The following is a 144,179-nucleotide window of genomic DNA, read 5'->3' as shown; positions in this document are numbered from 1 at the left end:
TTACAAAACCAGAGAAATTCACTGAAAAAAACAAAGGTTACAGGGATGTTATAGTTAGGTTCTGAATTTACTCAACCAAAACCATAGAAATGAAGCAGGTATAGTTAGAGTTCTTTCAAGTAACTATACCTCGCGGCCTAAGGTAACTATTGCAGTAAATTGCGCCTTTGCCGTGCACAGGTAATTACTCCAAATTATTTTATCACTGATGAGATCTTGTACGGCATCTTTGATATTATCACTGCAACATTTGCAATAAAATTATTGATCAGAAAACTGCACATGGCGGGGGTGCGAGTTACGGTTACCTTAGGGCGGGAGTTATAGTTACTTGAAATAACTCTACTGAATTTCTAAGGTTTTGTACGAGTAAATTCAGATACTAACTATATCATCCATGTAACCTGTGTTTTTTTCATTTTATATATATATACGCACACATGCGTATTACTTATAGCACTCCCTTCTCTATTAAGCTGTGCTAAGTCACACAGCAGACATCGCTACATCGTTTAACGCCTCACTCATTAATATCACGGCCATTTCCGAACAGAGCTCATTTTATCGACTTTAGAAGCATGAAGCGCCATGCCGGCAGTAAGCGAGCTCGAGCCTGCGAGAACAAACCTTGGCAGCACGCGCCCAACCTACTGAGCTATGGTACATGCCCCGCGAGCACTGTAAGGGCAATGGCTCAATGCTTTAGCAAAACAAAATAATGGTTCAATGCTTTTGCAAATAAAAAAAATAGTTCAATGCTTTTACAAAAAAAAAAAAAAAATGGTTCAGTACTTTTGCAAAAAAAAATGGTTCAATGCTCTAGCAAAAAATAATAGTAATAATGGTTCAATGGTTTTGCTAAAAAGCTAAGAGGAGAAAATCAGAGTTTGTCTTAAACTTAGCCTGTATTTTGTGTAAAAACACTCAATAAAAAAGGACAATGGAGGGGCGCGATATTTTGTTCCACTTCTCAGTGCAGTGGCACCAACGCTGCAGACCTGGGGTCTTCCCCGCGGGAGTCCCTGGCAAAGCCCCCCAGGGCCCCACCTCGTCCTGAAACCTGCAGCTCGGCAGGGGATCCCCTGCCCCGGGGCCCCCGAGCGGGGACCCCTGCACTCGGTGTATTTCCAGCAGAGGGGAGACGGCCGCCGCGTCACGCTCCGAGAGCTCCTTTTTTGGGGCTCCCCATCCCACATCCTGTATCCATATATGGGCACATACATCACGGCAGCATCACGGGGACTCCTGAAATGGAGAGCCTGCGGAGGGCGGAAGATGCGAGCGCGGTATAAAAGGGGCCGGAGGCAGGCTGGGCTCACAACAACACTGGCGAGGCCGGAGGAGGGGGCGCAGAGCGCAGCGCTGGTACTGGCCACTCACCCCTGGCACCTGCACCCACAGCTGTGGCACACCCCTGGCAACAGCATCACCGCAGCATCCTTGGCGCACCTGGACGTAGGCATCCAGCGGCCACATCTCTGGAAGAGACATACCCTGGCACATCTTGGGCACACCCCTGGCAACAGCATCGTCGTGGGCTCTCTGGCATATGTGGGCAACGGAATCTTGATCTTCCCGTCACATCTCTGGCAGGAGCACCCACCTTTCATGCCACACCCCTGGCATCAGGATAATTCAGGGTTGTCTGGCACATCTTGGCAGCGGCGTTCACATCTTTGGCGGAAGTGCCCACAGGTTCTGGCACATTTCTGGCAGGAGCATCCACCTCTCCCTGGCACACCCCTGGCAGCTGCGTTTTATATACTCCATGGCACCAGCATCGCCCTGTGATATGTGACATACTCTAGCAGCAGCGCCCTCAGCTCAGTTTAACGTCTTTGGCAGCGCCAGCAGGTGCCCACCACCACCTTGGCACGGAGGATACCCACATCCTTTGCGCACTGTGGCAGAAGCATCCCGGTATCCCTGGATTCGTTGTTCTCAGCACCAACGGCGCACACCCACATTCCTCCACAGAGCTGGGCGTCCCCGGGAGATGCAGGGCACCATGGACTTCTCATGCCAGGACTATGCCAAGTACGAGGGGGACACGGAGCTCAAGCCTGCGGGGCACCAGAGCGTGGAGCCCGGGGGCTCGGAGCAGCCACTCTACCCGGAGCAGCAGCCGCAGGGGGAGGCAGCGGGCTTCACCGAAGGTAAGAGCCGGGGTGGGCATCGCCATCTCCAGGGTGGCATAGGGCCCTGTCGCGTTCTCTGTGCACAGGCTGGCATGCAAGGGCTCTCTCCGACCGAGGGACCAGGGAACCCGAAAAGGGGCCTCTTCGCCACCGGGGAGGGTGGCTCTAAAGCTGTGCCCAAGGGATCACATGCAGCGAGGGGTGGCATGCGTGTTACCAACAGCAGGTTCATGAAAGGAGATGCAAGACTGCAACATAGCGCATGGCATGAACATTACAATGATATGTGTGTTCTTACATGCATGTATGGTCTATACAGAACAATATGTGTGCAGTGCACATGTGTGACTGTGTACATACATATGTCCGAACATATATGTCATTTTTGTATCTTTTCATTAGTGAACATGCTTAGGAACACGCACAGTATCACATATTTTGCACGCTCAATTTGTGTATGCACACGTGCATTTATCTAAACGACAGTGCAGATATTAATCCGTGTGTGTGTGTTGTGTAAGTATATATATTCCAACTGAGATATGCACACACACACGTATATATGCCTATTTTTTATGTAAACATATACACATCGTAGACACTTAAGTTGCACGTAGATATGTACATAACATATGTGCACTCACACATCTTTATTAGTAGTTGCCCTAAAGTCACATCTCATTTCTGGTGCTACTTCGGGGGGCCACACATTTCCGCTCATCCGCCTGTGTCACAGAATGTGGTATTACACTGAACACTTGTGCACGTATTAGTCATACCAGCAGGGTGGCCATAAAGCCGCGATAAAACACTGCCTGTGAGGCTTGGACTTCATTTAGGGGTCGCCAGGGGTCGCAGCTGGGGGCCCTAGCTTGTACTTTGAGACCCCTGGCGCTGCCTTTGCGACCCCTGCCCTCAGAGGTGGCAAAATCAGTGCCAGGAACACATTGATGGATCGTACTTAATGACGTCAGTTGGGGGGCTCCACTCTTTTTTTCTGCCAATTTTCTTATAACAATAAAAGTGAGTAATTCTGTATTATTCACTGTTAGTGCAATAAAATGGAGCCGGGATATGCCCCTCCATGGCAGCTGAAGTATGTAGAACGGCTTTTAAATGTATTTTGTGTGCGCGCTTGCGGGTGAGAGTGTGTTTATGTGCGACAGAGTGTGTAAGTGTGAATTTGTGGGACATACCGCGAGGTTCTAACTTTGTTTAACATTGAACTCACGCTCCTTGTATGGCGCGGTCGGGCTCTAGGCGCTACAGTTTAAGCTCACGTTTCCCTTCTCTTTTCCTAGGCGAGTTCCTGGCCTCTGAGGCGCGGGAAGAGCCCTCGGACTACGCATACCTGGCGGAGGAGCCCTCCCCGCCCTCCGTCCACTACTCGGGCACCTTCTTCATCGACTCCCTGCCCCAGCGCGCCCAGGACCAGGAGGCCCTCTTCACCATCATGTCGGGGATCCTCGGCACCTCGCCCTTCCGCCAGAGCGAGGCGCTCTACTCCGTGCCCGAGGCGCTACAGAACCACATGGACCTCTACGCGCACTGCGCGCCCAACCTGAGCGTCTCCGTCCAGCAGGGCTACCCAGAGCAGGCCTATCCTGGCTACCAGGAGGACAGCCACCAGGTGCCATCCTCGCCTACTCTGGGGAGTGCCTGCTCCTCCCAGTGCCTCTTCCAGACCAAACAGGAGGAAGATGTGAAGTACCAGCCCGCGCTGGACAGGGCCAGGCCCCAGTGGGGGTCACATGGCGGAGTGCCGGCCTCTTACTCACCGGAGGGCTTCCCCAGCCCGGACAGGCCCCAGACTCTCTTTCAGCACCTGGGCTCAAAGATCGAGAGCTTGTTGTCCGCCTGCTGCCAACCGGAGACTAGCGCCTCGAGCCCAGACTCTGGGAGCTTCAGTACCAGTGGGTTAGGTTTTGTCTGTCCCACGGAGGGATTCCAGAACGCCGGCGACCTGTGCCAACTGTCCAGTGACTTTAGTGACACCAAGCTGCACCTCTTCCAGTCCCAACTCCTGCAGGACCTGGAGCCCTTGCTGTCACAAAGAGAGGTGGTGTCCACTCTCTTGAACCCCAGCGAGCTGGCCCACCACCACCAGTCCCCACCACTGCCCATGACAGACTTCCTGGGCCACTCTCCGGGGCCAAACCCACTGCTCTCCAGCTTTTCAACTCACGCTGTGGCAGAACCCCGAAAGAAGACCCGCCGAAACAGGTGTGCCCCAAAATGCTTCCGCCCCAAGCCGAACGAGAAGGCCTTCTCCTGCCCGGTGGACACCTGCATCCGCAGCTTCGCCCGCTCCGATGAGCTGAACCGCCACCTGCGCATCCACACTGGCCACAAGCCCTTCCAGTGCCGCATCTGCCTGAGGAACTTTAGCCGCAGCGACCACCTGACCACCCACATCCGCACCCACACGGGTGAGAAGCCCTTCTCGTGTGACGTGTGTGGCCGTAGGTTTGCGCGCAGTGATGAGAAGAAGCGACACTCCAAGGTGCACCTCAAGCAGAAGGCCCGCGCAGAGGAGAAGCTGAAGGGGCTCGGCTTCTACACTATGGGCCTCTCCTTTGGGGCGTTATGAGGAGCCGCCCCACCAACTTAACTTCAAGCCAGGTCCTTGTGGCCTCAGTACCACTTTGGGGGATGTTACTCCAGTCGGTCATGTGTTTTGATGTCCTTCTAGTCGAGAAGGTCATGAGGTGTCTAGTTGCAAGGTGTTGGCCTTCTCCGTGCACCATGTTCAAGCAAGCTTAGGTGTTCGTTGCATTGTATGCGGAACGCTGATGGGTATGTACCATCAAGCAGCCTACAAGCTCTGCCGATGAGGTTGAGTGGTGGTAGGCATTGTTGTTGCTGAACCTCAGCCACAGGCATCTTAGCTTGGTCTTTGTGGACATTTCAGCACCACACTGGGAGTGGACAGCTCCCAGCACAGTGCCCACAGAAGCAAAGGACTTGCCAGCAAAGGCACTAAGGGGCTGTGTAAAGTGTTGCTGCTTCTGTTTCAAAGTGTAAATAAAGTCAGACCCACAACAAGGTCCAACCAAAAGTGACCAGAGTGAGATCTGTCGTCTTGGTCATGTCAAAGATTGCTGTTTGTCACCCGCACTGAGGTACAGGCTGTGCTTTTGTGATTCCCGCAAGCCTCTTGATATGCAATTTCTGTGAACTATGTTGTTTGTGGCTGTGGAGCGACAAAGATGGTGGCAGAGACAATGCATGTTTCTTTTCCCAGTTCCTTCTCCTATCAGACTCGTGGGAAAACTGGATATCCTCTGCGATCCCTAATCTAACACCTAAGGTTTCATTTCTCAACCTCAGAAGATTGTGGCATGCATACATTCCTACCTTGAGAATCTGCTGCTATGGGGGCTGTTGTGCAAGAGACTGGCTCATTAAATACTGTTACTTCATGGTCCAGGTGACATGTTTACAAAGAATCAAGCCCTGGTGTTCGACTCCAGCGCTGACCGCGATTGCTCTTGGATGCTACAAGCGTGGTGCATTGCATCACTCATTTTCTTCAAGTATTCCTCACTCACTATCAGTGCCCAAAGATGCTCTCCTTGTCTGACTGGATAATGCACAAGGAAAGCCCTCTGCTGCTACTGTAAACTTGCAGCCCCTTTTTTTCAGGCACCTCTGGAAACCCCAAGAATACCAACAAATGGCTGTGTGTTCTGTTTTTAGGATCTCCAGCTGCAGTGATTTGAGCTACTTGCGAAATGTGAGGCAGGGATGAAAACTGTTTTTTTCAGGGCATTTCTGTGTTTTCTGGGACTTTTCAACAGAGATGGCCGTTTTCAAAGAAACTTCTTTCCAATTTCAGGCACTTTAAGGTCATTGGGAGATGTTTTCAGGTACACTCCTGGAGATGGGATTTTTAGACATAGGGTAAAGTGCACATAATGAAAAGTGAAATAGATGGAATTCTGATGTCCAATTATATATTTTTCTGCTTTGTTTGTATTTTCTGCTGTTTTTGTAAAACAGAAACGTGATCAAATGAGATTCACAAGAAGCTGTGTTTATTTTTTCAATAAAGGTGAAAATGGTCACTACGTATGCCAGATGTCTCTTTTGTGAAAATGTTATCCCTCTGTTTCTGGGGAGAGAGAGCTGTTAAGGTTTGCTCAAACCATAGAAGCGTGTCACACATTTGTTTGAGTATCTCAGAGCTATTCTCATATGATACGGTTAGGGTGAGGGCGACAGGGTAGGGTAAGAGTAAGGGAAACTCCTTACCTAGGGCTAAGGTAAGGGTTAGTGCTTATGTAGGGGTGAGGTAAGGGTTAGTCCTAAGCTATGGTAAGGGTTATTCCTTAGCTAAGGTAAGGTAAGGGTTAGTCCTTAGCTAGGGTAAGGTAAGGGTTAGTCCTTTTCTAGGGTTAAGGTAAGGGTTAGTCCTTAGCTAGGGTAAGGGTTAGTCCTTAGCTAGGGTAAGGTAAGGGTTTGTCCTTAGCTAGGGTAAGGTGAGGGATAGTCCTTTTCTAGGTTTGAGGTAAGGGTTAGTCCTTAGCTAAGGTAAGGTAAGGGTTTGTCCTTAGCTGGGGTAAGGTAAGGGTTAGTCCTTTTCTAGGGTTAAGTTAAGGGTTAGTCCTTAGGTAGGGTAAGGGGTCATCCTTTGCTAGGGTAAAGTAAGGGTTAGTCCTTTTCTAGGGTTAAGGTAAGGGTTAGTCCTTAGCTAGGGTAAGGTAAGGGTTTGTCCTTAGCTAGGGTTAAGGTAAGGGTTAGTCCTTAGCTAGGGTTAGGGAGGGGTAAACCCTCGGCTAGGTTTAGAGTAAACAATACTCCTTTTCTTGGGTAAGAGTGAGGGATAGTCTTTATCTAGGGTGAAGGTAAGAGATAGTCCTTGGGCTAGGATTAAAGTAAAATATAGTCCTGGGCTAGGGTAATAAACACATACATTTTGAACTAGGAGTTTCAAACTTTTAGCTTACCATACCTAAGATTTAGAATTTGCAAGCTGGGTTCATGTAAATTGATGAAATCAATAATATTTGGTTTATCAAACCACAATGTAAGTAAGAAGGCCTCCCACAGCTACTAGGGGCTAATAATAACAATAACAACAAGAACAATAATAATAACACTAACAATAATAATAACAACAGTAAGAAGCATCATAGTAGTAGTAATAATAATAATAATATTAACTCCAACAATGATAACAGTAATAATACGAATAACATCAGAACAAATAATGAAGACAACAATATTAATAACAAAACAACAATCATAATAATAATAATAATAATAATAATAGCAATACTACTACTACTATTCTACTAATAATAATATTAGTAATACTAATATTAATTGCAATAATAATAACACTAATTCTAATACTACTACTGCTAATAACAATAATGATAATAATAATAACATAAACAATAATAACCACAACAATAATAATAACAGCAACAAAAACAATAATAATGCTAACAATAACACCAATAATAATATTAGCACCAATAATAATAATAATAATAATAATAATAGAAACAATAATGAAGACATCAGCAATACCAATAATAACAATAATATTAACAATAATACCGTTCATAATAATAATAATAATAATAATAATAATAATAATAATAATAACAATCATAGCAATAATAATAATAATAACACAATTAATGATAGTAATAACAATAATATTAATACTAATGCCTACACCAGTGAGTATAGAACGGCAGTAACAGTACTGATGAGAACATTGACTGTATTGAGAGTAATATCAATGGTGCCGTCTTCATTTGACGGCTCCCGCGCTCAGCGTCACCGCGGTCCTCCATGATGGTTCAGCCTTTCCACGCGCGCCCACCACGGGGCGTCAAGGAGCTGCGCCAGGAATGCAGTTGTTTGTGCACTGCACACATCTCAGGCCAACAACCTTCACTCATCGTGCAGGACTCACGGGAAGTCCTATGCTACCTCCAGCACCATCAGAAACAAAGGCGGGAGACAAGTATTGGGAGATCTCCCCTGGTGCCCGAGACTAGCTTGGTGTGGTGAACATGTAACACCCACAGCAAGACTTCTGCCTCCTCTGCATCCTCTACAAGTCCATGGGTCATGGAAAAGGACACTGAGGAGAAGCAGCCATGCTAACAAGAGATATTAAAAAAGAGACTTCTGGTTCAATATTCATTCCTGCTGGCCTTCTGCATGTGACCTACAATATCCCGAAGCGGAGGTAAATACAACGCAGGCTCCTGGGCGGACCTGAGGATGGTTCGGCTGATGGTGGCTGACAGTAGGTAGGATGCAGACATAGATGAACCAGTTCTACTGTGACCAGTGGTAGAAAGAAGGCTGAGAACATCTCTTCACAAACCTTTTGAGCAATAATTGTCAGGAATATGTGTTCATGGAAAGCACTGATGTTCAGAGGAGTTCAAGGAGGACTGCCCACTGAGTTCTTGTTGTGTAGCCATCTTGTGACTGTTTTTTCACCAAGAAACCAAATACTACACTGATAGCATACGAAATTGATGTATAATAGGCAAGTTTATCACATCACTTATCACATCCCTTCAATAATCCTGCTTTGTATGTAGTGAACTCAGCCTCAGGTGGCCACACATGGGGAGAGAACTTAGTCAGTCATAAATACTTCATTTGGTTCAAAAAGAGCCATAAAAGTCATCAACATAAAACAATACATACAATCCATTAATACAAACATATGACAATCAAAGACACCATCACTGATAATAGTTCGAATTCGGATGCAGCTTAACACAAAATTTAACACAGCATGGACAGCGGCTTCACATCCCAAACTGTACAAATATGAAGAGGTTAGAAGGCTTCATCTAATCCCTGAGGCCAAAAACCATCACAGGGACCTGATGGAAGTGTATTAAACCACGTGCTTTGGTCAGAAAATACAAGCAAGTAATGCACAATGTGCAACAAAATCTGGTCAGTAACAGTCCATGCCGCTCAGAGGGAATGATATACGGGGCAGGATATGACGGGAGCATCTGCAAATTCTCAGGTGGCCCCCAAAAAAAACGTTCCTATTGAAACCGTGGGCATTGCGCCAATATAGCTCCTTAGCTCTATCTATTGCCACTGCCAACAGGGAGTCAGGAGCACTAAAAAACTCCCCTAAGCCCAAGCTGGCAAATGTTTTTCTAACATAGCTAAGCCAAGGGATGTTCATAGCCTGATTCAATGCCAAACCAGTGCTTAATTTGTGCTTATTTTTTCCGGTGCTGAGCACCAGCACTTATTTTTGAGGTCCGGGGCTTATTTTTCTGCCTCAAGCATTTGCTGCGAGCAAAAGACACATATGGGAAAGATGGAGGAAGAGAAAAATGAAAAGGTGTCTCAAAGGTAGAAAGTAGAAAGCGGCAGGAGTGAACTGAAGGGGCAGGGAGTGGCTGTAAATGGATTGAAGAGGCCCGAGATGGCTTCAGGATTACGCTGCCTCAATATTCCGTGTTCCCATCTTTAATTGCAGCAGCCGCGTGTTTAAGAGGAGTTTGAGCACCGGCACGTTTTAATTTACAAATTAAGCACTGTGCCAAACAGTCTGCTAACACTGCTCTGCAGAAATGGGCTTCTGGATTCCTCCAAACTTTGATCTAGAGCATCAAAGGTTGCACTCTAATACCATCAGCTACAGGCCTCAAACCTACTTCAGCGTGACAAAAAGAAGACGAGGTTGATCGCGGAACCGCTAACAACCGTCTCAAAATGTATTTTCCACTGCCTGGAGACTCTTGCTGTTGCTAAAGCCCCATACACCAGCTCCAAAAGAGGCCAGGGATAGACATTTACTTAAAAAGATGGTGAGCATTTTGTTCACCAGCTTATGGCCCAATTTTTTCGAAAATCTAAAAACACAACTATGGATCTTTGAAATTGTAAAGTGTGAATATGCATTAACAATTTCCAATTAAAATCAACATCTAGGGGCAGACCAAGATAAGTAAAATTAGGAACTTTTAAAATCTCTGAGCCCTCGAGCAGAAATCTTTTAGTTTTAATAAGCTTCAGGATACATTTTATCACAGAAGACTTTGATCTTTTTGTCCTGAGGCCAACATTACCCATAAAAACATGGAGCACATCCAATAACGATTGAAGGCCGTTGGCTGTTCTCGAAATGAGAACAGCATCATCTGGAAAAAGTAGCACAAGGATTGGCCGCGAGTTGATAAGTAGCAAATCTTTCCCTGTGCTATGCAGATGGCCTTCCAGGCCATTTATATACAAAGTGCTTGAAATGGAAAAATTAAAGTGCAGGTACTCTGTGGTAGAGTACCTGCTTGTTTCCGAGAAGTGCGGATACTGTCCAATTTAAAGTATTACGTTTTTCTTGAGATGTGCCGGTACTCTCCCTCTCAAAATTAAAAAGTGCCGGTACTCAGTACCGGACAGTACCGGCCCATTTAAAGCACTGTAAATAAGTGAAAAAGGAAGGGAGCTAAGGAGGGGAACTCCTCCATCAAGTCGCCCTCCTGGCTATAGCGCACCTCAGCAGAGGTATGTGCATGAAGCCTCCCAAGAAGGGATGTGATGCACAACCCACAGCTGCAAGCCTCGCCAGACACTTGCGGAAGTGCTCCTAAGCGCCGCTCATTGAGGGAAGAGGAAGGCGTTGGGGAGCGAGAGAGCTCCTTTCAGTCATGCTGCCGAGGGCGACCTTCTTTCACCGGCTAATTTTACCGCACAATAGCACCTCCCCGCGCGTGTCCTCGGCGCTGCCTGCTAATGAGGCCGTGACGTCAGTGTCGGCTCTCCTTTGTCAATGGAGGTGAATGAGGGTGGCGAGTGGGCTTTGATGTGATGTGCGAGAAGGTGCCCCTAACAAGGGCGGGAAAGTATCTGAGATACAGAGTCGGTCTTACTGTAGGGGTGTGTGAAGTTTTTTTTCTCACAATTTCTGCAAATTTCATACAAACACTCAGCAAATATATAAATATCTTAAAGTTCTATGCATTTGAGCTGTTGCCAGAAACTTGGGACCAGGGGCGTAGCTTAGTCAATGAGACTCGGAGGGTGTGAATCTCAAAATTCCCTAATTAAATAGGCCTCAGTCTAGAGTGGCACACTGGGCAAAACACGGTGGTTCGCAATGCTACCCCAAGTGATGAACCCTGGGAGGCTATTTCCAAGCGCTCATCCCCTCACATTCTGAGTGTTTGATTGCTAGTAGATGCCTGGAAATCTGAGACTGGGGGAGTTTCCAAACCTACTACTGCGAATAAAACGTAGAAAATTTGCACCATTCAAGGAGTACTTCTGTGGGTGCAGATTTACTACAGTTTTCCTAAACCAGTCACTGTATATATATATATATATATATATATATATATATATATATATATATATATATATATATATATATTTTTTTTTTTAGGGTCCCAAAAATTAACAAGTTAAATAAAATGTTATAGTGAAATGAGAACGACGAGAAAAAACGGCACAAACAGAGCAGATCACACTCAGGGCCCCAGACCTATCACGTCAAGAATGCATTTGGGCCATGTCACACCCAAAAAATCGCCACTGAAGCCACGCTACTGACCCTCCCACCTCGGCCTGGTAGTCCTCCCTGGGAACCCATCTCTACGGTCACGTACAACACAACAGCCTGGAGCCGCTGCCCTGGGATCACTTATTTTAAATGTATGTGTTCTGCGCACTCTCGCCTTTGTCTTTGCTAGGAGAGGCCTTGATGGTAGAATTGTAAAATCGGTGATATACGCAGGACTCCATGTTTCCAGTCGTTGCCTTTTACAAATCATTTTATCAAGTGACTGACACCCTCATGCACTACTTCCGGGCTGCAAAGAGAGGTGGGTGCGACAGTACGTTTAATAGGGTAAGCTGAGTCACAGCAGAGCCAAGAGCTTCTAAGAATACATGCCATGAAAACGTTTAACCTGTATCTTCTGCAACAAAGATATTGTAAAAATATGATACAGCCTCTTCAAAATTCAAAAAAATGAATTTTTTCAACATAAATGAGCATTTCTTCTTAGTACATCCGATTATATCACTGCCTTACATTTATTAAAAGTGATAGGCCCAGATTTATGTTAAAGTGGCGCAGTGCGGTACTGCACCAAAAATAGCAGCGCTGCGCCACTTTAGAAACGCAGAGGTGCAAGGTATTTAGAGGAATACAGCGCACCCCTGCGCTTCCCCCTGCGCTGGCGTTGAATGAAGCTGCCTAGCGCCAACACAGGCATCCTTGCACCATAGTGCAAGGGTGTCTGCGTTGAGGGGATAGATTGTTTATGTGCAGGAAGGTGTACCTTCCTGCACATAAACAATCTATAATGGTGATTTGGCACATCTATGTGTGCTGCAAAATGCAGCACACATAGCAGTACCAAAGCGTCATTTTGAATGATTGTTTATGTGCATGAAGGTGTCCCTTCCTGCACGTAAACAATCGTCCATGCATCTTGCTTCTTCTACGTGTGCTGCAGAATGCAGCACACATAGAAAAAGCAAAAAACAAAGAGGAATAAAAGTATCACTCCTCATTTTGCCATGCTAACACCATCCCTAGGGTGGTGTTAGTTTTTGGCGCTGCCTTAGGTTTACGACAACTCCTAAACCCGAGGCAGTGTAAAAAGCAATGGTGGAACGCCCCCGCAACACCCATTGCACGCCCCTCTGATGCAAAAAACTGCCTAGGAGGGGCTCATATTTACAAGGAGGCGGAACGCCACAAAAAAGTGGCGTTATGTCTCCTGGTAAATATGGAGCACTGCTTAGCGCCACCCGAGCGTCACGAAAAGTGACGTTGTAGTGGCGCTAGGGGCTCTTAAATATGCCCCATAGTTTTTAAATAGTTTTTAAATATGAACGTAAAAAACATTCGTGGCTATACTCCAGTGACAATGCCATGAGTGAACTAAGAAGCAGGCAATAGTCATGTAAACCCTAGACGTGACCTAGATTCTTACAATAGCTACAACAGAATTATGCTTGTACAAAGCACATCCTGAACACAAACATTTCTGTCATATGTAATATTAAAGTAAAAGGAGGCTCTGGAACATAAAACATTTGTCTAGGATCACACAATTTGGAGAAGCAGGGAATCTGGGATTGACTCCAGGTTATCCGGCTTCACCTTCTGAAATTCAGCCACCAGGTGGATATCTCTGTCTCTGCTTTCTCTCTCCCATTTTACATCAAAGGTCACTGCTTTGTCTTTTATTTGTCCTTTTTTTGTGGGTGCCAATGAAAAACCGACAGAGAGAGAGCAGACCCGACTCAGGCCCTGCTGACCCAACTAATAAGCCAATAATGCAATTATTTGGAGGGTGTCACACCCCAAAGACTCCCCACGAAGTGTCACCCCTGTTTAGCACACTTTTAATAATGCCTACACCCATTTCCACAAAGTGGGTTTCCCGCGTCTGAAAGCGGTCGCAGGGAACCCTTTTTGCGCAGAAGTTACATGTTTTTTGTATGTAACATGAGTGCACTGTTCCCTCTCAATGGTCGGTAGAGGTGGGCGAGCCACTGAAAGCTAGAGCCGGGCTCAAGCCTGAAGCCTGACTGGCTCAGCTCAAGCGTGTGTTGGAACCTCGAACCCATAAAGAGCCGAGCTTTCATATGGCTTCTGCCTGCCTCCCTCCATGCACTCCGGGAGTGTTACAGGCAGAGCTTTGGTGCTGGAGAACCAGGCTCCAGTCTCTGTGGTGGTTTCTGTGATACTTGTCAAAATACTTAGGGACAGAAAAGAAAAGTGGCACAGCATCCAATGCAGCGCCACATTTCTTGCGCCCCTTAGTGCCCCCCTAACGCCACAGTGTGTGTGGCTTCTTTAAGATACGGCGCACCATGGCGGTAGTTAGGGAACTAGCGTCAAACGCTATGTTGGCGCATTGCAGGATTAGCCTAAAAAATGTTGACGCTAATCCTTTAAAGGACATTGAGGCCTATTATAAATAATGGTGAGCCTCGTTTTAATGCCTGCTCTGTGCACACTTTAAAAATGCCGCATAAAATGGTGCGAAGAACTCTTTTACATTCTTTGCACCATTTTTTCACCCCCCTAATGGGGGGATTCCCCCCTTGCATACATTATGCCTGGCGCAGGCATAATGTGGTGCAAGGGGTTACAAAGTGGTGCAACGCATGCATTGCACCAATTTGTAAATCTGGTGCTGCAATTTTGGCCTCATTAGTGTAAAAAAAATTACACTAACGTGGCGCAATGAGGCGCTAGGCCCTCTTAAAACTGGGCCTTAGTCTCCTCTGGCGTAGAAACAATGAATGTGAGCTTGGGTAATGAACTGCTGCTCCTGTAAAGCACTCCACTACCTTCGGGCCACGTTCCAGCTAAAAAAAAGGTGCAGAAAAACGTGCAAATAGGTAAAGACAAAACCTTAACATAAGGAAAGACAAGTAGAAACCCACGTAGTGGCTGATTTGTACAAAGTGAAACAAAAATACCTGGATAAATCGTGGCTTCCCTGCTTACATTTTGTGATTTTAGGCAAATATTTTTTCTCAACAAATCTCTTTTTCTTCGTTATTGCGTATGAAAGCACTTTCGAATATGTGAGTTCAGAATATCAGTTGTGCAAAAACCTATTGTGTTTGATTTAATAGGCTATAATGTTGCTTTGTAATAATCTGGGCCACTAAAGGGTTTACATGACAACGATCTTGTCGCTTAGTTCTCTCCTGGCTTTTTAATAAAGTGCTTCTCAGTGCAGTGCTATAATGAGACATATTGATGGCAAAGCTTCCGTTAAAGGAATACACCTTTTTTGATTTTTTGAAGATATTTTATGTGTTGTATGAAACATACTCAGAGCTGGACCAGTGCACAGGCTACAAGATTCGAGCCTGACCCTCGGCTCGGCTCTGGGTCGACTCTCCCTGTTAATTTGTTGCCTCGCCCACCTCTAACCTTTGGAGCAGCAATGAGCTTTCTCAGTCACAACTCTTTTGTTACTATTCTCTTAACAAAACTTTTTTGTTTATGGCAACTTTGTATACAATCAATCTCTGAAAGGAGGTAAGTTGTTCTCCAAAAGTCCCCACCCAATGAGCGAAGTAAAATGATTCCATAGAGTGGCCTTCTCTCCATTCCCTTGGCAGTGGTATAACGAAACTTGAGGGGACCCCCCTGCAAAGTACATGGAGGGACCGCCTCCCCTCATCCAGTCAGACGCTCTGAGGCCAGGGGTCCGCCGCTCATGCACGGTGCCGACTATGCTCAGGGTCCCCCTGGAGCTTGGGGTTCCGCCCCACCGAGGGGGCAGCAGGGGCTAATATTACACCACTGTCCGTTGGCTGGTGACATCTTTCATGTCCCTTTGTTACTTCATTGCTCTTCATTTTTTTGCAAATCCCTGGTTTTTCCAACAGTAGTAGGTGCTTTAACACTATTGGCTGCCACCGAATCAGCGGCAACTGCGTTTATATATAGCTCTGATCCAGAGTCTTTAAAAAACAATCTTTACAAATCCATACTAACAGAATTCAAAGCTGTAACCGCACAACATACACAGATGTCAGCAGCTAGCACTTAACTCACTGAACTACCTCACCCTCATCTTTATAGGAATCACAGGCTGGCACTGAAGCCTGCTGCCACTCTCAGTCACAGGCCCCCTTTACAAGTGCAAACAAACACAAATGATGGACGGAATGCGGATCCAATCCAGCATTCTCCCCCAGTCACAGATCTGGGTTTAATCCATCAATTATTTTGCTCACCACGCCACTCCAGTTTGGACCCAGCCATATGCACATCATTCTTGACCCTGTTCCCCATGGGAACAGTCCAGCCCGAACTGCCTAGCCAGGTCCTCCCTGGATCGGAAACAAGCATCCTGGGACCGGTTTTAGAGTATCACCCTTCATCAGCCAGGCTAGCTTGAATCCAGTGGCGTGTGGAGGCCGGGACCCCCGTCTGGGCATACCCGGCGCACTTACGGTGACAAAAGCAAACAAACACAAATGATGGACGGAATGCAGAACCAATCAAACATTCACTCTCAGTCTCAGATCTGGGTTTAATCCATCAATTACATCACTACAAGTGGGCTACAAAAAATGCCTAGCATGATACCCTAGGACTTTTCACAAGGAAATTCACTAATGCACGAAGTACCCTGTGACTTCCATGTGGTAGAATCCCAAGGGATTTTTTATTCAGGAGGGTTTCTCCATCCTCCATGCATGTTTTGTACAGCTCACCCCACTGCCTTTAGTTATGGCAAGCTAAGGAGGGTCAGATCATGACCTGAAATGACGTTTGCCATGTATCTATGTATTGGTGTTCATACACCATAAACCTAACTACCATGTAATGGACTGCAGTGAATTTCAAATGGGAATCTCAGCGCTACGGGCCTCATATACAATTTTTCGATATGCAAAAAGTGGTCGCAAAATGTACACCAAGGCATTGTGAATGGAATAGTTTTACAAACTGATGTATGTACAAACAGGTCAGTTCACAAAGTACTGAATCGCAGGGGGTCACAGAGCAATCTGTTTAATTAATATTCATTAGGCATGTCTCAATTTGCAACTCCCTGTGTTGGAAGCAAAAAGGTTTCTATTTGTTTCTTTGAGAGTTGGCAGTGATTTTGTGGACCACTGCCTGCTTGTCCTAAAGCTTTATTCAAGATTCATGTAGGGGAATGAGTTCAAAGGGGATCCCTTTCCCCATGGGAACCAGTTACCACATTAACTTTTCAATCTTTTTCCCCTGGATTACGGTTGCAAAACATTGATATCACTATTTGGAAGGGACGCTCAAAGCCTGCCCCTTACAAATAGTTCTGAAACCATTCCAAAGCTATTTAGTGATCCAGAAAGCACTTTCTGAATCGCTAGGTAAGATTAGCATATCTGAAAAATAAAGGTTTTATCACACACAAACCCTGTGATTTACCGAATCTGAAGACTTGCAACCCTTTGTGCATTAGGTCCTGTGTTTATTATCGTTTTTTTGTAAAAGGGCAGGGCCACGGGGTGACGAGCAGTGAGGGGCAGTACTCGGCACTCCCCCTCAGATCGCAGGTGTGTTTGGCCGGCCGCCTTGGGCACAGTAGATGCTCTCCAGCCCGGCAACTGTTATGCTCCCAGCCAATCCTGATGCTGCTCTGAGCAGCATCAGGATTGGCGCAGGGCAGGCTGGGAGCCTGTGCCTGCAGCAAGGAGACAGAGGAGCAGACCTGCCGGCGGGATTAAGGTGAGTGTTTTTTAAAAATTATTTTTAATTTTATTTTAATTTCCCCCGCCCAACCCCTCACCCGCCCCTCCTCTTCTGCTTGCCGCGAGCTGCTCCTGGTTACAGGGTTACCCAGAGGTATCTCTCAAGCCATTGGTGTATTTGCCACTCATGCATGTGAATTAAATATTACAAAGATGAGGACTTTGCAATAATTTGTAGGAACAACAAGGTGAGATGGAGAGATGGGAGGGAGGAGGGCTAGCTTGGGTGAAGTTGGGTTGCCGTCGGGAGAGTCCACAAAACCTGGTGGTCACAATGAGGCAGAGTTTGGAAAAAGAGCCTTCTGCTCCAAGCTCCTTTCAGTTGTTAATAATGAACGGATCTCACTCCTCCCAGAGATGGATCTAGGTAGGTTCTTGGATTGGTCATCAATATAAAACCAGCTTTCCTATGTGCTTGTTGGTGGGTTGCCCATGAGTGCATGTGGCCACCTCTTCTCATCCTCTGCAAGCCTTGACTTGAGGTCAATCTCTGGCCTTGGACTATGGTACTTTCTGCTTCCTTACATCTGATGTGGCAGTGCCAACAACATGTAGCAGTGCTCTGTAAGGAGAACATGCAGTGTCAGTTGAGCTGGAATGTGTCACCAAATTAGCTGTCAAGGAGGAAAGTCAAATAGCACAGTGGGCTATTCTGAGACAAGGTCACTCAAGGTCATGGATCGTAGGCGCTGTTCTTTAAAGAATTTTGTCCCACAGTCAGCATTGTGACCTACTGTGGAAATAAGCACTTAGGGCAGCCTGTGCAACTACTACTGCAGTTTGGAGGCAGCAGCAGCCTTTACCACCAATAGGCAACAGGAAAATGTAGAAAGTTCTTTACAAAGAGATGGCTCAACTTGCAATGGACTCCATTTATTTCTTTTGTTTTCTTATTTTTGCTGTTTATAACGGTATTAGCAAATTTACAATATTTGAGTATTCGGAACACGTTCTTTGTCGGCTTGCTGGAACTATTTGTTTAGCCAAGCTAAGTGGCATCCCATTATCCATTACCACAGGAAGTGATATAATTGGACTTTCTATAAACCATCTCCAAAGAAAGTGACATCACTCAATTTTCCATCATCCATCTATATAGGAAGTGATATCACATCATCCATCTGCACAGGAAGTAACATCACAAGATTTCTCATCATACCTCTGCATAGGAAATTACATCACTGGTTTTCCCATCATCCATCTGCACAGGAAGTGACATCGCATCATTAATCTACAAAGGAAGTGACAGCACTGGATTTTCCATCATCCATATGCAGAGGAAGTGACATCACTCCTCTCACCTCCCTGGACCTACATAATTGCTGCCATAGAGTGGACGCACAGCGGACATGTGTAGCAGGTGTGCAGCTCTACCGCCAAAAGCAAGCCATCTGCGACCATCTGTGCTTGGAGTGCTCTCGGACCCCACCCGGATCATGCCCAGTGCCATGAACCCTGGTCCTTGACATTTCCACCGCTACTATGCTGTGACCCACTGCACCGCTGACCCTGGCTGCTGCTCCACACGCCACTGCCTCGCCACACCACACAACACAAAGGGAGCATTCTCCCATCATTCCTGCAAATTTCCATGCTCCTGCCCACACTCAAAGCAAACTCACTGCACCAACAGCACCCAACAAACCAATGTTTCACACCCATACAGTCCTGGAACCACCCACACAGCACTCCGTACTTGCATGCATGCTCGTTGGCATCCACCCGCATACCAGGCACACCACAGAGATCCAGGAACTACTGCACAACAATATCCCTGACCTGCTTTTCCTCACAGAAACCTGGCTGAACCCTGCATCGGCACCTGACATTGCGGAAGTCACCTCTCTTGGCCATAAGATTACTAGGCAAGACAGACTTCAGAAGCCCGGAGGCAGAATTGCCATTATCTACAAGAACACTATCAGCTGTACCAAATCCACAACATGTCACACTCCAACATGGAACACCTAACGTTCAAGATCCATGTCACAGCCAACTTCACCCTAAGTGGCAATATCATCTTCAGGCGCCAGGACCACTCCCCAACTTCACTGACAACATTATGGACGTTGTCACACCACTCACCCTCTATGCTAGCAATTACATCCTACTAAGATACCTGAACTTCCACCTGGAAGACTACACCAACCCCAACTCAACACTCAATGAAGACTGTGCAAGCTTAGGATTCACCCAATGAGTAAAGGGACCTACTCACATTGACAGACACTTCCTGGACCCAATTATATATAAGCAACATCTGAGTTGACCCTCGACAGACCACATTCTTGTCAAGTTCAGCATCCCTGTCCCGGGCCAGCACACATGCACCACCGCCAGACCAGCACACCGAAAATCGAACAGCATCACTAAGAAGGATGGGAACACCACTCTCGACACCCACTGACCTCAACAGAGCAACAGCTTCCATAAAGCCATTAAGAATTTCAACAATTGGATCACTACAGGCCAGAGCCAGCCTGTTAGACCTGGCATCTTTGGCATGGTTCTCCAGTATCTTTTTTGCCTTCCATCCTCCTGTTTTGCTGACTTTATTTATGCTGGCTTTAGGACCCTGCACACTTGACCACTGCTAATCAGTGCTAAAGTACTTGAGCTCTCTCCTTAAAACATGGCAGAATTGTCTTGCACCCAAATGACATACTTAATTTACTTGTAAGCCCCTAGTAAAGTGGTACTACATTCACATAGGGCCTGTAAATGAAATGCTACTAATGGGCCTGCAGCATTGATTGTGCCACCAACTTAAGTAGCCCTTTAAACATGTCTCAGGTCTGCCATTGCAACCTGTGTGTGTTCAGTTTTAAAACTGCCAATTTTACCTGACAAAAAAAACCTTTTGCCAGGCCAACCTCTTCCTTTTTGATGCATGTCACCCATGCACAAAGGGCAGGGCACAGTGTATCTAAACAGCTGGACATGTACTATTAGTTTTACATGTCCTGGTAGTGGAAAAGCCTTAAATTTGTGTTTCATTACTGCAAGACCTACCTCTCTCACAGGATAACACTGGAGTTACCTTATTACATTTAGATTATTACAATAAGCTTTTATGCAAGTCACAGGCCCGACCCACTCCTCTCTGCTTTATAACACCTCTTTTGTTTAGCTTTTTTAGATAAAAATCTATGACAGTCATTAGGTGTTGGGCCAACTCCAACTCATTATTATGTAACAGACTGGAGTATTGAGTGTCAGTTTGCAAGAATGTCTAACATAAAAGTTTATCCAATAAAAGGGAGGAGAATAGGTTTCTCACTGTTACGCTTTTCCCCAAACAAATCGCAAAGTCCTTCATTGACTGATTATTAGATCTATATTTTCTTTATGTTGGTTATTCCTCCTAGTTACTCTTAATACAAATGTGTAGCGTTTTTTCCCTTACATCAAGTGGTTAATTTGACATAATTATAATCCTCTTAAAGCATTTGGATGAACCTAATGGTTGTACATACACAATACGAATTTGTTTTTCCCTTGATGGTTTACAATACTGGGATATAATTGAGATCCACTTAAACACCAGAATGACCCAGGTGGTCATAATAGCAGCCAGAGTTTACTTTTTCACTTGGAGATTTCTACTAAGGATTTGAAGATGTGCTCAGCATAACAATGAGAAACGTATTCACTTCCCTTTAGTGGACACAGTTTTATGTTAGAAATCCTTGAAAATTGACACTCAACACGCCAGTCTTTTAGATTTAATAAGCTGTAGCTTCCAAAAGTGTACAGGTACCCACTTCATGTTTGGTGTCTTTGGAATTTTTATGAAAAATCCTCTCTTATGGTGATGTCAGGCTTTACATTACAATTTTGATAATGCCACTTTTAGGAAATTGGCATTTTCCTGCCTTAGCCATGTTGTGCCTGCAACCTGTCTCTCGGACACATGAATGGACGTAGCCGACAGTTGGACTTTATGTATTCCTCCTAGATAGCTGCACACAACAGAGGGTTTAGGTGTGCCTGAATGGGCCAGCACTGGCAGGCTGAGAGGGCGGAGCTGGGCACAGCCCTACTTACACTTGAACAGACTGGTCTTGCCTTCATCCAAAATGTTGCACACCCTCTGTAGTTAGACTGGAACCAGAGAAAGCAGGAAACCTGTGCACTTTGAAGGGAAAACTGTAGAAGCTCCCCCCACTTCACAGGGAGGCACAGTTATAAATACTGGACCCAGACATCAATTCTTCAGTACACTTCTGGACCTGTGGACTCTGCCAGGAAGAATGACTGCTGTGCTGCTGAAAGTATTACCATTTTGCTGGACTGCTCCTTTGAATGACTATTGCCCTGCTGTGCTCACCTGATCTCTGCTGCCGTCTTGCCTGGGTGAGAAGGACTGGACCTGCATCTGCTGAGCCCAGGACCCCAGAGTGACTCCATTGGCTATTTGACTGGCCTCCTGACTAGAGCCTCAGGGACAGAAGGCCCCAACAGCCCTGAACACAGCACCAAGACTCTGCCATCTGTGAGTCCTCTACTACCAAGTGGTGCCAAATGGTGCCTCTGGAGTCCTGGGCCTATATAAGTGGGTTCTAAGGTGCTCTACCAGCCCCACTGAAGATTCAGCAGAACTGATGCATCTCTTCTGCTGCATGGTGCAATCCTGACCAGAACTGACGCATTGCCTCTCCTGCGAAGATTCTCTCAGTGCAAGGAATCCGCATCAATCTCACAGCCTGCTTTGGAACTGCTGCTATGTGAAACTTCCCCAACGCAGGCCCTCGCATCGCAAATCTCTCGTTGACTGCAGCCTCGACGACAATGCAGGTTCTCACATCGCAGGCTTGTAGCTCTTCGGATCCTATACATCACCTCAACTGTGCAACGCATCCTCGTCACTGAACTTTGCATCACAAGAGCTAATTGACGCGATCCTCGATGCCGAAGCAGGACCTTGCACTGCAGCTTCGCAGCTCCTCTGACCCAACGCATCACCTCAGATGCTCGACGTATCCTCAATGACACACCCAGAATTTGAGTTTGTTCAGCAGGCCTAAATGGGTCTCTGTAGCTGGCACACACTCCATCATGGTCGGCCTGAACTTGTGATTCTGTCCCGATCCGGTGCAACCAGATATCCACAGCTGGTGCTTTGTGCATTTTATAGCTATATTCACAGATTTTTTTAAACTGCGTATCTCTGGTTTTGTTGATTGGATTTTTGCTGTTTTGGTGTTGATTTAATGATTAAAAATGTTAAACCTGACTGCTCTGTGCCAAGATAGCAGAGGGTTGAGCGCAGATTAATTTGGGTTTACTTATGCCTCACGCTGACATGGTTTGTGGTTCCTGCTTGAGTTTTACCCCCCCAACCAATAACCCAACTTCTTACACAGCCTTTGCTCGGACAGTGTCATGGGTTGAAAGACATTCACCATCCAGGCTGCTGCTAGACACAAAAGCAAGAGAGGATCTGGTGTAATGGCTACAGCGGCCGACTTTGGAGCTGAGTGAACCAGGTTCAAGTCTCAACATCCGGTGATCCTGGGCAAATCACTTAATCTCTGAATGCCTACCAAAAATAAATATGTGCTTGAATAATATAACTGGTACTCATGTAAAGCCTTCTAATACTTTCAGGTCGAGTTCACGCTATATAAGAAGAAACATGGAGTCCCGTTTCTATTCACAGGCCAGTTGCTACCTCACGCAGTGACTGCCTGTGAACACAAACATTTCTGCGCCTCCCTTAATCCACCTTCATTATCCACATCTTACCTTCTTCATACTGGTGACGAGGTGGTGGTGGTGAATTAATAGAGTGTGAACACGTGGGATGGCAGGGGGTGAGAGGCGAATGGGAGGGGAATTGCTGGAGTTAATAGGTGCTAAACACGGTGTCTGCAGCACATTAAAAGAAAAAAGATTAGAAGCATTAGGAAGAATAACCGGAGCCCGGTCAGAGGGAGACTGCTGCATGCACTACCTTCATGCAGACAGGTCAGTGAACCCCTCTGAATGTTGGCTCCCTTGACCTGGGCCCAGTTCACCCATGCCAAAAGCCAGCCCTGCCTCTGGTGCCGACTCCCTGGCTCCCCTTAAACACAGCTTTACAAGATCCAGACCCCAGGCCAGTTGGCACATGGAGGAATTCAGACTGATGATACACTAATCCAAACAAATGGAGCACAAAAGGAGAATGAGCCAGGACAATGCAGACAGGAGCATGCTCAAATCTCCCCGACCGCATTGATGCAAGTATCGAAGGAAGCAAATAAATCTTCCCCATTGTAAAGGATTTCACCTCACCATCGGAGGCCTCTAACTTGATCACTCCCTTGCAGGACTTCTGCAACAATCTGTCTTAATTCCTCTGCAACAAAATGACTGCTATTTACAGCAACATCAGCCTGAAACTGAACCTGAAAGACCTCGACAAATGCCTCCCGATCTTATCCAAAGAACTAATGCTAACTACAGGGCCCATCATCACCCCAGAAGAAACTGCAGCCACCATGAAGTCAATTCATTCATGGGCCCCATCTGCCCCCTGCCCAAACCACGCCTACTCCAGAGGATTGCAACCCATCAGCGCCATGCTCACATGCTTTACCTCTTCCATGACCTTCCGAGATGCTTGAAAACACGCAACTGTTCTCCAATAGCTGAAGGTACCCTCTGCGGACCCTTCAACGCTCAACAACTATAGACTGATCTCCCTGCTACCATCCTCGGCCAAGGTCTTAAAGAAAATCATCAACACACACCTCACCGAATACCTCAATGACCATCACTTACTTGACATCACTCTGTCTGGTTTCAGACCCAACCACAGCACAGAAAGTGCCCTCATCACTGCAACAGATGACATCTGCACGACTCTGAACAGAGGAGATATGGTGGCCCTTTTGACACAGTCTTCAACCCCATTCTCATCCAACGCCTACATGACATTGGAAACCAAGGACAGGCACTCTAATGGATCTGCTCCTTTCTCAGTGGAAGGACCCAGTCAGATCCTCCCTGAGGCCAACCCTCTTTATCGCATACATGATCCCTCTAGCCAGCATTATCTGCTCCCATGATATCAACATTTTCTCCTACTCAAACACTCTCTTCTTCATGGACAAGACGTCCAGTACCCGGATTAAGTTCAATGCCTGCATCACTGAATTTGTCCACTGGATGAAGACTCAACTGTCTAAGGCTGAGCACCGACAAGACTGAAATCATAATCTTTGGGAAAAGCACATCACTGTGGGATGCCGCCTGGTAGCTAACAGAGCTAGGACTGACACTCATTCCCACCACTCATGCCAAGAACCTCAGGATCTTCATTAATAGCAAACTCGACATGACCACCCACGTCAATGCTGTCACTGCCTCGAGTTTCCATACCCTGAAGATGCTGAGGAAGATAATTAAATGGCTCCCAATCAGCACCTGGAAAACTGTCATGCACACCCGTGTCACAAGCAACCTGGACTATGGGGGCACCCTCCATGCCAGGATAAACAAAAAACTCACCAGAAGACTGCAGACCATTTAGAACGTGGCAGCCAGAATCACTCTCAACCTCGCCGCACTCACACACACCTTAAGGAGCTCTCCTGACTCCCTCATTCACAAACAGGCACAATTCAAACTCCTCACCCAAACATTCAAGGCACTACATAACACTGGTCCAGTGTACTTCAGTAATGGCATCTGCTTTCACAAACCTTCAGGACACCTCTGCTTGTCTGGACTCATACTGACACAAATCCCACGCATACTGAAAACCAGATCTGGTGGTTAAGCTTTCTTCTACATCCCACCTAGTGCATGGAATGACCTGATGCTATACTTAAGACACTATTCTTCACTTCTTGAGTTCTGCGAAAAGCTAAAGACCAGGCTTTTCGAGTAGTCCCCTTAGGCCTTATTTGTGCCTGGATTTACACCTGCTCAGCACCAGGATGCGCTCCCAGATGATAGTGGACTCAACAATTCTGCAAAACATAACTTTGTATTTATTAAAGTGTTTTCTCATTTCTGTCTTTTTGCATCATCTAAAAATAAGATAAGCATTGCTCAATGTAAAATAAAGTAAGACGAGTAAAGTTGGAAAACAGATTGGCCCTCATTACAACATTGGCGGTAAATCCCGCTTACCGCTGTGCAGAAGACCGCCAACACACCGCCGCGGCCGCGGTATACCGCCACTGCCATGATGACCCACAGCTCGGAATCCGCCAAAATCCAGACACCCACACAAGTCCGCCACACCAAAGGTCAGCGAAAAAATGACAATAACAAAACCGACACTGTCACGCCAACAGGAATACGCCCACACCATCACAACACACGAATCCACGCGGCGGTCTTTCAACCGCGGTATTCCATTTGCATTACACACGCCACGCTCAAAATACACACACATTTACAAAACACTACCACATTGGACAATTCCAAATACACACACCTGATACACATACACACACCACTCCCACACATACAATACAATATAAAACACACACCCACATCACCCACAAACCCTTACGACCACAATTGCGACAGAAGGCCAGAGAAAGACACCACTAGAAAGAACTATAGCATCCACAGGCACTCAACACCATCACTCACACTACATCCAAGCACCTCACACAACACACCACTAAATATCACCCCACACATCACAACACACACCACCCCACACATCACTCACACCACCCCATGGCACCGCAAAGACACCCCAGGTTCTCTGACGAGGAGCTCAGGGTCATGGTGGAGGAAATCATCCGGGTAGAGCCACAGCTACTTGGAGCACAGGTGCAGCAGACATCCATTGCTAGGAAGATGGAACTATGGCGAAGAATAGTGGACAGGGTCAACGCAGTGGGACAGCACCCAAGAACTAGGGATGACACCAGGAAGAGGTGGAACGACCTACGGGGGAAGGTGCGTTCCGTTGTCTCAAGACACCACACTAAGGTTCAGAGGATTGGTGGCGGACCCCCACCTCCTCCCCCACAACTCACAACATGGGAGGAGCAGGTCTTGGCTATACTGCATCCTGACGGCCTCGCAGGAGTAGCTGGAGGAATGGACTCTGGTAAGTCAAATCTTTCACTACTACATCCCCCACCCACCTGCATGCTATCACATACCCCCACCCTCGCCCTCACCCCCATCACTCCAACTCCTCACATATGACCCACTATCACAAACCACACATCCCAAACCCAAGCCCTGCATGTAACACCAAAGCATGGACACCCATCACCAAAGCATGTCCACTGCACATACCCATACCCTCCCAAACCATTATCACACAAGGTCCCCCACAAGAATGCAAGCACTGGGGTACAGGGTCACCCACCCATTGCACACCATGGCACACACAGATGCAATAATCATGCATTTACACCCCTGCAGGACCCCTACCCAACGTCACCGGACAGGAGGGTCCAGACATGTCCACTCCACCCACAGAAGAGGCCCACAGTGATGATAGCAGCTCTGTCCAACTGGATCTAGATGACCAGCCCGGCCCATCTGGAACCTCGGGACAGTCAGTTCCCCTCACACTGGCACAGGCCACACAGAGCTTCCCCCCTCTGGAAACACCAGCACAGCACCCACCCAGCGGGCCCATACCTCTGTCCCCAGGACACGTCAAGCAGCAGTGTGTCCACCACTACAGGGAACCCAGGCTAACCCACCAACCCAACAACACCAGAGACCTGGGGGCAGTGGTAGTGGGCAACCGGTCCAGGGGACAGAGGCCCAGGGAAACAGGGGAACTGGGAGGGCTGCTGTGCAACAGGGGGAGGACAGGCCCAGGGAACCCACTCTCCACGAGGCCCTTTCCAACATCATGGGAGCGTACCACCATTCCCAGGAGACGATGGCAACGGTACTGGCCAAGTTTCAGGAGACCCAGTGGCTGCAGGAGGAACAGTATTTGGGGTTCAGGGGGGAACTCAAATCCATAAATTCCACCCTGGGCACCATTGTAGGGGTGCTGAAGGAACTCGTCAACACCAGGAGGGACACTGTGGCACAACAAGGGGCCCCTAACACTAGCTTGGAAAATGAACTGCCCACCACCTCCGCCGGTGCTAGTGGACAAGAGGCACCACCACAGGACCACCACACCAGCACCCCACCTCCTGCAGATGGAGAACCACCCCTCAAATGGTCCCTGAGATCCAGGACAAAGACAGAGAACAATGCCAAGACCCCCACCAAGAAATGAGACCACCCTGATTGTCATCCTTTTGTTCATCCTTAAACTGCCCCGGCTCCACTTCCTATGCCCCTTTGGACTATGCACCTGTGAGACTAATAGACTGGACTCTGCCATGGACATTCCTCCACCATCACCCCTGACCATTTTACAACACCCTCCACTATTTTGCACTTAAATAAACACCCTTAAATCACCAAACCATCTGGAGTCAGTCTGTGCTTTAGAAAATGTGTATTTGCAATAACTGAGTAGAAATGCTATATCCATTGTATTGCCAACATACTTATGTCACACAGCTCTAGTCCATGAGGAAACAAAGCAGATATCACACAGTGGGACCCACATCTGTGAAATCGTAAGGGAAAGTGACAACTGAGTGACCATACACTGGGTGTAAATGACAGACAGTAGAGAGGTAGTAGAATTAGATCAGATGTAGCAGGCAGTGTTGTCTTCTTACCTGTGTCTCACTGGAAGTATTGCAGGATCACCGTGTTCCTGTTGTCTATGTCCTCTTCTTCTGCTTCCTTGTCTTCACTGTCCACAGGCTCCACAGCTGCCACAAGACCTCCATCTGGACCTCCTTCAGAAAAGGCACCTGTCGTCGCAAAGCCAAGTTGTGAAGCATACAGCAGGCTACGATGATCTGGCATACCTTCTTTGGTGAGTAGAATAGGGATCCACCTGTCATATGGAGGCACCGGAACCTGGCCTTCAGGAGGCCGAAGGTCCTCTCTATAATCCTCCTAGTTCGCCCATGGGCCTCATTGTAACGTTCCTCTGCCCTTGTCCTGGGATTCCTCACTGGGGTCAGTAGCCATGACAGGTTGGGGTAACCAGAGTCACCTGCAAATGGCGAGGGACAACTGTTAGACACACACTAACTTATAGGGACATTCACAGACCTAGACAACTATTCCCACTGTATTGGGTCCATGTCATCACCTAATACCCACACACGGTGCCTCTGGAGTTGCCCCATCACATAAGGGATGCTGCTATTCCGCAGAATGTAAGCGTCATGCACTGAGCCAGGGAATTTAGCATTAACATGGAAGATGTACTGGTCTGCCAAACACACCATCTGCACATTCATGGAATGGTAACTCTTCCAGTTTCTGTACACCTGTTCACTCCTGCGGGGGGGGGGACGAAGGCCACGTGTCCCATCAATGGCACCTATGATGTTGGGAATATGGCCCAGGGCATAGAAATCACCTTTCACTGTAGGCAAATCCTCCACCTGAGGGAATACGATGTAGCTCTGCATGTGTTTCAGCAGGGCAGACAACACTCTGGACAACACGTTGGAAAACATAGGCTGGGACATCCCTGATGCTATGGCCACTGTAGTTTGAAAAGACCCACTTGCTAGGAGATGGAGTACTGACAGCACCTACACTTGAGGGGGGATTCCTGTGGGATGGCGGATAGCTGACATCAGGTCTGGCTCCAACTGGGCACACAGTTCCTGGATTGTTGCACGATCAAGCCTGTAGGTGATGATCACATGTCTCTCCTCCATTGTCGACAGGTCCACCAGCGGTCTGTACACCGGAGGATGCTGCCATCTCCTCGCATGCCCCAGCGGACGATGCCTATGGAGGAGAACAGCGAGCAGCGAGTCAACCAACTCTGAGGTACGTAAACACAGCTTACTCTGAAAATATTAGCAAATCGAAATTTGCCTGTATGAGTGTTTAGGCAAGGCCTAGATATGTGTGACGCAGTCCAAATAAATGCCATGTGGGCCCATTAAATGGCAGCTGCCTGACCTGTAAAGTGGGACAGGGGGATAGGAGGTAACTGCGCTGGCGCTGTACACCATCGCGGTAGGTGGACGAAGACCGCGGCGCAATCCTGCATTGGTTAACATTGGACCCTATGGGTCTGAGGAGCCAATGACGATGTACGCCAGTGGTGACACTCTCATTCTGCTGATTCAGCGCACATTGTAGGTGTCTGGGTGGGGGAGGTGGGCTATGGGTTCCCCTAGGCCAGGGCGAGTTTAGTAGGCAAGGACCCTTTTTAAGGCAGGCCCTGTGGCACCCCACCCCACCTATGTACAGTGCCAACTACACCTAGTCAGGCTCCTGTGACAACCATGTGTGCAGAAATCGGGCATAGTCTTGTAACCCATGTCCCTGGGATTGAATAGTGGACTCCAAGGGGCATATTTATACTCTGTTTGCGCCGGAATTGCGTCGTTTTTTTTTACGCAATTCCGGCGCAAAACCAACTCCATATTTATACTTTGGCGTTAGACGCGTCTAGCGCCAAAGTCCATGGAGTTTGCGTCATTTTTTAGCGTGGACACCCACTTTGCGTTAATGAGATGCAAGGTAGGCGTTCCCGTTTAAAAAATTGACTCTGAGGCATGTGCGCCGTATTTACACTCCCGGGCAAAATTCACGCCCGGGAGTGGGCGGGTCAAAAAAAATGACGTACGGCCGCTTTTGCGCCGTTTTTTTGCGCCTGGAAAAGGCAGGCGTTAAGGGACCTGTGGGCTCGGAAGGAGCCCAGAGGTGCCCTCCCATGCCCCCAGGGACACCCCCTGTCACCCTTGCCCACCCCAGGAGGACACCCAAGGCTGGAGGGACCCATCCCAGGGACATTAAGGTAAGTTCCGGTAAGTATTTTAAAAAAAAAAAAATTGTGGCATAGGGGGGCCTGATTTGTGCCCCCCTACATGCCACTATGCCCAGTGACCATGCCCAGGGGACAGAAGTCCCCTGGGCATGGCCATTGGGCAAGGGGGCATGACTCCTGTCTTTGCTAAGACAGGAGTCATTTCTATGGGGGTTGGGAGTCGAAAAAAATGGCGCAAATCGGGTTGAGGCGAAAAATTTGCCTCAGCCTGACTTGCCCCATTTTTTGACACCCAAGCTCCATATCCCCCTACGTCGGCGCTGCCTGGTGTACGTCGTTTTTTTCCACGCACACCAGGCAGCGCCGGCGGCTAACGCCGGCTATCGTCATTGATTAAATACGGCGCCCGCATGGCGCTTCAGAATGGCGTTAGCCGGCGCTAATTTTTTTGACGCAAAACTGCGTTTTCGCAGTTTTGCGTCAAAAAGTATAAATATGGCCCCAAGTGCGCCGCGTAGTGCAGGGGGCATCTGTGTCTGTAGTGTCAGCCAACAGTAGCGGTATTGCATGCACTCAACATGTCTTTCTTCTGTTCCCCCCCCCTTTTTGTGGTCTCCCTGTTCTTGTGTGCATTAGCATCATCAGGCGGAGGAGCAGTGGCACCGGAGCAGGAGGGAGCTGCATCCCACATGGCCCTGGAGGGCGGCACTACGGAGTCTGAACTCACCAGTGGGACAGAGGGCGAGGGGAGCTCCACGGCGGGGACAGGAGCTGACACCAGTGATACAGACTCCTCCTCTGATGGGAGTTCCCTTGCGGTGGCGGGCCCATCTGTGCCCCCCGCATCTACAGGTACAGCCGCCACCCCCACTACCAGCACAGCCCTCCCAGCAGCCCCTCAGCGTGTGCCCTGTGCCCACTCACCTAGGAGGGTGGGCATCACCTTCGCCCCAGGCACCTCAGCCCATGCCCCTGTCACCCCTGCTGCCCTCAGTGAGGAGGCCATTGACCTCCTCAGGTCCCTCACTGTTGGGCAGTCTACCATTTTGAATGCCATCCAGGGTGTAGAGAGGCAGTTGCAACAAACCAATGCATACCTGGAGGGCATTCACTCTGGTCAGGCAGCCCTTCAGCGAGCTTTTCAGACTCTGGCCTCAGCACTGACGGCAGCCATTGTCTCTGTCTCTAGCGTCCCCCCTCTAACTTCCTCCACCCAGACCCACACCCCTGTACCTCAGCCTATCCCAAGCACACCATCAGACCAGCATGCACACACCTCAACACACAAGGGAAGCTCTGGCAAACATAAGCACCACACATCCTACAGGCACTCACGCAAGCATCACACACATACAGACACACCAACATCCACTGCCTCCACTGTGTCCCCCTCCTCCACATCTCCCTCCTCCCTCCCTGTCTCGTCTCCACTCACACCTGCATGCACTACATCCTCAGCCACTACGTCCATCACCAGCACACCCACCACCACACCCCGCTCACGTGCAGTCACCACCCCCACTACCATTCACACATCCCCTGTGTCCTCTCCCAGTGTGTCTGTGAGGCCACCTCCCAAGGTACACAAACGCAGCCACACACCCACCCAACAGCCATCCACCTCACGCAGCCTACAGCCCATGCACCTTCACCCAAAGTCACCAAACGTACAACTCCTACAACCACTACCTCTTCCTCCACTCCCAAACCCCCTCCAGCTACTCGTCCCAGTGTTCCTAAGAAACTTTTCCTGTCCAAGCTTGACCTCTTTCCCTCACCTCCCCCACCCCTTCAGTCTCCTAGAGCCCGACTCTCCAGGTCCCAACCTAGCACCTCAGCCACAACATCGGCAGGACCAGTGGTGCCAGTAGTAACCGGCTTCTGGAGTGCGCCAGGCAGCAGGGCAGCCAGTGTGGCAAGGAGCCAGAGCACGGACAGTCCCCCACCTGTAAAGCATAAAATGTTGGCCAGTGCCCAGTGGGAGAGGGGAAAGAAACCAGCCACCAAAGCCGCTCCATTGGATACAGTTGGGAGTGTGGAGACAGCTGCAACACCATCCAAGGTGGGGAAGGGGCACAGTAAAACCGGCAAGTCTGGGAGGATCAGCATGGCGGACAGAACCGCCAGCAGCCCCGCTGCCCAGGACAAGACCGCCAGCATCAGCCCCGCTGCCCAGGACAAGACCGCCAGCAGCCCCGCTGCCCAGGACAATACCGCCAGCAGCAGCCCCGCTGCCCAGGACAAGGCCGCCAGCAGCAGCTCCGCTGCCCAGGACAAGCCCGCCACCAGCAGCCCCGCTGCCCAGGACAAGACTGCCACCAGCACCGCAGGACAGTGAGCACCAATGATTACAACGCTACTGAGGCCGCACCGGCAGGATGAAGCACTCTGGGCACAAAGCCCCCTCCAGAACCAGTGGAGTATCACATCCACTGCCTCTGTCCTTGGCAGGATGAAGCACTCTGGGCACAAAGGCCCCTCCAGAACCAGTGGAGTATCACATCCACTACCTCTGTCCTTGGCAGGATGAAGCACTCTGGGCACAAAGCCCCCTCCAGAACCAGTGGAGTATCACATCCACTACCTCTGTCCTTGGCAGGATGAAGCACTCTGGGCACAAAGGCCCCTCCAGAACCAGTGGAGACTGTTATCCACTGAGAGACTGTGGATTTGCACTCCCCAGGATTGAACAGTGGGCAAACCACCCACTGTTAAGACTTGAGAGACTGTGGCTTTGCACTCCCCAGGATTGAACAGTGGGCAAACCACACACTGTTAAGACTTGAGAGACTGTGGCTTTGTACTCCCCAGGATTGAACAGTGGGCATGGAGCTCCCTCGTGGATCTGGCGTCGTGCACTCATCCGGCTGAGGTGCTCCCCCTTCCGTTCCCCCTGAGGTGCCTGTTTTATTTCTATCTGATGCCCCTGCAGTGTTCTCTCCGTCTTGTTTGGGTACTGAGTGTGGGCCTCGCCCATGCCTTTTGGGCCCAGTGGTCCACAAATTATGATGGTGGAATCCCTTGGACTTGTGTTCTTGGTGTATATAATTGTTTATAGTGTACATATCTTTATATTTGTATATATTTTTGATTACTGAATTTTAATATATTACAATTATTCGACTCATTTCCTTTGGTCCTTGCATTCTTCCAGGAGGGGTTGGGGGTGTAACTGTGATGTATCATGCTGTATTTGTGTGTGTGTTGTAGTGGGTGAGGGTGGGGGTGGGGGTGTTGGGTGTTGCGTGTTGCGTGTATGTGTCACTGTTTTTTCCTTCCCCCCTCCCCTGTGTCATAGGTGCAGTACTCACCGTGGTCTTCGCCGCCGGCGTTCATGCTCCTGGTAGAGGAGCAGGAAGATAAAGTCTGGAAGAATCTGAACTTACGGTTCCATGGCGTCCTGGTTCCTCGTGGGGTGTGTAGAGGTGAGCGTTTTCCGTTCCAAGTCCTGTTTCCGCCGTGTTTTTGTGCGGCCCGGAAAAGGTGGCAGATTGGACTGTTGTAATTCTGTGGGCGGTACATTGTCCTCCGCCTTTCTGTTGGTGGTTACCGCCACGGTATTTGTTTGTACCACCTTGGCGGTTGGAGTGTTAAAGTGGCTGTCTATGTTGGCGGTTTCCGCCACGGTCGTAATTCCATTTTTTTTACCGCCGGCCTGTTGGCGGTTTTACCACCGCTTTAACACCGACCGCCAGGGTTGTAATGACCACCATTGTCTGGTTAAGGGCATTAAATAAAATACAGCATACACAATATTTAAAATTAAGTTAAACAACAAACTGTTCACATGAACTAGCACCTGACCATACCCAATTTCCCTAAACACTAACTTGAGCCACAAAATACAGTGCCCACGCAACATATGCCCTAAACCCAAGGAGACTGCCCTCCTTTTTGTGTTCACATTTGCAGCCCCTCAAGTCGTGTTGAGCTAAAAGATATTAAAATATCACTCAGATTTCCTCTAACTTAGAGAAGATCCCAGGGAGCTAGGATTGCCGGTGAGCCTCCTGGAAGTCAGTGGCATAATGCAAAAGGATGAGGCCTCACCCAGAACGTGATATGGGGCCATTGGGTCATTTGTTTATTACAGAATGTCAGTGGCCTTGGGCTGATTGGGGGGCCCCTTAAAGGGTTGGGTCCCAGTGAAATTTAGGATCCCTCATGCGCTGCAGGGATTGCAGGGGCCTCTGTTCGACCCCTGCTGGAAGGGTGCTTTTTCATTACAGCATGAATGGGCTGTTGATCTCCATAGCTCCCTTCAGACATCTCATCCTGTTCCTCAAGGTACCAATTTCTGTTTCTGCACTAGTCCTACAGGAACCTGGACTAGTTCTCGGTGCCAGCTACTTAATTGACAACACAATAACAAAACTCCAATTAGCAGAACCAGAGATATGCATTTTTAAAGATTTAAGTGAAAATAGTGCCTAGAAGCACAAAGCTCCAACTGTGGTCATCTGGTTGCACCGGACCAGGATAAAGTCACAAGTTCAGGCTGACTGCGATGAAGCACAGGCTGGATACAGGGACCACGTTAGGCTCGCTGAGAAAAGCACCTTAAATCCAGGTTGAGGGTTGCGAAATCCCGCGTTGAGGTTTCATCGCGCAGAGGAGGTTCCGATGAGCTGTGGGCTGCAATGCAAGGCCCTGATCGAGGATGCATCGCACAGGGGCAGTTCTGAAGTTCTGCAGGGTCCTGTGGTGGGGATGCATTGTGCAGTGGTGTTCCTATGCAGGGCTGCGCAGAGATCCATCATGTTGTCCAAAAAACCACAGCTGAGCTGGCCGAGCACCTTCAGGTCCACTTCTAAAGGTCCAGGACTGGGCTGGCACTACTTGGGAGACAAGACTCACAGTAGGCAGAGTCCAGTTGCAGGATTCACAGTGATTGGAGCCTTTTCTGTCTCTGAGGCTTTGATCAGGAGGCCAGCCAACTAGCCCATGGAGTCACTCTGGTGGTCCTGGGTTGAAAATGCAGTGCTGGTGCTTCGCAATCAGCCAACAGGGCAACAGGACAGCAGAGTAGCAGTTCTTCTTCAAGAACAGCACCACAGCAGTCCTTCTGAGTCTTCCAAAAGTCCGGAGGTGTATTGAAGAGTTGGGTCTGATGGTCCAATATTTATACTTGGTACCAGCTTTGAAGTAGGAGAAGGTTCTGAAGGTTTCCATTCCTACAGGTGTTTGAAATATCCTGCCTTCCTGTCCTGCCCCAGTTTATGTGGGGGCACAGAAGATAGTGTTAAATCCTTGCTGAGGCAGAGCCTTTTTGATGTGCAAGTGTGGTTCTTCCCCCTATCAAGTCAGAGATGGCACATCCTGCCAACATTTAGTCCCCCTTTGTCTCTCTGTCTGGGGGCAATACACAAAAACCAACTGTCAGATACACCTCGTGATGCGACCCAGGATACAGGCTGCAGGCGCCAAATGGTTGGGACAAGAAAATTCCAACTTTCCTATAAAAGCAGTAGTTTCAGAACTGTGACTTAAAATCTGACTTTACCATTAAAGAGGGTTTATATCACAATTCTTTAGACACCAAACTCGACATCTCTACCGCTCCCAATGGAAGGGTATCACTTATTAAATGTAATAAGGTAACCCAATGTTATTCTATGGGAGAGGACATGTAAAAGTTAAAATTACATGCTCAACTTTTTAAATGCACCCTGCTCTATGGGTTGTTAAGGACCCATTTAAAGGGTGACATGATTATTATGTATTAGAAAGTAAAGGTTGGGCCTGGCAAAAGGTTTATTTTCCCAGTTTAAAACTGCACACACAAGCTGCAATGACAGGCATGAGACATGTTTAAGAGGCTACTTCAGCGGGTGGCACAATACGTGCTGCAGGCCAGCTAGAAGCTTTCATTTAAAGGCCCTGGGTATATTCAGTACCACTTTAGTAGGGACTTACAAGTTAATAAACAGACCAATTGGGCCAAGTTCACCATGTTTAAAGGAGCGAGCACAAGCACTTTAGCATTGGTTAGCAGAGTTAAAGTGTGCAGAGTCCTAAAAGCCAACAAAAACAAAACAGGGTTCAAAAAATCAATCAATCAACCAATCAGGGTTCTTATAAAGCACGACTACTCAACCGTGAGGGTCTCAAGGCTTGGGTGGGGGGGCAGGGTTGGGGGGTTGGTTAAAGAGCCAGGTCTTGAGGTCCTTCCTTCCTAGAACAGGAGGGTGAAGGCAAAAAGCTTGGGGATGATCCTGCAGAAAAGGCCAAGTCGAACTCTTTTCTTTTCAAAAAAGGAAAATATCCCATGTTATACCTTCTGTGTATGCACATCCACGCTTGTTGCACACTGCAAAGCCCAGGGTTAGGATGCACCGGATTAACCAACAAAAAGTTCCCTCTCAGTTGCATGCGGGACCTCTGGGAGGTGTCTCTCTCGTGTTGGGCACAGAAACACCAAGTAGCAGTTCAAATCGCTCCTTGAAGGGGGCCCAGAAGCCCTCAGCAAGGGTAGGCCCACCGCGGGCTGACCTTACTCATCATGTGGCATCCACGACTCCTTCTAAGCCCATTTGAGGGGAATTCTGCAGAGACACTGACAGTTCAACTCATGCTCTGAAGACACACTTCTAGTCAGGCATGTTGTTATCCCCTGGGCCCCTCGTCCCACCTGTCCAAAGGACCCATAGATGGGTACCCAAACTCTGTGCCAATGACAAGGCCGCACACTCAGTGTGTGCCTCAGGGCCTATGTACCGTGCACATGAGTACATTGCATATGCGCAGAATGTGTGCTTGTTCCTTGGGTACCACAGAAGTGACCTTACAAGTGTTAGCATCCCTTCAGGACCAAAGGTGGTCTGCTAGGACAGTCGACTGTTCTCAATTTAAATTCTCCTTACTGGGAATAAGAATAAAACTACAGTAACGAGGTTTGTTGGCCAACATGATTGCCAACAGTAAGTGCACTAGGGTCAGATTGCTTCCGACAGTAGTAGTGAAATTATGGCCTTTCAAAAAATATACACCTACCTGCTATGTTATCATACACAATACATACAAACTAATCACACATAGATCTAACATGCATACAATATTTCCTTTTTCGGACAAGACCATCAAAATTCTACCAACAACACAATCTAGGTCTAAAAAGTTTATTTCACCTAAAAACCTGATTGCATCACATCGAGATTTGATATCATATTTAGTAAAAACTGGTTTTAAAATCTGACGGCTCAAGCCTAAAGAATTAAAAGAATACATGCTCCCGCCTCATTTAAACTATGCGTAAGTATTTACCCTTACGTGTATAAAGGGCTTCAGCTTACCCTAACTCCAGTTTTACTCATTGCTATGTAATTCCAGGATTTAAAATTAGCTTCTCATTGCCTGGAGCATGGCACATTTGGGCAACCCTAATACATTTTTAAGGCAACTCCCTTCAGCTTTATCCCAAACAATTTTCGCACGCAGAGGATTTCTGCGTGTAAAATTTGGAGTGAGGTGGGGGGATTGCATTGCATTGTCTGCAGTTAACTCACGTTGTAAAGAGAGTCCCCCGGAATACCTTTTAATTTTCTTTAGCCGCCTCTAAAGAATGAGGCACATATTTTACAGTGTCCAAGAGCGGTTTCCATGAACGCTTACTATCAAATATCATTCCTAAGTATTTGTTCAACTACTTGGTTCTCTATTCCCCTAAAGTTAATATTTTAGTTTTATCCATATTCATAACTAGGTAATTTTCATCCCAAAATGTACTGAATGCACTTAACTCCCTTTGGACACCGGCTTGAGTTGAATCTAAAATTGCCAGGTCGTCAGCATACAATAGATATGGGATGTGTAGCCCCGAAGGACTGACTATTCTGTACTCTCTCCAGAAGGTCCACTAAATAAATATATTGTTTCCGACACAAAGGCCCTCATTCCAACCCTGGCAGTCTCTGACCGCCAGGGCGGAGGGCAGCGGAAGCACCGGCAACAGGCTGGCGGTGCTTCCAGGGCTATTCTGACCGCGGCGGTAAAGCCGCGGTCAGAAAAGGGGAACCGGCGGTTTCCCGCCGGTTTTCCCCTGGCCCAGGGAATCCTCCATGGCGGCGCTGCTTGCAGCGCCGCCATGGGGATTCCGACCCCCTTCCCGCCAGCCTGTTTCTGGCGGTTTTCACTGCCAGAACCAGGATGGCGGGAACGGGTGTCGTGGGGCCCCTGGGGGCCCCTGCACTGCCCATGCCAGTGGCATGGGCAGTGCAGGGGCCCCCTAACAGGGCCCATACAGATTTTCACTGTCTGCTTTGCAGACAGTGAAAATCGCGACGGGTGCCACTGCACCCGTCGCACCCCTGCAACTCCGCCGGCTCCATTCGGAGCCGGCTTCCTCGTTGCAGGGGCTTTCCCACTGGGCCGGCGGGCGGCCTTTTGGCAGTCGCCCGCCGGCCCAGCGGGAAAGCCAGAATGGCCGCCGCAGTCTTCTGACCGCGGAGCGGCCATTCGGCGGTAACCGCATGGCGGGCGGCGACCGCCGCCCGCCGCGGTCAGAGCGACCGCCAAAATGCCTCGAGGCAGCCATGATGCAGAATGAATACCATCTGCATTCTTTTCAAATTGTGAACATTTTAAAGTTTGGGTATACTGAGTAGATGTCAACTTTGCTTAAGGCTGCGATTGCCCAGATAGTCAAAAAATTGAGCTTGTGATTTAATTGGGCAGCCATGGTTTTCTTTATGAGGAACAAGTCAGAGGTACACGCGGGTGGACGGCGCTCCCCCACTATTTACACAGGGTGGACAGAAGCTGGGCACTACTATAAAATGATTTAATTTTCAGACGCCGGGACACATTCAGCAGTGCTTGCTCGTTGTCTGCTTTCATTCGGAGCAGGGAGGCGCAGAGGAAGGGGATTCATAATTCAAGCTCTAGCTGGGCCCATAACAAAGGCCAAATTTAAGGAGCCTTCAGGCCTCCTTTAGTTGGAGTATCCTCCCTAGAGCCTGTCTGGAGCCCAAGACATAGCTGCAAATGCAGTGGAGGGGGCCCAAAGGCTCATAGCTTATCATCTCCTCACAAACACTTAAGAGAGGCACCTTCGAATTTGTGCATTCCATGTATATGAGAGATATACATCCACTGCTGTAAGAGCATTAGATGTGTTGGTCTGTCCCGGTATTCACACAAAAAATTTAAATACCGCATTTTTTTTATTTCTGTTGTAGCGCTATTCATCAAAATGCAGGGTGTCAGAGCACTTTAAAGCAAACATTCACATTACATTGACATCCAATCACACAAGTTTGTGTATCACTGTTCAGGATACGTTATATAAGAAGGTGAGGGTTACAAGGTGTAGGAGCCACGTATCGTCGTTCATACCTCACTGCGCTATATTAGAAGGAATACAATTTAGTAACAAAAGTATATCTGTGATAAGAGCAGTAACTGACTTACTATCTGCATAAAATAAAAACCTGTCCCCGGCATGTTACATGATGTGCTTTGCAGGAGACACATTAACCCTCTATGCGACTTTGTGTTAAAAGGGACACTAGACAAAGTGCAGATCTTTGCAACAAATGCGTTAACCACCAAAGTTATCTTGCCATTATTATTAATATTATTCTCTCAGATTTACCAGGAACCCAAAGATCTGTGTAGCAGGTGCCTTAACCCCATAAGGTATTTCAAAATTCAGACTTTGCAAACAATTAAGCAGAACAGATTTATTGACCCGTTTCTCCTTGTTGCCAATTTCTTAGTGGCCGAGTTTTTAAAAACCAATGCACACACACAGATTTTGCGTTAGGGTCGCATCACTTTTCTGGTACAACCCTGATGCAAAATCTATTTCAAATTTATAGTCCCACACAAGTCCTGGTTGAGTTGATTTGTTAAAAAGAAAACAACGCAAGGCAGCACATTGCCCTGCACTGTGTTACCTTGTGTCAGGTTACGTGTTACAGGCGAGGACTGTTTGTATGAATACTCATAATGCACTCAAATGTACTCATGATAGACCTATTAAACATATGTGAGGACTTTAGCTCTAATGCCACTTCTTATGATGTCACTCCCTGTAAAGTCATGGGTTGTGATGGCACTTCCTGTGATGTCACTTCCTATAATGCCACATGCATGATGTCACTTGCATACTGCCTAATTTGGTAGTCCCCCCCACTTCTGTTTTTTACGACTTGTGCCCTGATGAGGAACAAAAGGCTGGTTAGAGGTGGGCGAGACTACAAATTAATAGGGAGAGCGGAGCTAGAACCGAGCCAAGGATCTGACTTGGCTTTTAGAGCCCGTGCACCAGCCGAGCCCTGAAAGTAGCTGCCATGTAAACCATGCAGCGGGTATCACATAAAATGTGACAAAGTCTCCTAAAAATTCAAACAAGTGCATTCTTTAATAGACGGAAATGGTCTAAATAAGTTACATTATTTCACTGCACTGAGGGGTGCTTGATAAAAGTGATAATTTTTAAGCATGAACTTAAAACCATTTTGACCCAGACTCGTCCTGGCCATGAAGCAAGTCAGTTGTCATGTGCACCCTGTATATGTTCAGATTCTTATAGATATGGCAACATTACAATATATTAAATCAATCACAATACATTTTTGTACAACTCGTATTCTGAAGCTGCTTTCATATGAGATAATGAAGTAAATGGATGATCAGTATAAGGAAATATTTGCCTAAGGTCACACACTTTGGTTAAGGCAGAAGCTGGTATTAATCCTAGGTTTTCTGGTTTCACTTTGTACAAATCAGTCACTAAATGGATGTCTATTTTTCTCTGTTCTTTACCTTAAATGTTAAAGCTTTAATTTTAACTCTTTGGTACTGTTGCGCTCTCTTCTGGAGTCTTGCTCAGGTGGGTGGGATGCATTCTCTAAGGGTGCAGGAGAGGCCAGCGGGCCACTGCAGCCTAAGTTACTTTACAGCAGTTAGTTGGCCCTCCAGTTTGGTCTTGGGGTATGTCGCTCCTTGCCTTGGGCGGATGTCTGTTAGGAAGCTGGCAGTGTCTTCATCTTGGATTTTCTTCTTCTTTGATTCCCAAGGCGTAATGGGATTTTAAAGGTATCCATTCAAAGATGTCAAGCATGTAATGCCTTTCTATGGCTTCCTTCCCAATCCAAGATGGCGGTATACATCCTTGATGCAACTTCCTGCAATTTCCCTATAAAAACGGAAGAAATCCATCTACTCTTTGCATGGCAACGCTTCGAGTAGTGGATTTTGTTGTGTTCTACGCTCCTGGCCTTATCTGGGTGATTTTTCTTCTGTATTAAAGCCAGTTTTCTCCTTCCATTGTTTTTTCGTTTGCTTACTCAAATTATCTGCACCTCCTTCTTTCCTCCTGACCTCCTTCAGCAGTGTTTCTAGTTCTGATCCTGGAATATCCTCGAAGGCACTGGTGGTTCCTCTGAAGCCCGCCTCCCCGAACTGCAGGGGAGTTTTTGCCTCTACTGCTTTTTCCTTCTTGAAGCTCCTTCCTGAAGGCACCACCTGCTTGATGTTCACTTGTTGGCAGCATTGTGGCTACTGGAAGGGGTCACCCTTACTTCAAGCAGACCAAGTCGGTGAAGATGAATACACCATCAAGAGTTCACCTAGATGTAGGCAAGTGACAGGTAGAGCATGGGTGGCATGCAGGAGCCACATGAAAGCTCTGCTCATTTTGGGTTTGAGGTTCCTAGAGGACCTTGAGCTGAGCCAGAGTCAGGCATCTATCCTGAGCATGGCTCGAGCTTTCAGTGGCTCGCCCCCTTCTATTGCTAGGGTGTATGAAATCTGAAGTCCATTTTCCACTGGATTTCATGCTAATATTTGAGGGTGTACCCCACAAAGGGGTTCCACTTAGCCACCAAATGTATTAATAAAGGGGTTGTGGTGTAAGAAACATGACAGCAAAAATACCAGTGGGAACCGTGGTTGCAAGATCACATTTAAATCCAGATCACATTAAATCACCAGCAATGACATTATTAATTTGTTCAATTCAAATACCTTTCAGGACTCTGTATGGGCCTTCCAGGTCCAGCATGGGGCATACAAATCGAAAGGGTATATTTATTGCCACCAATCTCCATACCCTAGTCTAGGATGTGACCCTATCCCACTTACATCCTTTGTTTCTCCAACTCTCCATCATTGAATTAATGAATGAATATACTTTCATACAGCTTGCTTTCCTCAAAAGGCACTATGGCACATGTGGCAATAGCAAAGCAAAGAATACACGTAGAATGGGGCATTTTGATGCAGTTGTTAAACACAGCTTTCACAGCCAAGACCTATTGGCTTTGCCAATGTCATAATATTTGTATAGTTCGCAAAGTTTTGGAAGAAAGCTTCAATACATTTGCGGAGAAAAATATTTGTAACTTTGCAGATCCCTGATTGCTGCTTCAGTCCCTGACCACGCCAAATCATCATACTATTTACAAAGAAATATTTGTAACCATATTTATACTTTTACACCATCATCTTCTCCTGTTCAGAACATTTTCTGTCCCTGGAGGTATAGTCTCTACTGCTTAGTTTCTACTCTTAAGGGTCTTCTCCAGCTTTTTCACCACATGTTTTCTTCCTCTGAGTTTGCTTTTTTTCCAGGGGAGGAACTCTTCATTCAGTCTCCTCCCTCCCAGGTACTCATGGGAAGAGTTCTACAGATCTTGAGTTTCCCGGTTGATGGTTCCGGGTTGTTAAAGGATGAGGTAGATATCTACCTCATGTTTTTGTGCATTATGAGCAACATGCAGAATGTCGTTTTACACTTGTTTAGACATGTGCACAATGATATGGTCATCTCCATGGGCACTGTTCATGCTGTCCTCGATGAATCCTCCCCAGCTTAATTACAGCACTGTAACTTTACTCTGAGGTCCTCCTGGTTAGCTCACTGTGCCCTATTATTTAATACCCGCTTACTGTTGTCTATCTATTTTATTCCACTATCTCCGGAGTGCATCAGCATAGAGTGGCCAGACACAATATTCATGTAGTGGGACAGTGCTTAGGTGATAAGGCAATATGACTCTCAAATAAACCGTGCGCTTATTTGCTGAGAAAGTAACACATTTATTCATACCCAGGTGAATCTGCAGTTCCGTGATATTATTTGCAAAAATAGTGTATATAAACCCTCGATTTTGGGGCTGGGCCAGAAGACGGAACATGTTCCTTTGATGTTGCTAGGGGTGTAGTCAGTTTCTCTTTTGATTTTGCTGCCCGCTTAGGATTTTTTTTTTTTTTACTTTGCACTTCTCAGTAATGCTCTGTTTGCTGAGAGCCTTCAGGGAAATTATTCTGTATTGCCTTTTGAAATCCTTGTAATAAATCCTTTAAACTATTCCGCTCATCTAGAACTCAGTTATTGAGTGGGCCTTTTTACTTAATTAACTGTATTTCTGCTATTTTTTGATGTTTCGGGAAGTGTCTTACCTCAGGGACATATTGCCTCATGAAAATGAAGTTTAACACCGTCTATGACTCATTGAATAGTGGGCATGCTAAGGTGAGGTCTTGGGATGTCAAGATGACGGGGTCTCCGGCACCCACAGTCCCATACAAGCTTGAACTGTGAATTTCTGCACCCACTTCTCCTGCAGAGGCTGCTCACCCGCTTGCATCTCTCTGGCACTCAGCCTCTGCCTCTGTTGCCACCAACTGACTCACGTGTAAGTCAGTTCCACACCAATCCCAAGGTTATATGCACGACACTCACCTGTCAAGCGTTTGTGAGCGCAGAGGGGCCATGCTGATCCACAGAGGGTAGCATGAAGCCCACAGAGATCTTTGCACCCCAGACTCCCAACCCTGTTCAATTACTCAGAACTATTGACAGATCACATGATTGGAACACACAGACAGACCAGGATTGGAGTAAGGTCTTCACTTATGCTAGATCACTCCTTCTGAAACTTGTCTGGATGTCTCTAGGAAAGATGTCTCACGCTTGATGGAGTATTTATTACAGGATTCAGCTGGTTTGTCTCTACTATTCTTGGAGGCTTTTGATGTAAGATTTGGCTGGCAATCTGTACTCACTCACCATCAACTTTTAGCTTCTATTTATGGCCTTTTGGACCAGCTTCTTTATAGAAATGGGAACTATTTTTTTGCAGACTGATGACGCATGTCCACTTTTTGGCCCGCCACAGAATGTCGACTGAAGAGCATGGCACTGTTGATGGTTTAAATTCCATTGTGGTACCTAATCAATTGGAGCGGCCACCACCAGCATCTGGCAGTCTACCATCGTCATTGGTCGAGGATTTGTCATGGACTCTGGGCCCTCGAGCAGCAAAATTGAGCCTGATAGTTGGTACTTGGCTGCTACTGCGCCTGGGGTGACCTTAAAGACACAAGCAACTGGGAAATAGGTTTAGGGTCAGTCACTTAAGGTGATCCACTGATGGCCCCTTTCTCAATCAATCTACAACTACTTGCTCAAAAGGGTGAGGATCAGGCAAGCGATGTACTGTGTATGCCAGAACTCTGTCTCCAATTACAGGCGAATGTCCACCAGAATTTCTTCCAAGCTTTGTTTTCATTAATTCAATTACTATCTTCTAAATCGATCTGCTTACTCCTCAATCAGCAATTAGCAATCATTTTAGAAATCTCACTTAATTAAATATTTCTTCCTCAGAAGTGCATATCTAACAATAAAAACGAGAAAAAGGCAAAGAGAACACATTTTACAGCTGTAATCTTTTCTCTCTCTACAAGTACATGTTTCTCAGGTATGTCCAGAGGACCACCCCCCCTCCCCCCCCCCCCCCGGCAGGAGGGAATCTTTAATTCTCTGGAGTGAGGGTCCCTTGGACAATCTCTTTTGCAGCCCCCCAACCCTTCCATGAATTCATCCCCATTGGCATTGACTATCTTGTCACATCTCAGATGCTGGGCTCTTCACTATCAGTTCCTAATAATGCCATCCTTCATTTAAGTGTATATTTTTCCTCTTACTGTCCTCTGTCTCCAAGTGAGGCAGCACCAGATAAAATCCTTCAATATATAAATATAATAAATGGCTGGCAGCAAAGTGTTTCTTCGTGAGAGAAATTCCCTCTAAATTAAATCTAAAAATACCAGTTTTTGTGAGAAGTCATTATTACAAATTAAAAAGTCACTTTGAAGCAAGAAAATGAATTTAGCAGCAGGCGGTGGCAATCTCTATCCTCTAGTCATATCTATTTTTGCCAGCTGTGTGTGAATTTCCGGAACTAACACTTTTACTTTGGTGGCACCTTGAGCATAACTTTTCAGCATCCTCCCACCTTTCCTAGAAAATTCTGCAGATCAGCAAAAATCTCTGTGCACGCCCACCCAACACCCCTTCCGGCCACCTCCGGGCCCTGCCAGAAACACCTGCTTAAGCGCACCTAAAAATGGCATCTTGTAAAGAGCATCGATTTTAAATGATTGTGCCACTCCTTTTGAAATCGTGGTTCTGCAAATTAACAAGCAGAGGCAAAGCCAATAGGTCTGGCCCTTGGGACCTAATGGCTTTCCTTTTGGGAGCTGCAGTACATCACTGAAAGACCTTGGCAAAAGTGCCTAAATATATATATATTTTTAATAGAGCGCAATGGCAGTTGAGTCACTGCACTCACATACGGATATGTCAGAATGCATGTGCGGGCCAGTTGAATTAAACATGCACTAGGTGCTTTAGGTTTTTAATAGCAATCCAAAAGAGTGGACACCACTTGGATCAGTAAATAAAAAAATAAAGATGTTTTTAGTGTGAACTACCCATTTAAAAAACAAAAAAAAAAAAACGACCTTGGGTGTGGGGCAAGGGGGCGGGTGGGTCTACCCAAGGAGTGTGGGGGAGGGGGAGAGTAAGGGAAAAACACCACGTGGTCAGCGAGGTGGTGAGATGATCAGGAGGGGGAGAATACCACAGAAGCACAACAGAGAGCAACATGGAGGAGGAGGGAGAGAAGCACACAATGTAGGCAGCTGGGAAACACATGCACCCATGAAGTGATTAAGCAGAAAGAAATGAGAGAGAGTGGAGCAGGAAGGAGAAAAGCAGCCTAACAGAGAGCAAAAGAGAGAGGGAGAGAGGCACACCAGGGAGACAGCTGGAAAACACATGCACTCATGGAGTGATTAAGCAGAAAGAAATGAGAGAGAGTGAAGCAGGAAAAAGAAAAGCAACTGGACAAGAGAGAGCAATAGGGAGAGGGTGGGTGAGAGAGGAGTACACCAGAGAGACAGTTGGAAAACACATGCACCCTGGTAGTGTGTTGAAATAAAAAGAAATAGAAAGAAATAAAGTTGGCCAAACCAACAAATTAACAGAAAGAACTGAGCATGAGCTGAGCCAAGGGCCTGCCTTAGCTCTAAGAGCTTGAAAACATTTGGCGTGTAAATCATGTAACAAACTTTACATACAATGTGAGAAAAGACACTTCAAAGTTAAAAAAAAAGTGTTCTTCTTTGTGATATGCATAAGCGTTTAATCATGGTACAGACTATATTACTGCAGTACAGTGTTTGTCATCTAAGATTATTGATGTGATTTGGGGCACTCAGAGGACTCAAGCAAGCAACATTTCAGAAAGCAGAAATCACAGATAGTTTAGTTTAGTTTATGAATTTATAGAGCGCATAGCTACCCTAGGGCATCCCAGCGCTAAAGTACACAATGAATCACGGAAGACCAAAAGGGGGCAGATTAACTGCAGAAAAGGATGGTTTTCAGCTTCTTCCTGAAAAGAAGTTCTGAGGATTCGTGGCGAAGTTCAAGGGGCAGAGTGTTCCAGAGCCGCGCAGCCCTGATGGTAAACGAGTTACCACCCCATGATCTCTTTACATGAGGTATATAAACCTGTCGAGAAGATCGAGATCTGAGGAGTCTAGAGGGAGCATAAAGAGAGATCCGCTTTCTAAGAAAGAGGGGGCCCCTATTATGTATGGCTCTATGGGCAAGACACATAGGTGGTCATTACAACCCTGGCGGACGGTGTTAAAGCTGCGGGAATACCGCAAACAGGCCGGCGGACAAAAAAAGGGAATTATGACCCTGGCGGAAACCGCCAACAAAGACAGCCACTTTAACACTCCGACCGCCACGGCGGTACACACAAACAGCGCGGTGGTTACCGCCAACAGACAGGCGGGAGACAATGTACCGCCCACACTATTACAACCCGCCAATCCGCCAACTTTTCCGGGGCGGATTCACCGTGGATAAAAACACGGCGGAAACAGCTTTTGCTATGGGAAAACGCTCACCTGAACACATCCCACGAGGAACGACGACTCCATGGAACTAGAGCTGCAAATACTCCCTGCCCTTGTCTTTCTGCTCCTCTACGAACAACAGCTACATAGGCGCAGAAGACACCGGTGAGTACTGCACCTACAACACGGGGGAGGCAAAAGTTAGGGGGACACACACCAAACACCCCCACCCTCGCATATCACAACATACACACCAATGCATTCACAAAAATCACAACAACAACCCACAACCCCCCCGGAAGAATGAAAACACAATGTGAAATTCGGTCAAACATTATACTGTGCCAATATACATGTCATACAAAAATATACTGATATATATTAGAAAATCACTCATAATTATATACAATACGAGAAGTAGTGCAGATATGTACACAACAATGTCCGTGCACCAACAGTCCAAAAATGCATGGCCGAGGTCCACAAACGACACCTGACCACAATCGGAGAGAACACTGCCGGGGCATCAGATAGAAATACTACAGGCACCTCAGGGGGAAGTGAAGGGGGGGCACCTCAGCCAGATGAATGCGAAGCCAGATCCACGACTGGGCACCATTCCCACTGTGCCATCCTGGGGAGTGCAAAGCCACAGTCTCTCAAGTCGCTACAGTGGGTGGGTTGCCCACTGTGCCATCCTGGGGAGTGCAAAGCCACAGTCTCTCAAGTCTCTACAGTGGGTGGTTTGCCCACTGTGCCATCCTGGGGAGTGCAAAGCCACAGAATCTAAAGCAGATGCAGTTCTCTACTGGTACTGGGTGGGACTGGTGCCCATACTGGATGAGTCTCCATGTGAAAGTTCCTGTCCTGTCACTGTCCCAGCTGCACATGGGATAAGGATGCCTGATGTGGCGGTCCATTCATTCCTACATGGTGCCTGACCTGTTCAGCGGTGCTTTGCCATAGCGGTCTTTGCCCTGTTCAGCGGTCTTCACCATGGCAGTCTTTGCCCTGTTCAGCGGTGCTTTGCCATAGCGGTCTTTGCCCTGTTCAGCGGTGCTTTGCCATAGCGGTCTTTGCCCTGTTCAGCGGTCTTCACCATGGGAGTCTTTGCCCTGTTCAGCGGTGCTTTGCCATAGCGGTCTTTGCCCTGTTCAGCGGTGCTTTGCCATAGCGGTCTTTGCCCTGTTCAGCGGTCTTCACCATGGCGGTCTTTGCCCTGTTCAGCGGTGCTTTGCCATAGCGGTCTTTGCCCTGTTCAGCGGTGCTTTGGCATGGCGGTTCTGGTACGGACATTGGTGTGTGGCATGACTTTCCCTACACTGGGCACTGGTGTGTGGCATGATGTTCCATCATTGCCCAGCGGGGCTGTGGCAGCCGGGGCCCTCCTGGGCTGTGACTCTGGCGGTGGTTTCTGGACCAGTGACGATACTTGGGCCCTCCTGGGCTGTGACTCTGGCTGTGGTCTCTGGACCAGTGACGATACTTGGGCCCTCCTGGGCTGTGACTCTGGCGGTGGTCTCTGGACCAGTGACGATACTTGGGCCCTCCTGGGCTGTGACTCTGGCGGTGGTCTCCGGACCAGTGACGATACTTGGGCCCTCCTGGGCTGTGACTCCGGCGGTGGTCTCCGGACCAGTGACGATACTTGGGCCCTCCTGGGCTGTGACTCCGGCGGTGGTCTCTGGACCAGTGACGATACTTGGGCCCTCCTGGGCTGTGACTCTGGTGGTGGTCTCTGGACCAGTGACGACGGTGCTGGCGGTTGTGTCTGGACCGCCGGAAATGATGGCACACCTCTCCGCCGTGACACTCACAACAGGCTGGCAAGACTTCCTCTGGACCTTCCCCACCTTTTTTGGAGTCACAGCTGACTCTCCAATCCCCTCCGAACCCAGGTCAGTTGTTGTCACACCAGGAGTCTTAACACGGTCCTGTCGTCCACTCTCCAATTTTAGAGCCTTTACAGGGGGTGGGCTGCCAGTGCCTTGGCTCCGGGTTCTACTGCCTGCCCTAGTGGCCGGTGCACTCCACAATCCCTGAACTTGCACCACTGGTATTGGAGGCTTTTTGGCTGAGGCGCTACGACGGGACTGATGAATTGGAGGGGGGGGGGGGCAAAAAGGTCAATTTTACACAGGGACAGTTTCTGACGAACACTGGGATGGGTAGCTGGAGGGGGTCTGGGAGTGGAGGAAGAGGAGGTGGTTGTAGGAGGTGTTACTTTAGCTGTTTTGGGTGCAGGTCCAGGTACAGGAGGCTGTCGTGAGGTGGATGGATGTTGGGTGAGTGACTGCCGGCGTTTGGGTACTTTGGGAGGGGGCGTCACAGACACACTGGGAGAGGACACAGGGGACGTGTAAATGGCAGTGGAGGTGGTGAGTGCAGGTGAGTGGCTTGTGGTGCTGGGTGTCCTGGTGCGATTCCTGGTGCCTGTAGATGTGGTGCATGCAGGTGTGTGTGTAGACGAGACTGGGAGGGAGGAGGGGGAAGAGGAGGAGGGGGACACAGTGGAGACAGTGGATGTTGCTGTGTCTGTATGGGTGTGTTGCTTGTGTGAGTGCCTGTGGTATGTGTGGTGCCTATGTTTGCTTGAGCTACATTTGGGTGTTGACTTGTGTGCATGCTGGTCTGTAGGTGTGCTTGGGATGGGCTGGGGTACAGAGGATTGGGTCTGGGTGGAGGAAGTTGGAGGGGGGAGGCTCGACACAGGGACAATGGCTGCCATCAGTGCTGAGGCCAGAGATTGCAGGGTTCACTGAAGGACAGCCTGACCAGAATGAATGCCCTCCAGGAATGCATTACCGTGTTGTAACTCTCGTTCTACACCCTGGATGGCATTCACAATGGTAGACTGCCCAACAGTGAGTGACCTGAGGAGGTCAATGGCCTCCTCACTGAGGGCAGCAGGGGTGACTGGGGCAGGGCCTGAGGTGCCTGGGGCGAAGGTGATGCCCACCCTCCTGGGTGAGCGGGCACGGGGCGAACGCTGAGGGGCTGCTGGAAGGGCGGTGCTGGTAGGAGAGGTGGCGGCTGTACCTGTAGAAGTGGTGCGCACAGATGGTGCCGCCACCACAGGGGAGCTCCCATCGACGGACGAGTCCGTGTCGCTGGTTGGTGATCCGGTGGCCGACGTGAAGCTCCCCTCGCCCTCCGTCCAACTGGTGCATTCAGAGTCCGTGGTGTGGCCCTCCATGGCCATGTGGGATGCAGCTCCCTCGTGCTCCGGTGCCACTGTACCTCCGCCTGTTGATGCTGATGTACAAAAGGACAGGGAGAGCAGGAAAAGGGGGGGAGACAGAAGAACAAGAGTTTTAGTGCATGGTATTCCGCTACCGTTGGCGGACAAGACAGACGCAGCAGCCCCCTGCATTACGCCGTGCTCCTGCACTCTGCACACGCAATTTTTGGGTTATGGCCTACATGGCAATGGTGGACATCTGCGCACATGGATGCCACAGGGGCAAATATACCTCGACTTGGCACTCTGCTGAGGTGGGGTTGAGTGCCACATGGCCTACATAACGGAGGGGCCTTGCATACCTAACTCGCCCTGGCCTAGGGACACCCACAGCCCACCTCCCCCACCCAGACACCTCCACTGCATGCAAAGTCCACAGATGAAGGTTTTACTCACCCCCTTGTGTCTGCTGTGATGTCCTCAAGCGCCCATCCAACTCCGGGTAGGCCACCGCCAGGATCTGGAACATCAGGGGGGTCAGGTTGCGACGGGCACCCCTCCCACGTTGGGAGGCCATCCCCAGCTGAGCCTCCGCCGTCTTCTTGCTGCAGCGGCGAATGTCCTCCCATCTCTTCCGGCAGTGGGTGCCCCGTCTGTGGTGGGCCCCCAGGGTCCGGTCCTCCTTGGCGATGGCACGCCAGATGTCCCTATTCTGGTGGGCGCTGACCTACATGACATGCACAAGGGAAGAGGAACAGTCATTACCAACTGCACCGTCGTTGTGTGTGGCCCCCTCCCTACTCTGGCCATGTGGCCCATTCATTCGCATGCATTAATGTTCAATCAACTCTGCCCACTTCCCCCTTCCACCCAGCCCTCTCCACCCAGGCCTAGCCCATACAACGTGCTCCCTGTGTTCTAACCTGTTGGTCTGGAGGACCGTAGAGTAGCGTGTACTGGGGGAGGACCCCATCCACAAGTTTCTCCAACTCCTGTGATGTGAAGGCAGGGTCCCTTTCCCCAGACGCAGCAGCCATCGTCGCTTCCAGACCGAGGTCACAGCAGCACTAGCAGTGTAGGTCCTCTCCTGTCGAAGGTCAGGTATCTAGTGATTGAACAGTTAGAAAATGGCGGTGACGTCCGCGGCGGTGCGCATCATCACCGCCGGCGCACCTGTTCATTGGCTCCTGGGACCCATAGGGTCCACTGTTAACCAATACAGCATTGCGCCGCGGTCTACGACCGCCTACCGCGACGGTGTGCAACGCCAGCGCAGTTACCCCACAATCCCATTGTCCCAGTTTAGAGGTCAGGCAGCCGCCATTTCAGGGGCCCACATGGCTTCATTTACTACTGCGTCACACATAGCTAGGCCTACACTCAACACACATACAGGAAGGGTTTCGTGAGTGGTGTAGTCTTGTGTGTAACTGTGGGTACATACCTGGAGGAATAGTGACTGGTTCTTCGCTGTTGTCCTTCGTAGGCATCGTCAGCTGGGACATATCAGAATCCTCCGGTGTACCGACAGCTGGTGGACCTATTGACAATGGAAGACAGACATATCATCGTCACCTACCGGTTTGACCGTGCCACTATCCAGGAACTATGTACCCAGTTGGAGCCAGACCTGATGTCACCGATCCGCCATCCGACTGGAATCCACGCTGACGTGCAGGTGCTGTCAGTGCTCCATTTCCTTGCAAGTGGGTCTTTTCAGACAACAGTGGCCATGTCATCAGGGATGTCCCAGCCTATGTTTTCCAACGTGCTGTCCAGAGTGTTGTCTGCCCTGCTGAAACGCGTAAGGAGCTACATCATTTTCCCTCAGGTGGAGGATTTGCCTACAGTGAAGGGTGACTTCTATGCCCTTGGACATATCCCCAACATCATAGGTGCCATTGATGGGACCCATGTAGCTCTGGTCCCCCCCGCAGGAGTGAACAGGTGTACAGGATCAGGAAGAGTTATCATTCCATGAATGTCCAGATGGGCTGTTTGGCAGACCAGTACATCTCGCAGGTAAATGCTATGTTCCCTGGCTCAGTGCATGACACCTACATCCTGCGGAATAGTAGCATCCCTGATATGATGGGTCAACTCCAGAGGCACCGGGTATGGCTATTGGGGGACTCTGGTTACCCCAACCTGTCCTGGCTATTGACCCAAGTGAGGAATCCCAGTACCAGGGCAGAGGAACGCTACATTGAGGCCCATGGGCGGACTAGGAGGGTGATCGAACGCACCTTCGGACTCCTGAAGGCCAGGTTCAGGTGCCTCCATATGACAGGTGGATCCCTATTCTACTCACCGAAGAAGGTGTGCGACATCATCATCGCCTGCTCCATGCTCCATAATTTGGCTTTGCGACGCCAGGTGCCTTTTCTGCAGGAGGATGATCCAGATGACGGTGTTGTAGCAGCTGTGGAGTCTGTGGAGCCTGTGGACAGTGATGAGGATGAAGCTGAGGAAGAAGAAAACGACAACAGGGAGTCAGTCATACAGCAATATTTCCAGTGACACACAGGTGAGAAAATTTTCAGATTTTACATTACATTCACTGTCACACGTCTACCTCTATCCTGTTTGTCTATTTCAATCACAATTTGTTAACTGAGTTGTACCCTTCCATTACGGTTTCACAGGTGTGGTAACCTACGTGTCAACTGCTTGCATCCTTCAAGGGCTTGTGATTTGTGACATAGGTATGTTAGCCTTATAATGGCACAGCCATTATGACACTGTCATTGATAATACAAAGTACGAAATCATAGACTGACTCCAGATTGTGTTGTGTTTCAAGGGTGTTTATTGAAGTGCTAATTATTGGAGGGGGTGGTAAAATGGAGAGGGGGGATGGTGGAGGAATGTCCATGGCAGAGTCCAGTCTATTAGTCTCACAGGTGCACTGCCCATCTGGGCATAGGAAGTGGAGCTGGGGCAGTTCGAATATGGACAGGGTAACAAAGTGGGGCAGTGGGAGGACAATCAGGGTGGTCTCATTTCCTGGCGGGGTCTTGCCATCTTGCTCTGTCCTGTTCCTGGATCTCAGGGACCGCTTGCGTGGTGGTTGTCCGTCTGCAGGGGGTGGGGTGCTGGTGTGTTGGTCCTGTGGCGGGGCGTCCTGCCCAATAGCGCCGGCGGAGGTGGTGGGCAGTTCATCGTCCTGGCTAGTGTCAGGGGCCCCTTGGAGTGCCACGGTGTCCCTCAAGGTCTGCTGTATATCCTTCAGCACCCCTACGATGGTGCCCAGGGCGGAGCTGATGGTTCTGAGCTCCTCCCTGAAGCCCAAATACTGCTCCTCCTGCAGCCGCAGGGTCTCCTGCAACTTGTCCAGGACCGTCGCCATCGTCTCCTGTGAGTGGTGGTACGCTCCCATGATGGAGGAGAGGGCCTCGTGGAGAGTTGGTTCCCTTGGCCTGTCCTCCCCCTGTCGCACAGCAGCCCTCCCAGTTCCCCTGTGTTCCTGTGCCTCTGTCCCCTGGACCGTGTGCCCACTACCACTGCCCCCAGGTCCCGGTTGTTGTTGGGAGGGTGGGTTACCCTGGGTGCCCTGTAGTGGTGGACACACCGCTGATTGACCTGTCCTGGGTAGGGAGGTTTGGGCCCGCTGGGTGGGTGCTGTGCTGGTGTTACCAGAGGGTGGAAGGTCGGTGTTGGGCTGTGCCTGTGCAAGGGGAACCGACTGTCCTGAGGCCCACGATGGTCCGGGTTGGTCATCAAGATCCAGTAGGGCAGAGCTGCTCTCGTCACTGTGGGCCTCTTCTCGGGGTGGAGTGGTGTTGTCTGGACCCTCTGGTGTGGTGACGGTCCTTCGTGTTCCTGCAGGGGCATAAGATCATGATTATTGCATGTGTGTGTAATGGTGTGCAATGGGTGGCTGTGCGTGAACCCCAGTGCAAGCATTCCTGTGTGGGGGCTTGTGTGATGATGGTTGGGGGGGGGTTCTGGTTATGTGCAGTGAGCATGCTTTGGTGAGGGGTGACCATGCTTAGTTGTGTCATGCAGGGCTTGGTGTTGGGATGTGTGGTTTGTGTTATGGGTATATTAGTGATGAGTTGTAGTGATAGGGGAGGGTGTGAGGGTGGGAGTGTGTGATAGCATGCAGGTAGGGTATCTGATAGTTGAGATTTGTCCCATCCTCCACCGACTCCTCCGAGGCCCTCAGGATGCAGGATGGTCAAGACTTGCTCCGCCGATGTTGTTAGTTGTGGGGGAGGAGGTGGGGGTCCGCCGCCAGTCCGCTGTACCGCGATGTTGTGCCTGGAGACCGTCTAACGCACCTTCCCCCGTAGGTCGTTCCACCTCTTCCTGATGTCCTCCCGATTTCTTGGGTGCTGTCCCACAGCGTTGACCCTGTCAACTATTCTGCGCCATAACTCCATCTTCCTGGCTATTGATGTGTGCTGTACCTGTGAGCCAAATAGCTGTGGCTCTACCCGTACGATTTCCTCCACCATGACCCTGAGCTCCTCCTCGGAGAAGCGGGGGTGTCTTTGGCGTGCCATGGGGTGGTGTGTGTGATTTGTGGGGTGGTGTATGTGTTGATGAGTGTGGTGAGTGTAGTGGTGTGTGGTGTTTTGTGCGTGGAAGTTGTGTGGGTGATGGTGTTGTGTCCCTCTGAGTGATGGGGTTGTCAATTGCTGTGCAGTCTCTCTGGCCTTCTTTCAGAATTTGTGGTCGTAGGGGTTCGTGGGTGATGTGGGTGTGTGTTTTATATAGTGTTGGGTGTGTGGGAGTGTTGTTTGTATGTGTATCAGGTGTGTGTATTTTGAATTGTCCAATGTGGCGGTGTTTTGGAGATGTGTGTGTATTTTGAGCGCAGCGGTTTGTACCGCCAATGGAATACCACGGTTGAAAGACCGCCGCGTGGATTCGTGGGTCGTAATAGCATGGGCGTGTTTCTGTTGGCGTGGAGTTGGAGGATTTGTTTCCGCATGTTTATCACTGACCTTTGGTGTGGCGGTGTTGTGTGGGTGTCTGAATTTCGGTGGATTCCGAGATGTGTGTCATAATAGCTGTGGCGGTCTACCGCGGCCGCGGCGGTGTATTGGCAGTCTTCTGCACGGCGATAAGTGCCTTTTACCACCAATGTTGTAATGACCACCATAGATTTAAACTGAATGCGCTGTTTGATCGGGAGCCAGTGAAGAGTTGCAAGCGCCGGTTTGGCAGAGAGGTGCCTTGGGGTGTTCATGAAAAGTCTAGCTGCAGCGTTCTGCACAACCTGCAGCCTCTTTATTACATACTCTGGGGAACTCAGATATAGAGAGTTCCCATAATCTAGGCGAGAGAGAACTAAGGCCTGTACAAGAATTCTTCTGGCAGTAAAAGGCAGAAGATTAAGAATCTTCCTGAGACTTCTAATAAAACCAAAACAGACCGAAGAGATTCTTTTAGCTTGCAGCTCCATTGTCAAACAGGGATCAAGCAAAAAACCTAGGCTTCTTACCTGTGCCATTGGGGGAGGCAGGCTGTTAAAAGCCTCCGAATGCACTGCCAGAGGGACGGCAGGGGTGCCATTGCCTACAATCAGTACCTCCGATTTGCCATCATTAAATTTAAGTTTAGATAAGGTCATCCAATCCCCAATATCTTTCATACAGTCGGCCAGGTTGGCGGAAGAGGAGTCCCCACTACCTTCTTGGAAGCTGATCATTCACCAAAGATCACCAGTCTCACTGTATTAGAGGGGAGCCTGAGACTTCATCCATTTGTTTGCCACTTATTTGCCATTAATATCCAGGGTAAATACAAACGTTTTACATAAACTAGGTACTGCCATTTATATTTTATTGCCGTAAACTGTTCATCGTTAGCTTAGGCAATGGTCCATATTTGGTGTCTTCTCCTAGGTTGGATACTATTAAAAAAAGGCAGGTTTGTAGGTAATAGTATTTTAGTTCCAAGTTGTCAGCACTGGTGAGATATAAGATTTTTGGTGTGCCTCCCTCAAAAACTATTATAAAAGAAAATGAAAAAGTGCTGTATGGCGTGTGCCAGTGTGATGTGGCTTCACACTCCTTTTGGAGCTGGCCATGAAAATCCCCTTGAAACCATCCTACATTTTGGAACTGAAAATCATGCAGCTCATCTGCTTAGCGGGGAACGCCATCCCTTCAAGATGGCTTCTCCATTCACCACATGGACCTAGTTTCCACAGAAAAAGTGTTTATTGACTTGCCTATATCTTTGGCACTGTTTGACGATTCTTTACGAAATGTTCTTAAAAAAAAGAGCCACTGTGGGTCTTGTTGTGCATGGAAAATATGGGGATAATCCATCAAGCAGCGTCTGAAAAAAAGGGGAGGGGTCAAAAAAAGTGTGTTTACCATTGTAATTCCCATAGGCTTTTTGGAGCCCAAACCGATGGACGAAATTACACAAAATTTTGCAGAAAGGGAGCTTTTGGTCCAGAAATAAGCCTTTATGTTAGTTGGTGTAAATCTGTTCTGTAGATTTTGAAATATTAAAAGAAATCCACATTTGTATATCCAGAGGCGTGAATGGTTTGTGAATCCTCCCAATCTCGTGCAGAGATCAGATTGCCTGTAATCACTTCAACCAGGAAGTGTTGCCAGCCATTTTGAGCTGCGTCAAAAAAAAATGAAAAAAAGGGGGGCCTTGGTCCAGGGGTCCCCCAGAAACCTCCCTACCTCCTCCCCCCAGCCCCCCTTGCCAGGCTAAAAAGCATTTTTTTCACAGTGAAAAGCACGAATATTTGTGAATTTTGCTGTGATATGTTTTCAAAAAAGCAAGCGCGGTCTCCTACGCTTGCTTTTAATTGTGCTACCTGGTGGACCATGTCCCGGGGGCATTGTAGCCAAATTAGGAGGGGGTACACAGGGCCCCCCTCCTAGGGCTTATATAAACCCCTGGGACCACCACCTTCCCGGGGCTATGTGTTATAAATTTGTGGGAGGTCGCGCTGCTCCCCATGCCCTGAGGATCACCACATCTCCGGGGCTTATTCAATAATGATAAAATGGTAGGTCTAAAGGCCCTCCCCCGGGCCTCATGGATTGCCACCTCCCCTAGGCAAATGCCTATAATCCATATGGGGGAGCCCATGAGCCCCCCACCTATACCCCAGGGACCGCCACCTCCCCGGGGCAATGAAGAAACATGTATGGGGGGACCTGTGCAGCCCTCCTGCAGCCATGGAGCCGCAATTTACCCAGAACAATCAATACAATGTATGATGGGAACTCGTGCCTTAAAGTAACTATAACTCATGCCCTCGCTATGCACAGCTAATTACCCCGCATATTGCAACACTCATGACATCTTTGATAATATCAATGTAATATTTGCAGTAAAATTATTTATGATAAAACTGCACGGCGGGGACGCGAGTTATAGTTACCATAGGGTACAAGTTATAGTTACTTGAAATAACTATAGCTGCTAAATTTCTATTGTTTTGTACGTTTGAAATGTGAGCCTAACTATAACGTCCCTGTAACCTTTGGTTAAAGTGAATTTCTATGTTTTTTTAAATCCTATTTCCAAACTATAATGTCCCAGTTTCCTTTGTTTTTTTCAGTGATAAAATATATATCTATATATATATATACATATATATATATATATACAGCTCTGCGTTGAGTAATATGATACTCACCAATGAATGAATGAATCTTTATTGTATAAAAATATATTAAAATATTAATATTTATCACAATAAAATGAGTTAAAAGCATTAAAATCATGAACATATCTGCAAGTATTCCATAAAAGCGACATTTCAATCACACTTCCTTAAGACAACAATTTCCCAATAAGTTGGCAATCTGTTGTGGAAAAACAATATGCAACAGCCTATTTGACGGATCTACAATTAATTACATTAAATGCTTTTTTCAGATTTTTTTTTCGCGGATCTAGTAAACTAGGGCATAAGCAAATCAAATGCTCAATCAACTCCTCTGTGTAGCTGCACGAGTGGCAGGACTTTTACGGTAAACAATTAGTGTTCCAAGACCCCTCAATTTGAGCAATCGGTATCAACAGGAAGCAAAATCTCAGGTATTTTTGTTTGCATCCTGGATTACTTGATTACTGCATTGGATACTCGCCCTGGGCCAGATTTAAGAAAAGTGGCGCTGCACCTAGTGCAGCGCCCCTTTTCTTGCGCCCCTCTAATGCCACCATGTTTTCACCGGTACTGTGACATGGCGCACTATGGCGGTAGTTAGGGAACTAGCGTCAACATTTTTGACACTAGTTCAGTGCTTTGCAGGATTAGCTTAAAAAATGTTGACACCAATCCTGCAAAGCTCATTGGGGCCCATTGCAAACAACGCTGTGCCTCCTAATAACGCCTGCTCTGAGCAGACGTTAAAAGTGACGAACAAAATGATGCAAAGAAGTCGCTTAGATTTTTTTGTGCAATTTTTTCTGCCCCCCCTAACGGGGGAACTCCCCTTTTGCATACATTATGCATGGCGCAGGCACAATGTAGCGCTAAGGGTTATAAAGTGGCGCAATGCATGCATTGCGCCACTTTGTGAATTTGGAGCAGCCACAAGGAGGCGCTAGGGGCTCTTAAATCTGCCCCTAAGTACCTACCTATGACCCATTGTTCAGTCCTTCAAAGAAAGCAACACTAGACACTACGTTGCACTTATCTAGATGTTTTAGTGTGTGTAGTAAATTAAGATGGCCGCATGTTGGGTGTGATTTAGGTGTGATGGTCAGGCCTGTCTGCCGCATGTAACTTTTACATGGTGCGGGGAAGCATCTGGCTGACAGGCAGCATCTGAGAGCCAGAGGTCAGAGGTGACACATCATCCTGTGATCCAGATCAAGCTGTGAAAATGTGATTAGCAGACATCAGTCACTTCATCAGTGTGCAAGCTGTAGGGGGACTTATTGATAAAGATGTATTAAATAATTAAACGCGCCTAAACAGCTGGATGCTGTGATAAGGGAGCAAGTCACAGAGTGGAGAATCATCAGCTGTTCAACCTGCTTCCCAGATTAAATTTACTGTTTTTTCTCCGGTGTTACCACCACATCAAATCCCAATCTTGCTCCTCCATCTTGAAGCTTCAGAAAGCAAAGAGCCCCACGCTGAGCTGTTAATTTATCACACTCCTTCCTTCCTCAACACCTCCACCAATCAGCGCATGCCCACCATCACACTCCTTCCTTCCTCAGCACCTCCACCAATCAGAGCATTCCCACCACCACACTGATTCCTTCCTCAGCACCTCCACCAATCAGAGCATTCCCACCATCACACTCCTTCCTTCCTCATCTTAAAGCTTCAGAAAGCAAAGAGCCCCACGCTGAGCTGTTAATTTATCACACTCCTTCCTTCCTCAACACCTCCACCAATCAGCGCAAGCCCACCATCACACTCCTTCCTTCCTCAGCACCTCCACCAATCAGAGCATTCCCACCACCACACTGATTCCTTCCTCAGCACCTCCACCAATCAGAGCATTCCCACCATCACACTCCTTCCTTCCTCAGCACCTCCACCAACCAGAGAATTCCCACCACCACACTGCTTCCTTCCTCAGCACCTCCACCAATCAGAGCGTACCCACCATCACACTCCTTCCTTCCTCTGCACCTCCACCAATCAGAGCATGCCCACCATCACACTCCTTCCTTCCTCAGCACCTCCACCAATCAAAGCATTCCCACCACCACACTGCTTCCTTCCTCAGCACCTCCTCCAATCAGAGCATGCCAACCATCACATTCCTTCCTTCCTCAGCACCTCCACAATCAGAGCATGCCCACCATCACACTCCTTCCTTCCTCAGCACCTCCACCAATCAGAGCATGGCCACCATCACACTCCTTCCTTCCTCAACACCTCCACCAATCACAGCATTCCCACCACCACACTGTTTCCTTCCACAACACCTCCACAATCAGAGCATGCCTACCACAACACTCCTTCCTTCTTCAGCACCTCCACCAATCAGAGTGTACCCACCATCACACTCCTTCCTTCCTCCACACCTCCACAAATCAGAGAATTCCCACCATCACACTCCTTCCTTATTCTATTCCACTCTATTCTGTTCTATTCTATTCTGTTGTATACTGATTTGTAGAGCGCTTGGCCACCCCAACAAGGATTCCCAGTGCTAAGTAAGCAGCAGATGGTGGCCAGTACAATGAGAATAGCCAGGTTTTCAAAACCTTTTGGAACTCCACCAAAGAGGTATACATGCAAACCTTTAAGGGGGGTATTCCATAACGTGGGACCAAGAAAGGCAAAATACCTCCCACCTTGCCTAGAGAATTTGGTAGGTAGTTTCATTGCAAAGTTCAGGCTATCTGAACGAAGAGCACACTTAGGAACTTAAGGATGAAACATCACACTTAGATAGAAAGGACCACAACTGCGCAATTCAACACACCTTTGTCAATCAGAGCATTCATACATTACACTCCATCCTTCCATAACACATCTCCAACAATCAGAGAATTCCCACCATCACACACCACTCCCAGGCAACACATCTCCGTCAATCAGAGCATTCCAACATCACACTCCATCCATCCTCAACACATCTCCATCAATCAGAGCATTCCAACATTACACTCCATCCATCCTCAACACATCTCCGTCAATCAGAGCATTCCAACATCACACTCCATCCATCCTCAACACATCCCCATCAATCAGAGCATTCCGACATCACACTCCATCCATCCTCAACACATTTTTTGGCCCATTAATCGTCCCATTGATGCTCATGCCCTCCTTCTTCAAGTCCCTATTTCTCAAGTCACTTTCCGACAGGTCACTATCCTGCAAGTCCCTGTCCCACAAGTCGCTAGCTAGCAAGTCCCTATCCTGTAAGTCCCTATCCTGCAAATCCCCATTCTGCAAGTCACTATCCTGCAAGTCGCTATCCTACAAGTCACTATCCTGCAAGTCGCTATCCTGCAAGTCGCTATCCTGCAAGTCACTGTACAGCAAGTCACTATCCCATGAGTCGCTATCCCGTGAGTCGCTATCCTGCAAGTAACTATCCTTTAAGTCACTATCCTGCAAGTCGCTGTAGGAGGCTGGACTGGCTTGTAGTGAGTACCAAGGGGTACTTACACCTTGCACCAGGCCCAGTTATCCCTTATTAGTGTATAGGGTGTCTAGCAGCTTAGGCTGATAGATAATGGTAGCTTAGCAGAGCAGTTTAGGCTGAACTAGGAGACGAGTGAAGCTCCTACAGTACCACTAGTGTCATATGCACAATATCATAAGAAAACACAATACACAGATATACTAAAAATAAAGGTACTTTATTTTTATGACAATATGCCAAAAGTATCTCAGTGAGTACCCTCAGTATGAGGATAGCAAATATACACAAGATATATGTACACAATACCAAAATATGCAGTAATAGTATTAGAAAACAGTGCAAACAATATATAGTTACAATAGGATGCAATGGGGACACATAGGGATAGGGGCAACACAAACCATATACTCCAAAAGTGGAATGCGAACCACGAATGGACCCCAAACCTATGTGACCTTGTAGAGGGTCGCTGGGACTGTAAGAAAACAGTTAGGGTTAGAAAAATAGCCCACCCCAAGACCCTGAAAAGTGAGTGCAAAGTGCACTAAAGTTCCCCAAAGGACTTAGAAGTCGTGATAGGGGAATTCTGCAGGAAAGACACAAATCAGCAATGCAACAACGATGGGTTTCCAAACGAGGGTACCTGTGGAACAAGGGGACCAAGTCCAAAAGTCACAAGCAAGTCGGAGATGGGCAGATGCCCAGGAAATGCCAGCTGTGGGTGCAAAGAAGCTGCTACTGGACAGTAGAAGCTGAAGATTCTGCAGGAACGACAAGGGCTAGGAACTTCCCCTTTGGAGGACGGATCCGTCACGCCGTGGAGAGTCGTGCAGAAGTGTTTTCCTGAAGAAAGACCGCCAACAAGCCTTGCTAGCTGCAAATCGTGCGGTTAGGGTTTTTGGATGCTGCTGTGGCCCAGGAGGGACCAGGATGTCGCCAATTGCGTCTGGGGACAGAAGGGGCGTCGAGCAAGACAAGGAGCCCTCTCAGAAGCAGGCAGCACCCGCAAAAGTGCCGGAACAGGCTCTACGAAGAGGAGTGAAACAGTGCTCACCCGAAGTCGCACAAAGGAGTCCCACGTCGCCGGAGGACAACTTAGGAGGTCGTGCAATGCAGGTTAGAGTGCCGTGGACCCAGGCTGGACTGTGCACAAAGGATTTCTGCCAGAAGTGCACGGAGGCCGGAGTAGCTGCAAAAGTCGTGGTTCCCAGCAATGCAGTCTGGCGTGGGGAGGCAAGGACTTACCTCCACCAAACTTGGACTGAAGAGTCACTGGACTGTGGGAGTCACTTGGACAGAGTTGCTGGATTCAAGGGACCTCGCTCGTCGTGCTGAGAGGAGACCCAGAGTACCAGTGATGCAGTTCTTTGGTGCCTGCGGTTGCAGGGGGACGATTCCGTCGACCCACGGGAGATTTCTTCGGAGCTTCTAGTGCAGAGAGGAGGCAGACTACCCCCACAGCATGCACCACCAGGAAAGCAGTCGAGAAGGCGGCAGGATCAGCGTTACAGAGTTGCAGTAGTCGTCTTTGCTACTTTGTTGCAGTTTTGCAGGCTTCCAGCGCGGTCAGCAGTCGATTCCTTGGCAGAAGGTGAAGAGAGAGATGCAGAGGAACTCGGATGAGCTCTTGCATTCGTTATCTAAGGAAATCCCCAAAGCAGAGACCCTAAATAGCCAGAAAAGAGGGTTTGGCTACTTAGGAGTGAAGATAGGCTAGCAACACCTGAAGGAGCCTATCAGAAGGAGTCTCTGACGTCACCTGCTGGCTCTAAGATGTTTGCCATGTTTCTAAGATGGCAGAGGTCTGGAGCACACTGGAGGAGCTCTGGGCACCTCCCAGGGGAGGTGCAGGTCAGGGGAGTGGTCACTCCCCTTTCCTTTGTCCAGTTTCGCGCCAGAGCAGGGCTGAGGGGTCCCTGAACCGGTGTAGACTGGCTTATGCAGAAATGGGCACCATGTGTGCCCATGAACGCATTTCCAGAGGCTGGGGAAGGCTACTCCTCCCCTGCCTGAACACCTTTTTCCAAAGGGAGAGGGTGTAACACCCTCTCTCTGAGGAAGTCCTTTGTTCTGCCATCCCGGGCCAAGCCTGGCTGGACTCCAGGAGGGCAGAAACCTGTCTGAGGGGTTGGCAGCAGCAGCAGCTGCAGTGAAACCCCTGAAAAGGCAGTTTGGCAGTACCCGGGTCTGTGCTACAGACCCGTGGGATCATGGGATTGTGCCAACAATGTCAGGATGGCATAGAGGGGCAATTCCATGATCATAGACATGTTACATGGCCATATTCAGAGTTACCATTGTGAAGCTACACATAGGTAGTGACCTATATGTAGTGCACGCGTGTAATGGTGTCCCCGCACTCACAAAGTCCGGGGAATTGGCCCTGAACCATGTGGGGGCACCTTGGCTAGTGCCAGGGTGCCCACACACTAAGTAACTTAGCACCCAACCTTTACCAGGTAAAGGTTAGACATATAGGTGACTTATAAGTTACTTAAGTGCAGTGGTAAATGGCTGTGAAATAACGTGGATGTTATTTCACTCAGGCTGCAGTGGCAGGCCTGTGTAAGAGTTGTCAGATCTCCCTATGGGTGGCACAAGAAATGCTGCAGCCCATGGGGATCTCCTGGAACCCCAATACCCCGGGTACCTCAGTACCATATACTAGGGGATTTATAAGGGTGTTCCAGTATGCCAATGTAAATTGGTGAAATTGGTCACTAGCCTGTTAGTGACAATTTGTAAAGAGAGAGCATAACCACTTAGGTTCTGGTTAGCAGAGCCTCAGTGAGACAGTTAGGCATCACACAGGGAACACATACCTATAGGTCACAAACTTATGAGCACTGGGGTCCTGACTAGCAGGGTCCCAGTGACACATAACAAACATACTGAAAACATAGGGTTTTCACTATGAGCAATGGGCCCTGGCTAGCAGGATCCCAGTGAGACAGTGAAAACACCCTGACATACACTCACAAACAGGCCAAAAGTGGGGGTAACAAGGCTAGAAAGAGGCTACTTTCTCACAGTCGCTACCCTGCAAGTCGCTATCCCGCAAGTCTCTATCCTGCAAGTTGCTATCCTGCAAGTCGCTATCCTGCAAGTCACTATCCTGCAAGTTGCTATCCTGCAAGTCGCTATCCCGCAAGTCATCCTGTAAGTCACTATCCTGCAAGTCACTATCCTGCAAGTCACTATCCCGCTAGTCACTATCCCGAAATTCGCTATCCAGCAAGTCACTATACTGCAAGTTGTTATCCCGCAAGTCCTTATCCTGCAAGTCCTTATCCCGCAAGTCGCTTTCCCGCAAGTCGCTATCCCACGAGTCGCTATCCTGCTAGTTGCTATCCTGCAAGTCGCTATCCTGCGAGTCACTATCCTGCGAGTCGCTATCCTGCGAGTCACTATCCTGCAAGTCGCTATCCTGCAAGTCGCTATCCCGCAAGTCGCTATCCTGCAAGTCGCTATCCCGCGAGTCGCTATCCCGCAAGTCGCTGTCCCGCAAGTCACTATCCTGCAAGTTGCTATCCTGCAAGACACTATCCTGCGAGTCACTATCCCGCAAATCGCTATCCTGCAAGTCGCTATCCTGCAAGTCACTATCCCATGAGTCGCTATCCCACAAGTCGCTATCCCGCAAGTCGCTATCCTGCAAGTCGCTATCTTGCAAGTCGCTGTCGTGCAAGTCGCTATCCCGCAAATCACTATCCTGTAAGTCCCTATCCTGCAAATCCCCATTCTGCAAGTCGCTATCCTGCAAGTCACTATCCTGCAAGTCGCTATCCTGCAAGTCGCTATCCCGCAAGTCGCTTTCGTGCAAGTCATAACTTACAAGTCCCTATCCTCCAAGTCCCTAACTTGCAAGTCCCTATCCTCCAAGTCCCTAACTTGCAAGTCCCTTTCCTGCAAGTCTCCATCCTGCTCCAACATTTTTCCCAGCTTTTGTCCTCACAACATTCCTGCCAACAGACAATACCTTACCCAGAACACTACACTTAGACTTCTTCAGTTTAATAGCAGCGAATCTTATCTTGGCCAACTGTACTGAAACAAACTCTTCTTGACTCGCCTCTTCATTACAATCAAGCTCCATCACCCTCTTGGCATGCCCAACCACTGCTCTTGGCAATACCTTATGAACATCGACAATACTCCCTCTCACATCCACCTCACACAACCACCAGAGAAACACATCAAGACACAGTGTTTCTCCCTTTGTTAACCCACTAAGTCTCACCCCATGACTGTGAGAGGTGTGGTCCAATACATCCAGACTTGCCCTGCTACATCCTTAACCGAGGCAACACCCACCATCCATAACCATTCTTTCGGTACCCGATTAAACCTCTCTTCTTTCCTGTTTCCTTGGGGATGGTATAAAGGTGCAGTAATATATTTAACACGGTGCTGCACGAAAAACAACCTCATCTCCATAGACAACAGTTACACTCCATTATTGGTGACTTCCAGGACAACACACACGATGATACATTTCATCAAGGTACTCCAAAAACCTACTAATAGTTACAGATGTTTGAAGTGACTGGCTACCTCTGGATGTTTTTTATTAACAATTGATCCTTATTCCTGTTTAGCCCTAACCACCAACTACTGATGTTGAAGGTCAACTTTGGCCATGGCTTATTCGGTTGGTATCTTGGGTGCATGATCCCTGCTCCTATACTTATCCCATTCTGTCACCATTCTATCGATTTGCGCACCCATTCCCAACCTCCAATAAAACTTGCATTCCATCTGCACAGCTCCAGTTCATCCTGAGACACATTGAATAGGAAGGATTTTTCTTCCCTCAGGAGGAAAAGCTGGTACCATGCTTTCTTGGTTTTCTAGGTAATATTTTCTTAGAGGTTGATATCGAGGGTTATTTCAAGTGATTTTAGGCTGGATGCTAGCTGGAGGACAAAGCCATCAAGGTTTATTTCAGAGAGTCGGACACCATGTACAGGAAGATGTCTGTCGTGGATGGGTTGATTCTTAGGTCGGAACTGGACATCCAATTCTGAATGCGATTGAGGCAGGCTTTGCATCACTGAAAGCCCTGAGCAGAAGAGATTTACTGGTAGAGTTTCATATGATAGAGGGTTGGACCTGATAATTAGTCCATCAAGCAGTTTTTTAAAGGCTGGGGCACACAGAGTTTTTTGATAGCTCAGTCGCTCGCCAGCCCCCACGGGTTATTACATCAAGCCTGCGCTTTGCAGTGTGTACGCCGTCCCTTGCATCTCCAGTCTGGCAGAGCAACAGGCAGCATATGTAAAGCGCAGCCCTTTGCACGTGCCAAATTCTCCTTGACTCCCCCCACCCCAAGCAGTAGCGGCTAGCTGCATGCTGTACACAAAAATGTGATGAATGGAAAGCTTCAATTAATTTCAGCCACTGGTAATTACTTGGCCTGCATCCCAGTTCTTAGTTATTTTGGACCTGCTCATAGCAAATCAGCCTTGACGCTGCTCCAATGAGAACAGTCCAGCCCGAACTGCAAGCCAGGTCCTCCCTGCACAGGAGCAGAAGCAACCCGGGACCTGTTTCACCCTAGTTAGGGCTCATCAGCTGGGTATAGCTTGGTTCCAGTGGCACCGTGTGCTTCACGGCATTTGATTACCTTGGTAATATAGCGTTAGTCGACATTGTGGAGTACATCTATATATGAGTACATCGATAATACTGAAGAAACTATTGTGACATAACACCTCCAGAATTCAGTGGCGGTTAGCGACATAAAAAACAGTGGGACGCTACATACATTAAAACATACATACATTAAAAAATTGCGTAAAAACATAGATTAAAATAAGCATCTAAGAAAGAAAAAATAGAAGTTTCACTTAGCTTGTCCTGCAGCATGTCTTTGATGTTCTCTAGTCCCTGGCTCCAGACTCCTCTGAGCACAAGGTGACATCACACAGCCAACTACCTTATCCAATCCAGACGCTGCTCTCATAATGTTCACAATGTTATGCAGCTTGAGTGAAGCAACTGGATTGGCTGGAGCAGGCTCCCTCAGCACTCCAAAAGGCACTGGAGGTTTGTGCCTGCTTTCCAATCCACCAGGGTTGGAGAGGTTTGATTTGCACATGTCGGGCTGGCCGTAGTAAGATATTCGGCCAAACCTACATGCACACTTCAAACTGAAGTGGCCACTCCTCATTGCTGCCAATCAGCAGCAATGACGCATTGGCCCCGCCCCCACACTCGGTTCGGCAGAGAGTAAAAATTAAAATGGCAATAAAATCATGCAATATTATTTTTTTTCACTCTTTCTGTAGCAGCGTGTGGGGGGGAGGGGCGACGCTACTCCGCGCCCATGGAGGAACCGCGGCTGCCAGAATGGGGTCCACCCACAATACTTCCTCCAAAGTACTGTCCAAGCGTGAAGGAGGGTCTACTCGCAGATTCTCCTTTCTGTAGAAGGGAGATCATTTACTCTTCACACCAGGCATTATGTACACCTGCACTGTGGCAGTATCAATAACCTACTAAATTATGCCAATCTGTACAAACCATCTTCGTCAAGGCGCTTGCATGTCAGAACATCATTATCAGAAATATTGTCTGACATAAATATTGTGTCCTAAACATTGTTCACAGAAATATGGCGCAATTTGGTGCAAACTTCCCATTATGAACTCTAATGGAAGGCTATTTTTGTAAACGATTTTCAAGGCACAATATTTATGTCAGGTGATACTCTGACAATGATACTCTGGTACCACCCCTAACAGTAAAAGGGTACCCTGGGAAGCATCTTTGCACCAAGAGCTGCCCTCCATCCCAATCAACAGCACTGCGATCACACCTGGGAGGCAGGAATTTTGGGAATTAGGTCAACTTGAGCAGAGTTAGCATCATAGTGGCCCAAATGTGTTATGAACTAGTAACTTGTGAGCCGTTTCAGCTGCAAAGGTTTCTTTTACTAAAATATGAAAAGTTAGCAATGGTGGGCGAATTTTGTGGCAAGTGTGATAAATCTATAATTATGTGGGAAAACCTGCCATGCAGAACTGCATAATTCCGGTGGTGCAGAGAATATGAAACTGCGGGTATTCCTCTTGGCATACAATTCAGTGGTCCACGCCTCACTAGATAGCACCCTGCACCCCCCCCCACCCCCCGGAAGACTCTGGAGCCATAAAATATTTGATTGTCACCCCTCAGAACTACCTGGTTATTAATGGGCTTTTTAGCAAATATATTCAAAAATAGTGGTGTAATGGAAGCTTTCTTGAGCTACTTCTTGAAAACTTTTCTACGGTAAAACCCACACCCTAAGCCCACCTGGGGGGATCCAGGACACACGCCGGGCGCACTTGTATACTTGTATTGTGTGTGATGGGGGAGGATTTGAACATTTTAGTCAACATTGTGTTCGAATCTCAGGTCCCTAATTTCACCAAACTGTGTGATCCTGGGAGAAGCGCGTCAACTTTCTGCACCCTGACCCCTTCTCTGCCAAGAACCGGAAGCAAAAACAACCTGCCTACATGTGGGTGTTAACAGTCCCATAAACAAAAGAACAATACATTTTGGGACCCTTTCTTTCTGTAATTGTACCTATCCTTCTGCTCTGCTAAGAATATTCCTATGTGTCTCTTAGGACAGGGACAATACAGTTCCCTTTTTGTTCATAAAATGCAAATGAATCCTGCAAACAATTACACCTCAGTTTAAAGTGTTGGCCTAAAACTGACTAATACGTAATTCAACCATGATAAGTCTAGTAAAATCGTGCGTAATGTTAATGTGTAGACACCCAATTTTCCGGTACTTTGCCAAACACACAGTCCACTGCTTCTCATGTCCTGGTCTCTGCACTGAGGCACCGTCCGATTCTACACACCAGGCTCTTCTGCAGCAGACACCCCGTGCTCGAGGTGCTCCTGCTACAGTAAAAATGTTTTCTGCTACAATAAAAAAGTTTTCTGTCTAGTGCCGCACTACTGCCTCAGAGACTTTAAGGCCTGGGCAAAGTGGGCTCTGGCCCAGGGACCAGCCTTTCAGGGGACCCCTGATAGAGCCAGCTCTGCTCTACAGAGTCTTGCCCTGATGACCTACAATAATTCTTAAACACGTTTTTAATATTGTTTTCCTTTAATATATTTTTGATGTGCGAGTCTATTACAAACAGTTTGCAGTTGAGTGTTACAAGCACCATCGATCAAAAAAAGTTTCTTTCAGCTCAAAACAGGACGTCATTTATGGGGAACGGGGAATGTGTAACAGATTATTTGCAGTAATATTAGTGAGCAGCTGCTGTGTTACAATATTGAAAACACACCTCACTATCGCTGAATATTAGATGTAAACAAATTCAGGATTTGGCCAAGTGTGCCTCTGCACTGTCAGTGACCTGGCCAAAGAGGGCACCAAAGAGCTGAAACTGGATCATAATTTCAAAACTGTTCCGATCAGGGACTCCCAAAATATGTTTGGCCTAGGGCCCCCAAAATCCTTAAGATGTCCCAGCACTGATTCCTGGTGCTACCATCCGGGTAACATCAGAATCCGAAAATCATTTGAAATATGAAAAGCCTTGTAGGCAAGCAATTAAAAACACCTCCTTAAAAATGTTGCTAGTTTTTTTCCTTCTTCAAGGGCATATTTTTGGGGCAAAGTTGCGTGTTTTAAGGCACTAGGGGCCAGATGCAGCAAAGGTTTTTACCCATTCTGTGTCTATGGGAAAAAGTGTTCGTATATATGGCCCTAGATTGTCATTCGTAAAGGTGGTCCTCTGCGAGATTCTAAAACTCCCCACACTTCCACCTACGACTGAGGCTTAATTTGGGGCAGTCCCCATACTACCCCCTCCTCAGAATCTGCCCGCAGAGGCGAGGGGGGCTGGGTGAATGCGGGTCCCTGATTCAGAAGCCGCCCAGGGCCTGCTGATATTTAAAGGATGCTGCTGTGAATGCGGAAGTGCCCTGAGAGCTGCGGGTTAACCATTAACCCCGGACCTCCCCGTTCTGTCATGGCGGCCGCGGCCCAGCAGGCCCACACTGGGATGTGCAGGTTAACGAGTAACCCTGCCTCCTGTGTCACTGATGGGCGCAAGCAGAGGGACCAGGAGGCAGGAGAGGGATGGATGGGGCTCGCAGGAGCGGCCCCGAGACGGATCGCTGACAGCAAGGTTACACATTAACCACATAAGCCGCTCCATCCTCACTGTAACGCAGGCATGAAAAGGGAACTGGGCAGAGAGTGATGCCTGGGGAGACGGGTGAGGGGTGCAGGTGCCTCCATCATGGACACTGTGCTTGTTTTGGACACTTTTAAGCGCAGCATGCGCCAGGAAAAGATGACGCGCCATCTTCCCGAGCCGGATGGGCTTGGTTCACTTTCTGGTCCTCTACAAATCTTTCCCACCCTCACCCCCAATGTCCAGGTCAGTTATCAACAATTATCAGCAGTGTCTGGGCAATGTAGATTTCAAGCGGCCTCATGCCACATCGGAGGCATTCTGCCAGTTTTGAGTCCTCCCCACTTTGAGGGAGGAGATTTTGAGCATGCGGTGTTGAAAGTGATACTACATGTCCCAGAATGCAAAGTGCTCTTTCTTACAAAAAATGAAGGCAGGGGTATCTTAAGGTGTTAATCATGGCAAAGGACCTCTTGGCAGTTATGGGAAGCCAGCGCTGCGACCAGGCAGCCAGCCCATGCAGCCACAAGAAGTCAGGAAGAGGGCACATCCATGGTGCAAATGTCAGCTGACCCATTCAAATGCCTTACATTGGACCCGGTTCCTGGCATATGGACTTTTGGATTCTCAGTGAAATGCTAGAGAGAAAAAGAAACCGTTGCAGTTGTTTCCAGTTGCATCTTGGAATTGGTTATTGATGTCTGTTGGTTTTAATGTGTATGTTTATAGAATTACAAATCATCTTCTGTGTTTGGCTAAACGCAAATAGTTCACTGTCCAAAATCCACTGTGCCCAGGACCAGTGGAATTATGCGGCAGGGGATGACCAAATTATGTGGCAGGGGTGAGTACATTTTGCTGCACGGAAATGCAAGTTTTGCAGCATAATGCAACACATTCTGTGGCAATCCCACCATTTTTTTTGCGGTGAAACAGAATTTTATTTGGACTAACAACAGGGGACCGAGATAACTATGGCGCGAAGTCCCAGCACCTGGCGCAGACCCTCAGTATTCTTGGATGTTTTGTGTGGAAGCACATTTTATGGCAGTATTACTTCAACATTTTGCCTTTATAAGTGAATTGAACACTTTATTGGCAAAGGTTTCACCTATCAGTTTAACACCCAAACACATCAATAAGCAACAGACAGGTGACTGGTCAACCTTTGTGAATGGTCTTCCACTGTGCAGCCACTAACTTTTGATCCATTTGAGATACAAACATTTTTTGTTAAACTCTGCAGATTCTGTAGGAGTTTATGGATTATGTGGCAAATGTGAGAAATCCATAATTATTAGGAAAACACAGAAGCCACAGAATCGCATATTCAAAGTGGCCCTGACTAAACCCAATTGGACCATATGAAACACTTTGTAACTAGTCAACCTGATCAGGAAAAGAAAGGGCGTCTGGCAACCAACTACCAACACTTGCACTGTTGTTTGCTTTTTCATGGGAGAGTGAGCTGCTGACATTGGTTTTTGTAGGTTCTAGATCTCACCCTATGGGTGTCTGAAGCTTTCTTCCACACAGACCAAGCTGCCGTGGCTTCATTGGTCCCAGGTGGAGACTTACATATGAGAAGAATTTTCCTGTTAAAATGTTCACTCTTTGCCCAAAACTAGGGGTGGGCGTAACTCGCGTAATTCAATTGTAGAGTAATCATGCGGAATTACCTAAACATTCTGTGAGATTACGCTTGAGTTACACAAAATGAGTAATTCTGCATTTAGCGCTATTTGTTAGAGAAAAAATACCCCATTGCATCCAAAATATATGCAAGGGTGCATTTTGCGCTAAGAAACAGAGCTAAATGCAGCAGAGCACAGAAATCCAGCGTGAGCGGACGGTCGCTAAATGTGCTCTTGTGTTAGGATTTTCTTCCCTGCAATTAGTTTCAGGAGGAGTAATTGCCTAATCTTCAATAATTCTGCATCAAAGAGTAACACGGAATTACTGAAATGACTCCAATTACTCCAGTGTCATTGAAATTCCACCCTGGCCGATCCAAAATCTCAACTCTTGTTTCTCTGAATTGAAAAAGCTTTGCGTTCTCTGGGTATGGTTGCGTAAATTATTCACCGCCAGAAAGCGGGGAGTGGCATGCTTGTAGGCATGTTAAAGTAGGCCTGGCAGCGCTGTGCCACAGAGGGCTCTCTCCGCTATGCAGTTTCTGCAGGTATGAGGGACCAGAGGACCAGTAGGCCTTAACAAAGGTACACAAAACCTTGAATTTTAATCCTTGCATTCAATGGAAGCAGAATGTACACCTTTGGGGGCGTGTTCGACTGGCTCCCCCAGAACCTGGTTTTTGAAGTCTACAAAGCCTGGCAATTACTTTTTTGGGGAGAGCCAAGTAGATGATGGGGCAGTGGCTGAGGCTTGCCTGGCCCCAGAGAAGTGGATGGATTTTTCAAGAAGAGGGAGCTGCAGGTTCACGCCTGTATAGGAGTGATCTCCTGGGATCTTGTAATTGAAAGCAATGCAGTGCTTACCAACAAAATGGCAGATTCTTCCATGGCTGGCACGTTTTTATCTACAAATCAACCCCTCCTTGACAGTCCCAGGACACCCACTGCTACAGCCAAGGTTACCAAGCTTCACCAGGCAGGAGTTCTTCAGTGGAAGATAGCAGACAACATTGCTGTTTGTGGCTCATTCACTTCCAAACAGTGCAAGGCAGAAAGCTGCTGGAAACTGGACATACAACATTAAAAGACTGAAATCGACCAGTTGCAGAATTAAGCGTATGAGTGGACACATTTCCAGGAGTTCACATGGAACTCTGTGCAAGTCATACATTCCCATACACGCGCCTGCTTTACAGTTCACAGACTCTGCAGGGTGAGGGTTGCAGACATGTGCACTACCTGACAAATCGACGCCTCTCAGGGCTCGGATCAATGAGAAACCAGAAGACCATGTGGAAAGGCACCACTGAGAGTGGCAGGAGTGCTACGAAGCCTTACAGATGAGGGACAGCGCTACAGAAATGCTCATAGCATAACATTAGCGCAATTAACTTTCATTATTTAGTTTCTGTACCATAAAAGATCACATTTTTGTGATGGAGAATTCCCTTCCTTTGCACCTCCCTGAAATATGACAGAGTTTCGCTGTTCTGACTTTGTGACTGTTTACAACCCTCCCAAAGGGCCTCTCTCCACCCCTCGCCCCCCTCCCTGGAGATTCCATATTCCCACCCTTACCACAACCCCTAACTTTACTTTATTCTGTGAAGCACTTGTGGCTGGGGGATTTCTCGTGGAGCTTAGTGTCTGCGGCTGTGGGGTGCCTGCTCCCCCTGATTCTCCCGCACAGGACGGGCAGCTGTAAACAGCTGGGCTTGGCGCACACCCAGGTGGGCACAGCTCTCTGAGCTACACCATCGCCTTACAACAGAACTTAATATGAGACGAAGGAAAACGCCACAGTTTGAGATTTGAACGCTAAAACTGGTCAATAGTTTATCATTACGACTTCAAAAATATTAAAATGACAGGTTCAGTGGGTGAACTACAACGTTCATAGGATTGTAACATCCCAAACACGGGCACCATTGAGCAGGCTCGGTACAGGTGCAAGAGTGCATTGTTTCTAGTAGAGCTACAGAAATAAACGACGGACTGCGAGGGTGATGACAAAGTGTCGTGGCGCTATATAAGGTCCCGGGTGAAGATGGATGGGCCGGGGGGTTCCTGTTCATCTCTCAGACCACGGGGCCCATCAGAACCAGTCAGACAGGTATGAAAGCCCCGGAGACAATCACAAGGCGCTATTTCCCCCAGAGCCAGGACGGGCCGCACGACATCTCATGTGTGTGGTGATGGAGGGTGAATGCTGCCCAGGTTAATGGTTAACGCCGCTTCCGATCCGTCTCGGAGCCCCCCTACCGGTCCCCACCCCTCAACCCGGACCCCGGAGGATGTACAGTGCCTGACAGGGTCAACGGTTAACTTATCTGTCTCCTCGTCTCCTCTCAACACCTCCCACCCTCCATGAGACCAGACCCCCTCACTGAGGTCCGCGGAGGATGTACAGTACCTGACAGGGCCAATGGTTAACCAGACTCCCCCCCCAACTCTCCCCCACCGAGGACCCCAGAGGATGTACAGTGGCTGACAGGGCCAATGGTTAACTCATCTCTCTCCTCATCTCCTCTCAACATCTCCCCACCCTCTATGCAGACCAGACCCCTCACCGAGGACCCCGGAGCACGCACTGTGCCTGACAGGGCCAATGGTTAACATGACTGCCTCCTCGCCTCTTCCTGCCTGGTCCCAGCCCCTCTTGCCCGCAGTTGTACAATACCTGACAGGATGAATAGTTAACTGGACTGTGTAGGAGGCTGGACTGGCTTGTAGTGAGTACCAAGGGGTACTTGCACCTTGCACCAGGCCCAGTTATCCCTTATTAGTGTATAGGGTGTCTAGCAGCTGAGGCTGATAGATAATGGTAGCTTAGCAGAGCAGCTTAGGCTGAACTAGGAGACGTGTGAAGCTACTACAGTACCACTTAGTGTCATATGCACAATATCATAAGAAAACACAGTTATACTAAAAATAAAGGTACTTTATTTTTATGACAATATGCCAAAGTATCTCAGAGTGTACCCTCAGTGAGAGGATAGGAAATATACACAAGATATATATACACAATACCAGAAATATGCAGTATAGTCTTAGAAAACGATGCAAACAATGTGTAGTTACAATAGGATGCAATGGGGACACATAGGGATAGGGGCAACACAAACCATATACTCCAAAAGTGGAATGCGAACCACGAATGGACCCCAAACCTATGTGACCTTGTAGAGGGTCGCTGGGACTATTAGAAAATAGTGAGAGTTAGAAAAATAACCCTCCCCAAGACCCTGAAAAGTGAGTGCAAAGTGCACTAAAGTTCCCCAAAGGACAAAGAAGTCGTGATAGGGGAATACGGCAGGAAAGACACAAACCAACAATGCAACAATGCAACAATGCTGGATTTCCAATCTGGGGTACCTGTGGAACAAGGGGGCCAAGTCCAAAAGTCACAAGCAAGTCGGAGATGGGCAGATGCCCAGGAAATGCCAGCTGCGGGTGCAAAGAAGCTTCTACTGGACAGAAGAAGCTGCGGTTTCTGCAGGAACGCAAAGGGCTAGAGACTTCCCCTTTGGAGGACGGATCCCGCTCGCCTTGTAGAGTCGTGCAGAAGTGTTTTCCCGCCAAAAGAACGCCAACAAGCCTTGCTAGCTGCAAATCGTGCGGTTAGCATTTTTGGACGCTTCTGTGGCCCAGGAGGGACCAGGAGGTCGCAAATTGGACCAGGAGGTAGAGGGGACGTCGTGCAAGACAACGAGCCCTCTTAGCAGCAGGTAGTACCCAGAGAAGTGCCAGAAACAGGCATTACGAGGATGCGTGAAACAGTGCTCACCCGAAGTCGCACAAAGCAGTCCCACGTCGCCGGAGACCAACTTAGAAAGTCGTGCAATGCAGGTTAGAGTGCCGTGGACCCAGGCTTGGCTGTGCACAAAGGATTTCTGCCGGAAGTGCACAGGGGCCGGAGTAGCTGCAAAAGTCGCGGTTCCCAGCAATGCAGTCTAGCGAGGTGAGGCAAGGACTTACCTCCACCAAACTTGGACTGAAGAGTCACTGGACTGTGGGAGTCACTTGGACAGAGTTGCTGGATTCGAGGGACCTCGCTCGTCGTGCTGAGAGGAGACCCAAGGGACCGGTAATGCCACTTTTTGGTGCCTGCGGTTGCAGGGGGAAGATTCCGTCGACCCACGGGAGTTTTCTTCGGAGCTTCTAGTGCAGAGAGGAGGCAGACTACCCCCACAGCATGCACCACCAGGAAAACAGTTGAGAAGGCGGCAGGATCAGCGTTACAGAGTTGCAGTAGTCGTCTTTGCTACTATGTTGCAGTTTTGCAGGCTTCCAGCGCGGTCAGCAGTCGATTCCTTGGCAGAAGGTGAAGAGAGAGATGCAGAGGAACTCGGATGAGCTCTTGCATTCGTTATCTAAGGAATCCCAAGAGACAGAGACCCTAAATAGCCAGAAAAGAGGGTTTGGCTACCTAGGAGAGAGGATAGGCTAGCAACACCTGAAGGAGACTATCACAAGGAGTCTCTGACGTCACCTGGTGGCACTGGCCACTCAGAGTAGTCCAGTGTGCCAGCAGCACCTCTGTTTCCAAGATGGCAGAGGTCTGGAGCACACTGGAGGAGCTCTGGACACCTCCCAGGGGAGGTGCAGGTCAGGGGAGTGGTCACTCCCCTTTCCTTTGTCCAGTTTCGCGCCAGAGCAGGGCTAAGGGGTCCCCTGAACCGGTGTAGACTGGCTTATGCAGAATTGGGCACATCTGTGCCCAAGAAAGCATTTCCAGAGGCTGGGGGAGGCTACTCCTCCCTTGCCTTCACACCATTTTCCAAAGGGAGAGGGTGTAACACCCTCTCTCAGAGGAAGTCCTTTGTTCTGCCATCCTGGGCCAGGCCTGGCTGGACCCCAGGAGGGCAGATGCCTGTCTGAGGGGTTGGCAGCAGCAGCAGCTGCAGTGAAACCCCAGGAAAGGTAGTTTGGCAGTACCAGGGTCTGTGCTACAGACCACTGGGATCATGGGATTGTGCCAACTATGCCAGGATGGCATAGAGGGGGCAATTCCATGATCATAGACATGTTACATGGCCATATTCGGAGTTACCATTGTGAAGCTACATATAGGTAGTGACCTATATGTAGTGCACGCGTGTAATGGTGTCCCCGCACTCACAAAGTCCGGGGAATTGTCCCTGAACAATGTGGGGGCACCTTGGCTAGTGCCAGGGTGCCCTCACACTAAGTAACTTAGCACCCAACCTTTACCAGGTAAAGGTTAGACATATAGGTGACTTATAAGTTACTTAAGTGCAGTGTAAAATGGCTGTGAAATAACGTGGACGTTATTTCACTCAGGCTGCAGTGGCAGGCCTGTGTAAGAATTGTCAGAGCTCCCTATGGGTGGCAAAAGAAATGCTGCAGCCCATAGGGATCTCCTGGAACCCCAATACCCTGGGTACCTCAGTACCATATACTAGGGAATTATAAGGATGTTCCAGTAAGCCAATGTAAATTGGTAAAATTGGTCACTAGCCTGTTAGTGACAATTTGTAAAGAGAGAGCATAACCACTGAGGTTCTGGTTAGCAGAGCCTCAGTGAGACAGTTAGGCATCACACAGGGAACACATACCTATAGGTCACAAACTTATGAGCACTGGGGTCCTGACTAGCAGGGTCCCAGTGACACATAACAAACATACTGAAAACATAGGGTTTTCCCTATGAGCACTGGGCCCTGGCAAGCAGGATACCAGTGAGACAGTGAAAACACCCTGACATACACTCACAAACAGGCCCAAAGTGGGGGTAACAAGGCTAGAAAGGGGCTACTTTCTCACAGACTGTATTTCCCCTTCCATGCCGGGACCTCTCTCTGGGAACCCTCGGAGGATGTACAGTGTCTGACAGGGTGAATGGGTAACCCAGCTGTCTCCTCGACTCCCCCCGGCTCCGGTGGTCTATGCTGGGCACTTTCAGCTCCCGCCTTTGCTACGTCGCCATCTTGGCATGATTCCATTGAGGTGTGAGTGATGCGTGCCCCTGCAAGACGTCCAAGCTCTCCATCACTTCTGATTAGATTCAACCCATTTTCAGATTAAATGTTTTTTTTTGTGCTCGGGGTTGTTCAGACACCAAGGATAACTAACCTGTAGCCCATTGCTAACAAAGGCGCTGTAGGAGGCTGGACTGGCTTGTAGTGAGTACCAAGGGGTACTTGCACCTTGCACCAGGCCCAGTTATCCCTTATTAGTGTATAGGGTGTCTAGCAGCTTAGGCTGATAGATAATGGTAGCTTAGCAGAGCAGCTTAGGCTGAACTAGGAGACGTGTGAAGCTACTACAGTACCACAAGTGTCACTTGCACAATATCATAAGAAAACACAATACACAGTTATACTAAAAATAAAGGTACTTTATTTTTGTGACAATATGCCAAAGTATCTTAGAGTGTACCCTCAGTGAGAGGATAGGAAATATACACAAGATATATATACACAATAGCAAAAATATGCAGTATAGTCTTAGAAAACAGTGCAAACAATGTATAGTTACAATAGGATGCAATGGGGACACATAGGGATAGGGGCAACACAAACCATATACTCCAAAAGTGGAATGCAAACCACGAATGGACCCCAAACCTATGTGACCTTGTAGAGGGTCGCTGGGACTATTAGAAAATAGTGAGAGTTAGAAAATTAGCCCTCCCCAAGACCCTGAAAAGTGAGTGCAAAGTGCACTAAAGTTCCCCAAAAGACAAAGAAGTCGTGATAGAGGAATAATGCAGGAAAGACACAAACCAACAGTGCAACAACTGTGGATTTCCAATCTAGGGTACCTGTGGAACAAGGGGACCAAGTCCAAAAGTCACAAGCAAGTCGGAGATGGGCATATGCCCAGGAAATGCCAGCTGTGGGTGCAAAGAAGCTTCTACTGGACAGAAGAAGCTGAGGTTTCTGCAGGAACGAAAAGGGCTAGAGACTTCCCCTTTAGTGGACGGATTCCTCTCGCCGTGGAGAGTCGAGCAAAAGTGTTTTCCCGCCGAAAAAACGCCAACAAGCCTTGCTAGCTGCAAATCGTGCGGTTAGCGTTTTTGGACGCTGCTGTGGCCCTGGAGGGACCAGGAGGTCGCAAATTGGACCAGGAGAGAGAGGAGACATCGAGCAAGACAAGGAGCCCTCTCAGCAGCAGGTAGCACCCAGAGAAGTGCCAGAAACAGGCACTATGAGGATGCGTGAAACGGTGCTCACCCGAAGTTACACAAAGGAGTCCCACGTCACCGGAGACCAACTTAGAAAGTTGTGCAATGCAGGTTAGAGTGCCGTGGACCCAGGCTTGGCTGTGCATGAAGGATTTCTGCCGGAAGTGCACAGGGGCCGGAGTAGCTGCAAAAGTCCCGGTTCCCAGCAATGCAGCCCAGCGAGGTGAGGCAAGGACTTACCTCCACCAAACTTGGACTGAAGAGTCACTGGACCGTGGGGGACACTTGGACAGAGTTGCTGGATTCGAGGGACGTCGCTCGTCATGCTGAGAGGAGACCCAAGGGACCGGTAATGCAGCTTTTTGGTGTCTGCGGTTGCAGGGGGAAGATTCCGTCGACCCACGGGAGATTTCTTCGGAGCTTCTGTGCAGAGAGGAGGCAGACTACCCCCACAGCATGCACAGACAGGAAAACAGTCGAGAAGGCGGCAGGATCAGCGTTACAGAGTTGCAGTAGTCGTCTTAGCTACTTTGTTGCAGGTTTGCAGGCTTCCAGCGCGGTCAGCAGTCAATTCCTTATCAGAAGGTGAAGAGAGAGATGCAGAGGAACTCGGCTGAGCTCTTGCATTCGTTATCTAAAGTTTCCCCAGAGACAGAGACCCTAAATAGCCAGAAAAGAGGGTTTGGCTACTTAGGAGAGAGGAGAGGCTACTAACACCTGAAGGAGCCTATCACAAGGAGTCTCTGACGTCACCTGGTGGCACTGGCCACTCAGAGCAGTCCAGTGTGCCAGCAGCACCTCTGTTTCCAAGATGGCAGAGGTCTGGAGCACACTGGAGGAGCTCTGGACACCTCCCAGGGGAGGTGCAGGTCAGGGGAGTGGTCACTCCCCTTTCCTTTGTCCAGTTTCGCGCCAGAGCAGGGGCTAAGGGGTCCCTGAACCGGTGTAGACTGGCTTATGCAGAATTGGGCACATCTGTGCCCAAGAAAGCATTTCCAGAGGCTGGGGGAGGCTACACCTCCCCTGCCTTCACACCATTTTCCAAAGGGAGGGGGTGTCACACCCTCTCTCAGAGGAAGTCCTTTGTTCTGCCATCCTGGGACAAGCCTGGCTTGACCCCAGGAGGGCAGAAACCTGTCTGAGGGGTTGGCAGCAGCAGCAGCTGCAGTGAAACCCCAGGAAAGGCAGTTTGGCAGTACCAGGGTCTGTGCTACAGACCACTGGGATCATCGAATTGTGCCAACAATGCCAGGATGGCATAGAGGGGGCAATTCCATGATCTTAGACATGTTACATGGCCATATTCGGAGTTACCATTGTGAAGCTACATATAGGTAGTGACCTATATGTAGTGCACGCGTGTAATGGTGTCCCCGCACTCACCAAGTTCAGGGAATTGGCTCTGAACAATGTGGGGGCACCTTGGCTAGTGCCAGGGTGCCCTCACACTAAGTAACTTTGCACCTAACCTTTACCAGGTAAAGGTTAGACATATAGGTGACTTATAAGTTACTTAAGTGCAGTGTAAAATGGCTGTGAAATAACGTGGACGTTATTTCACTCAGGCTGCAGTGGCAGGCCTGTGTAAGAATTGTCAGAGCTCCCTATGGGTGGCAAAAGAAATGCTGCAGCCCTTAGGGATCTCCTGGAACCCCAATACCCTGGGTACCTCAGTACCATATACTAGGGAATTATAAGGGTGTTCCAGTAAGCCAATGTAAATTGGTAAAATTGGTCACTAGCCTGTTAGTGACAATTTAGAAAGAAATGAGAGAGCATAACCACTGAGGTTCTGATTAGCAGAGCCTCAGTGAGACAGTTAGTCACTACACAGGTAACACATACATATAGGCCACAAACTTATGAGCACTGGGGTCCTGACTAGCAGGGTCCCAGTGACACATAACAAACATACTGAAAACATAGGGTTTTCACTATGAGCACTGGGCCCTGGCTGGCAGGATCCCAGTGAGACAGTGAAAACACCCTGACATACACTCACAAACAGGCCTAAAGTGGGGGTAACAAGGCTAGAAAGAGGCTACTTTCTCACACAACCCCCCCCCCAAACGAAGGACAATAAAGCTAACCTTGGCCATTTGAGACTTTATTGTCTAAGTGGTGATAAGTAGAGAGTAGCTCTGCAATAGACTGGTTACTCCCTTTATCATCCACTATATGGTTACTTCCCTGTGGGGATGTAAACCACCCTGTTTGAAGTTTTTTAGCTAAGCAACAATGTGAAGATGTATTATCAGAGTTTCTATCAGTAAGTTTTAGTTTAGAGCAGTGGGAATTGTCCACTGAACCTATTTGTAGTGATGAAAATGCCAGACAGGGATGCTGTCTCAGTAAAGCCATAGCTGGGCAAAGACTTTGTCCATATGGCTGGAAGAGAGAACAGGGATGCTGTTTCTCTTGAGTTGGAGCAGGGCAGGGATGCTGTCCTATGAGCTCCACACTAGGGCAGGGATGCTGTCCTAAGTGTTGTGAGCCAGTGCAGAGTTTCTGCACTAAAGTTTCTCTGGGAGGGTTGGAGGGATGCTCCATGTTAACTAAAATGGTGCTCTTTTTCTCACCAATGTTAGTTATCCCACAGAGAGGTACTTCTACCTCAGGGAGTCCAGCTTTGCCAGCTGATGATTCCCTTGGAACAGGTGCCACCCCAGGAGAGGTTTCTCCCACCACAGGAATGGTATCCTGAATGGCAGAGTGGTTAGGGGATACTGTGATACCCTTTTTACCTGTTGATGGAGAGGGATCCTGAGTTTTCAGGCCTTCTCTCCTTTGCTTTTTCATTTCAGTAGAAATGAGAGGGAACAATTCCTTAGGGATGCCCAGCATGGCTGCATGGGCATAAAACTCTACATCAGCCCAACCTGAGGCCTCTAGGTCATTACCTAAGAGACAATCTACAGGTAAGCTAGGTGATACCACCACCTGCTTAGGGCCAGTAACTCCACCCCAACTAAACTGAATTATAGCTAAGGGAAGAAACTTAGTGGAGTTATGGACATCAATAATTTTATACTGTTGTCCAATGATGTGTTGTTCAGGAGCCACTAGGTTTTCAGTCACCAAAGTGATACTGGCACCTGTGTCCCTGTAGGCCAAGGCCTCAACACCATTTATTGAAACTGTCTGCCTGTACTTATCCATTGTAAGGGGACAAGCAGCCAGTGTGGCAAGGCCAATGCCACTAGGTGTGACAGAAACTGTCTTGGGACTGACTACCCCAGTTTCTACTATGGACCCATAAGTGAACCCAACTACACCCTTAACTTGACTGTTGCCAGTAGTCCCACCACTAGTACCACTACTGCTAGGGGCACTAGAGCTTGATGTATTAGTGGTGGTAGGCTCAGGGGGTTTACCTGGACAGGACTTATCCCCTGGCCTATGGCCTCTATTTTTACACACAAAGCACCAAGGCTTTTTAAATTGTGTAGGTTGAGAAGAAGAGGAAGAATTTGTTTTATCCCCACCCCCTGAAGAGTGTTTAAGATTTGAAGTGGGATCTTTGGTTTTACCCTTATCCCCATGCTTATCTTGAGATTTTTCACCATCTTTCTTCTTAATGTTCTCTTTGTCACCACCTGTATGCACTTTTCTGTTCACCCTTGTTCTGACCCATTTGTCTGCCTTCTTTCCCAATTCTTGGGGAGAGGTCAGATCAGAGTCCACCAAGTACTGGTGCAACAAATCAGACACACAATTATTAAGAATATGCTCTCTCAGGATCAAGTTATACAGGCTGTCATAATCAGTAACTTTACTGCCATGTAACCACCCCTCCAAGGCCTTCACTGAATGGTCAATGAAATCAACCCAGTCTTGTGAAGACTCCTTTTTGGTCTCTCTGAACTTTATCCTGTACTGTTCAGTAGTTAAGCCATAACCATCCAGGAGTGCATTCTTAAGAACTTGGAAATTATTAGCATCATTTTCGTTCACAGTAAGGAGCCTATCCCTACCTTTTCCACTAAATGATAGCCATAGGATAGCAGCCCACTGCCTTTGAGGGACATCCTGTACAACACAGGCCCTCTCAAGTGCAGCAAACCACTTGTTAATGTCATCCCCCTCCTTATAAGGGGGAACTATCTTGTGCAGATTCCTGGAATCATGCTCTTTTGCAGGATGACTATGGGGAATACTGCTGCTGCCACCATGGGTTTCTAAACCCAACTTCTGTCTTTCCTTCTCTAGTTCAAAAGACTGTCTATCCAAATCCAGCTGTTGCTTTTTAAGCTTCAGTCTGGTTTGTTCCACCCTCAACGTATTGAGTTCCCTCTCTAACATTCTGTCATCAGGGTTGGTGGGAGGGACATTTTTAGATACAGAGGTATGATGGGAATGAACAGAAGGAGACCTGTCCCTTACAGAGGGCACCCTAACAGCTTGGCTGACAGTGTAATGTGAGAGCACATCATCTGTATGATGTGACTCCACCTCAGTACCAACTATGCTAGACTGTCTTGTAATGGGAAGGCTAAGAAGTTTCTTTCCTGAACCTTTACCTGGGGGAGTCCCTGGATCAGATTGAGAACCATTAGCTACTTTTTCAACAGATGGGGCACTTTTAGCCTTATCCTGTTCTCTACGCATATTAAGTAACAGTTCCAAGGAAGGATTCTTCCCTACACTCAAACCTCTCTCTATGCAGAGACTCCTTGCTCCTTTCCAGCTAAGGTGATCATATGCAATCTTAGACAGGTCAACATTTTGGCCTGTGCCAGACATTTTTAGAGAGAGTTAAAGTGATAGAAAAAGAGAAAAAAGTTTTCAGAACTTTTTAGAAAGACAGAAAAAAACTTTTTAAACTTTTAAGAACTTTTTGAAAGTTTAGAAGTACTTTTCAGCACTTTAGAAAAGAGTGAAAAGAGGAAATGCAAAACTTTTTGGCTATGTGTATATACACTGACCTTGTTTTGTATATTTTTCTCTTATGAAAAGTACAATGACAAGAGTGGTAAGTAGTCTCAAAGCACTTATCCCACCACTGCACAACCAATGTAAGAGGCTGGACTGGCTTGTAGTGAGTACCAAGGGGTACTTGCACCTTGCACCAGGCCCAGTTATCCCTTATTAGTGTATAGGGTGTCTAGCAGCTTAGGCTGATAGATAATGGTAGCTTAGCAGAGCAGCTTAGGCTGAACTAGGAGACGTGTGAAGCTACTACAGTACCACAAGTGTCACTTGCACAATATCATAAGAAAACACAATACACAGTTATACTAAAAATAAAGGTACTTTATTTTTGTGACAATATGCCAAAGTATCTTAGAGTGTACCCTCAGTGAGAGGATAGGAAATATACACAAGATATATATACACAATAGCAAAAATATGCAGTATAGTCTTAGAAAACAGTGCAAACAATGTATAGTTACAATAGGATGCAATGGGGACACATAGGTATAGGGTCAACACAAACCATATACTCCAAAAGTGGAATGCGAACCACGAATGGACCCCAAACCTATGTGACCTTGTAGAGGGTCGCTGGGACTATTAGAAAATAGTGAGAGTTAGAAAATTAGCCCTCCCCAAGACCCTGAAAAGTGAGTGCAAAGTGCACTAAAGTTCCCCAAAAGACAAAGAAGTCGTGATAGAGGAATAATGCAGGAAAGACACAAACCAACAATGCAACAACTGTGGATTTCCAATCTAGGGTACCTGTGGAACAAGGGGACCAAGTCCAAAAGTCACAAGCAAGTCGGAGATGGGCATATGCCCAGGAAATGCCAGCTGTGGGTGCAAAGAAGCCTCTACTGGACAGAAGAAGCTGAGGTTTCTGCAGGAACAAAAAGGGCTAGAGACTTCCCCTTTGGTGGACCGATCCCTCTTGCCATGGAGAGTCGTGCAGAAGTGTTTTCCCGCCGAAAGAACGCCAACAAGCCTTGCTAGCTGCAAATTGTGCGGTTAGCGTTTTTGGATGCTGCTGTGGCCCTGGAGGGACCAGGAGGTCGCAAATTGGACTAGGAGAGAGAGGGGACGTCGAGCAAGACAAGGAGCCCTCTCAGCAGCAGGTAGCACCCGGAGAAGTGCCAGAAACAGGCACTACGAGGATGTGTGAAATGGTGCTCACCCGAAGTTACACAAAGGAGTCCCACGTCGCCGGAGACCAACTTAGAAAGTCGTGCAATGCAGGTTAGAGTGCCGTGGACCCAGGCTTGGCTGTGCACAAAGGATTTCCACCGGAAGTGCACAGGGGCCGGAGTAGCTGCAAAAGTCGCGGTTCCCAGCAATGCAGCCCAGCGAGGTGAGGCAAGGACTTACCTCCACCAAACTTGGACTGAAGAGTCACTGGACTGTGGGAGCCACTTGGACAGAGTTGCTGGATTCGAGGGACGTCGCTCGTCGTGCTGAGAGGAGACCCAAGGGACCGGTAATGCAGCTTTTTGGTGCCTGCGGTTGCAGGGGGAAGATTCCGTCGACCCACGGGAGATTTCTTCGGAGCTTCTGGTGCAGAGAGGAGGCAGACTACCCCCACAGCATGCACAGAAAGACAACAGTCGAGAAGGCGGCAGGATCAGCGTTACAGAGTTGCAGTAGTCGCCTTAGCTACTTTGTTGCAGGTTTGCAGGCTTCCAGCGCGGTCAGCAGTCGATTCCTTATCAGAAGGTGAAGAGAGAGATGCAGAGGAACTCGGCTGAGCTCTTGCATTCGTTATCTAAAGTTTCCCCAGAGACAGAGACCCTAAATAGCCAGAAAAGAGGGTTTGGCTACTTAGGAGAGAGGAGAGGCTACTAACACCTGAAGGAGCCTATCACAAGGAGTCCTTGACGTCACCTGGTGGCACTGGCCACTCAGAGCAGTCCAGTGTGCCAGCAGCACCTCTGTTTCCAAGATGGCAGAGGTCTGGAGCACACTGGAGGAGCTCTGGACACCTCCCAGGGGAGGTGCATGTAGGAAAGTATCATCTTGCCTGGCATGTTACCCCTATTTTTCACTGTATATATGTTGTTTTAGTTGTATGTGTCACTGGGACCCTGGTAACCCAGGGCCCCAGTGCTCATAAGTGTGCCTGAATGTGTTACCTGTGTAGTGACTAACTGTCTCACTGAGGCTCTGCTAATCAGAACCTCAGTGGTTATGCTCTCTCATTTCTTTCCAAATTGTCACTGACAGGCTAGTGACCATTTTTACCAATTTACATTGGCTTACTGGAACACCCTTATAATTCCCTAGTATATGGTACTGAGGTACCCAGGGTATTGGGGTTCCAGGAGATCCCTATGGGCTGCAGCATTTCTTTTGCCACCCATAGGGAGCTCTGACAATTCTTACACAGGCCTGCCACTGCAGCCTGAGTGAAATAACGTCCACGTTATTTCACAGCCATTTTACACTGCACTTAAGTAACTTATAAGTCACCTATATGTCTAACCTTTACCTGGTAAAGGTTAGGTGCAAAGTTACTTAGTGTGAGGGCACCCTGGCACTAGCCAAGGTGCCCCCACATTGTTCAGAGTCAATTCACTGAACTTTGTGAGTGCGGGGACACCATTACACGCGTGCACTACATATAGGTCACTACCTATATGTAGCTTCACCATGGTAACTTCGAATATGGCCATGTAACATGTCTATGATCATGGAATTGCCCCCTCTATGCCATCCTGGCATTGTTGGTACAATTCCATGATCCCAGTGGTCTGTAGCACAGACCCTGGTACTGCCAGACTGCCCTTCCTGGGGTTTCACTGCAGCTGCTGCTGCTGCCAACCCCTCAGACAGGCAGCTGCCCTCCTGGGGTCCAGCCAGGCCTGGCCCAGGATGGCAGAACAAAGAACTTCCTCTGAGAGAGGGTGTGACACCCTCTCCCTTTGGAAAATGGTGTGAAGGCAGGGGAGGAGTAGCCTCCCCCAGCCTCTGGAAATGCTTTGTTGGGCACAGATGTGCCCAATTCTGCATAAGCCAGTCTACACCGGTTCAGGGACCCCTTAGCCCCTGCTCTGGCGCGAAACTGGACAAAGGAAAGGGGAGTGACCACTCCCCTGACCTGCACCTCCCCTGGGAGGTGTCCAGAGCTCCTCCAGTGTGCTCCAGACCTCTGCCATCTTGGAAACAGAGGTGCTGCTGGCACACTGGACTGCTCTGAGTGGCCAGTGCCACCAGGTGACGTCAGAGACTCCTGCTGATAGGCTCCTTCAGGTGTTAGTAGCCTTTCCTCTCTCCTAGGTAGCCAAACCCTCTTTTCTGGCTATTTAGGGTCTCTGTCTCTGGGGAAACTTTAGATAACGAATGCATGAGCTCAGCCGAGTTCCTCTGCATCTCCCTCTTCACCTTCTGATAAGGAATCGACCGCTGACCGCGCTGGAAGCCTGCAAACCTGCAACATAGTAGCAAAGACGACTACTGCAACTCTGTAACGCTGATCCTGCCGCCTTCTCGACTGTTTTCCTGCTTGTGCATGCTGTGGGGGTAGTCCGCCTCCTCTCTGCACCAGAAGCTCCGAAGAAATCTCCCGTGGGTCGACGGAATCTTCCCCCTGCAACCGCAGGCACCAAAAAGCTGCATTACCGGTCCCTTGGGTCTCCTCTCAGCACGACGAGCGAGGTCCCTCGAATCCAGCGACACCGTCCAAGTGACCCCCACAGTCCAGTGACTCTTCAGCCCAAGTTTGGTGGAGGTAAGTCCTTGCCTCACCTCGCTGGGCTGCATTGCTGGGAACCGCGACTTTGCAAGCTACTCCGGCCCCTGTGCACTTCCGGCGGAAATCCTTCGTGCACAGCCAAGCCTGGGTCCACGGCACTCTAACCTGCATTGCACGACTTTCTAAGTTGGTCTCCGGCGACGTGGGACTCCTTTGTGCAACTTCGGCGAGCACCGTTTCACGCATCCTCGTAGTGCCTGTTTCTGGCACTTTTCCGGGTGTTACCTGCTTCAGTGAGGGCGCTTTGTCTTGCTCGACGTCCCCTCTCTCTGCAGTTCCAATTTGCGACCTCCTGGTCCCTCCTGGACCCCAGCAGTGTCCAAAAACGCCAAACGCACGATTTGCGTGTAGCAAGGCTTGTTGGCGTCCATCCGGCGGGAAAACACTTCTGCACGACTCTCCAAGGCGTGGGGGATCCATCCTCCAAAGGGGAAGTCTCTAGCCCTTGTCGTTCCTGCAGTATTCACAGTTCTTCAGCCTAGTAAGAGCTTCTTTGCACCAACCGCTGGCATTTCTTGGGCATCTGCCCATCTCCGAGTTGCTTGTGACTTTTGGACTTGGTCCCCTTGCTCCACAGGTACCCTCAGTCAGGAATCCATCGTTGTTGCATTGCTGATTTGTGTTTTCCTTGCATTTTCCCTCTAACACGACTATTTTGTCCTTAGGGGAACTTTAGTGCACTTTGCACTCACTTTTCAGGGTCTTGGGGAGGGTTATTTTTCTAACTCTCACTATTTTCTAATAGACCCAGCGACCCTCTACAAGGTCACATAGGTTTGGGGTCCATTCGTGGTTCGCATTCCACTTTTGGAGTATATGGTTTGTGTTGCCCCTATCCCTATGTTTCCCCATTGCATCCTATTGTAACTATACATTGTTTGCACTGTTTTCTAAGACTATACTGCATATTTTTGCTATTGTGTATATATATCTTGTGTATATTTCCTATCCTCTTACTGAGGGTACACTCTAAGATACTTTGGCATATTGTCATAAAAATAAAGTACCTTTATTTTTAGTATAACTGTGTATTGTGTTTTCTTATGATATTGTGCATATGACACTAAGTGGTACTGTAGTAGCTTCACACGTCTCCTAGTTCAGCCTAAGCTGCTCTGCTAAGCTACCATTATCTATCAGCCTAAGCTGCTAGACACCCTATACACTAATAAGGGATAACTGGGCCTGGTGCAAGGTGCAAGTACCCCTTGGTACTCACTACAAGCCAGTCCAGCCTCCTACATTGGTTGTGCAGTGGTGGGATAAGTGCTTATGACTACTTACCACTCTTGTCATTGTACTTTTCATAAGAGAAAAATATACAAAACAAGGTCAGTGTATATACACATAGCCAAAAAGTTTTGCATTTCCTCTTTTCACTCTTTTCTAAGTGCTGAAAAGTACTTCTAAACTTTCAAAAAGTTCTTAAAAGTTTAAAAAGTTTTTTCTGTCTTTCCAAAAAGTTCTGAAAACTTTTTTCTCTTTTTCTATCACTTTAACTCTCTCTAAAAAATGTCTGGCACAGGAAAAAATGTTGAACTGTCCAAACTTGCATATGATCACCTTAGCTGGAAAGGAGCAAGGAGTCTCTGCATAGAGAGAGGTTTGAGTGTAGGGAAGAATCCTTCCTTAGAACTGTTAATTAATATGCTTAGAGTACAGGATAAGGCCATAAGTGCCCAATCTGTAGAAAAAGTAGCTAATGGTTCTCAATCTGATCCAGGGACTCCCCCAGGAAAAGGTTCAGGAAAGAAACTTCTCAGCCTGCCCATTACTAGACAGTCTAGCATAGTTGGTACAGAGGTTGAATCACACCATACTGATGATGTGATCTCACATTATGCTGGTAGCCAAGCTGTTAGGGTGCCCTCTGTAAGGGACAGGTCTCCTTCTGTTTATTCCCATCATACCTCTGTATCTAGAAATGTCCCTCCCACCCACCCTGATGACAGATTGTTAGAAAGGGAGCTCAATAGATTGAGAGTGGAACAAACCAGACTGAAGCTCAAGAAGCAACAGCTGGATTTGGATAGACAGTCTTTAGAAATAGAGAGGGAAAGACAGAAGTTGGGTTTAGATACCCATGGTGGCAGCAGCAGTATTCCCCATAGTCATCCTGCAAAAGAGCATGATTCCAGGAATCTGCACAAGATAGTTCCCCCTTATAAGGAGGGGGATGACATTAACAAGTGGTTTGCTGCACTTGAGAGGGCCTGTGCTGTACAGGATGTCCCTCAAAAGCAGTGGGCTGCTATCCTATGGCTATCATTTAGTGGAAAAGGTAGGGATAGGCTCCTTACAGTGAAAGAAAATGATGCCAATAATTTCCAAGTTCTTAAGAATGCACTCCTGGATGGTTATGGCTTAACCACTGAACAGTACAGGATAAAGTTCAGAGAGACCAAAAAGGAGTCTTCACAAGACTGGGTTGATTTCATTGACCAGGCAGTGAAGGCCTTGGAGGGGTGGTTACATGGCAGTAAAGTTACTGATTATGACAGCCTGTATAACTTAATCCTGAGAGAGCATATTCTTAATAATTGTGTGTCTGATTTGTTGCACCAGTACTTGGTGGACTCTGATCTGACCTCTCCCCAAGAATTGGGAAAGAAGGCAGACAAATGGGTCAGAACAAGAGTGAACAGAAAAGTTCATACAGGGGGTGACAAAGATGGCAACAAAAAGAAGGATGGTAAGTCTTCTGACAAGGGTGGGGACAAATCTAAAAATGAGTCTTCATCAGGCCCACAAAAACACTCTGGTGGGGGTGGTGGGCCCAAATCCTCCTTTAATCAGAACAAGGAAAAGAAACCATGGTGCTATTTATGTAAAATAAAAGGCCATTGGACAACAGATCCCAGTTGTCCAAAGAAAGGCACCACAGCTCCTACCACTACAACCCCTACTGCTACACCTAGTGTCCCTACTAATAGCAGTGGTGGTGGGAGCAAACCTACTAATAGCCAATCCAAGGGAGTAGCTGGGCTCACTTTTGGTAATTTAGTTGGGGTTGGTCTGATTAGGGAGACCACAGAGGCTACTTTAGTCTCTGAAGGGGCTATTGATTTAGCCACTTTGGTTGCTTGCCCCCATAACTTGGAGAAGTACAAGCAACTAACCCTAATAAATGGTGTTGAGGTCCAGGCCTACAGGGACACAGGTGCCAGTGTCACAATGGTGATTGAGAAACTGGTGCACCCTGAACAACACATACTTGGACACCAGTACCAAGTAACCGATGCTCACAACATAACACAAAGCCACCCCATGGCTGTTGTAAATCTCAACTGGGGGGGGTATCTGGTCCAAAGAAAGTTGTGGTAGCTTCAGATTTACCTGTAGACTGTCTATTAGGGAATGATTTGGAGACATCAGCTTGGTCAGATGTGGAGTTGGAGGCCCATGCAGCAATGCTGGGCATCCCAGGGCATATTTTTGCTTTGACAAGGGCTCAGGCCAAAAAGCAAAAAGGACAGGGAAGCTTGGATCCTGGAACAATGGACCAAGTGCTCCCTAAAGCTAGGGCTAGTAGAAGCAAACCACTTCCTACTATCCCTCCCTCTACAGTGGATTCTACTTCTGAGGAAGAAGAATTCCCTCCCTGTGCGGAACCTACACCAGAGGAGCTGGAAGCAGACACTGCTGAGCTTTTGGGTGAAGGGGGGCCTGCCAGAGAGGAGCTGAGTGTGGCACAGCAAACCTGTCCCACATTAGAGGGTCTCAGACAGCAAGCTGTCAAACAGGCTAATGGGGATGTCAGTGACTCTCACAGAGTTTACTGGGAGGACAACCTCTTGTACACTGAGCATAGGGATCCTAAACCTGGAGCTGCCAGGAGATTAGTGATTCCTCAGGAGTACAGAAAGTTCCTCCTAACACTGGCACATGACATTCCCTTAGCTGGGCACCTGGGTCAAATGAAAACTTGGGACAGATTGGTACCATTGTTTCATTGGCCTAGGATGTCTGAGGACACAAAAGAATTTTGTAAGTCCTGTGAAACCTGTCAAGCCAGTGGCAAGACAGGTGGCACTCCAAAGGCACCCCTTATCCCACTGCCTGTGGTTGGGGTTCCCTTTGAAAGGGTAGGGGTTGACATAGTTGGCCCCCTTGACCCTCCTACTGCTTCAGGCAATAGGTTTATCTTGGTGGTAGTGGACCATGCCACAAGATATCCTGAAGCTATTCCTTTAAGGACCACTACAGCTCCTGCAGTGGCAAAGGCCCTCCTGGGAATATTTTCCAGGGTGGGCTTCCCAAAGAAAGTAGTATCAGACAGAGGAAGCAATTTCATGTCTGCATACTTAAAGGCCATGTGGAAGGAGTGTGGTGTAACTTACAAGTTCACAACACCCTATCATCCACAAACAAATGGACTGGTGGAGAGATTTAATAAAACTCTCAAAGGCATGATTATGGGTCTCCCTGAAAAACTCCGCAGGAGATGGGATATCCTTCTACCATGCCTCCTTTTTGCCTACAGGGAGGTACCCCAGAAAGGAGTGGGCTTCAGCCCCTTTGAACTTCTTTTTGGACACCCTGTTAGGGGTCCACTCACACTTGTAAAGGAGGGTTGGGAACAACCTTTAAAAGCTCCTAAGCAGGATATTGTGGATTATGTACTTGGCCTCAGATCAAGGATGGCTGAGTACATGAAAAAGGCCAGTAAAAATCTTCAGGCCAGCCAAGAGCTCCAGAAGCAATGGCATGATCAGAAGGCTGTTTTGGTTCAGTACCAACCAGGGCAGAAAGTGTGGGTCTTGGAGCCTGTGGCCCCAAGAGCACTCCAAGATAAATGGAGTGGACCCCACACAATTGTTGAAAAGAAGGGTGAAGTCACCTACTTGGTTGACTTAGGCACTGCCAGGAGTCCCCTTAGGGTGCTCCATGTCAACCGCCTGAAACCCTACTATGACAGGGCTGATCTCATCCTGCTCATGGCAACAGATGAGGGACAGGAAGAAGACAGTGATCCTCTACATGATCTCTTCTCTTCCACAGAACAAGATGCTCTTGTGGAAGGTGTAGTTTTGGCTGATTGTCTTACTGCTGAGCAGAAAGATAATTGCATAAATCTCCTAGGACAATTTTCAGAACTCTTCTCCAGTGTGCCAGGCACCACTTCTTGGTGTGAGCACACTATAGATACTGGAGACAGTTTACCTGTCAAAAGTAAGATCTATAGGCAGCCTGACCATGTCAGGGACTGCATAAAGCAAGAAGTTCAGAAAATGTTGGAACTAGGAGTGGTTGAGCACTCTGACAGTCCATGGGCTTCTCCTGTGGTACTGGTACCAAAACCCAATTCTAAAGATGGAAAGAAAGAAATGCGGTTTTGTGTAGACTATAGAGGTCTCAACTTGGTAACCAAAACTGATGCTCACCCTATACCCAGGGCAGATGAGCTCATAGATACACTGGCATCTGCCAAGTATCTAAGCACTTTTGATTTGACTGCAGGGTATTGGCAGATCAAATTGTCAGAAGATGCTAAACCTAAGACTGCATTTTCTACCATTGGAGGACATTACCAGTTTACTGTAATGCCTTTTGGTTTGAAAAATGCACCTGCCACTTTTCAGAGGTTGGTGAACACAGTCCTGCAAGGGCTGGAAGCTTTCAGTGCAGCATATTTGGATGATATAGCTGTCTTTAGCTCCAGCTGGGATGATCACCTGGTCCACCTTTGGAAAGTTTTGGAGGCCCTGCAAAAGGCAGGCCTCACTATCAAGGCTTCAAAGTGCCAGATAGGGCAGGGTAAGGTGGTTTATCTGGGACACCTTGTTGGTGGGGAACAGATTGCACCACTTCAGGGGTAAATCCAAACAATTATTGATTGGGTTCCCCCTACCACTCAGACTCAGGTGAGAGCCTTCCTAGGCCTCACTGGGTATTACAGGAGGTTCATTAAGAACTATGGCTCCATTGCAGCCCCTCTTAATGACCTCACTTCCAAGAAAATGCCTAAAAAGGTATTATGGACAGCAAGCTGTCAGAAAGCTTTTGAGGAGCTGAAGCAGGCCATGTGCTCTGCACCTGTCCTGAAAAGCCCTTGTTACTCTAAAAAATTCTATGTCCAAACTGATGCATCTGAATTAGGAGTGGGGGCAGTCCTATCACAACTTAATTCTGAGGGCCAGGATCAACCTGTTGCTTTTATTAGTAGAAGGTTGACCCCTAGAGAAAAGCGTTGGTCTGCCATTGAGAGGGAGGCCTTTGCTGTGGTCTGGGCTCTGAAGAAGTTGAGGCCATACCTGTTTGGCACTCACTTCATTGTTCAGACAGACCACAAACCTCTACTTTGGCTAAAACAAATGAAAGGTGAAAATCCTAAATTGTTGAGGTGGTCCATATCCCTACAGGGAATGGACTATACAGTGGAACATAGACCTGGGAGTAGCCACTCCAATGCAGATGGACTCTCCAGATATTTCCACTTAGACAATGAAGACTCATCAGGTAATGGCTAGTCTTATTGTCCTTCGTTTGGGGGGGGGGTTGTGTAGGAAAGTACCATCTTGCCTGGCATGTTACCCCCATTTTTCACTGTATATATGTTGTTTTAGTTGTATGTGTCACTGGGACCCTGGTAACCCAGGGCCCCAGTGCTCATAAGTGTGCCTGAATGTGTTACCTGTGTAGTGACTAACTGTCTCACTGAGGCTCTGCTAATCAGAATCTCAGTGGTTATGCTCTCTCATTTCTTTCCAAATTGTCACTGACAGGCTAGTGACCATTTTTACCAATTTACATTGGCTTACTGGAACACCCTTATAATTCCCTAGTATATGGTACTGAGGTACCCAGGGTATTGGGGTTCCAGGAGATCCCTATGGGCTGCAGCATTTCTTTTGCCACCCATAGGGAGCTCTGACAATTCTTACACAGGCCTGCCACTGCAGCCTGAGTGAAATAACGTCCACGTTATTTCACAGCCATTTTACACTGCACTTAAGTAACTTATAAGTCACCTATATGTCTAACCTTTACCTGGTAAAGGTTAGGTGCAAATTTACTTAGTGTGAGGGCACCCTGGCACTAGCCAAGGTGCCCCCACATTGTTCAGAGCCAATTCACTGAACTTTGTGAGTGCGGGGACACCATTACACGCGTGCACTACATATAGGTCACTACCTATATGTAGCTTCACCATGGTAACTTCGAATATGGCCATGTAACATGTCTATGATCATGGAATTGCCCCCTCTATGCCATCCTGGCATTGTTGGTACAATTCCATGATCCCAGTGGTCTGTAGCACAGACCCTGGTACTGCCAGACTGCCCTTCCTGGGGTTTCACTGCAGCTGCTGCTGCTGCCAACCCCTCAGACAGGCAGCTGCCCTCCTGGGGTCCAGCCAGGCCTGGCCCAGGATGGCAGAACAAAGAACTTCCTCTGAGAGAGGGTGTGACACCCTCTCCCTTTGGAAAATGGTGTGAAGGCAGGGGAGGATTAGCCTCCCCCAGCCTCTGGAAATGCTTTGTTGGGCACAGATGTGCCCAATTCTGCATAAGCCAGTCTACACCGGTTCAGGGACCCCTTAGCCCCTGCTCTGGCGCGAAACTGGACAAAGGAAAGGGGAGTGACCACTCCCCTGACCTGCACCTCCCCTGGGAGGTGTCCAGAGCTCCTCCAGTGTGCTCCAGACCTCTGCCATCTTGGAAACAGAGGTGCTGCTGGCACACTGGACTGCTCTGAGTGGCCAGTGCCACCAGGTGACGTCAGAGACTCCTGCTGATAGGCTCCTTCAGGTGTTAGTAGCCTTTCCTCTCTCCTAGGTAGCCAAACCCTCTTTTCTGGCTATTTAGGGTCTCTGTCTCTGGGGAAACTTTAGATAACGAATGCATGAGCTCAGCCGAGTTCCTCTGCATCTCCCTCTTCACCTTCTGATAAGGAATCGACCGCTGACCGCGCTGGAAGCCTGCAAACCTGCAACATAGTAGCAAAGACGACTACTGCAACTCTGTAACGCTGATCCTGCCGCCTTCTCGACTGTTTTCCTGCTTGTGCATGCTGTGGGGGTAGTCCGCCTCCTCTCTGCACCAGAAGCTCCGAAGAAATCTCCCGTGGGTCGACGGAATCTTCCCCCTGCAACCGCAGGCACCAAAAAGCTGCATTACCGGTCCCTTGGGTCTCCTCTCAGCACGACGAGCGAGGTCCCTCGAATCTAGCGACACCGTCCAAGTGACCCCCACAGTCCAGTGACTCTTCAGCCCAAGTTTGGTGGAGGTAAGTCCTTGCCTCACCTCGCTGGGCTGCATTGCTGGGAACCGCGACTTTGCAAGCTACTCCGGCCCCTGTGCACTTCCGGCAGAAATCCTTCGTGCACAGCCAAGCCTGGGTCCACGGCACTCTAACCTGCATTGCACGACTTTCTAAGTTGGTCTCCGGCGACGTGGGACTCCTTTGTGCAACTTCGGCGAGCACCGTTTCACGCATCCTCGTAGTGCCTGTTCCTGGCACTTCTCCGGGTGCTACCTGCTTCTGTGAGGGCTCTTTGTCTTGCTCGACGTCCTCTCTCTCTGCAGGTCCAATTTGCGACCTCCTGGTCCCTCCTGGGCCCCAGCAGCGTCCAAAAACGCCAAACGCACGATTTGCGTGTAGCAAGGTTTGTTGGCGTCCATCCGGCGGGAAAACACTTCTACACGACTCTCCAAGGCGTGGGGGATCCATCCTCCAAAGGGGAAGTCACTAGCCCTTGTCGTTCCTGCAGTATTCACAGTTCTTCAGCCTAGTAAGAGCTTCTTTGCACCAACCGCTGGCATTTCTTGGGCATCTGCCCATCTCCGAGTTGCTTGTGACTTTTGGACTTGGTCCCCTTGCTCCACAGGTACCCTCAGTCAGGAATCCATCGTTGTTGCATTGCTGATTTGTGTTTTCCTTGCATTTTCCCTCTAACACGACTATTTTGTCCTTAGGGGAACTTTAGTGCACTTTGCACTCACTTTTCAGGGTCTTGGGGAGGGTTATTTTTCTAACTCTCACTATTTTCTAATAGTCCCAGCGACCCTCTACAAGGTCACATAGGTTTGGGGTCCATTCGTGGTTCGCATTCCACTTTTGGAGTATATGGTTTGTGTTGCCCCTATCCCTATGTTTCCCCATTGCATCCTATTGTAACTATACATTGTTTGCACTGTTTTCTAAGACTATACTGCATATTTTTGCTATTGTGTATATATATCTTGTGTATATTTCCTATCCTCTTACTGAGGGTACACTCTAAGATACTTTGGCATATTGTCATAAAAATAAAGTACCTTTATTTTTTAGTATAACTGTGTATTGTGTTTTCTTATGATATTGTGCATATGACACTAAGTGGTACTGTAGTAGCTTCACACGTCTCCTAGTTCAGCCTAAGCTGCTCTGCTAAGCTACCATTATCTATCAGCCTAAGCTGCTAGACACCCTATACACTAATAAGGGATAACTGGGCCTGGTGCAAGGTGCAAGTACCCCTTGGTACTCACTACAAGCCAGTCCAGCCTCCTACAGTGCAGGTCAGGGGAATGGTCACTCCCCTTTCCTTTGTCCAGTTTCGCGCCAGAGCAGGGGCTAAGGGGTCCCTGAACCGGTGTAGACTGGCTTATGCAGAATTGGGCACATCTGTGCCCAAGAAAGCATTTCCAGAGGCTGGGGGAGGCTACTCCTCCCCTGCCTTCACACCATTTTCCAAAGGGAGGGGGTGTCACACCCTCTCTCAGAGGAAGTCCTTTGTTCTGCCATCCTGGGACAAGCCTGGCTTGACCCCAGGAGGGCAGAAACCTGTCTGAGGGGTTGGCAGCAGCAGCAGCTGCAGTGAAACCCCAGGAAAGGCAGTTTGGCAGTACCAGGGTCTGTGCTACAGACCACTGGGATCATCGAATTGTGCCAACAATTCCAGGATGGCATAGAGGGGGCAATTCCATGATCTTAGACATGTTACATGGCCATATTCGGAGTTACCATTGTGAAGCTACATATAGGTAGTGACCTATATGTAGTGCACGCGTGTAATGGTGTCCCCGCACTCACAAAGTTCAGTGAATTGGCTCTGAACAATGTGGGGGCACCTTGGCTAGTGCCAGGGTGCCCTCACACTAAGTAACTTTGCACCTAACCTTTACCAGGTAAAGGTTAGACATATAGGTGACTTATAAGTTACTTAAGTGCAGTGTAAAATGGCTGTGAAATAACGTGGACGTTATTTCACTCAGGCTGCAGTGGCAGGCCTGTGTAAGAATTGTCAGAGCTCCCTATGGGTGGCAAAAGAAATGCTGCAGCCCATAGGGATCTCCTGGAACCCCAATACCCTGGGTACCTCAGTACCATATACTAGGGAATTATAAGGGTGTTCCAGTAAGCCAATGTAAATTGGTAAAATTGGTCACTAGCCTGTTAGTGACAATTTAGAAAGAAATGAGAGAGCATAACCACTGAGGTTCTGATTAGCAGAGCCTCAGTGAGACAGTTAGTCACTACACAGGTAACACATACATATAGGCCACAAACTTATGACCACTGGGGTCCTGACTAGCAGGGTCCCAGTGACACATAACAAACATACTGAAAACATAGGGTTTTCACTATGAGCACTGGGCCCTGGCTGGCAGGATCCCAGTGAGACAGTGAAAACACCCTGACATACACTCACAAACAGGCCTAAAGTGGGGGTAACAAGGCTAGAAAGAGGCTACTTTCTCACAGGCGCCATATAATTTGTAGTGATCATCCTGTGTCCATCCACGTCACTTTTAGGTCTGCGTTTCCACCCTTCAGCCACAGGAATGAAGACAATGATATATTTCCACCATCTGGGGAACTATCCTCACCGCCTGTAGGAGGCTGGACTGGCTTGTAGTGAGTACCAAGGGGTACTTGCACCTTGGACCAGGCCCAGTTATCCCTTATTAGTGTATAGGGTGTCTAGCAGCATAGGCTGATAGATAATGGTAGCTTAGCAGAGCAGCTTAGGCTGAACTAGGAGACGAGTGAAGCTCCTACAGTACCACTAGTGTCATATGCACAATATCATAAGAAAACACAATACACAGATATACTAAAAATAAAGGTACTTTATTTTTATGACAATATGCCAAAAGTATCTCAGTGAGTACCCTCAGTATGAGGATAGCAAATATACACAAGATATATGTACACAATACCAAAAATATGCAGTATGGTATTAGAAAACAGTGCAAACAATGTATAGTTACAATAGGATGCAATGGGGACACATAGGGATAGGGGCAACACAAACCATATACTCCAAAAGTGGAATGCGAACCACGAATGGACCCCAAACCTATGTGACCTTTTAGAGGGTCGCTGGGACTGTAAGAAAACAGTGAGGGTTAGAAAAATAGCCCACCCCAAGACCCTGAAAAGTGAGTGCAAAGTGCACTAAAGTTCCCCAAAGAGCACAGAAGTCGTGATAGGGGAATTCTGCAGGAAAGACACAAATCAGCAATGCAACAATGATGGATTTCAAAACGAGGGTACCTGTGGAACAAGAGGACCAAGTCCAAAAGTCACAAGCAAGTCGGAGATGGGTAGATGGCCAGGAAATGCCAGCTGTGGGTGCAAAGAAGCTGCTACTGGACAGTAGAAGCTGAAGATCCTGCAGGAACGACAAGGGACAGAAACTTCCCCTTTGGAGGATGGATGCCCCACGCCGTGAAGAGTTGTGCAGAAGTGTTTTCCTGAAGAAAGACCGCAAACAAGCCTTGCTAGCTGCAAGTCGTGCGGTTAGGGTTTTTGGATGCTGCTGTGGCCCAGGAGGGACCAGGATGTCGCCAATTGCATCTGGGGACAGAGGGGGCGCCCAGCAGGACGAGGAGCCCTCTCAAAAGCAGGCAGCACCCGCAGAAGTGCCGGAACAAGCACTACGAAGAGGAGTGAAACGGAGCTCACCCGAAGTTACACAAAGGAGTCCCACGTCGCCGGAGGACAACTCAGGAGGTCGTGCAATGCAGGTTAGAGTGCCGTGGACCCAGGCTTGGCTGTGTACAAAGGATTTCTGCCGGAAGTGCACAAAGGCCGGAGTAGCTGCAAAAGTAGCGGTTCCCAGCAATGCAGTCTGGTGTGGGGAGGCAAGGACTTACCTCCACCAAACTTGGACTGAAGAGTCACTGGACTGTGGGAGTCACTTGGACAGAGTTGCTGGATTCAAGGGACCTCGCTCGTCGTGCTGAGAGGAGACCCAGGGTATTGGTGATGCAGTTCTTTGGTGCCTGCGGTTGCAGGGGGAAGATTCCGTCGACCCACGGGAGATTTCTTCGGAGCTTCTAGTGCAGAGAGGAGGCAGACTACCCCCACAGCATGCACCACCAGGAAAACAGTCGAGAAGGCGGCAGGATCAGCGTTACAGAGTTGCAGTAGTCGTCTTCGCTATTTTGTTGCAGTTTTGCAGGCTTCCAGCGCGGTCAGCAGTCGATTCCTTGGCAGAAGGTGAAGAGAGAGATGCAGAGGAACTCTGATGAGCTCTTGCATTCGTTATCTAAGGAATTCCCCAAAGCAGAGACCCTAAATAGCCAGAAAAGAGGGTTCGGCTACTTAGGAGAGAGGATAGGCTAGCAACACCTGAAGGAGCCTATCAGAAGGAGTCTCTGACGTCACCTGCTGGCCCTGGCCACTCAGAGCAGTCCAGTGTGCCAGCAGCACCTCTGTTTCCAAGATGGTAGAGGTCTGGAGCACACTGGAGGAGCTCTGGGCACCTCCCAGGGGAGGTGCAGGTCAGGGGAGTGGTCACTCTCCTTTCCTTTGTCCAGTTTTGTGCCAGAGCAGGGCTGAGGGGTCCCTGAACCGGTGTAGACTGGCTTATGCAGAAATGGGCACCATGTGTGCCCATGAAAGCATTTCCAGAGGCTGGGGGAGGCTACGCCTCCCCTGCCTTAACACCATTTTCCAAAGGGAGAGGGTTTAACACACTCTCTCTGAGGAAGTCCTTTGTTCTGCCTTCCTGGGCCAAGCCTGGCTGGACCCCAGGCGGGCAGAAACCTGTCTGAGGGGTTGGCAGCAGCAGCAGCTGCAGTGAAACCCCTGAAAAGGCAGTTTGGCAGTACCCGGGTCTGTGCTAGAGACCCGTGGGATAATGGGATTGTGCCAACAATGCCAGGATGGCATAGAGGGGGCAATTCCATGATCTTAGACATGTTACATGGCCATATTCGGAGTTACCATTGTGAAGCTACATATAGGTAGTGACCTATATGTAGTGCACGCGTGTAATGCTGTCCCCGCACTCACAAAGTCCGGGGAATTGGCCCTGAACCATGTGGGGGCACCTTGGCTAGTGCCAGGGTGCCCACACACTAAGTAACTTAGCACCCAACCTTTACCAGGTAAAGGTTAGACATATAGGTGACTTATAAGTTACTTAAGTGTAGTGTAAAATGGCTGTGAAATAACGTGGACGTTATTTCACTCAGGCTGCAGTGGAAGGCCTGTGTAAGAATTGTTAGAGCTCCCTATGGGTGGCAAAAGAAATGCTGCAGCCCATAGGGATCTCCTGGAACCCCAATACCCTGGGTACCTCAGTACCATATACTAGGGAATTATAAGGGTGTTCCAGTATGCCAATGTAAATTGATGAAATTGGTCACTAGCCTGTTAGTGACAATTTGTAAAGAGAGAGCATAACCACTGAGGTTCTGGTTAGCAGAGCCTCAGTGAGACAGTTAGGCATCACACAGGGAACACATACCTATAGGTCACAAACTTATGAGCACTGGGGTCCTGACTAGCAGGGTCCCAGTGACACATAACAAACACACTGAAAACATAGGGTTTTCACTATGAGCACTGGGCCCTGGCTATCAGGATACCAGTGAGACAGTGAAAAGACCCTGACATACACTCACAAACAGGCCAAAAGTGGGGGTAACAAGGCTAGAAAGAGGCTACTTTCTCACACAACCCCCCCAAACGAAGGACAATAAGGCTAACCTTGGCCAGTTGAGACTTTATTGTCTAAGTGGTGATAAGTAGAGAGTAGCTCTGCAATAGACTGGTTACTCCCTTTATCATCCACTATATGGTTACTTCCCTGTGGGGATGTAAACCACCCTGTTTGAAGTTTTTTAGCTAAAATACAATGTGAAGATGTATTTTCAGAGTTTCTATCAGTAAGTTTTAGTTTAGAGCAGTGGGAATTGTCCACTGAACCTATTTGTAGTGATGGAAATGCCAGACAGGGATGCTGTCTCAGAAAAGCCATAGCTGGGCAACTTTGTCCATATGGCTGGAAGAGAGAACAGGGATGCTGTTTCTCTTGGGTTGGAGCAGGGCAGGGATGCTGTCCTATGAGCTCCACACTAGGGCAGGGATGCTGTCCTAAGTGTTGTGAGGCAGTGCAGGGTTTCTGCACTAAAGTTTCTCTGGGAGGGTTGGAGGGGTACTCCATGTTAACTAAAATGGTGCTCTTTTTGTCACCAATGTTAGTTATCCCACAGAGAGGTACTTCTACCTCAGGGAGTACAGCTTTGCCAGCTGATGATTCCCTTGGAACAGGTGCCACCCCAGGAGAGGTTTCTCCTACCACAGGAATTATATCCTGATTGGCAGGGTGGTTAGGGGATACTGTGATACCCTTTTTACCTGTTGTTGGAGAGGGATCCTGAGTTTTCAGGCCTTCTCTCCTTTGCTTTTTCATTTCAGTAGAAATGAGAGGGAAAAATTCCTCTGGTATGCCCAGCATGGCTGCATGGGCATAAAACTCTACATCAGCCCAACCTGAGGCCTCTAGGTCATTACCTAAGAGACAGTCTACAGGTAAGCTAGGTGATACCACCACCTGCTTAGGGCCAGTAACTCCACCCCAACTAAACTGAATTATAGCTAAGGGAAGAAACTTAGTGGAGTTATGGACATCAATAATGTTATATTGTTGTCCAATGATGTGTTGTTCAGGAGCCACTAGGTTTTCAGTCACCAAAGTGATACTGGCACCTGTGTCCCTGTAGGCCAAGGCCTCAACACCATTTATTGAAACTGTCTGCCTGTACTTATCCATTGTAAGGGGACAAGCAGCCAGTGTGGCAAGGCCAATGCCACTAGGTGTGACATAAACTGTCTTGGGACTGACTACCCCAGTTTCTATTATGGACCCATAAGTGAACCCAACTACACCCTTTGCTTGACTGTTGCCAGCAGTCCCACCACTAGTACCACTACTGCTAGGGGCACTAGAGCTTGATGTATTAGTGGTGGTAGGCTCAGGGGGTTTACCTGGACAGGACTTATCCCCTGGCCTATGGCCTCTGTTTTTACACACAAAGCACCAAGGCTTTTTAATGTGTGCAGGTTGAGAAGAAGAGGAAGAATTTGTTTTATCCCCACCCTCTGAAGAGTGTTTAAGATTTGAGATTTAAGATTCCACCGAAGACCCCCCCCCTCGCCGCTGAACACCTGCATTTTCAGATTCGCACCGACCCAAGGACCACCCTCAGAGGATCCCTCGTCTACCGTCCTCCCGGACCTCGCGCCTCTTTCAGCGACGCCATCGCCGACTTCATCTCCCCGCACGCCCTCGCCTCACCGGACTACATCCTCCTAGGCGACCTCAACTTCCATCTGGAACAAAACAACGACCCCAACACCACCACCCTGCTCGACAACCTCGCCAACCTCGGCCTCAAACAACTGGTGAACACCGCCACCCACATCGCCGGACACACGCTCGACCCTATCTTCTCCGCCAGCAAACACGTCTTCTTCAGCCACACCTCTGCCCTACACTGGACCGACCACAGCTGCGTCCACTTCACATTCCGACGCGAGACCTCCCACCTCCGCACTCAACCCATCCCTCGTCGACAGTGGAACAAGATCCCTGAAGAGCAACTCTTCTCCGCTCTCGCCGCCAACCAACCCACCCTCACCACCGACCCCAACGACGCAGCTCTCAACCTCACAAACTGGATCTCCAACTGCACTGACAACCTTGCTCCCCTCAAACGCACGCATCGACAGACCAACACCAAAAAACCTCTCTGGTTCTCTGACACCCTCAAAGAATCAAAGAAAACTTGTCGTGCCCTTGAGAAGGCCTGGCGCAAGGACCACACCGCTGACAACATGACCGCCCTCAAGAACGCTACACGCGAACACCACCACCTGATCCGCACTGCCAAAAGGAACTTTTTCACCGACAAACTAGACAAAAACAGCCACAACAGCAGAGAACTCTTCAGCATCGTCAAAGAGTTCTCCAACCCCAGCGCCAGCGCCAACGCCGTCACGCCCTCACAGGATTTGTGCGAATCCCTCGCCACTTTCTTCCATCGCAAGATCAGCGACCTCCACGACAGCTTCGGACACCAGACCCAACCATACACCACTGAACCCGCTTCCCCGGACATCACCCTCAACAACTGGACCCACATCAACACGGAAGAAACCAAATCCATCATGAACTCTATCCACTCCGGCGCCCCTTCGGACCCCTGCCCGCACTTCATCTTTAACAAAGCCGACGACATCATCGCCCCGCACCTCCAGACCGTCATCAACTCTTCTTTTTCTTCTGCTACCTTCCCCGAATGCTGGAAGCACGCTGAAGTCAACGCCCTACTAAAGAAACCTACGGCTGACCCAAGCGACCTGAAAAACTTCCGCCCCATCTCTCTTCTACCTTTCCCAGCCAAGGTAATAGAAAAGACCGTCAACAAACAGCTGACCACCTTCCTGGAAGACAACAACCTGCTCGACCCTTCACAAACCGGATTCCGAACCAACCACAGCACGGAAACCGCCCTCATCTCAGTCACAGACGACATCAGAACCCTGATGGACAACGGTGAAACAGTCGCCCTCATTCTCCTCGACCTCTCGGCTGCCTTTGACACCGTCTGTCACCGCACCCTAATCACCCGCCTACGCTCCACCGGGATCCAAGGCCAGGCCCTGGACTGGATCGCCTCCTTCCTCGCTAACCGCTCCCAAAGAGTTTACCTCCCTCCGTTTCGCTCAGAACCCACCAAGATCATCTGCGGCGTACCTCAAGGCTCATCGCTCAGCCCGACACTCTTCAATGTCTACATGAGCCCCCTCGCCGACATCGTACGCAAGCACGACATCATCATCACCTCCTACGCCGACGACACCCAACTTGTACTCTCCCTCACCAAGGACCCCGCCAGCGCCAAGACCAACCTACAAGAGGGTATGAAGGACGTCGCAGATTGGATGAGGCTCAGCCGCCTAAAGCTGAACTCTGAAAAAAACGGAAGTCCTCATCCTCGGCAACACCCCGTCCGCCTGGGACGACTCCTGGTGGCCCACGGCCCTCGGCACCGCACCGACCCCCGCAGACCACGCCCGCAACCTCGGCTTCATCTTGGACCCTCTTCTCACCATGACCAAGCAAGTCAACGCCGTGTCCTCCGCCTGCTTCCTCACTCTCCGCATGCTCCGCAAGATCTTCCGCTGGATCCCCGCCGACACCAGAAAAACCGTGACCCACGCCCTTGTCACGAGTCGCCTGGACTACGGCAACACCCTCTACGCCGGGACCACCGCCAAACTCCAAAACCGCCTGCAACGCATCCAAAACGCCTCGGCCCGCCTCATCCTCGACGTACCCCGCAACAGCCACATCTCCGCACACCTGAGACACCTGCATTGGCTCCCAGTCAGCAAAAGGATCACCTTCCGTCTTCTCACCCACGCACACAAAGCCCTCCACAACAAGGGACCGGAATACCTCAACAGACGCCTCAGCTTCTACGTCCCCACCCGCCCCCTCCGCTCCGCTGGCCTCGCACTTGCTGCCGTCCCTCGCACCCGCCGCTCCACGGCGGGTGGGAGATCTTTCTCCTTCCTGGCGGCCAAGACCTGGAACTCCCTCCCCACCAGCCTCAGGACCACCCAGGACCACTCCGCTTTCCGGAGACTCCTAAAGACTTGGCTGTTCGAGCAGCGATAACCCCCCCTTTCCCCCCTAGCGCCTTGAGACCCGCACGGGTGAGTAGCGCGCTTTATAAATGTTAATGATTTGATTTGATTTTGATTTGAAGTGGGATCTTTGGTTTTACCCTTATCCCCATGCTTATCTTGAGATTTTTCACCATATTTCTTTTTGCCATCCTTGTCACCACCTGTATGAACTTTTCTGTTCACTCTTGTTCTGACCCATTTGTCTGCCTTCTTTCCCAATTCTTGGGGAGAGGTCAGATCTGAGTCCACTAGATACTGGTGCATCAAATCAGACACACAATTATTAAGTATATGCTCTCTCAGGATTATGTTATATAGGCTTTCATAGTCAGTCACTTTACTGCCATGTAACCACCCCTCCAAGGCCTTCACTGAATGGTCAACAAAGTCTACCCAGTCTTGTGAAGACTCCTTTTTGGTTTCTCTGAACTTCATCCTGTACTGTTTAGTGGTTAAGCCATAACCATCTAGGAGTGCATTCTTAAGAACTGCAAAATTATTGGCATCACTTTCTTTTATAGTAAGGAGCCTATCCCTACCCTTTCCACTAAATGATAGCCATAGGATAGCAGCCCACTGCCTTTGAGGGAGATCCTGTACAACACAGGCCCTCTCAAGTGCAGCAAACCACTTGTTAATGTCATCCCCCTCCTTATAAGGGGGAACTATCTTGTTCAGATTCCTAGAATCATGCTCTTTTGCAGGATGACTATGGGGAATACTGCTGCTGCCACCATGGGTTTCTAAACCCAATTTCTGTCTTTCCCTTTCCACCTCTAAGGACTGCCTATCCAAATCCAGCTGTTGCTTCTTGAGCTTCAGTCTGGTTTGTTCCACTCTCAATCCATTGAGCTCCCTTTCTAACACTCTGTCATCAGGGTGGGTGGGTGAGGCATGTCTAGAGACAGAAGTATGCTGAGATAGAACAGAAGGAGACCTTGCCCTAACATATGGCTCCCTAATAGCCTGACTAACAGAAACAGCACTTCTACTATGATGAGAAGGGATACTCTTACTGTGATGTGAGACAACACTATCAGTATGGTGTGACTCTACATCAGTACCAGCTATGCTAGGTGGTTTGCTAAGGGGCAGGCTTGGAAGTTTCCCTCCCACATCTTTTGCTAGGGGTGCCCCAGAATCAGAGTGGGAACCAGAAGCTAACTTTTCCACAGGAGTGCCAGCTCTGGCCTTATCCTGTTCAACAAGCATATTTACCAACAGTTCTCTAAAGGGATTCTTCCTTACACTTAAACCTCTTTCTATGCAGAGACTCCTTGCTTCTTTCCAGCTAAGGTGATCATAAGCAAGTTTGGACAGATCAACAGTTTGGCCTGTGCCAGACATTTTAGAAAGTGTTTAAGTGATAGAAAAAAGGAAGAAAAAGTTTTTCAGAACTTTTTAGAAAGACAGAAAAAAAACTTTAAAAACTTTTAAAGAACTTTTTAGAAAGTTAGAGGTACTTTTCAGCACTTTAGAAAAGAAGTGAGAAAAGAAATGCAAAACTTTTTGGTTAGGTGTACATACACTGAACTTGTTTTGTATATTTTCCTCTTATGAAAAGTACAATGACAAAAGTGGTAAGTAGTTACAAAGCACTTCTCCCACCACTGCACAACCAATGTGGGAGGCTGGACTTTCTTGTAGTGAGTACCAAGGGGTACTTACACCTTGCACCAGGCCCAGGTATCCCTTATTAGTGTATAGGGTGTCTAGCAGCTTAGGCTGATAGATAATGGTAGCTTAGCAGAGCAGCTTAGGCTGAACTAGGAGACGAGTGAAGCTCCTACAGTACCACCAGTGTCATATGCACAATATCATAAGAAAACACAATACACAGATATACTAAAAATAAAGGTACTTTATTTTTATGACAATATGCCAAAAGTATCTCAGTGAGTACCCTCAGTATGAGGATAGCAAATATACACGAGATATATGTACACAATACCAAAAATATGCAGTATAGTATTAGAAAACAGTGCAAACAATGTATAGTTACAATAGGATGCAATAGGGACACATAGGGATAGGGGCAACACAAACCATATACTCCAAAAGTGGAATGCGAACCACGAATGGACCCCAAACCTATGTGACCTTGTAGAGGGTCGCTGGGACTGTAAGAAAACAGTGAGGGTTAGAAAAATAGCCCACCCCAAGACCCTGAAAAGTGAGTGCAAAGTGCACTAAAGTTCCCCAAAGAGCACAGAAGTCGTGATAGGGGAATTCTGCAGGAAAGACACAAATCAGCAATGCAACAACAATGGATTTCCAAAACTAGGGTACCTGTGGAACAAGGGGACCAAGTCCAAAAGTCACAAGCAAGTCGGAGATGGGCAGATGCCCAGGAAATGCCAGCTGTGGGTGCAAACAAGCTGCTACTGGACAGTAGAAGCTGAAGATCCTGCAGGAACGACAAGGGCTAAAAACTTCCCCTTTGGAGGATGGATGCCCCACGCCGTGAAGAGTCGTGCAAAAGTGTTTTCCTGAAGAAAGACCGCAAACAAACCTTGCTAGCTGCAAGTCGTGCGGTTAGGGTTTTTGGATGCTGCTGTGGTCCAGGAGGGACCAGGATATTGCCAATTGCGTCTGGGTACAGAGGGGGCGCCCAGCAGGACGAGGAGCCCTCTCAAAAGCAGGCAGCACCCGCAGAAGTGCCGGAACAGGCACTACGAAGAGGAGTGAAATGGTGCTCACCCGAAGTTACACAAAGGAGTCCTACGTCGCCGGAGGACAACTCAGGAGGTCGTGCAATGCAGGTTGGAGTGCCGTGGACCCAGGCTTGGCTGTGCACAAAGGATTTCCGCCGGAAGTGCACAGAGGCCGGAGTAGCTGCAAAAGTTGCGGTTCCCAGCAATGCAGTCTGGCATGGGGAGGCAAGGACTTACCTCCACCAAACTTGGACTGAAGAGTCACTGGACTGTGGGAGTCACTTGGACAGAGTTGCTGGATTCAAGGGACCTCGCTCGTCGTGCTGAGAGGAGACCCAGGGTACCGGTGATGCAGTTCTTTGGTGCCTGCAGTTGCAGGGGGAAGATTCTGTCGACCCACGGGAGATTTCTTCTGAGCTTCTAGTGCAGAGAGGAGGCAGACTACCCCCACAGCATGCACCACCAGGAAAACAGTCGAGAAGGCGGCAGGATCAGCGTTACAGAGTTGCAGTAGTCGTCTTCGCTACTTTGTTGCAGTTTTGCAGGCTTCCAGCGCTGTCAGCAGTCGATTCCTTGGCAGAAGGTGAAGAGAGAGATGCAGAGGAATTCTGATGAGCTCTTGCATTCGTTATCTAAGGAATTCCCCAAAGCAGAGACCCTAAATAGCCAGAAAAGAGGGTTTGGCTACTTAGGAGAGAGGATAGGCTAGCAACACCTGAAGGAGCCTATCAGAAGGAGTCTCTGACGTCACCTGCTGGCCCTGGCCACTCAGAGCAGTCCAGTGTGCCAGCAGCACCTCTGTTTCCAAGATGGCAGAGGTCTGGAGCACACTGGAGGAGCTCTGGCCACCTTCCAGGGGAGTTGCAGGTCAGGGGAGTGGTCACTTCCCTTTCCTTTGTCCAGTTTCGCGCCAGAGCAGGGCTGAGGGGTCCCTGAACCGGTGTAGACTGGCTTATGCAGAAATGGGCACCATGTGTGCCCATGAAAGCATTTCCAGAGGCTGGGGGAGGCTACTCCTCCCCTGCCTTAACACCATATTCCAAAGGGAGAGGGTGTAACACCCTCTCTCTGAGGAAGTCCTTTGTTCTGCCTTCCTGGGCCAAGCCTGGCTGGACCCCAGGAGGGCAGAAACCTGTCTGAGAGGTTGGCAGCAGCTGCAGTGAAACCCCTGAAAAGGCAGTTTGGCAGTACCCGGGTCTGTGCTAGAGACCCGTGGGATCATGGGATTGTGCCAACAATGCCAGGATGGCATAGAGGGGGCAATTCCATGATCTTAGACATGTTACATGGCCATATTCGGAGTTACCATTGTGAAGCTACATATAGGTAGTGTATATGTAGTGCACACGTGTAATGGTGCCCCCGCACTCACAAAGTCCGGGGAATTGGCCCTGAACCATGTGGGGGCACCTTGGCTACTGCCAGGGTGCCCACACACTAAGTAACTTAGCACCCAACCTTCACCAGGTGAAGGCTAGACATATAGGTGACTTGTAAGTTACTTAAGTGCAGTGTAAAATGGCTGTGAAATAACGTGGACGTTATTTCACTCAGGCTGCAGTGGCAGGCCTGTGTATGAATTGTCAGAGCTCCCTATGGGTGGCAAAAGAAATGCTGCAGCCCATAGGGATCTCCTGGAACCCCAATACCCTGGGTACCTTAGTACCATATACTAGGGAATTATAAGGGTGTTCCAGTATGCTAATGTAAATTGGTGAAATTGGTCACTAGCCTGTTAGTGACAATTTGTAAAGAGAGAGCATAACCACTGAGGTTCTGGTTAGCAGAGCCTCAGTGAGACAGTTAGGCATCACACAGGGAACACATACCTATAGGTCACAAACTAATGAGCACTGGGGTCCTGACTAGCAGGGTCCCAGTGACACATAACAAACATACTGAAAACATAGGGTTTTCACTATGAGCACTGGGCCCTGGCTAGCAGGATACCAGTGAGACAGTGAAAACACCCTGACATACACTCACAAACAGGCCAAAAGTGGGGGTAACAAGGCTAGAAAGAGGCTACTTTCTCACACCGTCATCTTGTGGCTTTCAAAACCAGGAACCATCCAAAATGGATCTCACTTTCATTTTTAGGTCGAGTCTAGGCAGCGCGCATGTGCTGTCTCTCGACATGTTGTAATCTACTTTAATGGGCTTTAACCACGCCCATCTCGCACCCATCACTTTCATTTGTTTCTTGGCCTGCCTTTCAAAATTCCCTTGATTTTGTAAGTAATTGCTTTCGTTTGTCCAGCCTTGAGGCTGCTTTGTTACCGCCTTTGACACTGACCCTCTTATATGGGTTATTGCATGATCGGCCACATACCTTAGTGTGGCGCACTACTTTTTTCTTTCGCTTTCCCACTTTGCGCTCCATGTCCGTATGTTGTTTCTTCCTCCTCCTTGATTTTGGGCATGCCACTGTTACTTTGTGGTGTCTGCGCCCAAAGAGGAGAGTTCTTTTTTATTTATTTTTTTTAAAGCCTCATATAGCGCAAACTCGATCAGAAGAACGCTTCACATGAGTACCATTTACGTACGTGAGGTTTCATATGGCGCAAACTCAATCGGAGGAGCTCTTTACATAAGTACCACTTACATACAAGTTTAACAGTTGCAAAATATACAAACTGGTGTATTTTAAACAGAAAAAAACACATAAATTCTCAGTGTGGGTCTCCAGGCACAGCGGGAGAGGAGATACTACAATATTCACTGCACTTGGGAGACTTGCTCCATAATGCTTTGCAGATCATTTCTATAACAAAACATTTTGGCCCATAACTCAGCCTGTGGTGGTCCTAAGACAATAGGACCACCGCCAAATCGTTCAGCATGACCCACGTTTTCTGTTTAGGTCATCTCTGGGTCCCCACACTAGGTTGGTTCGGGGCAAATTAGTAAATTCTACCACCATTCAGTGTCTTTTTAAACTCTCATGGCTGCAACTTTTGTTTTACAGCTAGAAAGACTTTGTATTTTTAAGAGCCTTGCTTGTAATATTTTTGCAATAGGCCTGAAAATGTGTAAGGTACTCGGCCCTCTAGGGACTAAATTTATGGGTATACTGCATTACTTTCTGCCATTCTCTCTTCATATGGTTATGCCCTCTAGGGACTGGTTATATGGTTACATGACCATGTTTCTTCATAATGGTATTCTTATTGTAGTGTCCTCTAGGAGCAGTTATGAGTATAACAGTCAAGATACTACAATATTTGCTGCAATCAGAAACTTGCCCCATAATGCTTTGTGGGGCATTCCTTTTATACAATGTTTGCCCATAACTCACCATGTGGTGGTCCCTAGGACAATGGGACCACCATCAAAACGTTCAACACACACATCTCTGGGTCACCATACTAGGCTATGGGGACCCCAAAATGATAACCCCTCCCACCATTCAATGTGTTTTTAAGTTCTCTTATGGCTAGAACGTTTGTTTTAGAGCTGGGAGTAGTTTGTGTTTTAAGGGCCTTGTTTATAATATTATTCTGGTAGGCCTGCTAGGCCTGAAAATGTGTAATGCATTATGTCCATAGCTACATATCCCGCCCCCTAAATAGAATGACAGGATTGTAAATATTCCACATGATTTCTCAATTGCAATTAGTTACTTCGGGTGACATAAGGTTGATTTTGTTTGCTATTTTATAGAGAAAGCATGCCCAGCTGGGATCCGACCTTCTCTAAAAGTGTGTGTCTTTGTGCCTCCCTGATGACTGGAACTTACAGACCACTCGCTAAGGTTGTGAGCTTCATACAAATCTCATTACAGAGAGACAGAGTGCAGCCCAGAGTCATCAGGGAAATTAATTTATTATTATGGCCCTTGACCTCTATGTTACAGATCAGCAGTTGCTTTAAGGCAATATTTTGGCACAGCTTCACTCTGATGTGGATACAATCAAGGCAGCCCCTGCTCTACACAGTGAGGTGCAAGGGGTCTTTAACAGTGATGTCTCACTCTATGGTATTTGATGGAATGCAGTGAGCAATATAGTTAAAAAAGAGTTCAGAGACTCAGGTTTTTGTCTACAATTGTTGTTTACACTAATCCAAGAAACATGGCTAACTGAAGCACCTACAATGCTTAATTATGGGGCAATATCACACCTTGCTGTTGAGAGAGTATAACTTGGCTTTGTCTTTATGCGTTGCAGAAAGAGTTTAAAAATGGATTCAATTACACATGTAACGTGTGTTCTAATGTATTAAAGTTAGAGTGGTGCATCAAACTCGTATAAAGAATCGCCATTTGGATTCTGATTGTCAAGTGCTCTTTCTTACCCTTTGTTTTGCAATGACGGAAGTACTTGTGTGCCTTCTGCTTGTATGATTTAATCTGATTAGACGGTTTACTTCATCTTTGGTGATTCTGTATTTGTACAGTATGTGTCTGAGACTCATTTACATACGTCTGGCCTTAAATTTGTAATAAATCTTATGTTTTGGAACTCCGAAAAAGATTTGTCAGACCAGAAGAAACTAGAATGGGCCAGATGCGTTCTCACCGTCAAAGGGCCTGGAGGTGATCTACAGGCTCCTAACTGCAGCCCTGGCAGTCCTGAATTATCAGTCTCTAATTACACTTACCATAGAGCCCACTTCTGTTGTGTCTTGCTGCAGAACTGCCAATAATTAAAGTGGTGATGCTCCAGAAGTAATATTGGTAAACTCTTACTTTGTACCTGGAGCAGAACCCCCGCACGTTTTCGTTCTTTCCTAACAACCAAATATGAGTTTGCTAAGAATCACAATCTGGACCATATTATTAACTCCTGAAAAACACCATTGACAGCTTCCTTGATCCCCATGGTGGCAGGCCTACAAAGGACCTGTGCTGACTCCAGGATCCGAGGTTTGCAACCTTTGTTAGTACCGGCGTTAGCCAAGAACTTTTTATTTTACTAAACTCATATGTGTAATATACTTAATTATAGCGGATTTTCACTTAGCTCTCTCCATCCATTTGGTCTGTTATTGTGCCATTCTCATTCTTCTCTGATCTACTACAGCATACAGCAATGAGTAAGCCCATGTGAGCCTTTGGCTAACTTTGCTGTGAAGGCAGCATTCTGCCCTTTCATTAGAACACATCCACACAGAAAGTAGTTCCCTTTGGCACCAGAGACTACCACGGCAATATATACTTTGTGACCAAATAACATATTTTTGCTTTTAGCCAATGTTTTTTTAGTTTGAAGAGTGTCCAGCAGCCTCCTCAACCTTTAAGTTTTGGAAAACAAAACATGCAGTGAGAAGGCCAAAGGGCTGGCAGACAATACTATACCTTCTGGTGTTATTAATATTTGTTTTTACTATGACAATAAGTTTTCTTTATCCACGCAGATCGATAAACTGTCCTATTCATTACTTCACCTGCTCCACTGATCTTCACAAAACTCTCTTTTCTTCCTCACTCAGTGTGTCAAATTGTAGCCCAGGCCGTTGTCCTCTCCCGTATAGAATACTGCAGCTGTCTTCCTGGGCATCCCACCTTATGCAGTTCAACAGCTTCGGCATATTGACAATTAAACAACAGACTTATCTTTTTCTTTCTTCCCAGGTCTCCCACTTCCTATTACCTATCAGCTCTCCACTGGATTCTTATGACCAAATGCCTCATTTTTAAACCTTTCTGCCAGGTCCATCGGGACTTCTCTTGTCTACGTACTTCCTAGCTAGAGCACCAGATTCTTCAGAACATTCTTACTCAGTTGCTGAGTTCTACATGTCTTTGCTTGATGGTCCTCCTCAAAATTAATTTAATTCACGCAGATGGCCACTCGTTCTCACTTGTGGCCACCAAACATTTGGAACAATCTTCCTCTCAACATTAGATCCCTTCACAACCATTTCTCCTTCTGCAAGGCTGGAACTCTTTTATTTTCCATATTATACATCACCTTTTAATAATCCTGTATAGTGTCAGAATACCTGTTTTTCAGGATGATGGTGTGCTTTACAAGTAATTTTAACATTAGATAAGATAACATAACATGAGTCATGCGACATGCACAATGTCTCTAAGATCCCTCTCATACTGCAGGATGATTCTGGGGTACATCATAAAAGGCACCTTGCTAGCAACAACCACAGTAGTGGATGGAGCTAAATTGGCACCAAAAGTGTATGTTTCTGCTACTGGCTCCCGTCGACCCGTCAATTCTTCTTTTCACCCTGCCTATCTCAATGGTCAAATACAGACCATAAGATACATGGTATGAGTGTATCCCACAAGGGCATCTCCTTTACTTCCCAAATTACGTGAACCACCCAGAGTACCTCTTAGTAACCACTTCTTAACAACTCTAGTAAACTCATCCATTAAAAATGGTTCTCATCCTCTTTGCCTGTTTTTGGATGTTCTGGCCTTATTATATCTATCTCATGAAATCAAAATTGCCTTGACCCCTAGGGTGTTCAGAACTGAAAATTCATATACTCAAGGCCTTGGGTCTCACCTATTGTGGTAGCTGATAAGCACAAACACCCTGAGGAAATTAAGAGTATGCATTGACATACATGACCCAAACAAGATGAACATGCACCCATTTGTGACATTCTAGAATACACTTTCACCCAGTCTACGTGTCTTAGATATTCACTTCTGTAAATAGAGATTGTTTAATACACTCTCTGTCACACATTCTGGCTTGTACTATTTGCAGACTATTTTGAAGGTTTCCGGGTATGTTGCAGACCTTAGATCAAGAGAGTGTTCTGATGGAAGGGTGACAGGAGAAAAAAGGCTGTTAATCATGAGGGTGGGAAAAGGGGCTATCTGGACAGCGGTGATGCTCGATGGAAGGAAAGTTCAGAAAAGTAAGGGGACAAAGCCTGTGCAAATGGAGGGAGGTGTGACTATGAGCACACTGGAAACCTTTGGGTAGCAGCACACTACACCAATTACTACCGTCCTCTGTCAAGGCTAATGCAGAGGTTTGGCTGTTAATAGTGAGGTTACCAGAATCTGTGTGTCCTACTTTCGTATGCCTCCATTTCTTCATAAGTGTGTGACCTGTAGTCTCCAAGCACCCTTCTGAGTTGATAAGAAGAGATACTCTCATTAATAGTAGTGCCTGGCATCAGAGAATGTGGAAAGGACATGATACCTATCTTGGGAGTCAGAGTGTGTCATGTTCAAGGTTGGTGTCAGCAGCACTTCACGGATGTAACCCCCCACCCCAAGATAGCTCTGTGGGATTCTTTATACTTGTTCTTCCATCTTCTCTATCTCGACATTAAACAGGCAGGAAAACCTATTTGGACCAAATATTGACACTCTACTCTGTAAAGAGACAGTTCAAGATAATGCGTGCAGAACGTTCTGCCTAGTACCTACTTTATTGCATCCCACCATTGCTTTGACGCACTTCGCTGACATTCAGGCGAATTGCGTAAAGTGCCTAGAAACATCTAAGATATAGACAGGGCCACTGGAATTATGTGATTTTGCAGCTGCAGCTTTTTGTCATATTTATTGATCTTCCTCATTTGCCAAGTATTCCATAATCTGCAGATTTGAACAAAAAATGGCTTCTAGCTCAAATGAATCAAAAGTTAATTAAAATGTGACAACATGTGTTTGCTCGCAGTGTCAGGCACTTCACAAAGGTCGACTGGTCACTTTCAGTTGCTTATTTTTATATTTGATTGTTAGACTGATACTAATGAGATGAAATCTTTGCCCAGAAAGGATTACAATATGTAAAAATAACAAAATAATAAAGTAATACTAGATAAAAAAACAACAGCCACATAATGCTGGATAATTTCCCAACCTCCTCCCCCTCATGCTGCTTCATTTGGTTTCTGACACATGTGCCTGTAACCTTGTTACTTTTCGCCCTTCTGTCTAAGTTTTCATGATTTGTTTTTTTAATTTTAATCATTCTTTTCTTTTCGTTTTCCCTCTCTGGACAGAATTTTCTGCATGAATTGTGGCTTACTTTAAATGTTTAACTTTATGTAGTGTTCCCTGTCTGTTGGGGCTGGGCCTTTCACTATACAATTAGATAAACAAAACGAAATATCTCGAAAATGTAAAAAGATACACACACACACACACACACCCACACACAGAACAGCAACATATGAGCATCCGTGGCTCTCATGAGGATCCCCTTCACACGTGCACACACAAACACACACAACAGCGTGACCTGGGCTGAATCCTTTCTTACCCCTCAGCCCCCCTTCTTTCCTCTGCACCCCATCTCTCAGACATAGGCCGCACCCCTGCCTGTCAGCCCCTCGTCAGCGCGCTCTGACACAGGGGGGAGGCCTGGTTAATGGTTATGGGGACCCTCCCCGGTACACCCCGTGCAGTATGGCCCTCGGATCTCAGTGCAGACCCCCTTTGTCTGGACGCTTCTAGCCTCCTGTCTGAACGGCCGGTACAAATGGTTTGCTAAGAAGTGCTCCGCCCCGGCCCCACCGTGCCTTTCACTCGAGCCTTTTACTCGCAAACACAAAGGCCTGGACCCCCCCAGAGACGAGGCTGGCAGCCTGCCCTTGGCGCTGCTAACAGAGTGTTTCCCTGTTTGACAGAAAGGACCATGCGCTGTTGTTGTTGGGGAGACAAAAAGTTGCCGGGAGGGGGGCTGTGTCCATCAATGCAACCGTATTTCTTCCGAAATTAACTCCCATTGACGGGACAGCGATGTGATGCAACGGCACTTATTGTGTGTGCGTGCAGTGTAGCCAGCATCATTAAAGCGTCAGATTACAACTACCAGAATGCACCGCTTTCTCGGGTTTATTATTTGCCCAAAGGACTCTTTCCCAGGCTGCGCGCATTTCACTGACACATAGCTACCACGTTTCCCAGGCCCAGGCGCGACTACTTAGCCCAGTCCAGTGCTTTGTCTTAGAATTCCAGAACATGTTTCACGGCTTTAAACTGAGTTACTAATGCAAAAAAAGTAAAGACTACAAGTCCCAGAATTCTAAGAAAAACCAGAGACTGGTGTATCTAGTCACGCATTGAGCTGGGAAATGTGGCTTCCATGTAGAGATCAGGACAGGAGGGTGACGGGCGTGCCAGGGCCGAAGCTGGTGGGATGACGATAGTTCACCTCACTGAGCTATCTTACTAACTCCTCACTTGGGACATCAGTTGCGGGTGCTTTCCAGCTGCCACATGTATGAACGCGCCCCTCGCAGTGCTCGGCTTTGTTGTGGGGAGACAAATGGATTCCTAATCCCCCCATGAGCTTTTCATTCATGCATTGCTGACTTCTTGTGTGCTCGTGTGCAGCTGCGTCTGTAGCGACCCTCTCGCAGTCAGGTCTCAGGGCGGAATAAAAGTACCTTGAAACAATTATGTTAAGCAGTTTGTGCTATACAACCAAAATAAATCTATTGTAAATCCAGCAAGTAGTTTACCCAGTGAGTTTTCCATTGCTTCTGCCAAGCTGAACACCTTTCACGCTAAAGAGGACGGGCATCTCTGCAACTGGTAGGCACCATTATTGTCATGAACACTCCATAAGTTATGCCAAGGGGCCTGCAATCAAATTTATGCCAAGGAATGCCGAAAACAATAATGCCAGGCACTGTTGCCAAGATTTCTATCCCTCCATGTCTATCCACCCATGTATTTCTACTTCCAAATAGCAATGTTGTCCCAATAACAAACATATATACATATAACATATAAACATATATACACACATGATAGTTATGCCCAGGGCTGCTGCATAAATGAATACTGCCTCTGCCATCTTCAACGCGTACCTGGAGCTACTTAGCCTGGTACCGGCTCTCTCTTCTAAAGAAAGTCAAACTGTTTCTTACGGAATGTGACATCAGAACTACTGCTCAAGACCTCGTACTTCTGCATATGGATGGTGGTTACACCCTCCTACACATCTTCCCAGACTTCACCCCCTATGGGCACCATACATGCCGTAGCACATCTCATCCAGGGCCTGAAGAAATATGATCACATCACCCCTCCCCCATTCTGATGGAACTCCATTCGATCACTTTTCCATTCTTCACCATCTTGAAAACTAGGTGCTTCATTTACAAAGCTATACCCACGAGCACACGAGCCTCTCTTACAGACAAGCCCACCATTCCTGGTGGCTCTCCACACCCACAGCCAGGACATTATCAAACTTTACACTAAGAAGTCTGAAAAATAAGAACACAAATCAGCATGCCTTGTCCATCGATTTACCCAGGAACTGTAACAACTTCCCACATCCATCAGGACCGCTTCAATGCTGCTCCAGTTTAGGAAGGAGTTGAAGATGCACCTCTCTAGAGAACACTATATCACATGCATTACCTCCCGTCCCTCCCTCGCCTTCTTTTTAACCAATGAGGCCTCCCGCCTCCCCCCTAGACCCTCCCTTCCCCTTTCAAACCCCCCCCCACCCTTATCCCCTCCTGTTCTTTTGTCTAGCCCACGCTAGACGTATCTCTTTCCCTTTTTTCTTACCTGCACGGCGGGGCCTGGAGGTCGTCGAAGGAGGCGCTCCTCGGGACGCGGAGCTCCGCGAGGAGTGCTACGGCTGGGTCGCGTCTTGAACGAGCAGCATGGCTGCTGGAGAGGCGTGTACTGGGGGCGGGCTGACGGGGTCAGCCGGTCGTCTGTGGCTGGGGCGTTGGTTTCCGGGTTTCCGCGCCGCGGAGCCGCGAGGAACCGAGGAACTTCGATTCTTGTGTTGCTTCCAGGTAGGACGGGCGTTCGGCCCGTGGTTTTTATGAAATGTTACAAGAGGTTGACCTTTTTAAGGATTGGTGGAGCCCGGTTGGGGGAGGACCGGGGTCCTTTATATAGGGTAGTTTTTTGGGATGGAAGTCAGTGTTTTTTGATGGTTTACCATGCCTAAAGCTCCAGCAAAGAGACGTAGGATTGTCTCTTCTTCCTCCTCGGAGGAGGGAGGTGAAGATAGCATTGCTCTTCCTGAGAACCCACAGGTACCTGACAGGGGTACTTCCCTCATGTCTAGAGAGGAAGTGCAGGATATGATTGAGGTAGCTGTTACCAGGGCACTGCAAGCTGGCGTGGCCAGGTCTGGTCAGCCTAAGCGTGCGCACTCATCGGTAGCAGCAAGGAAATCCTCTTCAGAGAGTGAGGATGAGGCCCCATCAACGTCATCTGGGGGGAAATATGTTTCCAGAGAAGAAATGTGGGAAGTGATGGCACATGTTCGGGACAATTTGGGTTTCCCAGTGTTTCAACCTACAACCTCGGATTCTCATTTATTTCCTCAATATCAGACACCTTCTAAGTTTGCCATGCCTTTCCAGGGACCTGTGAAGGATATGGTGTTTCGTGAGTGGAAGGATGTGGAGAAGGCTCAAGTTCCACGATTCCTTCAGAAACTTTACTTACTTGAGGGTGAGGAGGTTTTGCCTCCTTCAATACGTCTGGACTCTATTTTGGCTACTCTAATTGGCAAAACGGCAGTCAATCCGGAGGATTGTGTGCCTACGGATGCCACAGACCGTAAAGTGGATTCGGGTCTTAAGAGGGCTTTTGCTGCTGAGAATCTGGCGCTGAAGGCAGGGATTTATTCTGCTTATGCGTCACAGTCATTGGTTCAAGACTTTGATAAACTGGCGGTAGCTGTACAGGAAGGGGCGGAATGTTCAGAGCTCCTGGCTGGTATGGAGCAGCAGGCCAGATTGTTGGCTGATGTGTCTTCTGATGTGGTCCGTACTTCGGCTCTGGCTTCTGGGTCTTTGATTGGGGCTCGTAGGTCTCTCTGGTTGCGTTCCTGGAAGGCTGATCCAGGGGAGAAGGCGGCCTTGTTGAGACTGCCGTTTGAAGGCCGTAACCTGTTTGGAGAGCAATTGCCGTCCATGCTTTCCAAGGCATTTAAGGAGAGGAAGCATGCCTTACCTTATAAAGGGGGTTCTTCTTCGGGTAAAGTGTGGAAGAAGCATTCCAGATCTTCTCCTACTAGGGATGCTAAATCCTTTTCATTTAGGAAACAACGTTTTCAGCCGCGTTTTTCGCCTAAGAAGTCTGCTCCTGCGACCCGGGGTGGTTTCAGGAAGGGGTCCTGACAATCACTGTGGGCCTGGCAGAGGGCCGGTTGGGGGAAGACTGAGTCACTTTCTTTCAGCTTGTGTGGACAGTGTAAACGATCATTGGGTAATAGACATTGTGACCAATGGTTATGTCATAGATTTTGTTGTGGTTCCTCCAGATTCAGGGGTACGTCCCACACCTCTGCCTTCAAGGGGGTCACGGAGAAGAGCATTGTTGAACGGAGTGCGAGACTTACTGGTCAAAGGGGCCATTTCCCGCGTTCCGCTAGACGAACAGGGTCAGGGCACTTATTCGGTCTTGTTTCTTGTACAGAAAGTTTCAGGGGGATTTCGGCCTGTGCTCAATCTAAAGGAGGTGAATACCTGGATCAGGACAGTGCATTTCCGCATGCTGTCCATTCAGACTATTTTTCCATTGGTCAGACAAGGGGACTTTCTGGTGTCACTGGATCTGCAGGATGCTTACCTACACGTGCCTGTGGCAAGATCCTCTCAAAAGTTCCTGAGGTTTGCTGTGGGTCAGGACCATTTTCAGTTTTGCGTTCTGCCTTTCGGTCTAAAATCTTCTCCTCGGATTTTCACAAAAGTGCTGGCTCCTCTAGTGGCTTTGCTTCATTCAGAAGGGGTGCTTCTGCATCCTTATCTAGACGACATTTTGATTCATGCCCATTCACGAGACCTTTTGCAGAGGCAGGTGGCCCAAGTTCTGGGGGTCCTGCAAAACCACGGGTTTTTGATCAATTGGGAGAAATCAGACTTAGTGCCGTCCCAGGATCTGTTTTTTCTAGGGGCTCGGTTTCAGACTCTTCTAGGGTTGGTGACTGTGTCCGAAAAAAGGTTGGATGCACTCCAGGCTTTGGTAAAGAAGGTATTGTTACTGTCTGCTCCCCGAGCTCTTCTATGGTTGCGACTGCAGGGTCATTTGGCGTCAGTGATATTTTTGGTTCCTTGGGCGCGTTTCCATCTCCTGTGCTTGATGACGTGGTTCTTGAGAAGGTGGGCTCCAGGGTCCGGTTCTCTGAAGGACAGGGTTCCAGGGTCCGGATTGATTCACAGAGAGTTGCAATGGTGGTTGGATGCAGACCACCTGAGGGTAGGGGTGTCTTTATCGCCTCTGAGACCCGTGGTGGTGACGACGGATGCCAGCCTCTCCGGTTGGGGGGCATGGATGGGGTCAGCTCAGATTCAGGGGTTTTGGTCCCCTCGGGAGGCGAGTCGGTCATCAAATTGGCACGAATTGCGGGCAATATTCCTGGCTCTGGTCCATTTCCAGGATTCCCTGAGGGGGTTGGCGGTTCTGGTTCGCACAGACAACTTAGTGGCCAAGGCTTATGTCAATCGGCAAGGGGGGACCAGATCAAGGGCTCTGTTCAATCTAGTCAGGGAGATTTTTGTGTGGGCTCAGGAGTGGGTTCCTTCTCTCAGGGCTACGTACATTCGAGGGGTGGTAAATGTTCGGGCGGATCTACTGAGCAGAGTGATTCCTTCCTCTCAACTTTTTTCTCTCCGGAAGTCTCTGTTTCAGCATCTGGTTCGGCTTTGGGGTCTTCCAGTGCTGGATGTGTTTGCGTCAGTAGGGAATGCGAAAGTGGAGCGCTTCTGCTCCCGGTTTCGGTGTCCCCAAGCATGGGAGGTGGACAGGATGTCATGTCCTTGGCCGCAGGGCCTTTTATATGCGTTCCCTCTGTTTCAACTACTCAGGGCGTTTCTGTTACGAGTGAGGGATCTGGGGTCCAGGGTTGTCCTGATTGCGCCACTTTGGCCGAGGGCGAATTGGTTCCCATTGTTGAGGCTGATGGCGGAGGGGAGGATGTGGCCTCTGCCTCTTTGTCCTTCTCCCCTGGAGTTTCCCTGCCTCCCATTGGGGTCATTGAGGAGGTTACACTTGACGGCTTGGAAGTTGAACTGAGGGGGTTGACAGGTCTAGGGGTGCCGGTGGCTTTGAGTTCTACCTTGCTGGCTTCAAGGAGACGTTCAACTTTGCTTTCTTATGGTAGACAGTGGAAGGTGTTTTCGTCTTGGTGCTTAAGTCGTGAGTTGGATCCTACCTGCGCTTCTCTCTTTGAGGTGATGCAGTTCCTGCAGGACGGTGCTCATTTAGGGTTGTCAGTGGCATCTCTTCGGGTACAGTGGGCGGCTATTCAGGCATTTAGAGGACCGTGGCGTAATCTTCAGGATGAAGGGCGATTGATGCCTAGATTTTTTCAGGGGTTTGTTAATTTATTTCCTCGCCCGGTACGTTCTTTTCCTTCATGGGATCTGTCCTTGGTTTTGGATGTGTTGACGGAGGCCCCTTTTGAACCATTGGGGGACTGTGATTTGCGACATCTATCTTTGAAGACGTTCTTTTTGGTCGCCATTACTTCGGCTCGTCGGTTGGGGGAATTGGGGGCATTGGCATGTTCCTTTCCTTTTTGTAAGATTTTTCCCGATAGGGTAGTTCTGGTTCCGGTGCCTTCCTTTATTCCTAAAGTCAATTCTTCGTTCCATTCCAGGCAGGAGGTCATCCTTCCTTCATTTTGTCCGAATCCCTCATCAAGGGAGGAGGTCCGTTTGCATTCGTTGGATGTACGTAGGGTTTTGTTGGAGTATCTGCGGGTGGTGGCTCCTTTTCGTAAAGGGGATTCACTGTTTGTTAATTTTGGTCCGGCGCGCAAAGGTGAGAAACCTTCCACGGCTTCCTTGAGTCGGTGGGTTCGATCTTTGATTCTGTTGGCCTATTCCTTGAAAGAGGTGGTTCCTCCTCTAGGGATTCAGGGGAGATCTACCAGAGGCATGGCGGCGACGGTGGCAGAGCTTCAGGGGACTTCGGTGGTGGAGATTTGCAGGGCCGCCACTTGGGCTTCTCCTTCGACGTTTGTGCGTCATTATAGGCTGTCGGACTTGGGTAGTTTGGAGTCGGTGTTAGGTCACCGGGTCTTATCCTCTATGAGATAATGTTTGGGGATGTTCTTGGTGCAGGATATTAAATAAAGGTCTTGCAACTCGATGTCCGTCTCCTGTGTGTTTTTCTTGCTATGTCTCATTGGTTAAAAGGAAGGCGAGGGAGGGACGGGAGGTAATGCTTCCATTTTCTTACGATAATGGCATTACTCCTAGTCCTACTCCCTCGCCTTCCTTTTCCGTTCCCTCCCACCCTCCCGGTACGGACTGTCCGAGTTGCAGCTTGGGCTTGGTTTTTGTACAGGAGGGGATAAGGGTGGGGGGGGGTTTTGAAAGGGGAAGGGAGGGTCTAGGGGGGAGGCGGGAGGCCTCATTGGTTAAAAGGAAGGCGAGGGAGTAGGACTAGGAGTAATGCCATTATCGTAAGAAAATGGAAGCATTAACCACCCTCACACCAGCCACCTCTCCATCAATTACTGACTTTTTGCTTTTGTTCGAAGATGTACTGCACTCCTCTGCCTTCCGACTAGGTTAGTGCCATAGAAATACCATGTACAAAAATTACTATAACTGTCTTGTCTTTAGAAGACTACGCAAGAGTTGGCTCTTTCCTTCATAACCACCATATCCAAACACCAATGGCCTGCATATGCCTGTATTGGTAAACATTTATATTCTGATTATGTGTATATATCTAGATTTGTTTATTTCTTTAAGAAATATGTATAATTAGTATTTCTTAATCATAAAATATATATATACATACTCATTAAGCCTGTTTAACAAATGTATATCTACTCACTTTTAAATGTATATATATGTGTATATGTGTGCATACATGTATATACAAGTATGTATACAGTGTATGTATACATATATGTGTATACTATCCCATGCTTGACATGTTCATAGGTCATTGCATAGTTCCTAGATATGTTATTAGATTAGATACTTATGAATCCCTGCTTTCATTTTATCTATCACAAGGAGCAAATGTTATCTGAACTATTTTATCAGCAAGCATTTCGCTATTGAAAATTGAGGAAAGATAAAATAATGTCAAAAAAGTACACAAATAAATTACCTTCAAATATTGCTAATCTTGAAAGACTGTGTTTATACAACACAATTTTAAATCTCAAAATATGATATCCATTATTATTTTCCTTACATATATATTCCGTTACTATGTATTTACGTATCTATTTATAATTATAGTCCTACTATACAAGAGAAATAAAAATAAATCTCTCTCGTAAGCTTTTGCTCTGTCTCTGCATCACCCTATACCACTATCCCCACTCTCTGAGTCATCCCAAACCCATTCTACTACTATAATCTCCAAAATTACCCTACCTAAGCTCTTCCCTCCTCTACCACTCCTGGCTCACCCCAAGCCTCAGTTTACTACCATGATCTCCCAAACAACCCTAATAAAGTCTCCCTCGCTTATCCCACCTCTGACTCATCCAAAACCCCTTCTGCTACTATGATCTCCCTAACCCCTTTCTCCAGACCCCTCGCTCCTCCAACTCTCCTTTACTCATCCCAAGTCTCTTTCTATTACTATAAATCCCCAAGTAACACTACTGGATTCTTCACTCCTGTTGGAAATGGCCTCTCTGCAGGGTCACCCCCAAACCTTTTGCCTTTAACCCTTTTCTTTTTCTGACCTTATTTTTGCTGGTTTTAGGACTCTGGACACTTTACCACTGCTAACCAGTGCTAAAGTGCATATGTTCTCTCCCTTAAACATGGTAGCATTGGCTCATACCCAATTTGCATATTTGATTTACCTATAAGTCCCTAGTAAAGTGCACTACATGTGCCCACGGCCTGTAACTTGAATGCTACTAGTGGGCCTGCAGAACTGATTGTGCCACCCACATAAGCAGCCCCTTCACCATGTCTCAGGCCTTCCATTGCTAGGCCTGTGTGGGCAGTTTCACTGCCACTTTGACTTTGCATTTGAAAGTACTTGCCAAGCATTAAACTCCCCTTTTTATACATATGTCACCCCTAAAGTAGGCCCTAGGTAACCCATAGGACAGGGTGCTATGCAGGTAAAAAGCAGGACATATACATGTGTGTTTTATATGTCCTGGTAGGGGAAAACTCCTAAGTTTGTTTTCCACTACTATGAGGCCTGCCCCTTCCATCGGATAGCATTAGGGATACCCTCACATATTGTTTGAGTGGTGGATTCTGAGAAAGGGGTAACCAGGTCATATTTAGTATGGCCAGAATGGTAATAGGAAATCCTGATTGTTGGTAAAGTTGGATTTTATATTACTATTTTAGAAATGCCACTTTTAGAAAGTGAGCATTTCTCTGCCCTTAAAATCCACCTGTGCCTCATAGCCTGTCTCCAATCAATGTCTGGGCTGGGCTTGTTGACAGCTTCTTTATGCATTTCACCCAAACAACCACAAACACAGGACACTCAGTCACACCTGCACTCAACTGCATACTGAATGGGTCTTCCTGGGCTGGAAGGGTGGAGAGCCTGACACCTACATTTCAAAGGCTAGTGGCCTGCCCTCCCACAATGGTCTGCCAAACCCCCTACTGGGACCCTGGCAGACAGACCTGTACAGAAAGGGGAACGTGTGCACTTCAAAACCAATCACTGAAGTTTCTCCCACTTCAAAGGCATTTTGGGGTATATAAACTGGGTCCCTGACCCCACTTCTGAACCTGAACCTGCAACCTGTCAAGAGGAACTGCCTGGCTGCCCAAAGGACTCATCTGGACTGCTTTGCTGAAAAGGACTACTGCTTTGCTGCCCTCTGACTTTGCTGAGAAGTGCTCTCCAAGGGCTTGGGTTGAGCTTGCCTCCTGTTTCCTGAAGTCTCAGGGCCAAAAAGACTTCACATCTTGAGGAAACTCCTTGTGCGCCGAACATCGATGCACAGCTTGCCAGAGACGATGCACAGCTGTTTTGTGAGCGAAAAATTGCCATACAGCCGAACCAGAACGATGCAGCCTGACTTCCCAAGTGAAGAATCGAAGCAGCGCCTGCCTTGCAGCTGAAAATTTGATGCACAGCCTACCAGATCGACGCACAGCCGAACCGGAACAATGCAACCCGACTTCCTCGAGTGAAGAATCGACGCTGTGTCTGCTGTGTGACAGAAAATTTGACGTATCGCTGACTGGATCAACGCAACAACTGTGAATAATTCTCACACGCCCAGGATTTCCCCGGATCGCCCCTGACGATTTGCAGTGAGGAATCAAGACTTTGTGCAGGAAATCCACGCAAAGCCCCTTGCAGCGTGGAAAGAAATGACGCATCGTCTGTGCCCCGTCGGCAAATCCGATGCACACCCTATTTTTCCACGCATCTCCTCCTCTGCGGTCTCAGTGCATGTAATTTTTTACGCAAACCAGGTACTTTGTGCAACCAAGAGACAATTGCTGATTTCTAAGATTTAAGACTCTTTTTAATCTTGCAAAAGTGATATCTCAACTTGTGCTTATTGAATCTTTATCGTTTTGACCATAATTTACCCAGATAAATATCCTATATTTTTCTGAACTTGTGTGGTGTCTTTTTGTGTTGTTTTCACTGTGTTACTCTATGATTCATTGCAGAAATACTTTACACATTGCCTTTTAAGTTAAGCCTGACTGCTCAGTGCCAAGCTACCAGAGGGTGGGCACAGGATCATTTGGATTGTGTGTGACTTATCCTGACTAGGATTGTGGTCCCTATTTGGACAAGGGTGTATACCTCTGCCAACTAGAGACCCCATTCTAACACTTAATCTATCCCTCCATTACCCTAGTCCAGTGGTTCCCAACCTTTTTACTTCTGTGGACCCCCACTTTATCATTACTGGAGCCTGGGGACCCCCTCTGAATCTTTAGTGGAATCCGGGGGCTCCCCCCTACTGAGGGCCTGATTACAACTTTGGAGGAAGGTGTTAATCCGTCCCAAAAGTGACGGATATACCACCAGCCGTATTACGAGTCCATTATATCCTGTGGAACTCGTAATACGGCTGGTGGTATATCCGTCACATTTGGGACGGATTAACACTTCCTCCAAAGTTGTAATCAGGCCCTGAGTCATTACTGAAAGCTGGGAACCTAATCTGTTAATATTATTTAATTTTCTCAGCAGTTGAGGACCCCCTGAGAAGGCTTTGCGGACCCCCAGGGATCCCTGGACCACAGGCTGGGGGAACCACTAGTCTAGTCAATCCTACTAACAAACTCACATATCCTCCCCTCAAATTAACTCATACCAATACTAATACTAATCTCATGTTTCTCTATACTAATCCACCGCTAATGGTTTTGGGTTGCGGAGTAGCGTGCTACTCTCCGAAAAGCGCTTTGACGCCATGTCAGGGGTAGTACGCGCTATATAAATACAATTACAGTAAACACTTTAATACAATGTCAATCAGTGGTACCTGCAGGTACATTGGGGAGGGGGGGTCTAATATTTATCATAGGTTGTGGTGTCGGCATGTGTGCCAAGCAATGCTGCAAATATTATTACATACTGCTGCCAGTTTGGGATGCCACGGAACGCAAGTACTGCCCATTCTGATAGGAGAGGATGTGACATCACAGCCTGAGCTGGCGACATCTGTAGGAAAGTACCATCTTGCCTGGCATGTTACCCCCATTTTTCACTGTATATATGTTGTTTTAGTTGTATGTGTCACTGGGACCCTGGTAACCCAGGGCCCCAGTGCTCATAAGTGTGCCTGTATGTGTTACCTGTGTAGTGACTAACTGTCTCACTGAGGCTCTGCTGATCAGAACCTCAGTGGTTATGCTCTCTCATTTCTTTCCAAATTGTCACTGACAGGCTAGTGACCATTTTTACCAATTTACATTGGCTTACTGGAACACCCTTATAATCCCCTAGTATATGGTACTGAGGTACCCAGGGTATTGGGGTTCCAGGAGATCCCTATGGGCTGCAGCATTTCTTTTGCCACCCATAGGGAGCTCTGACAATTCTTACACAGGCCTGCCACTGCAGCCTGAGTGAAATAACGTCCACGTTATTTCACAGCCATTTTACACTGCACTTAAGTAACTTATAAGTCACCTATATGTCTAACCTTTACCTGGTAAAGGTTAGGTGCAAAGTTACTTAGTGTGAGGGCACCCTGGCACTAGCCAAGGTGCCCCCACATTGTTCAGAGCCAATTCACTGAACTTTGTGAGTGCGGGGACACCATTACACGCGTGCACTACATATAGGTCACTACCTATATGTAGCTTCACCATGGTAACCCCGAATATGGCCATGTAACATGTCTATGATCATGGAATTGCCCCCTCTATGCCATCCTGGCATTATTGGTACAATTCCATGATCCCAGTGGTCTGTAGCACAGACCCTGGTACTGCCAGACTGCCCTTCCTGGGGTTTCTCTGCAGCTGCTGCTGCTGCCAACCCCTCAGACAGGCATCTGCCCTCCTGGGGTCCAGCCAGGCCTGGCCCAGGATGGCAGAACAAAGAACTTCCTCTGAGAGAGGGTGTGACACCCTCTCCCTTTGGAAAATGGTGTGAAGGCAGGGGAGGAGTAGCCTCCCCCAGCCTCTGGAAATGCTTTGTTGGGCACAGAGGTGCCCAATTCTGCATAAGCCAGTCTACACCGGTTCAGGGACCCCTTAGCCCCTGCTCTGGCGCGAAACTGGACAAAGGAAAGGGGAGTGACCACTCCCCTGACCTGCACCTCCCCTGGGAGGTGTCCAGAGCTCCTCCAGTGTGCTCCAGACCTCTGCCATCTTGGAAACAGAGGTGCTGCTGGCACACTGGACTGCTCTGAGTGGCCAGTGCCACCAGGTGACGTCAGAGACTCCTTGTGATAGGCTCCTTCAGGTGTTAGTAGCCTTTCCTCTCGCCTAGGTAGCCAAACCCTCTTTTCTGGCTATTTAGGGTCTCTGTCTCTGGGGAAACTTTAGATAACGAATGCATGAGCTCAGCCGAGTTCCTCTGCATCTCCCTCTTCACCTTCTGATAAGGAATCGACCGCTGACCGCGCTGGAAGCCTGCAAACCTGCAACATAGTAGCAAAGACGACTACTGCAACTCTGTAACGCTGATCCTGCCGCCTTCTCGACTGTTTTCCTGCTTGTGCATGCTGTGGGGGTAGTCTGCCTCCTCTCTGCACCAGAAGCTCCGAAGAAATCTCCCGTGGGTCGACGGAATCTTCCCCCTGCAACCGCAGGCACCAAAAAGCTGCATCTCCGGTCCCTTGGGTCTCCTCTCAGCACGACGAGCGAGGTCCCTCGAATCCAGCGACACCGTCCAAGTGACCCCCACAGTCCAGTGACTCTTCAGCCCAAGTTTGGTGGAGGTAAGTCCTTGCCTCACCTCGCTGGGCTGCATTGCTGGGAACCGCGACTTTGCAAGCTTCTCCGGCCCCTGTGCACTTCCGGCGGAAATCCTGTGTGCACAGCCAAGCCTGGGTCCACGGCACTCTAACCTGCATTGCACGACTTTCTAAGTTGGTCTCCGGCGACGTGGGACTCCTTTGTGCAACTTCGGCGAGCACCGTTTCACGCATCCCCGTAGTGCCTGTTTCTGGCACTTCTCCGGGTGCTACCTGCTTCAGTGAGGGCTCTTTGTCTTGCTCGACGTCCCCTCTCTCTGCAGGTCCAATTTGCGACCTCCTGGTCCCTCCTGGGCACCAGCAGCGTCCAAAAACGCCAAACGCACGATTTGCGTGTAGCAAGGCTTGTTGGCGTCCATCCGGCGGGAAAACACTTCTGCACGACTCTCCAAGGCGTGGGGGATCCATCCTCCAAAGGGGAAGTCTCTAGCCCTTGTCGTTCCTGCAGTATTCACAGTTCTTCAGCCTAGTAAGAGCTTCTTTGCACCAACCGCTGGCATTTCTTGGGCATCTGCCCATCTCCGAGCTGCTTGTGACTTTTGGACTTGGTCCCCTTGCTCCACAGGTACCTTCAGACAGGAATCCATCGTTGTTGCATTGCTGATTTGTGTTTTCCTTGCATTCTCCCTCTAACACGACTATTTTGTCCTTAGGGGAACTTTGGTGCACTTTGCACTCACTTTTCAGGGTCTTGGGGGGGGTTATTTTGCTAACTCTCACTATTTTCTAATAGTCCCAGCGACCCTCTACAAGGTCACATAGGTTTGGGGTCCATTCGTGGTTCGCATTCCACTTCTGGAGTACATGGTTTGTGTTGCCCCTATCCCTATGTTTCCCCATTGCATCCTATTGTAACTATACATTGTTTGCACTGTTTTCTAAGACTATACTGCATATGTTTGCTATTGTGTATATATATCTTGTGTATATTTCCTATCCTCTCACTGAGGGTACACTCTAAGATACTTTGGCATATTGTCATAAAAATAAAGTACCTTTATTTTTAGTATAACTGTGTATTGTGTTTTCTTGTGATATTGTGCATATGACACTAAGTGGTACTGTAGTAGCTTCACACGTCTCCTAGTTCAGCCTGAGCTGCTTTGCTAAGCTACCATTATCTATCAGCCTAAGCTGCTAGACACCCTATACACTAATAAGGGATAACTGGGCCTGGTGCAAGGTGCAAGTACCCCTTGGTACTCACTACAAGCCAGTCCAGCCTCCTACATTGGTTGTGCAGTGGTGGGATAAGTGCTTGAGACTACTTACCACTCTTGTCATTGTACTTTTCATAAGAGAAAAATATACAAAACAAGGTCAGTGTATATACACATAGCCAAAAAGTTTTGCATTTCCTCTTTTCACTCTTTTCTAAGTGCTGAAAAGTACTTCTAAACTTACAAAAAGTTCTTAAAAGTTTAAAAAGTTTTTCTGTCTTTCCAAAAAGTTCTGAAAACTTTTTTTTTTTTCTCTTTGTCTATCACTTTAACTCTCTCTAAAAATGTCTGGCACAGGCCAAAAAGTTGAACTGTCCAAACTGGCATATGATCACCTTAGCTGGAAAGGAGCAAGGAGTCTCTGCATAGAGAGAGGTTTGAGTGTAGGGAAGAATCCTTCCTTAGAACTGTTAATTAATATGCTTAGAGTACAGGATAAGGCCATAAGTGCCCAATCTGTAGAAAAAGTAGCTAATGGTTCTCAATCTGATCCAGGGACTCCCCCAGGAAAAGGTTCAGGAAAGAAACTTCTCAGCCTGCCCATTACTAGACAGTCTAGCATAGTTGGTACAGAGGTTGAATCACATCATACTGATGATGTGCTCTCACATTATACTGGTAGCCAAGCTGTTAGGGTGCCCTCTGTAAGGGACAGGTCTCCTTCTGTTCATTCCCATCATACCTCTGTATCTAGAAATGTCCCTCCCACCCACCCTGATGACAGATTGTTGGAAAGGGAGCTCAATAGATTGAGAGTGGAGCAAACCAGACTGAAGCTCAAGAAGCAACAGCTGGATTTGGATAGACAATCTTTAGAAATAGAGAGGGAAAGACAGAAAATGGGTTTAGATACCCATGGTGGCAGCAGCAGTATTCCCCATAGTCATCCTGCAAAAGAGCATGATTCCAGGAATCTGCATAAGATAGTTCCCCCTTACAAGGAGGGGGATGACATTAACAAGTGGTTTGCTGCACTTGAGAGGGCCTGTGCTGTACAGGATGTCCCTCAAAGGCAGTGGGCTGCTATCCTATGGCTATCATTTACTGGAAAAGGTAGGGATAGGCTCCTTACTGTAAAAGAAAATGATGCTAACAATTTCCAAGTTCTTAAGAATGCACTCCTGGATGGTTATGGCTTAACCACTGAACAGTACAGGATCAAGTTCAGAGATACCAAAAAGGAGTCTTCACAAGACTGGGTTGATTTCATTGACCAGGCAGTGAAGGCCTTGGAGGGGTGGTTACATGGCAGTAAAGTTACTGATTATGACAGCCTGTATAACTTAATCCTGAGAGAGCATATTCTTAATAATTGTGTGTCTGATTTGTTGCACCAGTACTTGGTGGACTCTGATCTGACCTCTCCCCAAGAATTGGGAAAGAAGGCAGACAAATGGGTCAGAACAAGAGTGAACAGAAAAGTTCATACAGGGGGTGACAAAGATGGCAACAAAAAGAAGGATGGTAAGTCTTCTGACAAGGGTGGGGACAAATCTAAAAATGAGTCTTCATCAGGCCCACAAAAACACTCTGGTGGGGGTGGTGGGCCCAAACCCTCCTCTAATCAGAACAAGGAAAAGAAACCATGGTGCTATTTATGTAAGATAAAAGGGCATTGGACAACAGATCCCAGTTGTCCAAAGAAAGGCACCACAGCTCCTACCACTACAACCCCTACTGCTACACCTAGTGTCCCTACTAATAGCAGTGGTGGTGGGAGCAAACCTACTAATAGCCAATCCAAGGGAGTAGCTGGGCTCACTTTTGGTAATTTAGTTGGGGTTGGTCTGATTAGGGAGACCACAGAGGCTACTTTAGTCTCTGAAGGGGCTATTGACTTAGCCACTTTGGTTGCTTGCCCCCATAACTTGGAGAAGTACAAGCAACTAACCCTAATAAATGGTGTTGAGGTCCAGGCCTACAGGGACACAGGTGCCAGTGTCACAATGGTGATTGAGAAACTGGTGCACCCTGAACAACACATACTTGGACACCAGTACCAAGTAACCGATGCTCACAACATAACACAAAGCCACCCCATGGCTGTTGTAAATCTCAACTGGGGGGGGGTATCTGGTCCAAAGAAAGTTGTGGTAGCTTCAGATTTACCTGTAGACTGTCTATTAGGGAACGATTTGGAGACATCAGCTTGGTCAGATGTGGAGTTGGAGGCCCATGCAGCAATGCTGGGCATCCCAGGGCATATTTTTGCTTTGACAAGGGCTCAGGCCAAAAAGCAAAAAGGACAGGGAAGCTTGGATCCTGGAACAATGGACCAAGTGCTCCCTAAAGCTAGGGCTAGTAGAAGCAAACCACTTCCTACTATCCCTCCCTCTACAGTGGATTCTACTTCTGAGGAAGAAGAATTCCCTCCCTGTGCAGAACCTACACCAGAGGAGCTGGAAGCAGACACTGCTGAGCTTTTGGGTGAAGGGGGGCCTGCCAGAGAGGAGCTGAGTGTGGCACAGCAAACCTGTCCCACATTAGAGGGTCTCAGACAGCAAGCTGTCAAACAGGCTAATGGGGATGTCAGTGACTCACACAGAGTTTACTGGGAGGACAACCTCTTGTACACTGAGCATAGGGATCCTAAACCTGGAGCTGCCAGGAGATTAGTGATTCCTCAGGAGTACAGAAAGTTCCTCCTAACACTGGCACATGACATTCCCTTAGCTGGGCACCTGGGTCAAATGAAAACTTGGGACAGATTGGTACCACTGTTTCATTGGCCTAGGATGTCAGAGGACACAAAAGAATTTTGTAAGTCCTGTGAAACCTGTCAAGCCAGTGGCAAGACAGGTGGCACTCCAAAGGCACCCCTTATCCCACTGCCTGTGGTTGGGGTTCCCTTTGAAAGGGTAGGGGTTGACATAGTTGGCCCCCTTGACCCTCCTACTGCTTCAGGCAATAGGTTTATCTTAGTGGTAGTGGACCATGCCACAAGGTATCCTGAAGCAATTCCTTTAAGGACCACTACAGCTCCTGCAGTGGCAAAGGCCCTCCTGGGAATATTTTCCAGGGTGGGCTTCCCAAAGGAAGTAGTATCAGACAGAGGAAGCAATTTCATGTCTGCATACTTAAAGGCCATGTGGAAGGAGTGTGGTGTAACTTACAAGTTCACAACACCCTATCATCCACAAACAAATGGACTGGTGGAGAGATTTAATAAAACTCTCAAAGGCATGATTATGGGACTCCCTGAAAAACTCCGCAGGAGATGGGATATCCTTCTACCATGCCTCCTTTTTGCCTACAGGGAGGTACCCCAGAAAGGAGTGGGCTTCAGCCCCTTTGAACTTCTTTTTGGACACCCTGTTAGGGGTCCACTCACACTTGTAAAGGAGGGTTGGGAACAACCTTTAAAAGCTCCTAAGCAGGATATTGTGGACTATGTACTTGGCCTCAGATCAAGGATGGCTGAGTACATGAAAAAGGCCAGTAAAAACCTTCAGGCCAGCCAAGAGCTCCAGAAGCAATGGCATGATCAGAAGGCTGTTTTGGTTCAGTACCAACCAGGGCAGAAAGTGTGGGTCTTGGAGCCTGTGGCCCCAAGAGCACTCCAAGATAAATGGAGTGGTCCACACACAATTGTTGAAAAGAAGGGTGAAGTCACCTACTTGGTTGACTTAGGCACTGCCAGGAGTCCCCTTAGGGTGCTCCATGTCAACCGCCTGAAACCCTACTATGACAGGGCTGATCTCACCCTGCTCATGGCAACAGATGAGGGACAGGAAGAAGACAGTGATCCTCTACCTGATCTCTTCTCTTCCACAGAACAAGATGCTCTTGTGGAAGGTGTAGTTTTGGCTGATTGTCTTACTGCTGAGCAGAAAGATAATTGCATAAATCTCCTAGGACAATTTTCAGAACTCTTCTCCATTGTGCCAGGCACCACTTCTTGGTGTGAGCACACTATAGATACTGGAGACAGTTTACCTGTCAAAAGTAAGATCTATAGGCAGCCTGACCATGTCAGGGACTGCATAAAGCAAGAAGTTCAGAAGATGTTGGAACTAGGAGTGGTTGAGCACTCTGACAGTCCATGGGCTTCTCCTGTGGTACTGGTACCAAAACCCAATTCTAAAGATGGAAAGAAGGAAATGAGGTTTTGTGTAGACTATAGAGGTCTCAACTTGGTAACCAAAACAGATGCTCACCCTATACCCAGGGCAGATGAGCTAATAGATACACTGGCATCTGCCAAGTATCTAAGCACTTTTGATTTGACTGCAGGGTATTGGCAGATCAAAATGTCAGAAGATGCTAAACCTAAGACTGCATTTTCTACCATTGGAGGACATTACCAGTTTACTGTAATGCCTTTTGGTTTGAAAAATGCACCTGCCACTTTTCAGAGGTTGGTGAACACAGTCCTGCAAGGGCTGGAAGCTTTCAGTGCAGCATATTTGGATGATATAGCTGTCTTTAGCTCCAGCTGGGATGATCACCTGGTCCACCTTTGGAAAGTTTTGGAGGCCCTGCAAAAGGCAGGCCTCACTATCAAGGCTTCAAAGTGCCAGATAGGGCAGGGTAAGGTGGTTTATCTGGGACACCTTGTTGGTGGGGAACAGATTGCACCACTTCAGGGGAAAATCCAAACCATTATTGATTGGATTCCCCCTACCACTCAGACTCAGGTGAGAGCCTTTCTAGGCCTCACTGGGTATTACAGGAGGTTCATTAAGAACTATGGCTCCATTGCAGCCCCTCTTAATGACCTCACATCCAAGAAAATGCCTAAAAAGGTATTATGGACAGCAAACTGTCAGAAAGCTTTTGAGGAGCTGAAGCAGGCCATGTGCTCTGCACCTGTCCTAAAAAGCCCTTGTTACTCTAAAAAATTCTATGTCCAAACTGATGCATCTGAATTAGGAGTAGGGGCAGTCCTATCACAACTTAATTCTGAGGGCCAGGATCAACCTGTTGCTTTTATTAGTAGAAGGTTGACCCCTAGAGAAAAGCGTTGGTCTGCCATTGAGAGGGAGGCCTTTGCTGTGGTCTGGGCTCTGAAGAAGTTGAGGCCATACCTGTTTGGCACTCACTTCATTGTTCAGACAGACCACAAACCTCTACTTTGGCTAAAACAAATGAAAGGTGAAAATCCTAAATTGTTGAGGTGGTCCATATCCCTACAGGGAATGGACTATACAGTGGAACATAGACCTGGGAGTAGCCACTCCAATGCAGATGGACTCTCCAGATATTTCCACTTAGACAATGAAGACTCATCAGGTAATGGCTAGTCTTATTGTCCTTCGTTTGGGGGGGGTTGTGTAGGAAAGTACCATCTTGCCTGGCATGTTACCCCCATTTTTCACTGTATATATGTTGTTTTAGTTGTATGTGTCACTGGGACCCTGGTAACCCAGGGCCCCAGTGCTCATAAGTGTGCCTGTATGTGTTACCTGTGTAGTGACTAACTGTCTCACTGAGGCTCTGCTGATCAGAACCTCAGTGGTTATGCTCTCTCATTTCTTTCCAAATTGTCACTGACAGGCTAGTGACCATTTTTACCAATTTACATTGGCTTACTGGAACACCCTTATAATCCCCTAGTATATGGTACTGAGGTACCCAGGGTATTGGGGTTCCAGGAGATCCCTATGGGCTGCAGTATTTCTTTTGCCACCCATAGGGAGCTCTGACAATTCTTACACAGGCCTGCCACTGCAGCCTGAGTGAAATAACGTCCACGTTATTTCACAGCCATTTTACACTGCACTTAAGTAACTTATAAGTCACCTATATGTCTAACCTTTACCTGGTAAAGGTTAGGTGCAAAGTTACTTAGTGTGAGGGCACCCTGGCACTAGCCAAGGTGCCCCCACATTGTTCAGAGCCAATTCACTGAACTTTGTGAGTGCGGGGACACCATTACACGCGTGCACTACATATAGGTCACTACCTATATGTAGCTTCACCATGGTAACCCCGAATATGGCCATGTAACATGTCTATGATCATGGAATTGCCCCCTCTATGCCATCCTGGCATTATTGGTACAATTCCATGATCCCAGTGGTCTGTAGCACAGACCCTGGTACTGCCAGACTGCCCTTCCTGGGGTTTCTCTGCAGCTGCTGCTGCTGCCAACCCCTCAGACAGGCATCTGCCCTCCTGGGGTCCAGCCAGGCCTGGCCCAGGATGGCAGAACAAAGAACTTCCTCTGAGAGAGGGTGTGACACCCTCTCCCTTTGGAAAATGGTGTGAAGGCAGGGGAGGAGTAGCCTCCCCCAGCCTCTGGAAATGCTTTGTTGGGCACAGAGGTGCCCAATTCTGCATAAGCCAGTCTACACCGGTTCAGGGACCCCTTAGCCCCTGCTCTGGCGCGAAACTGGACAAAGGAAAGGGGAGTGACCACTCCCCTGACCTGCACCTCCCCTGGGAGGTGTCCAGAGCTCCTCCAGTGTGCTCCAGACCTCTGCCATCTTGGAAACAGAGGTGCTGCTGGCACACTGGACTGCTCTGAGTGGCCAGTGCCACCAGGTGACGTCAGAGACTCCTTGTGATAGGCTCCTTCAGGTGTTAGTAGCCTTTCCTCTCTCCTAGGTAGCCAAACCCTCTTTTCTGGCTATTTAGGGTCTCTGTCTCTGGGGAAACTTTAGATAACGAATGCATGAGCTCAGCCGAGTTCCTCTGCATCTCCCTCTTCACCTTCTGATAAGGAATCGACCGCTGACCGCGCTGGAAGCCTGCAAACCTGCAACATAGTAGCAAAGACGACTACTGCAACTCTGTAACGCTGATCCTGCCGCCTTCTCGACTGTTTTCCTGCTTGTGCATGCTGTGGGGGTAGTCTGCCTCCTCTCTGCACCAGAAGCTCCGAAGAAATCTCCCGTGGGTCGACGGAATCTTCCCCCTGCAACCGCAGGCACCAAAAAGCTGCATCTCCGGTCCCTTGGGTCTCCTCTCAGCACGACGAGCGAGGTCCCTCGAATCCAGCGACACCGTCCAAGTGACCCCCACAGTCCAGTGACTCTTCAGCCCAAGTTTGGTGGAGGTAAGTCCTTGCCTCACCTCGCTGGGCTGCATTGCTGGGAACCGCGACTTTGCAAGCTTCTCCGGCCCCTGTGCACTTCCGGCGGAAATCCTGTGTGCACAGCCAAGCCTGGGTCCACGGCACTCTAACCTGCATTGCACGACTTTCTAAGTTGGTCTCCGGCGACGTGGGACTCCTTTGTGCAACTTCGGCGAGCACCGTTTCACGCATCCCCGTAGTGCCTGTTTCTGGCACTTCTCCGGGTGCTACCTGCTTCAGTGAGGGCTCTTTGTCTTGCTCGACGTCCCCTCTCTCTGCAGGTCCAATTTGCGACCTCCTGGTCCCTCCTGGGCCCCAGCAGCGTCCAAAAACGCCAAACGCACGATTTGCGTGTAGCAAGGCTTGTTGGCGTCCATCCGGCGGGAAAACACTTCTGCACGACTCTCCAAGGCGTGGGGGATCCATCCTCCAAAGGGGAAGTCTCTAGCCCTTGTCGTTCCTGCAGTATTCACAGTTCTTCAGCCTAGTAAGAGCTTCTTTGCACCAACCGCTGGCATTTCTTGGGCATCTGCCCATCTCCGAGCTGCTTGTGACTTTTGGACTTGGTCCCCTTGCTCCACAGGTACCTTCAGACAGGAATCCATCGTTGTTGCATTGCTGATTTGTGTTTTCCTTGCATTCTCCCTCTAACACGACTATTTTGTCCTTAGGGGAACTTTGGTGCACTTTGCACTCACTTTTCAGGGTCTTGGGGGGGGTTATTTTGCTAACTCTCACTATTTTCTAATAGTCCCAGCGACCCTCTACAAGGTCACATAGGTTTGGGGTCCATTCGTGGTTCGCATTCCACTTCTGGAGTATATGGTTTGTGTTGCCCCTATCCCTATGTTTCCCCATTGCATCCTATTGTAACTATACATTGTTTGCACTGTTTTCTAAGACTATACTGCATATGTTTGCTATTGTGTATATATATCTTGTGTATATTTCCTATCCTCTCACTGAGGGTACACTCTAAGATACTTTGGCATATTGTCATAAAAATAAAGTACCTTTATTTTTAGTATAACTGTGTATTGTGTTTTCTTGTGATATTGTGCATATGACACTAAGTGGTACTGTAGTAGCTTCACACGTCTCCTAGTTCAGCCTGAGCTGCTTTGCTAAGCTACCATTATCTATCAGCCTAAGCTGCTAGACACCCTATACACTAATAAGGGATAACTGGGCCTGGTGCAAGGTGCAAGTACCCCTTGGTACTCACTACAAGCCAGTCCAGCCTCCTACAACATCGGAGCTGGGGAACCAGGCTTGAGTCTCGGCATCAGCTCCACATCCTGTGATTCTGGGCAAGTCACTTAATCTCCAAGTGCTCACAATTCGGCGCCTTGAGACCCTCACGGGTGATTTGCTGAGCTTTACAGCTCCTGGCTTTATTTATTTAATGCATTTTCAAGAGGGTGCCAGAGACATGTTCCAATCAAGGAATGTTTCATGGCAACTCTTTTATAGAACCGGATGCTTCTGAAATACATGTTCCGCTCCTACTTATTTACATTGTGTAACCTAAAAACCAGGGGAATGAGGTTTAGGGATAACTACAAAGTTTCCCCGGTCGATACTGAGGTGCTTCTTCAGTCCAAGTGTTTTCCTTTGAATTATGGGGCTTGTAGTCCTGTTTTATAATGGAATAAATAAAACCACAAATAGCAGAATTCAAAGGATGAAACCTGGACTGAGAAAGCACATCACGCATGGACCTGAGAAACTTGGCAGGGCTGTAGGTGATGGTGGTATAGTCTGCAGGAGTAAATATTCAAAACCAGGTGTGATCTATGACACGTGCAACTGTCCAACTTTTCCAGAACTACTCGCTGGGATCAAGTCCTCCTTCTGTTCTAAAGAAACCAAGAGGGAGTTCATTTCCGGTGTGTTAAAGTGTTTGTGAACAGAAAGGAGAATGAAACGATGACGTTAACAACAACACACGGAAGACTGCGCGAGGTGAATGAAATCATTCAAATCAACAAAGAACCATACAAACTGCAGAAGTAAAGGTTTGCATGGGCCTGCCAGTCATATGTGCTCGATTTTGCATACGTTGTGCTTCAAACGCCAACGTCCTCAAATCCCTGATGGGCGTTCTTATAAACAATTCCTTTTAGGGCTTTCTTGTGGCTGCTAGCCTGCTATGGAAAGCATCACATTGTGGGTGCCTCTTAGACCTCGGTGCGGTGAGAAATGGCGTCTTCTGTGTTTACCTGGCACTTTTCTTCTACACTAAACATGTTTAATCCAGTATCAAGAAACCTGTTCTCTGCGAACGTATGCAACAGGAACCATCTATAACTGGTCATCTGGAATTTACTTCTAAAAGTCTGAGTCTAATGTTGCAGCGTGCATACATGTTTGCCCTAAATGTGTTTGGTTGTTTATGTATGTGATTGACATAGCGCTGACCTAAATCCAAGGGTGAGGAGGGCGCTTTACAGAATTTTAAAACAGTATTGTTCGTGTTAAAAATGAATTCCAGAATCCGGGGTGTGATGGAGAAATGGGCATAGACGTCAGGACTTGACTTGATGGCACATTGTGAAATGGTTTTGAACGTGACATATATTTAGAATTTGAGGCATTGAAACAGAAAGGGATTTGCTTAGAATCACACGATTTTTTGTTCTAGTGTTGAAGCCGGGAATACAATCTAGTGTAGAAGAGGTCACAAAATTAGAAGATGTGAGAGACCAGCGGAGAGCACCCTAAAGGGAAGGGGAGAGAAGGCGAGCAGGCAGCCGGGTTAACCATTGGCCCTGTCAGGCACTGTACATCCTCCGGGGCCCTCAGTGAGGGGTTCTGATCTGCATGGAGGGTGGGGGGTCGTTGAGGGGAGACGAGGAGACAGATAAGTTAACCATTGGCCCTGTCAGGCACTGTACATCCTCCGGGGCCCTCAGTGAGGGGGTCTGATCTGCATGGAGGGTGGGGGGTCGTTGAGGGGAGACGAGGAGACAGATAAGTTAACCATTGACCCTGTCAGGCACTGTACATCCTCCGGGGTCCTCGGTGAGGGGTGGGGAGCGGCGGGGGGGCTCCCAGATGGATCGGAAGCGGCGTTAACCATTAAACTGGGCAGCATTCACCCTCCCATCATGAGATGTCGTGCGGCCCGTCCTGGCTCTGGGGAAAATAGCGCCTTGTGATTGTCTCCGGGGCTTTCATACCTGTCTGACTGGTTCTGATGGGCACCGTGGTCTGAAAGAAAGCCCCCCGGACCATCCATCTTCACCGAGGGACATTATATATCGCCACGACACTTTCTCATCATCCTCTCAGGCCATGTTTATGCTTGTAGCGCCTCGAAGTGATAAGCAGCGTAGACCGCTCACCCCGTTAATTTCTGACACAGTTGGAATGCTATCTGTGGGACAGTTTCTATTTCACGCGCTAAACGCTTTATTTCAGTGCGCGAGACACCACACAACCAGAATAGTTTGCAATTTATATATCATGCGCCACACAATTAAATGGGGTTTCTCTTTAATTAACAACAACTGTAATTAATTTGCAGCTCAATAGAATTCATTTTCTCACGAGGCAAGGCGGCCTTGAGGGGCTGACTGCTGTCACTCACTCTTTACATGAACATCCCCACAGCAGCAGCCTAACCCACTGAGCTATCCGAGGATTTCTTCGTGTGCACGCATCGCCCACTGCAGTGAACATGAGTGTCATGTGAGGTGGTTGAACGTCAGGCCTCTGTTACATTTCGACCACCATCGTTTTCAATACTCATGAAAAGTATGCAGATAACGTGCAACCTTTTGCAACGCAGGTCGACGCATTCTCTCATCTGGCAAGGGAGGTAGATGCCATGAACCATCAGCGCCCTCCAATCCTGGGCAGAGACCCAGCGTCACTTCCTGCACAGCAGCACAAACTTCCAATATGGCTGCCGTGGACTGAGCGGCTTCTCATTGGCTGTGTGTGACCTCGAGACCTCCGCCCCTCTCCTCCTCTATCTGAACCCCAGGGTAGTGCCAAGCAGGTCGCCTCGTGGGGCCACTGGAATTATGCAGCAGGGGAGCACCACAGGTTGTGTAATTTATGCGGCAAGAACAGGCGTATTATGCAGCATAATGCGGCTAATTTTACACATGGAAATACCATGATCTGGGCAACAATTATATCTCTTTAGTACAAGTTTAATGACCAAATACAGAAATAAGCAACTGAAGATCAGCAGTTAACCTTTGCGAAGGGCCTTCCACTGCATGGCAACACATGGCACACCCGGCACATCTCCCCGCCCAACCTTCGACCCATCTCGCTGCTCGCCTCTCCAGCCAAAGGGATTGAGATGGCCATCAACATGCAACTCGGAACCCACCTCAAACGTCACTGTCTTGTAGACTACCCACAATCAGGATTCAGAAAGAACCACAGCACTGACACTGCACTCATTGCGGCCACCAACAACATTTGAAACATCCAGGATGGAAGAGAAACAGCGGCACCCATTGTAGTGTTGCGGCGAAACCCACGACCGCGACCAGAGAGCGCTAAGACCTCTGGGACCATAAGATGGCCAGCGAGGTTTGAGCGCCGGAAGAGAAAAGGGAGGGGACTTAGAAAAGGAAAGGGGGATTGGGAACGGATGCATGTGCGCGGCTAGGAATAAAGAAAGAGAAACCTACCTTTGCGTGCCGTGGTCTTTCTTGCACAATATGTCACCCATCATGCGCGACCTCTCCATGGCCTTCAACACTATCAGTCACAACACCAGAAGACTCCACTAGATTGGCATACAAGGATCCTCTCTCAAATGGATCTGTTTCTTCCTCATGGGAAGGACCCAAAGGGCCAGGCTGCCACCCTTCACATTAGAGACAAAGAAACTGATATGCGGTTCTCATCGGGATCACCCATGAGCCCCACTCTTTTCAGCATATACATGACACCACTCGTCAGCATCATTCAATCACAAAACATCACCATCATCTCCTGCACCAATGACACACAACTCATCCTCTCCCTAATGGGCAAGACAAACACCACCAGAAACGACATCACCAAATGCCTGAAAATGGTAGCAGACTGGACGAGCACCCACTACCTGAAGCTCAACTCCAACAAGATGGAAGAATTGGTCTTCGGCAACAAGACCTCCCCATGGGCTTCTATCTGGTGGCCATCGGAGCTAGAACCAACACCCACAGGCCAAATGAGAAATCTAGGGATCCTCTTAGATGACAAGCTCAGCATGATGGCTCAAGTCAATGCAGTGATCACCTCCTGCTTCCACATCCTGCACATGCTGTGAGCGATCTTCAACATCAGACGGACCCTCTCGCAAGCACTCATCAGCAGACTGGACTATGGCAAGACACTCTACACCAGAATCTCCAAACAACTCCTACACAGACTCCAGACCATCCATAACACCACAGCAAGTCTCATACTCTACTTCCCGGATGCACCCAGATCACACCACACCTCAGGAAGCTACACTGACACCCCATTCTCAAGCGTAACCAGTTCAAACTTCTCATGCAGACTTACAAAGTCCTACACAACACCGGACCACAATACCTGAAGAGCTGCATACACTTTCACCAACCCCCAGACACCTATGTCCTGCCGCACTCTCACTTGGACATACTCCCCGCATCCACAAAAGTGAAACTGGAGGTTGCTCATTCTCCTACATCACACCCAAGACATGCAACGACCTCCCTCAACACATCAGAGCCTCCGCCTCACTTCTTGAGTTCCGCAAGAAGCGAAGACCTGGCTCTTCATAAAAGCACCCTGGCACCTCTCACCTAGACACCTGCCCAAGTGCCTTGATACCCTTTTGGGTGATTAGTGTGCTATACAAATCAACATAGCATAACATGCCACACAATATTTTAAGGAACTTTTGATCCATTTAAGATAGAAATATTTTTTGTTAAAATGTG

The 144,179-nt window shown here is 48.1% G+C and overlaps 2 protein-coding genes across 2 annotated transcripts; one reads left to right on the top strand and one right to left on the bottom strand.

The window, feature by feature from the left end:
• Positions 1-1,317: 1,317 nt before the first annotated feature.
• EGR4 (early growth response 4) lies at positions 1,318-6,210 on the top strand. The gene is made up of 2 exons (XM_069205616.1): positions 1,318-2,156; positions 3,440-6,210. The coding sequence occupies exons 1-2, from the start codon at positions 1,997-1,999 to the stop codon at positions 4,726-4,728; spliced, it is 1,449 nt and encodes a 482-aa protein (XP_069061717.1). The 5' UTR covers positions 1,318-1,996; the 3' UTR covers positions 4,729-6,210.
• A 58,699-nt stretch (positions 6,211-64,909) lies between these two features.
• LOC138257046 (aspartate and serine-rich protein-like) lies at positions 64,910-142,972 on the bottom strand. Its single transcript, XM_069205882.1, has 2 exons — positions 142,914-142,972; positions 64,910-65,381 (listed from the first exon to the last, which is right to left on the bottom strand). Exons 1-2 carry the CDS (start codon positions 142,970-142,972, stop codon positions 64,910-64,912), a joined length of 531 nt encoding a protein of 176 aa, XP_069061983.1.
• Positions 142,973-144,179: the final 1,207 nt, after the last annotated feature.

Source organism: Pleurodeles waltl, chromosome 1_2 (assembly GCF_031143425.1).
Source record: "Pleurodeles waltl isolate 20211129_DDA chromosome 1_2, aPleWal1.hap1.20221129, whole genome shotgun sequence".
Lineage (NCBI taxonomy): Eukaryota > Metazoa > Chordata > Amphibia > Caudata > Salamandridae > Pleurodeles > Pleurodeles waltl.
Note: the sequence above shows the minus strand (reverse complement) of the source record. Positions and strands in the feature narration are given on the sequence as shown.

Coding starts and splice junctions, on each gene's coding strand:
- EGR4 (XM_069205616.1), top strand. CDS start 1,997: ATGCAGGGCACCATGGACTTCTCATGCCAGGACTATGCCAAGTACGAG. Junction 2,157..3,439: donor GGCAGCGGGCTTCACCGAAG/GTAAGAGCCGGG, acceptor CTCTTTTCCTAG/GCGAGTTCCTGGCCTCTGAG.
- LOC138257046 (XM_069205882.1), bottom strand. CDS start 142,972: ATGGAGAGGTCGCGCATGATGGGTGACATATTGTGCAAGAAAGACCAC. Junction 65,382..142,913: donor AAAGACCACGGCACGCAAAG/GTAGGTTTCTCT, acceptor CTTGCACGAAAG/CGACTTGCGGGATAGCGACT.